The sequence below is a fragment of the Microcaecilia unicolor genome, chromosome 14, assembly GCF_901765095.1.
Source record: "Microcaecilia unicolor chromosome 14, aMicUni1.1, whole genome shotgun sequence".
In the NCBI taxonomy this organism is placed as follows: Eukaryota; Metazoa; Chordata; class Amphibia; order Gymnophiona; family Siphonopidae; genus Microcaecilia; species Microcaecilia unicolor.
In genome coordinates this window covers 17,840,989-17,984,320 of record NC_044044.1, presented here as the reverse complement: position 1 = coordinate 17,984,320, position 143,332 = coordinate 17,840,989, and the positions used below count along the sequence as shown (strand labels likewise).

The 143,332-nt window shown below is 47.0% G+C and overlaps 4 protein-coding genes across 8 annotated transcripts; 2 read left to right on the top strand and 2 right to left on the bottom strand.

Moving 5' to 3' along the window:
- The first annotated feature begins 30,053 nt into the window (after nt 1-30,053).
- LOC115457988 (sodium/potassium-transporting ATPase subunit beta-2-like) lies at nt 30,054-45,868 on the top strand. Its single transcript, XM_030187729.1, has 7 exons — nt 30,054-30,285; nt 35,575-35,703; nt 36,826-36,930; nt 38,364-38,569; nt 39,096-39,164; nt 42,094-42,204; nt 44,239-45,868. Exons 1-7 carry the CDS (start codon nt 30,174-30,176, stop codon nt 44,398-44,400), a joined length of 894 nt encoding a protein of 297 aa, XP_030043589.1. The 5' UTR covers nt 30,054-30,173; the 3' UTR covers nt 44,401-45,868.
- Nucleotides 45,869-75,841: 29,973 nt separating this feature from the next.
- TP53 (tumor protein p53) lies at nt 75,842-101,326 on the bottom strand. Of its 2 annotated transcripts, none has more exons than XM_030187726.1 (11): nt 100,594-101,326; nt 94,554-94,676; nt 93,693-93,741; nt 90,161-90,406; nt 83,570-83,756; nt 83,301-83,413; nt 81,211-81,320; nt 79,956-80,077; nt 77,834-77,922; nt 77,125-77,231; nt 75,842-76,086 (listed from the first exon to the last, which is right to left on the bottom strand). In XM_030187726.1, the coding sequence occupies exons 1-11, from the start codon at nt 100,686-100,688 to the stop codon at nt 75,999-76,001; spliced, it is 1,329 nt and encodes a 442-aa protein (XP_030043586.1). In that variant the 5' UTR covers nt 100,689-101,326; the 3' UTR covers nt 75,842-75,998. The 2 variants fall into 2 exon arrangements, with proteins under 2 accessions (XP_030043586.1, XP_030043587.1); XM_030187727.1 differs by lacking the exon at nt 100,594-101,326 and adding an exon at nt 97,659-97,778 and having other exon boundaries at nt 75,844-76,086.
- Nucleotides 101,327-108,747: 7,421 nt separating this feature from the next.
- TRIP6 (thyroid hormone receptor interactor 6) lies at nt 108,748-120,247 on the bottom strand. Of its 4 annotated transcripts, none has more exons than XM_030187589.1 (10): nt 120,102-120,247; nt 118,794-119,017; nt 118,497-118,684; nt 117,090-117,230; nt 115,401-115,967; nt 114,308-114,398; nt 113,983-114,152; nt 111,454-111,632; nt 111,080-111,200; nt 108,748-109,772 (listed from the first exon to the last, which is right to left on the bottom strand). In XM_030187589.1, the coding sequence occupies exons 2-10, from the start codon at nt 119,005-119,007 to the stop codon at nt 109,641-109,643; spliced, it is 1,803 nt and encodes a 600-aa protein (XP_030043449.1). In that variant the 5' UTR covers nt 119,008-119,017; nt 120,102-120,247; the 3' UTR covers nt 108,748-109,640. The 4 variants fall into 4 exon arrangements, with proteins under 4 accessions (XP_030043449.1, XP_030043447.1, XP_030043450.1 ...); XM_030187587.1 differs by having other exon boundaries at nt 120,106-120,247; XM_030187590.1 differs by having other exon boundaries at nt 117,111-117,230; nt 120,106-120,246.
- Nucleotides 120,248-129,223: 8,976 nt separating this feature from the next.
- On the top strand, nt 129,224-141,940 carry LOC115457815 (B-cell CLL/lymphoma 6 member B protein-like). Its single transcript, XM_030187436.1, has 8 exons — nt 129,224-129,325; nt 130,233-130,499; nt 130,775-130,996; nt 133,104-133,796; nt 137,342-137,487; nt 138,457-138,587; nt 139,963-140,100; nt 141,366-141,940. Exons 2-8 carry the CDS (start codon nt 130,276-130,278, stop codon nt 141,531-141,533), a joined length of 1,722 nt encoding a protein of 573 aa, XP_030043296.1. The 5' UTR covers nt 129,224-129,325; nt 130,233-130,275; the 3' UTR covers nt 141,534-141,940.
- The last annotated feature ends 1,392 nt before the right edge of the window (nt 141,941-143,332 follow it).

Sequence of the window (143,332 nt, the reverse complement as noted above, 5' to 3'; positions counted from 1 at the left end):
CTCCAGTGTGGGATAATTTCAGAGGCCCCATCCAGCACTTGCCCTCAATCTAATTCTTTGGTCACCAAGGCGATGAAACCGATTTGTTCAACATGATCTCGCTCTGCTAAAACTGTGTTGTCACTGATCCTATAATCTGCTGGATTGAATAATTTCATGCATTTGTCTGCAGGCAATTTTTTTTTTTTTTGCCGACACTGCTGTTTGGTTGAGCTGGGAGCCGCTGCAGGTTCAGACAGAGTCTCCCAAGGCTTTGAACACCTGAATACCGTTTGGTTATTAAGGAATTAAAAGGTCCTGTGGCTGCAGGTGGCATTTATCGCCTGTCAGCACAGGAAGAAACAGGCAGACGTACATGCCCAGCTTCTCACCGCCATAATTTCAGAGATAAACTGGCACATTGTGAAATCCTTAGGGCATACAGCTCTCAACTCATTATATGGACCTCAAACATCCTGCCGCCGTTTAGTTGAAAAGGAATCAGGAATTTGTTTTGCACACCCAAGCAAAGGCATCCATCTGGTGCAGTTAATCCCAGTGTGGCCCTGAGGCCTGCTCTTCATTCTTCACGTAGCCTTGAAAAGAGAATTTGGAGGTTGGCATGTAGCGTGATCCAGAAGAGTTGGGGACTGGAAGGTTCAAGAGATGGGCACAGGAATAGAGTCTGTTACCTCTTGTGCTGAAGATGGAATTCAGAATATGCAGTAGCATAGTAAATGACGGCAGATAAAGACCTGTATGGCCCATCCAGTCTGCCCAACAAGATAAACTCATTTGACATGGTATGGGATACTTTATACCCAAATTTGATTTGTCCTTGCCTTTCTCAGGGCACAGAGCGTAGAAGTCTACCCAGTACTGTTCTTGTACTAAGTTCTGAAGCTAACATCGAAGCCCCTTAAATTTACACTCCTGCCCATCCCTTATCTATTCAGTCACGATCAGGGCGTAGACCGTAGAAGTCTGCCCAGTTACCGGCGTCGCCACCTAATCTCCGCTAAGATTCCGCGGAACCGTTCCTTCTAAACAGGATTCCTTTTTGTTTATGCCACGCATGTTTAAATTCCATTACCGTTTTCATCTCCACCACCTCCCGTGGGAGGGCATTCCACGTATCCACCACCCTCTCCGTGGTGAAGTAATGGGCTTCGCCTTTATATCTAGAATGATTAAAAGTCCACGGGGCCTTTTTACTAAGCTGCACTAAAAGGTAACCTGCGCTGTGACCAGCGCATTGGTTTTCCCATGTGCTGAGACCACTTTTAGCGTGGCTGGAAAATGGCCGATTCTTCAATTAATGGCCAGGAGCTCTTTCCAACAGTAACTCACCATGCTCTGATTGGTTGATGAGCAGCAATGTAGCTGTACTAACTGATTAATGCTGAGAACGCCTACTCTCTGTCCCCAAACATACCCCCCCCAGCGCGTGGGAAGCACGCACAGATGCCAAAAGTACTGTGGGACACCTGCATTACATAGTAACATAGTAACATAGTAGATGACGGCAGAAAAAGACCTGCATGGTCCATCCAGTCTGCCCAAGATAAACTCATATCTTGAATTTGTACCTGTCCTTTTCAGGGCACAGACCGTATAAGTCTGCCCAGCAGTATTTCCCGCCTCCCAACCACCAGTCCCGTCTCCCATCACCGGCTCTGGCACAGATCGTATAAATCTGCCCTCCCCTATCCTAGCCTCCCAACCACCAACCCCTCTTCCCCCCATCTGCTCCGCCACCCAATTTCAGCTAAACTTCTGAGGATCCATTCCTGCTGCACAGGATTCCTTTATGCATATCCCACGCATGTTTGAATTCCGTTACCGTTTTCATCTCCACCACCTCCCGCGGGAGGGCATTCCAAGCATCCACCACCCTCTCCGTGAAGAAATACTTCCTGACATCTTTCCTGAGTCTGCCCCCCTTCAATCTCATTTCATGTCCTCTCTTTCTACCGCCTTCCCATCTCCGGAAAAGATTTTTTTGCGGATTAATACCTTTCAAGTATTTGAACGTCTGTAGTAAAAGGACGCCTGTGTTTATTAAAAAAAATCAACATTTTTGGTGAAATGCTTTGCGGCTTCCAACTTCCCACTCTTCACTGCACGATGCAGAGGGTCCTGCTAAGACGATTGATATACTTTTGGGTATGATTACTGAGGTGGGGATGGGAGCTAACGTCTCTCTTCATATGCCGGGGAAGATTTGTTCCTTATTCAAGTGAGCTGTGGACTTTGATCCGCATGCTGGTGATGAATCATGCCAACATTTCAAAATGATTGAAGGTGCCAGACGCAAGACAAATAACTCCTCCCTTGACACAATGAAAGAGCTTGCTCAATATTGGGGGTGCTCAGCACCCACTGGCTTCACAGAGCTGGCTCCTATGACTATTGCGGTTTCCTAGAAGAACATAAGAGTAGCCATACTGGGTCAGACCAATGTTCTATCTAGCCCAGTATCCTGTTTTCCAAACAGTAGCCAAGCCAGGTCACCTGGCAGAAACCCAAATTGTGGGACATTCCATGTAGAACCCCAAAGAATAGCAAGATTCTGGAATCCTAAAGAGTGACAAGATTCTATGCAGAATCTCAAAGAGTAGCAACATTCCATGTAGAACCCCAAATAATAGCAAGATTCTGGAATCCTAAAGAGTGACAATGGTACATCTAGCCCAGTATCCTGTTTTCCAAACAGTGGCCAAGCCAGGTCACAAGTACCTGGAAGAAACCCAAATCGTGGCAACATTCCATATAGCACCCCAAAGAACAGCAAGATTCTGGAATTCTAAAGAGTGACAAGATTCCATGCAGAATCTCAAAGAGTAGCAACATTCTGGAACCCCAAATAGTAGCAACGTTCCATGCTACAAATCCCAGGGCAAGCAGTTGCTTCCCATGTCTGTCTCAATAACAGACTGTGGACATTTCCTCCAGGAATTTGTCCAAAACCTTTTGTAAACCCACATACGCTAACTGCTGTTACCACCTCCTCCAGCAGAGAGTTCCAGAGCTTAACTATTTGTTGAGTGAAAAAAATATTTCCTCCTACTTGTTTTAGAGAAAGGCTCTAGACGGACCTTTCTCCACAGTCCGTACAGAGATCACAGCCATAGGAGCCAACTCTTCAAAATTATTGGGGGTGCTAAGCCCAATGGAAATAACCTGTCCCTGGACACATACAATGAATTTTCTCAATATTGGGGGTGCTCAAGCACCCACAGAGTTGGCTCCTATGATCACAGCTACTCAAAAACACAGTGGTGAAGCTCATGTGTGTGGGGGGGGGGGGGGGGGGGGGGGGGCTAAAAGACAGATCATGTCACCCCAGTGCTGAAAGAGCAGCACCTGTTTCCAATAATCTGAAATTCAGTCTTACCTTCAGGCCTATTGGGATGAAAATCCTAAAGTATCTGACATCTTTACTGATTCCCGATTCCCCTATCTTCCTCCCCACGAAGCTGAGACTAGATTCATCGTGACATTACTATGGGACTCTCCCTGCAGCTTTAAAGTCGGGGGGGGGGGGGGAAGCCTGAGTGTTTCTCTGGCATTTAGATAAGTAGATACTCCTTTTCTGGACCCCGGTAAGAGGTGCGGTCTTCACTGCCCTCGATGTGTACATAAGTACATAAGTAATGCCACACTGGGAAAAGACCAAGGGCCCATCGAGCCCAGCATCCTATCCACGACAGCGGCCAATCCAGGCCAAGGGCACCTGGCGAGCTTCCCAAACGTACAAACATTCTATACATGTTATTCCTGGAATTGTGGATTTTTCCCAAGTCCATTTAGTAGCGGTTTATGGACTTGTCCTTTAGGAAACCGTCTAACCCCTTTTTAAACTCTGCCAAGCTAACCGTCTTCACCACGTTCTCCGGCAACGAATTCCAGAGTTTAATTATGCGTTGGGTGAAGAAATATTTTATTATGCGTTGGGTGAAGAAAAAAAAGGAAGTATTGTAAATCGTCATGATGACATGTCTGAATAACTGTATATCAAATATATTTAGAAAAATAAATAAAAGGAATCCTGTCCAGGCACATCTTCTGTAAAACAAACAAACAGACACACACACACACACACACACACACACACACACACACAGGAAGAGACAACTCCCCCCCCCCCCCCCACATATATATACCACAAAGAGGCAGAGACAAACGCAGACACAGAGAGTCAGAGACATTATTATTATTATTATTATTATTTGCATTTGTATCCCACATTTTCCCACCTTTTTGCAGGCTCAATGTGGCTTACATATTACCGTTAACGGCGTTAGCCGGTATTGGTCTGAGCAAATACAAGGTATGAATGAGTACAAGGTGATATTATGGTACATAAGGTTCATGTATGGTAGGTAATTGGGGGAGTTTAGAGAGGGGGAGGAAGAGTCAGGTAATGTCCATTACGCTCTTTGGTTATATTGTGTCGCAGGTGTCCAGGTATTTTTTAGACATATAGACAGACACACGCACGCGTGCACAGAGACACAAAAACACAAACAGACACACGCACAAGCACCCTCATACATATTCACATACGTTCGTGTTTTTGCATCAGTCAGTCTCCTGTTAATGGTACTTATGTAAGGTGAACGCCCATTTCTGCAGGCAAGGGAGACCTTGCACAATTCTAACCGAGGACAGGATCTGAACAAGATGTTCTGAGAGCTGAACGCTCTTGTTTTTCTTTCTCTCTGCCTTATCCGTACCTTTGCCCTGCTCTTTTCTTCCCTCTGGCTTGGGAGTTCAGAAAGCTGCTCTCCTACATTCCAGTTCCGAGCAATGCCCGGGTTAGTTACAGAGTTTTAACGCGTCAGCTCTCTACGCCCACCCGCAGGCTCAGGGAGCGGGTCCTGTTCAGGGCTGACCCCCCCCCCCCCCCCATCTTCAGTCGACCCTCCCTCAGCTCAGAAGAAGGCTATTTATTTAATTCATAGTAACATAGTAGATGACGGCATGCTATATTTTGAGGAAGGGAGGGGGAGAGAGTTTAGTTATGTGTGATTTAACCACCTATCTTGAAATCAGGTGAATGTGGGATCAGATTCCTGAATATGAGACTGGATTACCAAACAGGTGTGCTGAACATGAGAAAGGGTGTTAGTGAGGGTAGCTCAGGTGTACTGAAACTCACACCAGATTAATGATTTCCAGACAGGTGCAGTAAACGTGTGACCGGATTACTGAATGTGGGACCGGCATGTTCAGCATGAGACTGAAGGTGGGACAGGTGTTGTGAAAGCCAGACCAGAGATTACTGGAGAGGAAACAGGATTCCTGAATGTGGAACAGGTGTACTGACCAGGAGACCAAATTACTAAATTTGTGACTGGATTACTGAATGTGGACAGGTGTAGTGAGTGTGAGACTGGATTACCAATTAAGACCTGGGTTTGCCTTTTTGCAGATGACATGAAGATTACCAACAGAATGGATACCCCAGAGGGAGTAGATAGCATGAGAAGCGATCCACAGCAATTTATTTAATTATTTATTTATTGGTAGCATTTGTACCCCACATTTCCCCACCAATTTGCAGGCTCAATGTGGCTTACATTTGCCGTAATGGCGGTTGCCATTTCCGGGTAAAAGAATTACAAATGGTGTTGCGTTAAGGTGCATACATACATGATAACATACATGGTACATAGTATATATGGAGCAGATCATGGTATAAATATATACCGTGTGCATTCATACATACATACTTATGTACTTATACGTTTGGGAAGCTCGCCAGGTGCCCTTGGCCTGGATTGGCCGCTGTCGTGGGCAGGATGCTGGGCTCGATGGACCCTTGGTCATTTCCCAGTGTGGCATTACTTATGTACTTATGGTAAAAAGGAATACATTATGGTATTGCATGAAGGTTCTTGACTAATACATTGGATTGCAGGGCCGGTCAAACCCAGGAAGCGGGGTAAGCGCCGCAGGGGGGGCGTCTGCCTTCAAGGGCGCCGCTGCGGCGCTGCGCCACCATACCGCGCCGCCCTTGGTGCTTTAAATCTTTAATTTACCTCCGTTCCAGCAGCCCCATCATTTGAAAGACCTGTCCCATCTCTAGCCTTCCCTCCCTTCGTGAGTTCGTTCCGCAGTCCCGCCTTCTGACATAATTTCCTTGAGGGTGGGACTGCAGAACGAACTCACGAAGGGAGGGAAGGCTAGAGACGGGGCAGGGCTTTCAAATGACGCGGCTGCTGGAACGGAGGTAAATTAAAGATTTAAAGCACCAAGGGCGGGGGGGATGGGGGCGAAGGAGAATCGCTGGACAGGGGCAGGGTGGGAGAAGAGAGAAAGGAGATGCTGGGGGGGTGGGGGCGCGCGGGTGCCAGAGGGAGGTGCGCGGGCGCCAATTCATAGTCTGCAGGGGGGCGCCAGAGACCCTAGGACCGGCCCTGTTGGTTTGTAACATACATTAGGACGACTATAGAGAGACCCTATTCGCCATAAAGTTTAAAGTGGTAGTGCTTGATCATTAATAGCAAAGAGGTTAAGCAGTCATGTGATAAAAGTTCGGTTTTGTTTAGATCGTGTATAATGTTATTATATTGTATTTAAGATGGATATTTATGGTATTTATGGTATTATTTATGATATTAGAAGAATGGTCCCCGCCTGGAGTATTGTGTTCAGTTTTGGAGGCCGTACCTTGCTAAGGATGTAAAAATAATTGAAGCGGTGCAAAGAAAAGCTACGAGAATGGTATGGGATTTGCGTTCCAAGACATATGAGGAGAGACTTGCTGACCTGAACATGTATACCTGGAGGAAAGGAGGAACAGGGGTGATATGATACAGACATTCAAATATTTGAAAGGTATTAATCCGCAAACAAACCTTTTCTGGAGAGGGGAAGGCGGTAGAACGAGAGGACATGAAATGAGATTGAAGGGGGGCAGACTCAAGAAAAATGTAAGGGAGTATTTTTTCACAGAGAGGGTGGTGGATGCTTGGAATGGCCTCCCGCGGGAGGTGGTGGAAATGAAAACGGTAACGGAATTCAAACATGCGTGGGATAAGCATAAAGGATTCCTGTGCACAAGGAATGGATCCTCAGGAGCTTAGGATTGGGTGGCGGAGCCGGTGGTGGGAAGAGGGGTTGGTGGTTGGGAGGCGGGGATGGTGCTGGGCAGACTTATATGGTCTGTGCCCTGAGAAAGGCAAGGATAAATCAAACTCAGGTATACATATAAAGTATCACATACCATGTAAAATGAGTTTATCTTGTTGGGCAGACTGGATGGACCGTTCAGGTCTTTATCTGCCGTCATTTACTATGTTACTTTGTAAGACCTGTAGTGGCAAACATTCTGAGTTACCAGCATACTTTCAGGATTTTAACAGTGGCTCAAAAAAATAAAATCATTCAAAAAAAAAAACAACAACACACAATTGCTATTTCAGGGTAAGAAGATACCGATTATACCTGATCTTGCTAAAAACAACTGCTTTAAAGGAGAAATCTTTTCTGAATATAAGATCTGACCTTAAAGACATGGCTGCAAAATTTGGACTGTTATACCCGGCCAGAATGCTAGTTACTTATAACAACAAAACTAGTTCATATGTAGATCCTGAAAAAATTGCAAGATTTCATAGATAAGAACAAGGTGCAATGTTCTAGGTAATAAATATTATCATCTTACTTTCGGAACTTGATGTACAAATGTGCAAACGTGATCATAAATGTATTGCAAATGCAGGCATTCATTCTGTAAAATCTTTCATGTTTACTTATCAATATGTACACAGTCTATGACTTGGACTTCTGGCTCTTATGTGGTTTGCTAACTAAAAACCTGGATTACGTCTCTTTATAAAAAAAAATCTTGCTGGCAGATTTGGGTTGCTACTTTTCTCTGAATCGTTGGACTTTGTTTTCTCAGCATTTTGTGACTTCAGAAGACACTAACAATTCATCTTAAGTGGTTTCTGCAGGAAACCCCTTGAAAAATCACAAGCTTGGTGAAAACCTGGAAACTGTAGCCAGATACGTATGTAAGTATTGCCATACTGGGAAAGACCAAAGGTCCATCGAGCCCAGCATCCTGTTTCCAACAGTGGCCAATCCAGGTCACAAATACCTGGCAAGATCCCAAAGAGTAGCAACATTCCATGTAGAATTGCAAACAAAAGTGAGATTCCGGAATCCTAAAGAGTAACAAGATTCCATGTAGAACCCCAAAGAGTAGTAACATTCCATTCAGAATCCCAAGTACATAAGTATTGCCATACAGGGACAGACCAAAGCTCCATCAAGCCCAGCATCCTGTTTCCAACAGTGGCCAATCCAGGTCACAAATACCCGGCAAGATCCCCAAAATGTACAAAACATTTTATACTGCTTATCCCAGAAATAGTGGATTTTCCCCAAGTCCATTTAATAATGGTCTATGGACTTTTCCTTTAGGAAGCCGTCCAAACCTTTGTATTTTAAACCTTTGCAATTGGGGTAGTGAAGGGTTAGGTAGGTTCTTGCTGTTCTCGTCACGTTTCTTAATGGTAGATCGATAAGTTCCGTCATGTAATCTGGTGTGAGTCCGTAGATGATTCTGTGGACAGCAGATAAAGGCCATATGACCCATCCAGTCTGCCCATCCTCTGTAACCCCTAATTCTTCCTGTTCCTAAGCGATCCCACATGCTTATCCCATGCCTTTTTAAATCCTGGAACAGTCCTCGACTCCACCACCTCCACCAGGAGGCCATTCCACGCCTCCACCACCCTTTCTGTGAAATAATACTTCCTTAGGTTATTCCTAAGCCTATTCCCTCTTAACTTTGTCATATGCCCCCTCATTCCAGAGCTCTCCTTCATTTGAAAAAGGCTCTCTTCCTGCCCTTGAGATATTTAAAGGTTTCTATCATGTCTCCTCTCTCCCTCCTCTCTTCCAGCGTATACATGTTGAGGTTCATAAGCCTGTCCCTATCATTTTTGCATTCAAGACCGCTTACTAATTTCATAGCCGCCCTCTGGACCGACTCCATCCTGTTTATATCTTTCCGTAGGTGCGGTCTCCAGAACTGCACGCAGTACTCCAAATGGGGCCTCACCAGAGACTTATACAACGGCACTATCACCTCCCTTTTCCTGCTGGTCATGCCTCTCTTTATGCACCCAAGCATCCTTCTGGCTTTGACTGTCCCTATTTCTACCTGTTTGGAAGCTTTAAGGTCGTCAGACACAATCACCCCCAAGTCCTGACCTTCCTTCGCACACTGAAGCACTTCACCCCCTATACTGTAACGTTCCCTCGGATTTTTGCGACCCAAGTGCATAGACTGATCCTTTTAAAGGATGGATAATATGAATAAAATGTATTCTCCAAATTTATGGAGTGTGGTTAGGGTGGTGGACTCTGGTCCTGGGGAACTGAGGAACTGAGTTCGATTCCCACTTCAGGCAGAGGCAGCTCCTTGTGACTCTGGGCAAGTCACTTAACCCTCCATTGCCCCAGGTACAAATAAGTACCTGTATATAATATGTAAGCCGCATTGAGCCTACCATGAGTGGGAAAGCGCGGGGTACAAATGTAACAAAAAAAAATTTATAAAAAGCTCAAATTAAAAAAGGCTCAGCAGAGAAACTCCCAACTTCACACTTGCCTGGGAAAGGCTTCAGGTTTAGGGCTGCTGTAACCAGAGTTTGAGTTCCATGCACAGAACAGAGGATGAAAGGTAGTTAATGGTGAAAGCTCCCTCCCTCCCCCCTTTAAACCTTTGCCCACCCTCTGAAAACAGGGGATTTTAACACCTCATTGTTCTGTGGCCTCCAGGACAATATCTACAGTTAATCAGGGCTTCATCAAACAATGATCACAGTGAGGTGTAAACACTTCTTAAAGGGACCTCTCTTTGTTGGATTGGAAGCAGAGGAGTCCTCTGGTTGCTCTGTTCTGGAGGGGTCTTTTGTTTGAGCACCTCTGGCCACCCCCCTGTGTTGTGTGCTTTAAGAGGTATTGAGCTTTGAATTCTGTTTTGAATTCCCCCCCCCACCTTTCACCTGTCCAAGCCTCAAATGAGATAACCACAGCCACACACACACACACACACACACACACACCAGATAGAACCAGTACCCTCAGAAGCTTAGCGGAGATTGGGTGGCAGAGCCGGTGGGGGGAGACGGGGCTAGTGCTGGGCAGACTTCTACGGTCTGTGCCCTGAAAATGGCAGATACAAATCAAGGTCGGGTATACACAAAAAGTAATACATATGAGTTTATCTTGTTGGGCAGACTGGATGGACCGTACAGGTCTTTCTCTGCTGTCATCTACTATTTTACTATCCAGCTTATTTTCGAAGGAGATCGCCGGCCATCTTCCGACACAAATTGGGAGATGGCCGGCGATCTCCTCAACCTGGCCAAATCGATATAATCGAAAGCCGATTTTGGCTGGCGCCATCTGCTTTCCGTTGCGGAGCTGGCCAAACTTCAAGGGGGCGTGTCGGTAGGGTAGCAAAGGCGGGACGGGGGCATGCTCACAAGTTGGCCGGCTTCACCCGATAACGGAAAAAAGAAAGCCGGCCCTGACAAGCATTTTGCCGGCTTCACTTGGTCCCTTTTTCTTCAGGACCAAGTTTCAAAAAGGTGCCCCAACTGACCAAATGACCACCGGAGGGAATCAGGGATGACCTCCCCTTACTCCCTCAGTGGTCACCAACCCCCTCCCACCCAAAAAAAATAAAAATATATATATTTTTTCGCCAGCCTCTATGCCAGCCTGAAATGTCATACCCAGCTCCATGACAGCAGTATGCAGGTCCCTGGAGCAGTATTTAATAAGTGCAGTGCACTTCAGGCAGGTGGACCCAGGCCCACCCCCCTACTTGTTACACTTGTGGTGGTAAATGGGAGCCCTCCAAAACCTCCCCAAAACCCACTGTACCCACATGTAGGTGCCCCCCTTCACCCATATGGTCTATGGTAGTGGTGTAGAGTTGTGGGTAGTGGGTTTTGGGGGTGGTTTGGGGGGGGCTCAGCACACAAGGTAAGAGCTATGCACCTGGGAGCTATTTTTGAAGTCCACTGCAGTGCCCCCCTAGGGTGCCCGGTTGGTGTCCTGGCATGTCTGGGGGACCAGTGCACTACAAATGCTGGCTCCTCCCATGACCAAATGCCTTGGATTTGGCCAGGTTTGAGATCGCTGGCATTAGTTTCCATTATCGGCGAAAACCGATGCCGGCCATCTCAAACACCACCATATCTCTGACATTTGGCCGGCCCCAACCGTATTATCGAAACGAAAGATGGCCGGCCATCTTTTTCGATAATACGGTTTGAGACTGCTCTTTGAGGCGCCGGCCAAATAGATGGCCGGCCATCTATTTGGCCGCCGCTGTTCGATTATGCCCCTCCATGTTACTATGTTAAACCATTAATGGGCCAATGCTAACAGCTGTGCTAGAAATGATTAGCACTGGACTAACGCCAGCGTTAATCTCCACAGAATGTTCTGAAGGCTGCAGCGCCAGAAACGCCAAAGATGATCACAAATTGAGGCCTTTTGCTATCCCCCCCCCCTCTATTTAAAGGCACATAAGAGCGGCATCGATGTGCGCTTCACTTCCTGGTTTGCCTGGGCATGCGCACAAGAGTTGTGCATACCGCAAAACTCTTCTGCGCATGCATCAGGCGCATTCCTCCCCCTTTTGGTCTCAGCGCACATACCGTTTGCAGAGCATTAGCGCTGAGCATTGCAGAGATAAGTTTTGGCGCTGTTCCCGCGGTATGGGTCGGGCACTGTTTCCTATGGCACCGGACTTCTGAGCATCAGCCCCTAAGGAGTGTAGGAGTGGCCTAGTGGTTAGAGCACTGGTCTTGATATCCAGAGGTGGCGGGTTCAAATCCCACTGCTGCTCCTTGTGATCTTTGGCAAGTCACTTAACCCTCCATTGCCTCAGGTACAAACTTAGCTTGTGAGCCCTCCAGGGACAGAGAAATATCCAGAGTACCTGAATATAACTCACCTTGAGCTACTACTGAAAAAAGGTGTGAGCAAAATCTAAATAAATAAGATTCTGGAATCTTAAAGAGTGACAAGATTCCATACAGAATCTCAAAGAGTAGCGACATTCCATGTAGAACCCCAAAGAATAGCAAGATTCTGGAGTGGAGGAGTGGCCTAGTGGTTAGAGCACCGGTCTTGCAATCCAGAGGTGGCTGCTTCAAATCCCACTGCTGCTCCTTGTGATCTTGGGCAAGTCACTTAACCCTCCATTGCCTCAGGTACAAACTTAGATTGTGAGACAGAGAAATATCCAGAGTACCTGAATTCAACTCACCTTGAGCTACTACTGAAAAAGGTGTGAGCAAAGTATAAGAATAAATAAAGGTTGCAAACTTCAATGGGGAATATTTAAAAGGGTGGAGGTGTGGGGGTAGGAGTAAGAGCAACCAAAAGGGAGGGAGAGGCTAGGGTTTATCCAGCACTTGGCATCTCATCATCAGCCCATTCAGATCCTCCAGAGAAACAGGGGGAGTGTGCAGTAGAATATACATTAATCCCCTCCCCCTCTGCAATCTCCAGAAAATCTTAGCAGGTGACTGGGTGGGTGCTACACAGTGAATACACCATAAAACACCAATAGGCTGATGCTCAAAACCAAATGGGATTAGAGTGAGCACAGAATGCTCAGAGCCTCTAGCATGGGAGATAACCAGCACACCAAATATTAGTGCAACTGACATGCCAGTGCAGTTAAACAGATGTTAATGAGGTCATTAATCCTTGGAGCCAGGACCCGTTCGACCCAGCATACCCCCTCCCCCCAATTACCTTTGCTTCCCCCCCATATCTCATCGCTCAATAACTCTTCTGCACACAATTGTCGCAGCTTGATTTATTAACATTTAAACTTTCAATTAACATCAGTAAAGGATAACCCCCCCCCCCCCCCGAGCTACACAGCTGCCCCCCTCCGCCGCTCACCATGATAGCAAAGCAGCAACTTCCGCTTCCTGTTGTCACCGCAACTCTTCCTCTTCCCGGCTCCGCCCTAACAGTAAGAGCCCATTTATCCCAGGTCGCCCGACCCGCCTTTAATGACCTGGCTCATCCCCATGAGCCATTGCTCCTGGAGCTCGGGTTTTTGCCGCTGCGACAGCTCCAACGCCATTCACCTTGAAAAACCAATTCCACAACACAACAAAGGAAGCCTCGCCCCCCTCAAATTCAATGTGAGGGTGGGAGGGACGGCAAAGCCGCCTCCGAGGATCAGGAAACGCCCTGAGCCTCGGAGGAATCTCAGCCTTTATTCCCTCCCAATTGTCCCGCCCCTGGCAATCTCTCCACCAATCAGATGCCAAAATCGGGCTCAAGGGCTGGCCGGCTTCTTTTAAGCCAACCAATCATGCCAGCCCTCGAGCCCTCCAGCTGAGAACACTGACCCCCACCCACGCACTCCCTCCTTCCTGCTCAGAGCCTTCTCGAACGGGCCCAGCCCTTGTTTAACTGGGCCCATCAAGACAAGCTCTCGGGCCTTCCTTTCTTGTTCCCTCCCAATACTCAGAGAACAAAGCCACCTTACTGCTGAAAAAATAAGGCCAGCTCAGAGCGGGTTTTATGCGCATGTTCCAGTCAGAGAGGGGTTGAGCGCGGGTGTTAACTCGCACAGAAGACATGAGCGCACACAGCATTAAAGTGAAAGGTAAAGAGGCCATCGAGTATTCCGCTGCAATGCACATAAGGAAACAGTTCCCCTCCCCCAATATTTAAAGCCATTTAACCAGCCAGGAATGGTTAGTGGGACATTGCTGGTTATCTCCCGCTGAATATTGCTGGTTAGCGCTTAGCAGATAGCCGGTCATATCAAGCAGTATAAGCAGCCATCTGCCGAAATTCAACGCATCAAGCACAAGCAAGGCTCTTCCTGACATCCGCCGTAAACCCACAGGCCAGCTTCAAACGAAGCTCATCCCCCTGTTAAAATTGGGCTCCGGACCAACCGTTCGCTCTCAGGAACAAACATAAAAGTAATTAGTAGTAATAGAAGTTATTTTATTTCTTTATTTATTTGTTGCATTTGTATCCCACATTTTCCCACCTATTTGCAGGCTCAATGTGGCTTACATTATGCCGCAGTGGCGCTCGCCATTATCGGAGTGAGAAATACAGAGTTGTATTGCGTTAAAGTTCAACGGTGACAGAGTGAATTAAGCAATCAAGTATCGAGTTAAGTGCACAACTTCCCCTAGGCAATATTTTATAAATTGTGCGTGCAAATTCCAGAGTGCATGACTGCAATGGAACCTGGGAGGTGCATGGGAGCATGGATTTGCATATAATGGAGGCAGTGTATGCAAATCAAGTTCATGCGTATTCATTGTGGATATCTTGAAAACCTGACTGGCAAGGGGTGCTCCAGGACTGAACTTGAGAAACACTGGCCTAGGGGCCGGGCAGCAGTTTCTGGGAGGTAGCAAAGAGCAGATACAGTCAAAGCATATATTCAATCTTTGTTTATACCCTTCACTATCAATTAAAATGCTCTATTACGTATCGTGTTGACATTGTAAATAGTCTACTATGCCATACTTTGTATTGCTATTTGAATATTTTTACTGCTGTTATTGTCTATTGCTTATGTTTGATATATTTTTACTGACTACCGCCTTGAGTAAATTCTTTCAAAGTGGTGGTAATTAAATCCTATTAAATCCTATTAAATAAATAAATAAAGTGGAGGAGTGGCCTAGTGGTTAGGGTGGTGGACTTTGGTCCTGGGGAACTGAGGAACTGAGTTCGATTCCCTGCACAGGCAGCTCCTTGTGACTCTGGGCAAGTCACTTAACCCTCCATTGCCTGCCGCATTGAGCCTGCCGTGAGTGGGAAAAAGTGCGGGGTACAAATGTAACAAAAAATAAATAAAAAATCTGAATTAGAGACTTAAGTATATGTATTGTTAAATAACTTCTGGTTTTTAAAAGAGAGAGAATGTAATCAGATCTATTATTTCTAACTAATATTGGACAATAAGTATGTTTTTCAATGAAATGATTTGACTGTACACCGTATTGGCCTTGAAGAAGCCAACGAGATGATCAATGTGGAATAATGAATTAGACGAGTAATATCTGGGGATAATCAGGTTAATACCATGGGTTTTTTTCTGTTTACTGTTTAATTGATCTCCTTGTCTTGTTTCACTCTCCCTATTTAGTGGTCTAAGGAAGAGAATAGAATTACCTGACTGAAATAATTCCTATATATTACTTTCTCTGTATTTCCGGCAAGTTGTTTTATCACTGGTAAAAATTTAAATGGTTATAAATAAAATTTAAATAAATAAAACAATAGATCTTGACAACCACACAAACTTTTAAAGAACCAGCAAGGCATGCTCTTACCTGCAGGGTAGGGTGGGACATTAATAGCCCACTTACCTGGGTAAATGACTTAGAAATTGCCCTAGAAACCAAAAGAAAGGAGAGAAATTCTCCTACGAACAAACAATGAGGCTACAAATTAGGGGTGGACCAATGGGCTTATTGTGAGGAAACAAAATGGAAATGTCCCCTGAAAATACTGAAAACAGCCAATATTTATTGTCACAAAAAAAGGGGACAGAGGCCTACAAAGGCCTATGTGAGCTCCTAAAATTGCAAACGTTCAAAGGAAGGGCTGGGCACAGAGCTGTGTTTCGGCATAATTTCCTGCATCAGGAGCCCAAAAATAAATAACTTTGCGGGGGGGGGGGGGGGGGGGGGGGGGGAGGGGGAGAGGGGGGGGAAGCAGATGTTGCATCGTTTATAGTGGAGAAGGTCTTTGACTCAGCGTCTAGCGAAACGTGGATTCATGTTGGCGTGAGAAGTCTCCTTTGCTAGTACTGAGAACTAAAGAACTAGAGATGGAGAAACTTTCCGAGCAAAGTAGTTTGGTCGTTTTTGAAAGATATGAGTTTTTGATATGAGCACTTGATAACAAATGTGTTAAAAAACATAGTATTTATATATATAAAAAATGAATCTTTCACGTGCTCATCTTCCAATGTGGTATATATCATTCAGTGTAAAAAATGCAATGAAGGCTGCTACATTGGAGAAACAAGTCAGATGCTATAGAAGAGATTTAATTTACATAAACACCATATGAAAAATGCCAGTACCAATCAGGTTGTCACCTCTGTGGGCAGCACTTTACAAAACCAGAACACTGTACCAGTGATTTTCATGGTAAAAATCCTGAAAGGGAACTTTAAAACAATACAGGAACGTAAGACCTTTGAAGTCAGAATGATTCAATATTTTGACACCCAACAGACAGGACTTAACAAAGATCTGGGTTTTCTAGCCCATTATAAACCATAAAATTGTACTGCTTTGACACCCTCCTGTCTCCATGCGTATCTCCCTGTCCCTCATCCTGTCTCTCACCTATCCACCCCCATCCTGTTAGACTGCCACTGAAATGCTTTGATGTTTCGCTCATATATACTGTCACCTACCAACATTTGCTTATTTCTGATCTGACGAAGAAGAGCAACCTTCGAAAGCTAATCAAGAAATGTATTAAGTTATGTCCAATAAAAAAGGTATCATCTTATTTTCTTTTCCATGTTTTATTTTATTTCTATTGATTACCTATAAAAAAAGAAAAAGTCTTGGATCAATGACGAATACATGCCCACTCTAAACTGTGTTTGGCTTGATAAACTGAGCCGTAGAAGTGGCGTCATTGCGCATCTGACAGATCCAATCGTTGCTACAAAAAAAACCCTGTATTGTTTAAGGAAATTTTTGAGTTTTATAGGCGCTGGGTATATGTACCGCCCCCCTCCTTTGAAGAAAGTTGGTGATACTATTGAGAGCAAAAATAAATAATAAGCATTAATAAATACTGCCAAAGAACACGCTATAATATTTATTTGTTACATTTGTATCCCACATTTTCCCACCTATTTGCAGGCTCAATGTGGCTTACATAGTACCGGAAAGGCGATCGCCAATTCCATTATAATGATTTCCAGAATCTCCTATCTTGGAGCTAGGGCATAACCCAAATCATTTGACACTTTGGAACCTCAGAATAATTCTCTTGCTAAGGAAGCTTTGTTCTTAACGAGGAAAGTACGTCGTATCCGTACGTTTTTTGATGAAATTCATTTTCAGTTACTGGTTACAGGCATAACTGCTTTCGCAGTTAGATTACTGCAATGTTATTTTCAAAGATTGTTCTAAGATTATTCTAAGAAAATTTCAAAACAATTCAGAACATGGCTATCAATCTGATTTATTCCTTATCTAAAATAGATGATATCTCTCCTTTTTTTGTGCGTCTTCACTGGCTTCTGGTGGAGGCAAGAGTGCTATTCAAAGTCTATTGCATTCTTTTAAAGATTTTACAGGTTGAGGCTTATAGTTTTGCTTCCAGTACAAAGATACAGTTGCCTAAGACTTGTGAGTCCTTTTCAATTTCCTAATCCTAGAGGCAAAAAGTCAATTAAATTACTCAATGCTTCTTTTGCCTTCCAGGTTACAAAATTGTGGAGAATTCTTTTGATACACCTTAGGGATATTTCTGATTACAGAAAATTTAGAATGGGACTACAAACTTTTTTTATTTCAAAAACCTTCTATATGTTAATGGATTTAGGGGCCCTTTTACAAAGTGGCGGTACAGCTACTACTACTACTTATCATTTCTATAGCGCTACTAGACGTACGCAGTGCTGTACATTGGACATAAATAGACAGTCCCTGCTCAACAGAGCTTACAATCTAATTAGGACAGACAAACAGGACAAGTAAGGGATAAGAAGAAAGAGTAGCAAGGTTCCAGAATCCCAAAGACTACTACTACTACTACTACTTATCATTTCTACAGCGATAGAAGACGTATGCAGCGCTGTACACTGGACATGAAGAGACAGTCCCTGCTCGACAGAGCTTACAATCTAATTAGGACAGACAAACAGGACAAATAAGGGATAAGGACAAAGAGTAGCAAGATTCTGTGCAGAATCCCAAAGAGTAGTAAGATTCCGGAATCCCACAGTAGCAAGATTCTGGGCAGAATCCCAAAGAGTAGCAAGATTCCGGAATCCCACAGTAGCAAGATTCTGTGCGGAATCCCAAAGAGTAGCAAGATTCTGGAATCCCAAAGACTACTACTACTACTTATCATTTCTATAGCGCTACTAGACGTACGCAGTGCTGTACATTGGACATAAATAGACAGTCCCTGCTCAACAGAGCTTACAATCTAATTAGGACAGACAAACAGGACAAGTAAGGGATAAGAAGAAAGAGTAGCAAGGTTCCAGAATCCCAAAGACTACTACTACTACTACTACTTATCATTTCTACAGCGATAGAAGACGTATGCAGCGCTGTACACTGGACATGAAGAGACAGTCCCTGCTCGACAGAGCTTACAATCTAATTAGGACAGACAAACAGGACAAATAAGGGATAAGGACAAAGAGTAGCAAGATTCTGTGCAGAATCCCAAAAAGTAGTAAGATTCCGGAATCCCACAGTAGCAAGATTCTGGGCAGAATCCCAAAGAGTAGCAAGATTCCGGAATCCCACAGTAGCAAGCTTCTGTGCGGAATCCCAAAGAGTAGCAAGATTCTGGAATCCCAAAGACTACTACTACTACTTATCATTTCTATAGCGCTAGAAGATGTACTCAGCACTGTACACTGGACATGAAGAGACAGTCCCTGCTTGACAGAGCTTACAGTTTAATTAGGACAGACAAACAGGACAAATAAGGGATAAGCACAAAGAGTAGCAAGATTCCATGCAGAATCCCAAAGAGTAGCAAGATTCCGGAATCCCACAGTAGCAAGATTCTGTGTGGAATCCCAAAGAGTAGCAAGATTCCGGAATCCCAAAGACTGCTACTACTACTACTTATCATTTCTATAGCGCTACTAGATGTACGCAGCGCTGTACACTGGATATGAAGAGACAGCCCCTGCTCGACATCTTACAATCTAATTAGGACAGACAGGACAAATAAGGGATAAGGGAATTACTAAGGTGGGAATGATAAAACATGGGCACTGAACAAGTGAGTAAGGGTTAGGAGTTAAAAACAGCTTCAGAAAGTTGGGTTTTTAGCCTAGACTTGAAGACGGCCAGAGACGGAGCTTGATGTACTGGCTAAGGAAGTCTATTCTAGGCATATGGTGCAGCAAGATAAAAGGAGCTACTGCCACTTTGTCAGGAGCCAATCCAGCACTACCGCCGGCTCACCGCGAGCGCCAGCGCTGCTCCCACCGCGCAGCATTTCTGGCATGCTGTAAATTATTTTACATTTTTTTCCACTGAGGGCTTACCCAGCGGTCATCGGGCAGCGCTGTATGCTGTCCGGTTACTGTCAGGTTAGCGCGGGACCCCCTACCGCCTCCTAAATAGAAGGCAGTAAGGGCTCCCCCAGGAAGTGGCCGCATGGCAAGTATATACTTTATCGCACAGCCATCTCCTTTTTTTCCCACAAAAACCCCGCTGCAGTAAAAGGGGCCTCAGCTTGCGGCAAATCCATGCGCCGAGGACATCGCAGGCCCCCTCTTACCGCAGTGTAATAAAAGGACCCCTTAGTTGGGCAAATTGTTTCTAGGTATACTGGGGTCCTTTTACTAAGCCGCGGCAAAAAGTGGCCTGCGGCAGTGCGAGCGCGTCTTTTGGGTGCACACCGGGCCGGTTTTTACCGCGTCCTAGAAAAAGGGCCTTTTTTTAAGGGGCTGGAAAATGGATGTACAGCAAAATAAAAACTAGCAAGCGTCCATTTTTGGCCTGAACCTTAGCACCGCCCATTGACTTAGCGGTAAGGTCTCACACGCTACCCAGGCGGTAGGCATGCACTGCACATCCACTGCTGTTTAGCGCCGGGTTTTTGGCGTGTGACAAATTCAGAATTACCACCTGGGGCATGCGGTAGCCGGGCAGTAATGCTCATTTGGCGTGCGCTGGATGCGCTTAGGCTTAGGCTGTAATTTCTGGGTATCTTTTCTTACTGTACTCCACATTGAAACTGAATATTTTTAAGGCATGTGCAGAACAGGGCCGCCGAGAGACTGGGTAGAGCCCGGGGCAAGGCCGCCCCCGGGCCCCTCCCCCGAGGTCGTCGTCGTCGCCACCGCCCCCCTCCGTCCACCACCGGGCCGGGCCCCCCTGAATTCAAATCATAGCGCCTCACCTCGACCTCACTCCGTGTGAAAGAAGCACAGCAGCAGCAGTCTGCAGATCGCCTCCCTTCGGGCCTTCCCTCCCTGTGTCCCGACCTCACGCAAGTTACGTCAGACGAGGGCGGGACACAGGGAGGGAAGGCCCGAAGGGAGGCATTCTGCAGACTGCCGCCGCTGCCCTTCTTTCACATGGAGCGAGGTCGAGGTGAGGCGCTATGATTTGAATTCAGGGGGGCCCAGCCCGGTGGTTGACGAAGGGGGGCGGGTGGAGGGGACTGCGGCGTCGGGCCCCCCTTGGAACTCCGGGCCTGGGGAATTTTGTCCCCCCTGCCCCCCCCCTCAGCAGCCCTGGTGCAGAATAGATGAATAAATGCTATGCTACATGTCCAACATATGCTTAAAAATTATAAGTAATTATTCAACATACAGCCACCAAAGTTAATAATTAGACTGTATGAAAAAGTATAGATTTATACAAATATAAGTGCATATCTCTAAAACATAGGGGTCCTTTTACTAATAGATTCAGCGTGCGTTTTATGTATTGCAGCATATAGAAATATAATTGACTGCATGGCATATAGAGGCTATAATCTATATATGGCGTCTGAAAATTCTGCGTGGAATACATTTTCCCCTAAGCATATTCTATAAGCAGCACCTAGATTTAGGCATTGTATAGAGCAGTGGCGTAGCCAAGGGTGGGTCTGGATGGGCCTAGGCCCACCTACTTTGGGCTCAGGCCCACCCAGTAGCAGCACACCTATGATGTGTCTGGCAGGGAGGGATCCCCGAGCCCCACCAGCCAAAAACTCCCAACAACTGCATACCAGCCTTCCCTCTGATGTATTCCCGCCTATGCGGAAACAGGAAGTTGCATCAGAGGGAAGACTGTGGGGCCAACATGAGCAGTGTGTATTAGTTGCTGCTCGCTGCTGGTGAAAATCTGCTATTTAAAAGGTATGCGGGGTAGGGGGGATGTTTCAGAGACCATATGGCATGCAGGCAAGAGAGTGAGAGACCAAATCACTTGTGGGACAGGGCGGAGTTCTGCCCACCCATCTTGGACCCAGGCCCACCCAAACGTGGGTGTCTGGCTACCCCCCTGGTATATAGAATATGCTTAGTTGATATCCTGGCGCTAAGAACTATGCATATCCACTTACACCAAGGGAAACATAGCGTAAATTCTGGCGTGTAGATTTAGGCGCAGAGGGGCATGTTCTATAACAGTGCATGGAAGTTTTGGAATGCCCATTTTCCCTCTCCCTTTTTGGCTCTGCACATTAGAATTTAGGCCCTGTGCGTTACAGAATACGCTTAGAGAGATTTAATTTACATAAACACCATATGAAAAATGCCAGTACCAATCAGGTTGTCACCTCTGTGGGCAGCACTTTACAAAACCAGAACACTGTACCAGGGATTTTCATGGTAAAAATCCTGAAAGGGAAGTACATAAGTACATAAGTAGTGCCATACTGGGAAAGACCAAAGGTCCATCTAGCCCAGCATCCTGTCACCGACAGTGGCCAATCCAGGTCAAGGGCACCTGGCACGCTCCCCAAACGTAAAAACATTCCAGACAAGTTATACCTAAAAATGCGGAATTTTTCCAAGTCCATTTAATAGCGGTCTATGGACTTGTCCTTTAGGAATCTATCTAACCCCTTTTTAAACTCCGTCAAGCTAACCGCCCGTACCACGTTCTCCGGCAACGAATTCCAGAGTCTAATTACACGTTGGGTGAAGAAAAATTTTCTCCGATTCGTTTTAAATTTACCACACTGTAGCTTCAACTCATGCCCTCTAGTCCTAGTATTTTTGGATAGCGTGAACAGTCGCTTCACATCCACCCGATCCATTCCACTCATTATTTTATACACTTCTATCATATCTCCCCTCAGCCGTCTCTTCTCCAAGCTGAAAAGCCCTAGCCTTCTCAGCCTCTCTTCATAGGAAAGTCGTCCCATCCCCACTATCATTTTCGTCGCCCTTCGCTGTACCTTTTCCAATTCTACTATATCTTTTTTGAGATACGGAGACCAGTACTGAACACAATACTCCAGGTGCGGTCGCACCATGGAGCGATACAACGGCATTATAACATCCGCACACCTGGACTCCATACCCTTCCTAATAACACCCAACATTCTATTCGCTTTCCTAGCCGCAGCAGCACACTGAGCAGAAGGTTTCAGCGTATCATCGACGACGACACCCAGATCCCTTTCTTGATCCGTAACTCCTAACGCGGAACCTTGCAAGACGTAGCTATAATTCGGGTTCCTCTTACCCACATGCATCACTTTGCACTTGTCAACATTGAACTTCATCTGCCACTTGCACGCCCATTCTCCCAGTCTCGCAAGGTCCTCCTGTAATCGTTCACATTCCTCCTGGGCTAGAAAACTTAACAAAGATCTGGGTTTTCTAGCCCATTATAAACCATAAAATTGTACTGCTTTGTCACCCTCCTGTCTCCATGCGTATCTCCCTGTCCCCCATCCTGTCAATTCTAATTATTGCCAATCGGTGCTCAGTAATGCTTGCTAAGTGCTGTTAAAACTAAGCCAATTAAGTTACACATATTGTTATAGAACATGCTTGGATTTTGCCGCAGAACGCTAGGCGCAAAATATAGAATCTGGCAGATAATGCACGCTAGTCATTAGTGCGTGCTAAGGGACCCTTTTGCCAAACTGCAGTAAAAGGGGGTCTGCAGTGGCTTCGCCATGTGGTTTTTTTTTTTTTTTTTTTTTACATGTGCTGAGGCCTCCTTGTACTGCAGTGGGTAAAAGGCTGGGGGTTTTTTTTCGAAAAGAAATGGCTGTGCGATAAATGGAACCACTTGCCACGTGGCCGTTTCTGGATAGAACCCTTACCGCCACCTATTTAGGTGACGGTAAGGGCTCCCGCACTAACCCGGGCAGCACCATTACCGCCGGGTAAGCCCCGGTGGTAGGAAAATCCAAAATATTTTGTAGCGCCAGAAATGGCGTACACTGGGATGGGAACTACTGCCGTGTTCCCCTGGTAGTTCCAGATGGGCTTGCCACACGCCATCCCTTTAGTCAAAGGGCCCCTTAATCCGTTAGGAAAAGGATCCCATAGTTATCAATGCATCAATATTTATTTGTTACATTTGTACCCCACATTTTCCCATCTATTTGCAGGCTCAATGTGGCTTACATGGTACTGTGAAGGCGATCGCCAACTCTGGTAGAGAACAAATACAGAGTGATGTTATAGTCAGATGAGGTTCATATGTTACAATTGCATTGGGAGTTGCAGAGAAGAAGAGTTATTATAGTGTTCATTACGAGCTTTGGTTACGTTGTGTTGCAGGGTTCAGACACTTAAGTTGGGTCGGTAGGGTATGCCTTTCCGAACAGGTAGGTCTTTAGTAATTTAGCACATAAGCACCGCCACGCTGGGAAAAGACCAAAGGTCCATCAAGCCCAGCACTCTGTCTCTGACAGCGGCCAATCCAGGCCCCAAGAACCTGGCAAAACCCCCAAAATTTAATAACGATCAATGGACTTTTCCTTTAGGAATCTGTCCAGACCCCCTTTGAACTCAGCAAGGCCAGCTGCCGTCACTACCTTCTCCGGCAATGAGTTCCAGAGTCTAAGTTAAGGTGGTCGTGCGTTGTTTTCACAGCTTTTGGTAATGCATTCCATAATTGTGTGCAGGGCCGCCGAGAGCCAGAGCCGGGCCCAGGACAAGGCCGCCCCCGGGCCCCCCCACCCACCCGAGGTCATCGTTGCCGCTGGGCCCCCCCTCCACCCGCTACCGGGCCTTGAACTAACCTTAAACGCCTCCTTCCTTTCCTTTCACCAGCTTCGCGGCAAGCAGCAGCAGGGCAGACCTCTCCTTCCTTCCGTGCTCCGCCCTCGCAGACGTTACGTCAGGCGAGGGCGGGACACGGAAGGAAGAAGTGGTCTGCCCTGCTGCTGCTTGCCGCGAAGGTGGTGAAAGGAAAGGAAAGAGGTGTTTAAGGTTAGTTAGTTCGGGAGCGATGGCAGGCGGGCCTGACTGCGGTGGCGCCAGGCCCCCTCCGGAGGCCCGGGCTCAGGGACTTTTGTCCCCCCTGTCCCCCCCCTCTCGGCAGCCCTGATTGTGTGCTTATGTAGGAGAAGCTGGATGCATAAGTTGACTTGTATTTGAGTCCTTTACAGCTTGGGTAGTGGAGATTTAAGTATGTTCGTGTTGATCCGACTGTGTTTCTGGTTGGTAGGTCTATGAGGTCAGTCATGTATCCCGGTGCTTCGCCATAGATAATATCTCATGAAAAGTTGAAAAAAATGGAATTAGTATATCGTTAATTAAATGTAACATTTAAATATGATGATTGATGCACATACCGAAATGACTGAGCACAAATACAGACTGTTTCTAAAAACCTATTTATACAAAATGTTTTAATTTATATCAGACAAATACATATAAAAATACAACACATATATCAACTGATTACAGGAATGTCAATGTTATTAATTGCTCTATCCCCTGATTAAGGGTTAATTGCGATTTGCAAGTAAAATTATCAATAAACAAAGTTTAAATAAACAATTAAAAAAAAAAACTAATATCACTTACTCAAAAGATAAGTTTTCAAGTTTTTCCTAAAACGTAAGTAATTCACTTCAACTTGATGTCAACTGGAAGAGAATTCCATAAGGCTATCCAAAGATAGTGTTAAATATTTGAACCCCCCCCCCCCCAAATCTTCTCAAAATATACAGGACAAGGAAGTAACTGCTTGATCAATCTTGAAGACAAGCCAAATAGAGATGCAGGGATTGAATTAATCAGAAAATAAGGTGCCAAGCCATGAAATAAAATACAGAAAGCTTTGAATCAAATACGTTCAGCTATTGGCAACCAATGCAGAATCTTCATGTAATTAGAAACACTGGTAAATGTGTTAAGCCTAAAAATCAGTCTTATCACAGAAGACCAGTACAAGACAAAAACATAATAAAAAACATAGAAAAACGGGACTGGATATTAGGATAAAGCCTCACACACACACAGCACAAGTACATAAGTAATGCCACACCGGGAAAAGACCAAGGGTCCATCGAGCCCAGCATCCTGTCCACGACAGCGGCCAATCCAGGCCAAGGGCACCAGGCAAGCTTCCCAAACGTACAAACATTCTATACACGTTATTCCTAGAATTGTGGATTTTTCCCAAGTCCATTTAATAGCGGTTTATGGACTTGTTCTTTAGGAAACCGTCTAACCCCCTTTTAAACTCTGCCAAGCTAACCGCCTTCACCACGTTTTCCGGCAATGAATTCCAGAGTTTAATTACGCGTTGGGTGAAGAAACCTTTTCTCCGATTTGTTTTAAATTTACTACACTGTAGTTTCATCGCATGCCCCGTAGTCCTAGTATTTTTGGAAAGCGTGAACAGACGCTTCACATCCACCTGTTCCACTCCACTCATTATTTGATATACCTCTTTCATGTCTCCCCTCAGCCGTCTCTTCTCCAAGCTGAAAAGCCCTGGCCTCTTTAGTCTTTCTTCATAGGGAAGTCGTCCCAAAGTTTAATATTTTAAATTATGATGTCTTTGAGGGGTCGAGATTATGGGTAAAGCTGGAAAGACTCATCCGGAGAGTGTCCAATACTCTTGCACCAGGCCCTGCCTTTTATTTTGCTGGGGAGGGGGTAGCTGTCCTGTTGCTTATGTAACTGCAGTCTCGTTTCCACCCCATGCATGGCTGCACATCAAGAGGATAAAGCTACCTGAGAAGTGGAAAGCTTTGGAAGGGGGGGGGGGAGGGTTCCCTTCTTTTTTTTTCTTTTTAACCCTGGTAGATTTCGTTTCTTCTCTGTTTGCATTCTTTTGGAATAAAAGGTTTTCCGTCTCCTCCCCTGAGATCTCTTGAGTTCTTTCCCACTGCAGCTCCTTGTGGCTCTGGGCAAGTCATTTTGACCCTACCACCTGGCTAGCACGGGCTCCCGGCGATAGTTCTGAAGTTGGTGTGCGCAGTTTTCCGCATTAGAAAATAATTTTCTACCGTGGAGGGTGTTTCTGGCGTTAATTGGCAGCACGCCCTGCCTGATTGCTGCACGGCTAGCGCGTGACCCCTTACCATCTTCTAAATAGGTGGCAGTAAGGACCCGGGGAGTAAATAATCACACGCTAATTTTAATATAAGCGCAATGGCCGTTTACTGCCCCGTTTTAAAAAAGAATCCACTAAATATAATCGAATTTGGGTGTGGAAATATAGAATCATAGTAACATGGTAGATGACGGCAGAAAAAAAGACCTGCACGGTCCATCCAGTCTGCCCAACAAGATAATTTCACGTGTGCTACTTTTTGTGTATACCCCTTACCTTGATTTGTATCTGCCATTGTCAGGGCACAGACCGTAGAAGTCTGCCCAGTACTAGCCCCGCCTCCCAACCACCAGCCCCGCCTCCCACCACCGGCTCTGCCACCCAATCTCGGTTAAGCTTCTGGGGATCCCTTTCTTCCAAGCAGGATTCCTTTATGTTAATCCCGCGCATGTTTGAATTCTGTTACCGTTTTCATCTCCACCACCTCCTGTGGGAGGGCATTCCAAGTATCCACCACTCTCTCCATGAAAAAATACTTCCTGACATCTTTCCTGAGTCTGCCCCCCTTCAATCTCATTTCATGTCCTCTCGTTCTACCGCCTTCCCATCTCCGGAAAAGGTTCGTTTGCAGATTAATACCTTTCAAATATTTGAACGTCTGTATCATATCACCCCTGTTTCTCCTTTCCTCCAGGGTATACATGTTCAGGTCAACAATTCTCTCCTCATACGTCTTGCAATCGTCAGATAATATCTTAAATAAAATGTACCTCCACTGAATGAAAAAAATAAAGCATATATCCAGCGGTAAAGTTGCTGTATGTTTTTTTTAAGGAAAAAAAGGCCTCACAGAGCTCTTAGATGAAATACATTAAAACAGAGCTAAAACGGGTCTTAAACAGATCCTCTGTTCATCATTGGCCAAAAACCTTAGATATTATGTGATAACTGCAAAGTTCTTCACACGCTTGCTATTCCTGATCGTAATCTTATACAAGCATAAACCAGCAGATAAAACTGTGGATATACATAGTTTGAAAGGATACTTAACTTTCAAATAACAGCGCTTGGACGTTCCGCGATGCGCTATCGCTCTTTCACTCCCTCGCCCCAAGCCAACGATGGACAGCGATTTGTTTAGCTGCGTCAGGGTGGCAGAACTGCTTTGGAAACAGAGTCGAACGCTGTCTATGGCCTTTTTCCCGCCACGGTAAAAAAATGGCCCAGCCCGCACCAATATTCACGCACCAAAACTAGCGCAGGCCACTTTTTACCGTGGTTTAGTAAAAGGGCCTCTTAACCCTCCATTGCCTCAGGTACAAAATAGATACCTGTTTATAATTGTAAACCGCTTTGATTGTAACCGTAGAAAGGCAGTATATCAAATCCCATTCCCTTTGCTGGATGCTCGGTAGTGATGAACCGCACAGCTGCACCCAAACGAGTGGGAAGAGCTTTCAAAACGCCAAGGCACAGTTATGGAGAATGAAGAAAAACACACAAAGAAGCGTTAATAAACATAAATCAAACAACAAAAAGGGAAAATAAGGCGATGCTTTTTTTATCGGGCTAACAGAGCGACCACAGGACTTTATCCAAAGAAGGGAATATGTCTGTCTGTACCCCCCCCCCCCTTTCCCATCATCTATAGAAGGTTTCGCCTAACCCAACTTCTCTGAATCTAGGAGAGATGAATACAGCCCCAGGGTCAAGAGAGGTATTATTAACCCGGAACTCCCATGTGCCTCGTGGAAACCCAGCCTTCATGTGCTCCTCAGACCTGACAGGCAGGATTGTGAACTTGAGCAGGCAGGATGGGGGATGGGGGTGTTATGCCCTTTCTCTGAAGTTTGAAGACAGCCTGCTGGCTCTGCCTATGAAGAGATGAAAACCTACTCAGATACCTATCTGGTACCACACTGATGGCATTATGTTTTAATTGCAGAGTGCGGACATGTAGGGCGAAGAGAAAACTCTTGTCCTACAATGACATCTTAGTGGCTGTGTGTGGATCAGGTACTGAATAATAGTAATCGCTGAAAACCCATCTATTCAAGGAAGCTTATCCTAATGCCACGACCTAACCATACGTACCCACCATTTCATCACCTGGTCCTGCGACGACGGCATTGACTCAGACCATACCTCCTCCTATTTTTCCCCCTATGCTTACCCCGACCTTATCCCTTGTTTTTCTCAATCTTGACTCAAACTAGCACCTCCCCCGACCTCCTCTACCCCCTCTCCCTTTTCATTATACCTATTTACACATCTCCACTACTGTACTAACTTAGCCTGTTTTTCTCTGCACTATACTTTGTAATTTCATTACTACTATGTAAGTCGCATTGAACCTGCTATAAGTGGGAACGTGCGGGGTACAAATGTAACAAGTAAATAAATAAAACCAGCAATGCCAGACAGTACTCCTTGAGTTCAGAAGCAGTGTATTTCAGTATTTTGGAGTCTTTTTTTTTTTTTTTTGTTACATTTGTACCCCGCGCTTTCCCACTCATGGCAGGCTCAATGCGGCTTACATGGGGCAATTGAGGGTTAAGTGACTTGCCCAGAGTCACAAGGAGCTGCCTGTGCCTGAAGTGGGAATCGAGCTCAGTTCCTCAGTTCCCCAAGACCAAAGTCCACCACCCTAACCACTAGGCCACTCCTCCACTGACCCTAACCCCTAGGCCACTCCTCCACTGTTGCTACTATTTGAGATTCTACATGGAATGTTGCTATTCCACTAGAAGTCGGCCCTTGCAGATCACCAATGTGGCCGCGCAGGCTTCTGCTTCTGTGAGTCTGACGTCCTGCACGTATGTGCAGGACGTCAGACTCACAGAAACAGAAGCCTGCGCAGCCTTCTACATGGAATGTTGCTAGTGGAATAGCAATATTCCATGTAGAATCTCCAACATTCCATGTAGAATCTCCAATAGTAGCAACATTCCATGTAGAATCTCCAATAGTAGCAACGTTCCATGTAGAATCTCCAATAGTATCTATTTTATTTTTGTTACATTTGTACCCTGCGCTTTCCCACTCATGGCAGGCTCAATGCGGCTTACATGGGGCAATGGAGGGTTAAGTGACTTGCCCAGAGTCACAAGGAGCTGCCTGTGCCTGAAGTGGGAATCAAACTCAGTTCCCCAGGACCAAAGTCCACCACCCTAACCACTAGGCCACTCCTCCACTGTTGCTACTATTTGAGATTCTACATGGAATGTTGCTATTCCACTAGCAACATTCCATGTAGAAGTCGGCCCTTGCAGATCGCCAATATGGCCGCGCAGGCTTCTGCTTCTGTGAGTCTGACGTCCTGCACGTACGTGCAGGACATCAGACTCACAGAAACAGAAGCCTGCGCAGCCTTCTACATGGAATGTTGCTAGTGGAATAGCAACATTCCATGTAGAATCTCCAATAGTAGCAACATTCCATGTAGAATCTCCAATAGTATCTATTTTATTTTTGTTACATTTGTACCCTACGCTTTCACTCATGGCAGGCTCAATGCAGCTTACATGGGGCAATGGAGGGTTAAGTGACTTGCCCAGAGTCACAAGGAGCTGCCTGTGCCTGAAGTGGGAATCGAACTCAGTTCCTCAGTTGGCTTCTTTTTGGATTACAGGTGCAATGCACATAATTTGTGGTTGCTGATTTTTTTTTTCAATTACTTTTTCAAAAATTAGGGGAAATGCAAGCTATGGGCGGAGTCTCATGGCATATCCACCGAGTGGGCGGAGCCTGTAGGAGTATCGACAGGGAGTGGGCGGGACCAGTGAGAGGGTGGGTATATAAGTGGAGCTGGTCGAGGTTTGCGGAGCGTCACCTGGGCACTTTTCATTTTACACCCTTCCTTCCCTCTTTCTTCTTCCCTCCTTTCCTCTCCTTCTTTTCCTCCAGTTCTCTTCTTCTCCCCTCCGTTCCAAGCAGCCGGGCAGCAGGATGGCAGCCCTTTCCCAGAAGAAGAGCTGCCAGCAGCGGATGGACGAGTGGAAGGAGTTCATCTGGAACCCCCGCACTCACGAGTTCATGGGCAGGACGGGCAGCAGCTGGGGTAGGAAACCCGGGGCAACTGAGGGCAAATGGTCGCCACTCCCCCCCCCCCCCCAACCACGCACATCCGTAAACTCTTTGCATTTGCTGTGGCTTCTCGCAGTTCGAGCTCCGGGGATCAGGGGGCAAAAAAAATGGGGGAGCTGGGGGGTAAAGGGGATCCAGGAAAGGGGGACGCTGGGGTAAAGGGGATCGGGGAGGGGAAGGAGAAGGAAATAGGGGTCTTGGGGAAAAAGATGATCAGTGGGCAGGAAAAGGGGAAGTTTGGATAAACGGGACTTGCTGGAGCAAGAAAGGGGCAACTGGGGCAAAAGGTATCTGGAGGCAGAAAACGGGGGAGCTGGAGTAAAGGGGATCCGGGGTCAGGGAACTTGGGGGGGGGGGGGAAGAAACTGTCGAAAGTTGGTTAAAATGGATCCGAGGGTAGGAAATAGAGGTGCAAAGGGCTGAAGCAGAGGACACCTGGGGGGGGGGGGCTGGGAATGGGAGAACAGGAGCAATGGGGATCCTGGGGGGTAAGAAACAGGGGAGTTGGGCTAGGGGACCGTAGGCTAGGAAAAAGGGGAGTTTGAATAAAGGGACCCGACGATAGGAAACTGGAGCGCTGGGGCAAAAGAGACCCGGAGAGGCAGGAAATTGGGGGGGGGGGTGTTGGGAAAAGGGGATATGGGGGGGGGGAAGTAGGAAATGGGGGAGCAGGGGTAGAGATAATCCTGGGATAAAGGACGGATGAGCTAGGCTAAAGGGGACTCTGGGGCAGAACTGGAGACTGGAGCAAAGAAAACATGGTGGGGAGGGAGGGGGGAGAAACTGGGGAGGTGGAGCGAAAGGGGCTAGTTTGTAGGAATCCCTTATGCGCTAGATGATTCTCGGAGTTCCTCGCTGTTTGTCTGTCTCTCTGGGTACTGGGTTACATCATCGGGGTGCCCTCTGGTTGCTGAGTTATCCTTTGAAGCTTCTGTCTCGGGGGGGGGGGGGGGGGAGAATCAAAAGGGAGCTTGAATTAATCTTTGCCTGTGTAAAGAGTTCATGCGGGGAAGGGACAGCTACTGTTACCGCCGGGGGAGGAGGAGGGGGGTTAATCGGGGCATATTTTGAGTATATGAGAGGGTTGTTTGCTAGCGATGTGGGTATTAGCTGACTTGTGAAGTGTGCTGACTGGATTCTTGGGGGGGGGGGGGGGTTGTTCTTGCCAGTCTCCTGTTTCTGGATTTGCTTCCCCCGCGTCCTTCCCAGTAAATCCCAGTATCCTTATGGAGTGTCCCTCTGTACTGCGTGTGTGTAGGGACAGTATCCTTTTCTTTTTTAGGCATAAATTAGGCCAGGCAGGTTTGATGGGGATGATAAAGGTTTTCATGTTATTCCCTCCCCCTCTCTTCCTTTCTGTTTTCCTCTCCGTCTGCCTCTCATCCCTTTCTCTGGCAACCGGGTTCCCTTTTTCCTCGTTGGTCTATTTCGAATTCTCTTCCTCCAGCGGCTTATTGAGATTTCCTTCCCTTTCCCCCTTTATTCCCTCCTCCTGTCTGTGCCCCCTTTTGCCCCTTCTGCTCCTCTCTGCTGTTGGCTTCTCTCCTCCTCCCTTCCTTTTTTCCTTTTCTCCTTCACTACTACCCCCCTCCTCCCCCAACACCCATTATCACCACCATTTCTGCAATGTCCTTGTTCCCAAGAGGGGGGTGGGGTAGGGGGAGAATGGGGGAAGGGTGATCCAGTTCATTATATGATATTTATTTACAATTCAGGTGGTGGTGATGGTGCTCTTTGCCTGCTGCTTTTTTGGGTGAGTGGGGGTTGTTAACAGAATAGAATAGGACGACCCCACCCCCCCAGCCTGTCCTGATTTCTTCCCCATCTCCCCTCCAGTTTCAGGTCAGGCATATTGAAATTCATTAGCTGAGTGTGGAGAGTAAATGAAGACCTCCCCCCCCCCCCCCCTTCACCACACAGACACTCTCTTTCACTCCAATGCTGCATCTAGGGAGGGGGCAGTGAAGGAAAAACTGCCCTGGATTTCATTCACTTGCAGCCAAAAGTAATAATAAAAAAAAGAGCGTGACCTGGCAATGAAACTGCCTGTTGCTGTCCCCCCCCCCCACACCCAAAAAAGTGTCCGCAGTCCCAGAATGCTGGCTGCCTGGTCCTGCATGCAGAAACAGTCTCCATGCCCCCTGTCCTCTTTCCATCCTGCGGGGTGATTCCCTTCTTTACTGCCCCTGCCTAGTGGGATTAAAAGATTTAGGTAGTGCAAGGGAGGGGGAGCTGGAATGTTCTCTTCCTGCTTTCCTTTGGGGGGGGGGATTAAATGATTCTGTTTCTTTTTAGCATGGCTCTATCAGTGTCCCTGCACTAGGGACCAGGATCGCCTCCTCTCTTCAGCTCCAAGCCGGCACAAAACTTATTAGCCCAAAATATAAGAGCTGACCCTGGAAAAAGACTGCTCAGTTTATTTTCAGTCTTTTTTTTTAATGTCATATCATTTTTATTGTTATTAGCAACATAACAAAGAAATGAACAGTGCAGCGGAATATTGATTCAGGAATCGAATAGCCTTGTCTATCAAGAAAAGATGAGCCAGGGGAAAAAGATACAAATCCCAGTAGACCAGGGAGGGAAGTGTTATCTCAATCCATTGAGTTCCCATTGCTCTCCACAGATTTCTTGTTGGGTGGGAGGAGGGGGGGAGAGTGACTGATGCTGGCTATTCCCCCACTATCCTCACCTAGACCCGGGAGAAAGTAGGGTACCAGTACCCAGCAGACAGCTGAACCCCAGTGGCAGTTGCAAAGGAGAGAATATTTCTGAAGGGCACATTATCTAGTATCAGGCAAGGTGCAATTTAATTATTTTTGTGATGGGGTGGAGGGGGCTGTCGGACCACATTTCCTGATCTCCTATTGAGGTTGGGGCTCATCTCTTTGCAGAATGCGGTATCCTACACCCCCCCCTCCCCTGCCCCCTTGCAGCCTGTTTCTGTGTACTTGGAGCTGCTGGATTCTCTCATGCATCAATTAATACAGAGCTGAGACAGAAGCAGCCTCCTTCCCCCCCACGGCTCCTTGGCATGAAGAGCTGGGGAAGCCGGTTTTACAGGGGCTGCTCTTCCAGCTCAGGTCTGCTGGAGTTGGTTTCAGCAGGTTTGAGGAAGAGATAGAGCTGAAAGAACCTGTTACTGGGTGGATCCCTTGTTGTCAGAAGTGAATATCTTACCTGAATTGCTGCTATTCCCTGGAAATGGTCTCATCTCCCTCCCTCTTCCCTCCCATGCCTCGCCCCACTTTTCCGTTTCCTCTACTGTCCCAGTTCTCTCCTGCCTATCCAGCACTTGTGACTTTAGTGAACCTTCCTCTGATCAAAACTTAAAAATAAGCCCTTTGGGAGTGGAAGCCATTGCGATCATAATTATTAAAGTAAATATAAACCCCAGGATTTTAGCGCCCATTAAACACACAACCTGGCACATGGGATGTCAGCCTGACTGATACAAGCAAGCTGCTTTGGAAAATGGGGGCTACAATATCATCGAGGCACTCTTGAAAGTGCACAGATTTATACCGAAGATAACATATCTGTTCACCATTGTTCCCTATACAAGACAAAAGCACATAAGTAATGCCATACTGAAGGTCCATCGAGCCCAGCATCCTGTCCCCGACAGCGGCCAGTCCCGGTCAAGGGCACCTGGCAAGCTTCCCAAACGTACAAACATTTTATTTATTTATTTTTATTTTGGTGCATTTGTACTCCACACTTTCCCACCTAGGCAGGCGCAATTTTATACATGTTATTCCCGAAATTGTGGATCTTTCCCAAGTCCATTTAGTAGCGGTCTATGGACTTGTCCTTTAGGAAACCGTCCAACCCCTTTTTAAACTCTGCCAAGCTAACCGCCTTCACCACGTTCTCCGGCAATGAATTCCAGAGTTTAATTATGCGTTGGGTGAAGAAAATGTTTCTCCGATTTGTTTTAAATTTACTACACTGTAGTTTCATCGCATGCCCCCTAGTCCTAGTATTTTTGGAAAGTGTGAACAGACGCTTCACATCCACCTGTTCCACTCCACTCATTATTTTATATACCTCATCTTATTTTAAGGATAAAACGCTCATTCTGCCTGCTGTGCCCCATGAATGAGTTATGCCTAATCATTTAATATTAAGGATAAAACCTCCCCTCCCCCCACTGTCCGTCATATACGAGTTACACTGTATCACTTTATATTAAGGATAAAACACCCCCCTTCCCTCACTTTCCCATACTTTAGTTACACCGTATCACTGTATATTTAGATTAAAATGCCCACTCCCCTCACTGTCCCCAATACACAGGTTATGCTGTATAACAATGTGTTAAGAATTAATTGCTCATTCTTTTCATTGTCCCCAATGCACAAATTACACTATATACATTTATATTACAGATAAGACACCCATTTCCTTCACTGTCCTTAATACTATATTGTGTTTTCATTAGGTATAAATCATTTAAACCTGTATTTTCAGATACCAGGTTCTGAAGTTTCTTTTTAGGGAAAGGGAAATGGGACTTGATATACTGCCTTTCTGAGGTTTACATATATTCAGGTACTTATTTTGTACCAGGGGCAATGGAGAGTTAAGTGACTTGCCCAGGGTCACAAGGAGCTGCAGTGGGAATTGAACCCAGTTCCCCAGGATCAAAGTCCACTGCACTAACCACTAGGCTACTCCTCCACTCATTCCACCAATAAGAGCCAACCTCATCAGTGATGTCACAATGGCTTGATTGCCCGATACTTGGCTCACTTCTGATATTGTGATGTCATAAGGGGAAAGGGGACTTGATATACCGCCTTTCTGAGGTTTTTGCAACTACATTCAAAGCGGTTTACATATATTCAGGTACTTATTTTGTACCAGGGGCAATGGAGAGTTAAGTGACTTGCCCAGGGTCACAAGGAGCTGCAGTGGGAATTGAACCACTGCACTAACCACTAGGCTACTCTTCCGCTCCACTTTTATACATGTGACATTTGAATAATTGAAATTCTTGCAGGTGAAGAAAGCGAATGACCTTGTATCATCCTTTTAAGGACATGAGGGTTGGAGGCAGGGCTGCGTCTCTCATTGCTTTCTGCTCTGTCATTTTAATTAAACTGGACTAATGCCATCTCCCTTATCATTTCAGTTGGCAATTTTCTGCAGCTCATTATTTGGTGATTCTTGGAAGCTGGGAACGGGGATGTCACACTAGTTGCCTGCCCTCCTCTCCAGCGTTGCGTGTGACCAGTCTTTCTCTCCTTTCTCGTTGCAGCCCTGATTTTGCTCTTCTACGTGGTCTTTTATGGATTCCTCACAGCTCTCTTCTCCCTCACCATGTGGGTGATGCTGCAAACGATTGACGATTATGTTCCGACCTATCAAGACAGGTTGGCCAATCCTGGTAAGCATCTCCTCTCCCGCTCTTTTCCTGTCTTTCAGGATGCGATATGTCATAGGACACGGCAACCTGGATGAAGTGGGTGGCATTATATTGAGATGGTGAAGGTTTCTTCCCCTCCTTGGGGACATGGGAAATAATAGAGCTAAAGTGAGCAGGAGAACCATGGTGAGAAATCAAGAAGAATTTCTAACTGAGGGCAGTTGAGTGTTGGACAAGTTCCTCAAGGAATGGTTGGAAACTCCATCATTGGATGCTTTTAACAGCAGGTCAGACATATCACTCTAGGATGAAGGATTCTGCCTCCATTGATTCATTGACCTCCTGAGGGTCTCTGCCAGCCCTTTCTTTCTATGACTTTAGATGACCCACCTGAAATCACTTCAAACCCTATTTTTCTAAGGTGTTAGATAATCTTTTAAGGTCACATCCAGCCTTATCTGTCCATGGTTTTAGATGATCCTTCAATGTCACCTTCAGCTCTATCTTTATATGGTGTTAGATGATCCCTCAAGGTCACCTCCAGCCCTAACTTTCTATGGTGTTAATGATCCCTTGATTGCTTCAAGCCTTATCTTTTTATAGTTCTAGATGAACTTACTATTCCTTGGGTCTCTTCCAGCCCTATCTTTCTCTGACTCTAGATAGCCCCATCTCCCTTCTCCCTTCTCCCCCAAGGTCCCTTCTAGCTCTATCTGGTAGGAGGCAGCCATGATGTGTGTGGACTCCTTGTGTCCCTTCTGTTTTCACCCTCCTTACGTATCTTCACTGCTGTAGTGTATCGTCTTAGTCTGCTCCCACTTCAGTTGTGAAGCATTTTGGTTTTGTACATCATAGTGATGTGATGAGTCTTGAATGAACTGCAGTATAATAACTGTTACAAATAAATACATATTTTTAAGGTGTCAGGTGATTCCTCAAGATCACCTCCAGCCCTGTCTTTAGAGGATGTGGATGTGCCCCTGAGGTCCTGCCCATTTTTCTCTCTCTTTGATTTTTCTATTGCCTTGCTTTATGGGGGCAGCTTCATTCATTGTTCCAGGATACCCTGTGATCCAAGGCATTGTAAGATTTCACCGTAGGCTGAGAGCTGACAGCTCAAGTTGTAACTCCATTCTCTTGCAGGCTTAATGATTCGGCCCAAATCTGATAGCCTGGATATTGTATTCAGCAGCTCAGACAATGCAACCTGGAAGACCTATGTGAACAAACTCGATGATTTCCTGCCAGGTAAGTGTTGACCAGCAGGATCCCCTCCTCCTATACCTGAATCTCTAGGCACTAAGACAAGAATTGGAAATGAGATAAGTTTAAATCCTATTTATGTCACTGTTTCTGAAGATTTACAGGCCAGTGTGTGTTGGTTGTCATCGCAGTTTTACCACCAGCCTCACAACGTGAGTAGGTGCTGGGGCATAGAATTGTGATAGCTGCCCACCTGGACTCCATTCTCACTACTGCACCAAAGTCCATCTGTCACGTTTCGTAACCACCGCTCAGTATTAGCTGTATACTTGGGCATAGGAGCCAACTTTTCAAAATGATTGGGGATGCTGAAAATTTTTTTTTTACAGGTGGTGCATTCCCTCCTCCCTCTCCTGTCCCTCCTCCCTCTCCTGTCCCTTCCCCTCCCCTGTCCTCCTCCCTCTCCTCCCCCGTCCTCCTCCCTCTCCTCCCCCTCCCTCCTCCCCTCCCCTTCCTCCTTCCTCCTTCCTCTGATTTCCAGGCCCTCCTCCCTCCAAGTTCCAGGCCCCGCTCCCTCCCTCCCAATTCCAGTCCCTCCCAGTTCCAGTCCCCCTCCCTCTGAGTTCCAGGCCCTCCTTCCCACCCTCCCAGTTCCAGCCCCCCCCCCCCCCGTTCCAGGCCTCCCTCCCTCCCCCCCTTCTCCCTCCCTTCGAGTTCCAGGCCCCCTCCCTCCCTTTGAGTTCCAGACCCGTCCCCCTGAGTTTCTGGCCCGCACGTCCTCTCTCCCTCCCTCCCTCCGAGTTCCAGGGTCCCTCTGAGTTCCAGGGCCCCCCTCCCTCCCTCCGAGTTCCAGGCCCCCTTCCTCCGAATTTTAAAAGTCATCTTACCTCGTTACGGCGGCAGCAGCAGTGAAAGGCGAGCAGGCTCGGCGCTTCAGCCTTCCCTTCTCTCTCAGCTCTGGTCCCGCCCTCATTTCCTGTTTCCACAAGGGCGGGACCAGAGCTGAGAGAGAAGGGAAGGCTGAAGCGCCGAGCCTGCTCGCCTTTCACTGCTGCTGTCGTCGTAACGAGGTAAGATGACTTTTAAAATTCGAAGGAAGGGGGCCTGGAACTCGGAGGGAGGGAGGCAGGGACTTTTAAAATTCTGGGCTGGCGAAGGGAACTTCCGTTGGGTGAAATATTGGGGGTGCTCGAGCACCCACGGAGTCGGAGCCTATGCACTTGGGGGTGCAAGGACTTTATATGAAGGATCTTGTCACTTATTTCATGATAGGCTACAGCTGCTACAGTAGCATAAAGATACCGTTGACACTGCGTAGCTTTGTATTATTGATCCCCAATAAAAAAAATTACGCCAAATACTTTTAACTAATAGGTGCTGTTTGTCTTGAACCTGGAAAAGACCAGGAGCTGCCCTTCTGAAGCTCCATTTGTAAAGGTTGTGTGAACACCCTTTTCCCCATTTCTTCTCATCCTCAGCCTACGATGATATGAACCAGACATCAAAAAATGAGAACTGTCCCAGTGGCACTTATTTTGAGGAGAAAGACAAAGGCAACGTGCAGAATCACCCCAAGAGGGCATGCCAGTTCAAGCGTAGCTTCTTGGGAAGGTGCTCGGGGCTGGAGGACGCCACCTATGGGTATTCAGAGGGAAAGCCCTGCGTCCTCATCAAAATGAACCGGGTGAGTACCTATGGGGTAGGGGTAGGCGGGGCTTGGGATCCCTGCAAACAGACCAGTCGGACACCAGAGTTGGGTTGGGAGAGATCTTTGTTCAATCATCTTCCTCGGACTCCTCAGTGTTTGAGTAATTATGGAATGAAGGCATAGGATTTTGCCTGACGGGGCTGATCTAGTCCCAGGCTTACTCCATTGTAAGCAGGAACTTGTAATCTTGATTTTCTTAGGGAATGTAATGAGGGAATCGGAACTACAGATCCCTACACACAATGGGGCTAAGCCCAGCACTGACTCAGCCCTGTTGGGCAAACCTGGATCCAGGTGGCAACCCTTCTCCAGGGAGGAAACTGATGCAAATCTCTGGATCTGCGCCAATCAATTAAAATGACATCAATTATGAATATTCTCTCAAAATCTTCCAACTTCATTTGAAAGTTATTTACTGAAGTGATGGGTTTCAGTGGGTTGCGCAGGGTTGCGCAATCTACCACCCTTCATCAGCTAACAGGAGGTTCCCTTGTCTTTCCAGGTTATTAACTTCAAGCCCAGGCCCGTGCCAGCGACTAATCCCTTTATAACCATCGACTGTACAGGAAAGGTGAGACTTCAGGCTCTAATCACCTGGTACTTTTTTTTTCCCATCTGTATCTTGCTCTCCCCTTTCCCATTCCCTTGGTGCTTTCTTGTTTCTTCTCTTCTATGTCACATGCTCTCCATGTTTTCTTTCCCCTTGTTCTCTTTGTATTCAACATTCAGAAGTACAAGCCTGGAATGAATAATTCAGTAAGAAAAAAGCGCAGTGTCATTGACCCAGAATAAGCTTCTGTACAGGGCCGTGCCAAGGGTCTCTGGCGCCCCCCTGCAGACTACCAGTTGACGCCGCAGCCCCCCCCCCCGCACCTGCCTGGCTTCAAGGCAGCGATTCCCCTCTCTCCCTGAGCCCTACCCTCCCACCCATTTATGCCCATCTGTCCCCTGCCCCCGCCATTCATCCCGATCAAGCAATTCCCCTCTCTCCCTTCCATGAACCCTGCCCTCCCATCTATGCTCCTCTTTCCCCTGCCCTCCCGCTCCCATGTAGGAACTGCCCACCCTCTTCTCCCCCCCAAGATCCCTTTCCTTTTTTTTTCTTTTAAATTTACCTTCCTCCGGCAGCGCAGCGTCAGTGAAGGAGGCGGCGCTCCCGTCTCTAGCCTTCCATTGGTTCGCTCAGTGTTCCGCCTTCTTCTGACGTCATGGATGATGTCAGAAGAAGGCGGGACACTGAGCGAACCAATGGAAGGCTAGAGACATCGGGACTGGGAGCGCCGCCTCCTTCACTGACGCTGCGCTGCTGGAGGAAGGTAAATTTAAAAGAAAAAAAAAAGGAAAGGGATCTTGGGGGGGAGAAGAGGGTGGGCAGTTCCTACATGGGAGCGGGAGGGGCAAGGTAAGCACGCAGCGGCGGCGCCCCCCAGAGGATAGCACCCCCCTGCGGCGCTTACCCCGCTTACCGCATCGGCACGGCCCTGCTTCTGTATGGTGCAGAACGGGTCTTCAAAACAAGCGTTTATTGAGTGGAAAGGTTGTAATGAGTTCTAGGAAACCTCCAGAGAGTAAATTAAAGCATCAGTAGCGTCAATAGTGTTTAGAGAGTACCCTTGAAAACTCCCACAGGGTATAAGAACTGAGGTCATCTTCTCTCAAGTATGTATAGCACAGTCGGCCTTCTGCCTTCAAGCCTAGAGAAGCTTCCATAGAATGTAGACCACAGAATGTCATATGCCTTGAGCTCTAGAGGTTGGAGGAGTAGACTAATGCTTAGAACACTGGGTTGAGAACCAGGGATGCCCAGTTCAGATCCTGCTACCGGGCAAGTCACTTAGCCCCTGATTCTGTATATGGTGCTTGAAGTTGGGCGCATGTGCAGTTTAATTAACTGACAATAATTGGGTGCTAATGACCAATTATTGTAGTTAATTGGCACCAATTAGAATTTACAATGCGCCTCATGCTAAGCGTTATTCTATAAAGATGCGCACGTAAATTTTGTAGCGTGCAACCGAAAAGGGGGTGTGGTCATGGAAGGGACATAGGCGGCTCAGGGGACGTTCACTAAAAATGCACGCAGTATTATAGAATTTGGGGGATTTGGCCAGCTTGATACAGTTAACTCATGCCTTTTCATTGGCATCTGAAGGCGAGCTACATTCAGTCTTTCCCCAAATTTTTAATTTCCAGACTCATTTCCAAAGGGCTAGATTCACTAATGTGTGTTTTCACCTTAACACAAGTGGGACTTGTGTTAAATCTATCCCTAGTAAGTACCTGAGAGAATGGAGAGTGAGGTGACTTGCCCTGTGGTCGCAAAGAGAATCAGCAAGGATTTAAACCCTCACTTTCCTGCTTTTCAGTCTGCTGCTCTAACCTCTAGGCTACTCCTCCACTAGCTTGATAAGTGTCCAAAGAATGGTGTCTACAAACCCTTTCTCACCTTCCCCACCTCTAGATTTCCACAGAGTACAGAGCAAACAACTAGAAAAGAAGAAATCAACATGACAATTGTGTTGGAATATTTACACAAGTACAAAAGTACATAAGTGTTGCCATACTGGGACAGGCCGAAGGTCCATCAAGCCCAGTATCCTGTTTCCAACAGTGGCCAATCCAGGTCAGAAGTACTTGGCAAGATCCCAAAACAGTACAATACATTTTATGCTGCTTATCCCAGAAATAAGCAGTGGATTTTCCCAAGTCCATTTTAATAATGGCTTATGAACTTTAAGGAAGCTATCTAAACCTTTTTAAACCCTGCTAAGCTAACTGCTTTTACCACATTCTCTGGTAACGAATTTCAGAGTTTAATTACATGTTGAGTGAAGAAATATTTTCTGCGATTCGTTTTAAATTTACTACTTTGTAGCTTCATTGCGTGCCCCCTAGTCCTAGTATTTTTAGAAAGAGTAAACAAGCGATTCACATCTACCCCTTCCACTCCACTCAGTATTTTATATACCTCTATCTTATCTCCCCTCAGCCGTCTTGTCTCCAAGCTGAAAAGCCAAGCTGTTGCAGCCTTTCCTCATAGGGAAGTCGTCCCATCCCCTTTATCATTTTCGTCACCCTTCTCTGTACCTTTTTAATTCCACTATATCTTTTTTGAGATGCGGTGACCTGAATTGCACACAGTATTTGAGGTGCGGTCGCACCATGGAGTGATACAAAGTCATTATAACATTCTAGTAAAGAGACTTAAGCTTCTGAAAAACCCTTGATGAGTTGTATCAATGGCTCTAGATGCCTCAAAAGGAAGGAGAAAGGAGGGGTTCTCAATGATGCTTCTAGAGAGCACAAATAAAATGTTAATCACTGAATTATCTTTTTCACCTGGTCATTGTTGATGTGGTTATGCAATTGTTCAAAGATTGAGCCAAGTAGCTAAACTTTCTGCATCCCAGTGAGCTCACTGAATGGGATGCCCCGGTGCCAGAGGGCCATTACTCTGCAACTATTCGCCATTATCCCATATCTCATCTTTCCTTTGACAGAAAGATGAGGACATCCAGCATCTCGGGGATCTTCAGTACTTCCCGAATAATGGCTCCAACTTTGGCACTATAGACCTGATGTACTTCCCTTACTATGGATATAAGGTTCAGGTGAGTACAATCTTAAGTCATTGCCACCTTTTTTGCCTGCTACTTCCTGACTTATTTATTTATTGGTTTTGACTTTTGAACCCCACATTATCTCGAACATGCTTGAGATCAATGTGGCTAACAGCAAATAAACAACAGACAAGGTTAATGAAGCCATAGACAAAATATCAAATATAGACCATTGATGGCCAGTTGCAATCTAAGATACTCCATCAATGGATGGAAACCTCTCAAAGAGGAACGTTTTCAGTCTTTTGCGAAATACCAAGTAATCAAGCTGACCCGTGATTGCCATTGGCAATGAATTCCACCACTTAGCACCCTGGTATCTAAAGTCAGCAGAGTGAACTGACTTATAGCGTACTCTCTTGCAATCTGGAAGATGGAGTCTATGGCAGTCCCTAGAACCAGAGGTTACGTTGCATTGGGAAATAGATATTAAAGGCTGCATATAATTCAGTGTCATGCCGTATAATATTTGAAAGACGAAAACACATAATTTAAAAAATAATCTTGGTTTTAATGGGCAACCAGTGCAGCTTGCATAATAATGGAATGGCTCTATCAAAACACGATACCTTGAGAACAAGCCTAGCTGCAGATGGAATTGCAGTAATCGAACTGAGTTGAAACCAAGGATTGAACTAGCAGTCTAAAGACGTCTAGTGAGAAATATCTGATTCTCCTCAGCTTCCAAAGAGTCCTGAAGGTTGTTTTCACTATTAAGGAAACCTGAGGCTTGAACGTGAGGTGACTATCTATTAATACACCAAGTACCCTAAGCGTAGAGTCTAGGGGGTATGACACGTTGTCAATAGTAAAATTATTATATGCAGTACTGTCAGAGGGATTGGTTACTACAAGAAATTTAGTCTTATCTCTATTTAACTTAAACTTAAATTCAGAAGCCCAGGATTCCAACAAATCCAGACCAAGCCTAATAATCTTAGGGACAATTTCTGGAAGACCAGTTTTGAAAGGGATATAGATTGTATGTGTGTTGTATGTACATTTCTTGGTGCAAAGACTGGAGCAAAGTCAACTGAAGTGAAATATAGAATCTATCACTCTTCCCCCATTAAGTTATTAGGGGGGGGGGGGGGTCTATATTCAAAGCGATTTACCCAGGCAGGAGAGGCTGCTGCCTAGTTAAATCAGCTGTGCAGGGTTATCCACTAATATTCAGTGGCATTGAACTGAATATCCCTTCTAACAGCCTAAGCTGAACCCAGCCATGTTGTGGATGTTCCGAGACAGGAGACATTCTAGAATAAGGTTGCCAACTGGATCCGGAGTTGATCCAGTCCTGGGTTTACCCCATTGCATGCAGGGATATGTAGTCTTGCTTTTCTTAGAGAATGCGATGGGGGAATCAGAATTACAAGTCCCATTATACACTGGGGTAAACCCAAGACTGGATCAACCCTGTTGGGTGAATCTGGACCCAGATGACAATCCTAGTCTCCATACATATTTCTGTTACTACACGGAGCCAGTACGTTCATTTAGATATATCCTGGTCTACTGAGTTTCCCCCCCCCCCCCCCCCCCATTGTTCCACAGTTTTTGAAGCAAAGGTTGTTTTTCTTCTGTGTCCCCAAGTGTTTTCTTTCTCCAATATGAATTCATTACTGTATATCTTATGGACTGCTTGATAAACCACATTGCCAAAATAAAAGTGAGTGGGGAGTGCCGGCCATCTGTGTGTACCTGGATAATGCAATGCTGGTGGCCGGACATGGCCAGGCATTGAAGATCGGGATATAAAAATGCTACCAGCTTGAAAAAACACCATCCACCACTGGATTGTCAACTGGATTCCCTGGGAGGTTAAATATTTCATACACTATCGTGTTCCCAAAAGCTACGCGGGATTAGTCCTAACATGGATGGCATTCCTATCATGAAATGGTTTTCCTCTTCCTTTCTTTATCATTTAGTTCTTCCCTCCTTTCCCTTATTTCTCTTTCATACAAAAAGGAACTTTAAAATAATAAAGTTATCAACATGCTGGTTATCTTCCTTGTCGTCTAGGCAAACTACACCCAGCCACTGGTGGCTGTGCAGTTCCTAAATGTGACACAAAATGTGGACATCTATGTGGAGTGCAAGGTCTTAGCCCAGAACATCAAAAACGACGATGACAGAGACAAGTTTGCTGGGAGGGTGGCCTTCAAGCTGAAGGTGAACAGCTAGACTCTTGGTTTGGCCTCCTGTTTTCTGCATTGGATTTGTTATTGAAGGACTTAAGCGAGATCTCAGGAGGATTCAAGGGTTAAGGGAGCAGGATGGGTGGGAGATGGGGAAGATGTTTCTTCCTCATTTTCTCAGAGGAAACCTTGTGAATGGAGAGAGGAATGATGTGAAGACGGGGTGAGGGTCACCAGAAATTGTGTTTCTCGAGAGACAAATAGGCACCGGTCTTTTTACTCCTTTTAACACCACGGTTCCGTCAACAAGATGTCACAAAGGGACAGAAATGTGACATTTTATCTCACCATCTCTTCTCCAAGTTTCTGGATTACTTCACTTTACTATAGTGTTTCTATTTGCCAGCCTTGGAGGTCTTCAAAGAGAGTGTATCATCTTTTAATATGCCCATAGTAACTGTACATTGTGTAAATCTCTCTTCATTATTCAATTGCCTGCTTTGATTTTCTCTTCATTCCCCATGTATAAACCCCCCTTTCCCATTCTAGAACCCACTTTCTCCTGCTACAGAACTGAGTTCTAAACAGACGAGGAGAATCTGAAACAAACTTTGCAGTCAGCCTCAGCGTACCAAATGGCAGCCATTTTGAAAAGCATACCAAAATGGCAGCCATTTTGAAAAGCATACCAAATGGCTGCCTCACTTTGGTGGTGGTGATCAGGTAAATCTTGAGAGCCCTGAATGACAGAGAATGGAAACCAGCAGGTTTCTCAGGCTAAGAACTCATGGCCCCTAAATCTGGAATTGATATGCGGTGTAAGGCAACATAAATATGGTATGGTTTTATTTTATTTTTTGCATATCCTTCCACACTACGGTGGCAATTTTATGAAGTGATTTCTGCATGTAAAGTGTGTTTTTCACATGGGAAATGGTAAAAAAAAAACCCATCACTAAAGTACTGTACTTAATAAACGTAAACTGCTTTAGTTGTACCACAGAAAGGAGGTATATCAAATCCATGACCTTTAATATGGGGCTTACGTTTCTGCGGTCTGTGCATAGGCGTTCCCAAGGCTATAATTTGGGCATAGTGGGGTGAAGTTGTGACAGATGTGAACACAGTATAGGATACATGTCTACATTTACACCTTCTTTGGTGCTGTGCTACCGGGGGGCATTGTACGAGCCTGTTTATTTTCGAAAGATTTTATTGATGACGTTAATTCAGTACAACCAATCCAATAAAGGTACAATGCATGCATTCATAAACAAACTTCAACAAAGTGTACGAGCCTGTTTATAAAGACACGTGGGCTCCTTGAGATAAAATGGCCTGCCCCACCCCCCAAATACCAATTCCAGACTCCAGCTTGAGGTAAGTGCCCTTCACTTCTAAAATAACCTTGTGCTATAATTTGGTCTCTTTAGAACTAAGGGGAAGGGAAATGGGACTTGATATACCGCCTTTCTGAGGTTTTTTGCAACTACATTCAAAGCGGTTTACATATATTCAGGTACTTATTTTGTACCAGGGGCAATGGAGGGTTAAGTGACTTGCCCAGAGTCACAAGGAGCTGCAGTGGGATTCTATATATAGTGCTGAAAGTTGGGCAGTGAAAAGGTCTACGCTGAGCCCCTGTTCTATAAAGGGTGCCCGACCTTTCTAGAATACTGAGCGTAAGTCTGGTGTGCAAAGTTAGGCGTGGATTGGAATTATTTTATATACTTTTGGGAACGCCCATGACTCCCGTGACCACACCCCCTTTTGGGTTGTGCACAGGAAAAAGTTAGGCACCAAGTTATAGAATAGCACTCAGGGGAGATCTATGCACGACTTCAATCAAGTGCCAATTGGTGCTAATTAAGTGGCCAATTAATACCCACTTCCTTGTTAAGTTGCGTAGGGATCTTGAATCTGTGCACAAATTCCGGCACCTAATTTTTGACGCTATATATAGAATCTGAAGGTAAGTGATGTGTCATTTCATTGTATCTTTTCCTGCCCAAATGTGCCAGTGGGCAATGGTTAGGACCAGCCTATTATGGTGGACTTACAGCAGTTTCGGCTTTAGCTCTTGTGACAGTGTCATATGGCCTCAGGGATAGAAGGAAGGATGGAGGGATTGAAAGGGATCAAAATATTTTCATAACCAGGATCAAAAGTCATGCTGAGGGAGGGGAGAAGTGAGACGTCTTGAAAAGATGCCTGCTTTTTCCTTACTGTCCCCCCGTCCCCCCTTTCAAACTTGAGGAACAGAACTTTGGCATATGGGATTTATTGACATGGAATAAATGTTCGGAATGTACACTTTTAATGCCTGCAAATGTTGCCCTGTTTCATACAGAAATGTTTCACGCCTGTACATTTTGCACTTTTACGCAAAGAACTGTTTACTACCTGTCTCAGATTTTACTGTAAATGGAAAAACAATGAATAAAAATAAAGATAATTTGTGTTTTATCCTATGCTTTTGATTATGGGAAAGGAAGAGAGTGAGGCTTCTACCCATCAGACATTTTTTTTTTGTTACATTTGTACCCCGTGCTTTCCCACTCATGGCAGGCTCATTGCGGCTTACATGGGGCAATGGAGGGTTAAGTGACTTGCCCAGAGTCACAAGGAGCTGCCTGTGCCTGAAGTGGGAATCAAACTCAGTTCCTCAGGACCAAAGTCCACCACCCTAACCACTAGGCCACTCCTCCACTACCTAGAGTGCCTTATGGTATTTTCAAACCCCCGTGCTCTCTGCATTTTGCTCGTTTCCTCTGGTACTTTTGAGCCTTTTCTGGAGTTTTCTCTGATTTTTTTAAGCCGCCATTCTCTCTGCATCCTGCTGGAGTCTCGTCCAACGTTTCCAGTACCCTTTGCCCCGTGCACTTTGCTGAAGTCTTTCTTGCTCTCTCCTATCTTAAGCACATTAAACACCCCTTAAATGAATGTAGGTCACCAGCAAAACCTTAGAATTCTGGGAGCTGAGCGATCCTTTGGTAGCGGGAGAGATGGAGAATAGGGCTTTGTGTGTTATGTAGGCACAGTGTGCTCATGGACTCCTGTGCCACACTGAAGAAATGCTGCCCCCCCCCCCCCAACTTGTGTCTAGGATGTGAAGACAGGAAGAATTACTTTCTGGCCAATCTTGGTCCTTTACAGCACTGGGAAAGGAAAGAAGCTTAGCCAGTGTGTGTGGGGGGGGGTGGGGATGTGGAGGACAGATATTCAGACACTTCTTTGCTCCCACTTTCACTCCGATACAGATGTGGCATAGCAACTGCAAACTTGGCAAGCTTCCAAGAAATGCCGGTGCCCTTGTGCACAAAGAAACTGGGACATGTGACAAAGTCTGGCTCCCAGCCCAGAGAAGAGCCCTCTTCCTTTGCAGAAGGGTCAGGGGAAAGTGGGGGGGGGGGGAGGAGGAGGAGGAGGGAGAGCCTCACGCGGAACCATCCCCCATACTGTCAGAGCTGCTACATCTGGACCACATTCTCTAATTCTAGAAAGCAAATTATTTTATCTCTCTGAGCTGGTGCTGGGCAGATCCGTTGAGTGTTCTTGGAACTGGCTAGAAGGAGGGGATGGGGGACCTGAAAAGGAAAGCAACTGGATTTGTGTGGTGAACACACTGATACTGAATTGCATTAGACAAGAAGAAACCTCACAGTCTTTTCTTTCCAAGAGAAAGATTTGGAGTGGGAACAGTAGAAAAATACGTAAGTCTACTTATTCCAAATAGTAGGAATCCTGTAGCGCTCCTGAAGGCTTTTAAGAGCACACAGCCATACCAATATGTAGTTGAAAGAAAGAGCAACCATGCAGCAGCTTTACATTACCACTGGTAACCAGTGAAACCAGCACCACAGAACTCTTATAACCTGTAGTGTACAGGTCCTCAAACATTCCCTGCAGTGGAGCCCCCTAGAACCACATTTCAGCACCACGGACAGCTCCAGAATGGCCCACACAACAGAGTACTTCATAGGCAACCCCAAACCACCACCATCAGGTATGGCTCCAGAACTAGTCCATAACATCTTGTAGGCTACTTTCAGTATCACAATGACTTTGATTTATTTGTGGATCATATAAGCAGTCACGCTTTACAGTTGTCAGCTGAGATATATCCTGAGAAGGGTGGACAGGAATAACTGAGCAGACTGGATGAACCGATTGGTCTTTATTAGTCATAATCTACAATGGTCCTTTGTAATGCATTCTGCAGTGTACCTGCTCCAGAGCTATCCTTCAACCTTCCATCTACGCTGCACGAGTGTCCTCCTGCTTTCCTACAAGTGGGAATTGTGCATCAATATCAATAATGAGGGACAGGCAGGTACCCTGGGAGTCCTGCAGAGCCTGCCTGCCCTTTGCAATTGAAAACATGATATTAATGAACCACCCTGTCAGCAGGAATACAGATGGAGGACACCCATGCGGCTTAGAGGAAACATTACACAGTGGAACCTATCTGTTAAGTCCTTCACAATTTCATGATTCTGGTCAGAGAAGAGTACGGTTGACATTTCTCTTATTACCTCTCGCCTAGATTATTGCAACCTGCTTCTCACCGACCTCCAACTTAGCCATCTCTCTCCTCTTTAATCAGTCCAAAACTCTGCTGTGTGACTCATTTTCCACCAAAGTCGCTATGCTCACATTAGCCCTCTCCTCAAGTCACTTCACTGGCTCCCTATCCGTTTCCGCATTCAATTCAAACTTCTCTTACTAACCTATAAGTGCATTCACTCTACCGCTCCCCAGTATCTCTCCACTCTTGTCTCTCCCTACGCCCCCCCTCGGATACTCCGCTCTGTAGATAAATCTCTCTTGTCTGTCCCCTTCTCCTCTACTGCTAATTCCAGACTCCATTCCTTTTATCTCGCTGCACCTCACGCCTGGAATAGACTATACGTCTAGCCCCGTCTTTGGCCGTTTTCAAGTCCAGGCTAAAAGCCCACCTCTTTGACGCTGCTTTTGACTCCTAACCTCTACTCACTTGCCCTGTCCTTTTATCCCCACCTCTTTAATTCCCTTACCTCTTAGTTGTTCTGTCTGTTTACCTGTCTTATTTAGATTGTGAGCTCTTTGAGCAGGGACTGTCTTTTCATGTATGATGTACAGTGCTGCGTAAGCCTTGTAGCGCTATAGAAGTGATAAGTAGTAGTAGTAGTAGTAATGTAGAAGCCTGCCCTTGCAGATCAGCAACGCGGCCGCGCAGGCTTCTGTTTCTGTGAGTCTGACGTCCTGCACATACGTGCAGGATGTCAGACTCACAGAAACAGAAGCCTGCGCGGCCGCGTTGCTGATCTGCAAGGGCAGGCTTCTAGATGGAATGTTGCTAGTGGAGGAGTAGCCTAGTGGTTAGTGCAGTGGAACATGGAATGTTGCTACTATTGGAGATTCTGTTGCTACTATTTGAGATTCTACACGGAATGTTGCTACTGTTGGAGATTCTGTTGCTACTATTTGAGATTCCACATGGAATGTTGCTATTCCACTAGGAACATTCCATATTTAGATTGTGAGCTCTTTGAGCAGGGACTGTCTTTTGTGTATGGTGTACATCGCTGCGTAAGCCTTGTAGCGCTATAGAAGTGATAAGTAGTAGTACAATTGACATTTCAAGATAACCAAAATTTGCGATTAATCCCTGTTCTTAAACCAATGGTATTCAAATCTATATCCTGGATATTTAGAGAGGATGTTCTGAAAACAATATTTGCCAACACTGGGTATGAAACCCATTGCTGCTGCAGAAGACCTGAACCTCTCTCCAAACCAGCACACACACACACACACGCACCCTCGGAGAATGTAGTTTGTTCGCAGTCCTTCAGGATTGATTTTGAAATTGTGGACATTGGTATCCTGCATCATTTTCCAAGTGTAGGCAAAGTATAAAGTCAACATAAATTTTGGAAGAGCATAAATTTATTTTATTTTATTTGTTACATTTGTATCCCACATTTTCCCACCTTTTGCAGGCTCAATGTGGCTTGCATAGTACCGTTAATGGTGTTAGCCGATTACGGTTTGAACAAATTCATAGTATGAATGAATACAAAGTGATAATGTGGTATAATGAGGTATATGTATGGTAGGAAACGGGGGGAACTTTGAGAGGGAAAGGGGGAAGAAGAGTCAGGTAATGTCCGTTGCAGTCTTTGGTTATGTTGTGTCGCAAGTGACCGGTATTTTTATGTTGGGTCGGTGGGGTATGCTCTTCTGAACAGGTTTGTCTCTATACGAATAAGATGCACCTATCAACTCAGATATAGGGGAAAAGAAAAAGAAGAAGTAATGCTTATGTAGGCAAAGCATAAAGTCAACATAAATTTTAGAAGAGCATTAATGCAATCAAAAACATATCACATATTGTAGGTGAGATAATATAATGATATAGAAAGCATCATATTATTATTATTACATTTGTACCCCGCGCTTTCCCACACATCGCAGGTTCAATGCGGCTTACATAGTAAATGGAATTACAAAGTCTTGAAGGAGAATATTACAAGTTGTAGTAAACATAGTAATAATGGGGTTTTAAGGTTATGTAAATTGAACATGGAGAGGTAAACAAAGATAGGATGATCAATAGGTAAAGAGATTGGGAGGGGTAAGGAGGAGGAAGGATGGAGAGGTAAATTTGAGGGATGAGCATAAGGAGATTGGGAGATATGGTCTAAGGTATAATAATCATCAGGACAGGAATCATGTGGGTGGGCTTAAAAAGTTAAGTTGGGTCATTAGGGTAAGCTTTCTTGAAGAGATGTGTCTTCAACATTTTTCTGAAGGGTAGATGGTCGTTGATTGTTCGGATGGTATGTGCATCATTTTCCAAGTGTAGGCAAAGCATAAAGTCAACATAAATTTTGGAAGAGCATAAATGCAATCAAAACATATATCACATATTGTAGGTGAGATAATTTAACGATATAGAAAGCATCATATTCACACCGGGCCTCTTTTACAAAGCCACGCTACCGATTCTCGTTGCGGCAAATGAGAGGAAGCCCATTCAATTCCTATGTGCTTCCTCTCATTTGCCACTCTGGAATCGCTAGCGCGGCTTTGTAAAAGAAGCCCTGTGTGAATATGATGCTTTCTATATCGTTAAATTATCTCACCTACAATATGTGATGTGTTTTTGATTGCACTTATGCTCTTCCAAAATTTATGTTGACTTTATGCTTTGCCTACACTTGGAAAATAATGCAGATACCATCAGAACAATCAATGACCATCTACCCTTCAGAAAAATGTTGAAGACCCATCTCTTCAAGAGAGCTTACCCTAACGACCCAACTTAACTTTTTAAGCCCACCCACATGATTCCTGTCTTTATGATTATTATACCTTAGACCATATCTCCCAATCTCCTTATGCTCATCCCTCAAATTTACCTCTCCATCCTTCCTACTCCTTACCCCTCCCAATCTCTTTACCTATTGATCATCCTATCTTTGTTTACCTCTCCATGTTCAATTTACATAACCTTAAAACCCCATTATTACTATGTTTACTACAACTTGTATTATTCTCCTTCAAGACTTTGTAATTCCATTTACTATGTAAGCCGCATTGAACCTGCTATGTGTGGGAAAGCGCGGGGTACAAATGTAATAATAATAATATGATGCTTTCTATATCATTATATTATCTCACCTACAATATGTGATATGTTTTTGATTGCATTAATGCTCTTCTAAAATTTATGTTGACTTTATGCTTTGCCTACATAAGCATTACTTCTTCTTTTTCTTTTCCCCTATATCTGAGTTGATAGGTGCATCTTATTCATACAGAGACTGAGAGCCATTTAAGTCTCCAAATGCTTGAAATCGCTACTGGAATGTCATTGGTTCTTTATTTTCGTTAGGTTTACAGTTCTGATGATGGGAATACTGGTTTGGTTAATATTTATTTGAGCCTATTGATATGTCATGCATTTCCAATGTTGAGTACTACTAATGGGCATACTGCGTTATTTAAGCTTTGCCTTGATATGATTTGATGTCATCATTTTGCAATACATCCTCATGAAATGTCAATGGACTGAATCATCCAACTAAACGCCAAAAAATCTTTGTTAAAAAAATGTAACCTTGACATATTACTATTGCAAGAGACTCACTTATCAGACAAATGTATGAGGTTTAATCCTCCGCGGATTGGTCACTCAATTTATACACCTGCTCATTCTGAAAAAGGAGGAGTAGCTAATTTATTCAAAAAGAATCTTCCAGTTCATATTCTCCGACAATGAATGGTCGATGGGCAATTGCCATGCTACAGTTTGGTCCTATACAATTTTCTATTATGAATAGTTATATACCCAATATTGATACACCTGACTTCGTACTTCAAATCAGAGAGGTTTTATTAGAATATAGTACTGTACCCGTCTTGTTGGCTGGAGATTTTAATGTTACTTTGGATAAAATCTTGGATCGTCAGTCTAATTGCATTCAAAGTCAAACCAAAATGCGAAAGGAACGTCTTGTAACCATCCATGCATTAGATCTCGTGGCCCCTAGAACACCCTGATGGTCATTTTATTCTGCTCTACATCACTTAAACTCGAGAATAGACTTTTTTCTTCTCTCTATATCTTTAATAACTCAGACCATTGACATGAAAATTGATCCAATTTAAATTGCTGATTGAGCAATGATCCATCTTAAGTTACAGCTTGACTATAGTAAACCAAAGCACTTATGGAGATTTAATAATAAATTCCTTGAGGATTCAGATTTCATCCCAAAAATGGATAATTTTATAATGCATTTCTACACATAACATGATAAGATATTTTTATATTTTTTGTAAAAAAAAATACAATAAAATGATGTAAAATTTAAAAAATAATCACCCCCTGTTCATTATCTCCCCTGAGGCAGCTGTGATGCAGTGAGTGGGGAGGGAGCACTAGGGGGGCGTGTCACACAAGGCAGGGGCTCAAGACATTCCTGCTGTAGGCAAGGTAAATTACAGGAAGATAATTGTCTAAGGCTGCCAACTGGATCCAGATTCGCAGGACAAGGTTGATCCAGTCCTGGGTTTACACCAGTGGCATGCAGGGACTTGTAGTCTTGCTTTTCTTAGGGAATGCAATGGGGAAATCAGAACTACAAGTCCCACCATGCAACAGGGTAAACCCAGGACTGGATCAACCCTGTCCTGCAAATTTGGATCCAGTTGGCAGCTTTATAATGGTATTCTGAGTCCCTACACATGCCTAAAAGGTGAATATATGACCAAATTGTCACAAAAGCAGGGATGGGTGCCTGAGGGTCTGCCATCACCCCAAGGGACATTTAACTCCTTTTTACCCCCCCCCCCCCCATGCTCCAACCACAATTTCCCACACTCCACTGCTCTGAAAATATTCTTCCATTTGCAGCCTTGTTAATCTCAGAGAGGAGGGAACAAGGACAGGGAGGCAAAGATTATAGGATTTACAATGAAGGGTTGGGACAGGGGATGAAGGAAGCTGAGTCATGTTTACTAAAAGGATTTAGTGGTACCTGAGTATGTTAATATCCCGGAAGCCACTAGTGCATATGCCACTCAGGTCTGGATGGTGGGAGGGTAAGAAGCTCCCAGATGGAATAACTCAGCACATGCTGCAGGTCTCATCCAGCACTGCAACTCCACATGTGTGGGAATTCAGAACATGGGGGCAGATAAGGACATACGACTAAATCTAATCTCTGCCCAATTTCCTGGTACCTTACAGCAGACCTGTCTGAATGCTGGTTTTCCTCCCCCCTTCTTTTCAGTTAAGAGCCCTCTGTGCTCTGTCACTGATTTTCTCTTCCTGACTTGCCCCAAGAGACTGTTCCGTGCTTCCAGCACACATGGAACCCTGCAGCTCTTCTTACACGCATGGAGAGAGAGAGAGAGAGAGCATGTAACTATGCATGTGACATCTGTCTGTCTTTATATACATTATAACTCTCAGGAAATAGAGCCCAAGGTGCCAGCAAAGGGTAAAGAAGGACTCTGAAAGGCAAATCCAGAGAGAGATGAAGAGGACAACCCATCCCTAGCACCTCCTACCATAAAACCCAGAGCACAGACTGCAATAAAGATAAGGGTACACAGTGAACTTTACCTGAACCCCTGGGTCTATCCCAGCCTCCATGCTCTCCATCCCATAAGCTTCAAACTCCCTCCTCCCCAGGGCCTCCACTTCTTGTCATCCCAAGGTCTATAGACTCTCCATCACTAGGCCTCTACTGCCCAGCTTACCAGAGCCTCTGTTTCCACTCTCCCAGGGTTTCCACACTCCCTATCTCTGGAGCCTTGCTTCCATACTCTCTAGGACTTCTGAGCTCGCCCTCCCCTTCACTGAGCCTCCAAGGTCCACCTCACCGGAGTCTTCACATTTCCACTCTCCCCAGTTTGAAGTGGTGTATAATGAAGTATAAAAACATAGAAAACAGAATAAAGAAAGGAACTACAATAATGAATAGGAAAGAGGTGAGACCATGCATACTGGCTGCAGGTAGCAAGACATTACCACAACAACAGAGGGAAGGAGAAGAGGAAGGACACAGGGCGTAAGGGGAGGACAGGGGCCATTCAACAGCCAGAGACAGCACTGTGCTTAATTTGATGGAGTCAGAAATGCTTGCTGGAAAAGCCACAACCAGAACCAGTCCTGTGGGTGGGACATAGGGTGGCAGGTGAACAATCCACATTCCAACTCAGCTCCTGTGCAGCCTGAAAAGAACCTGTAAGATCAGGCGTCATCGCCCAAGGCAGGATCCAGAGAGACTGGAGTTCAAAGCAATGACCATAAATCCAAGTAACTCATCACTCAGGAGCCAGTACTAGTGCAAGAGAGCGCTTTGAACCCAATACTGACCACTGTCCCTTTATGGTGCAAGGAAGCACTCTGAACCCACTACTGACCCAGTATGGTGCAAGAGCACTCTGAACCCAGTACTGACCCAGTATGGTGCAAGAGAACTCTCTGACCCCAGTTCTGGTCACTGTCCCAGATGTACTGGAGCACTCCTCCCTCTGGGCCCAGTACGGATCGAATGCCTCAGCATGGTGCTAGGAGACATTCTTCCCTCTGAGCCCAGTATTGACCCAATGGCCTAAACATTATTATTTCTTCCAGACAGATCAGCAGGCCTCTATCAATATCTTCAGTTCTCTACCCAAGAACAGGCTGGATCCCGCCCTTCACTTCCTCACTGAAAACCCATTTCTCCTGCATCCACTCATGTTCCTCAGATGACAGCATTTTCCCCAGACCAGAGCACTGCACTAATGACTTTCTGGTGAGAATACTAAAAGGAAATTTCAAAACCATCCAGGAACGCAAAAAGCTTTGATTTTAAAATGATGAAATATTTTGGCACCCACCAGACAGACCTCATAGACCTACCAACCAGAAACACAACAAGATCAACACGAACATACCTAAATCTCCACTACCCAAGCTGCAAAGGACTCAAATACAAATCAACCTATGCATCCAGCTTTTCCTACATAAGCACACAACTATGGAACGCATTTCCAAAAGCCGTGAAAACAACTTATGATCACCTAAACTTCCGGAAATCACTAAAAACTAACCTGTTCAAAAAGGCATACCCTACCGACCCAACTTAAATGCCTGCACCCTGCAACACAACGAAACCAAAGCTCGTAATGGACATATAATAACTCTTCCTCTCTACGATTCCCTAATGTGTCTGTACACACGAACCTTATTCTACCACAGCATTACTGTATTTGTTCATACCGGAATTGGCGAACGCCTTTACGGTACTATGTAAGCCATATTGAGCCTGCAAATAGGTGGAAAAATGTGGGATACAAATGTAACAAATAAATAAATAAACAAAGATCTGGGTTTCCTATCACACTATAAACCATAAAATTATACTGCTTTGTCACCCTCTGATCACTCATCCATCTCTCCTTGTTTAGCATCTACACCTCCCACCCACCCCTACCTTCCTCATGAGACTTTCACTGGAATGCTTTTATGTTTCACAGATACATTTATTTATTTATTAGAATTTATTTACCGCCTTTTTGAAGGAATGTTATCATTTGCTCATTTCTGAATTTCTGATCTGATGATAAGTACATAAGTGCTGCCATACTGGGACAGACCAAAGGTCCATCGAGCCCAGCATCCTGTTTCCAACAGTGGCCAATCCAGGTCACAAATACCTGGCAAGATCCCAAAAAAGTACAAAACATTTTATACTGCTTATCTCAGAAATAGTGGATTTTCCGGGATAAGATGAAGGGTTACCTTTAAAAGCTCATGGGCAGTGGGCACCACAGAGAAAGTGAGAGGTGTCAAGTCATGTAAATGCAACCCTCTGCTGCCCTCAAGTGGTCATGTAAAAAGGGGACACTGCAGGCAGAGTCTCGCACTGACTAACCGATGCACAAAAGTCTCCATAAAGCACCGATCGCTATTTCCATCTTGGTCAAATTTACCAAGGTAGAAATAGCGAGTGATGCACCAAAGAAATTGCGTGCAAGTGAGCCGCTCACAAAAACAGTCAGTTGCTAAGCTGCACATGCGCAGAACAGTCAATCGCTGAGCCTGGCTGCTCTGCGCAGGCTCAGAACACCATGTGCTACCCACGGTTTTCCTTCTTTCTTTTTTTAGGGAGGAGGATCAGCTTGAAAAATTGCAACACATCAGTCAGAAGCACGGAACAATGGTGGAGGGTGGTAAGGATATTACTTTGCAGCAGGGCGTAGCCAGACTTCGGTGGGAGGGGGGTCCAGAGCCCGAGGTGAGGGGGCACATTTTAGCCCCCTCCCCCGGCACCGCCAACACCCCCCCCCCCCCGCCATTTTTAACCCCCCCATTTTTTACCTCCCCGCCACCACCTTTGACCCCCCCCAGCACCAACCCTTTCGACCCCCTCTTCCCACCGCCGCCAACCCTCCCCTGCTGCCGCCGTCGGGTACCTTTGTTGGCGGGGATCCCCAACCCCCGCCAGCCAAAGTCCTCTTCTCCGGCGTGGCCCTGATGTGCAAGTGCAGGCTTCTGTTTCTGTGAGTCTGACGTCCGTACAAAAAGGTTTTGGACAAATTCCTGGAGGAAAAGTCCATAGTCTGCTATTAAGACAGACATGGGAAGCAACTGCTTGCCCTGGGATTTGTAGTATGGAATGCTGATACTCACTGAGATTCTGCATGGAATCTTGTCACTCTTTAGGATTCCAGAACCTTGCTATTCTTTGGGGTTCTACATGGAATGTTGCCACAATTTGGGTTTCTGCCATGTGCTTGTGACCTGGCTTGGCTATTGTTTGAAAACAGGATACTGGGCTAAATGGGCCATTGGTCTAACCCAGAATGGCTACTCTTATGTTCTTATGAGATAATATGTGTGATGTATGATGGAATAATAAATGAGAGACAATTATCATCTAGCGTAGTTCTGGGATAACAACAATAATTTTATATGCAATATGTGGGCTGGAAGATAGAGCAGTTACCTGATGGCAGAATTATAATATAAAAGAACAATTACAGGTGTGATTACATAGAAATATTATCGAAGAACAACAAATAATCATGAAGTGATTGTAGAGTAAATTGAAGTTGCAGTGATTCTGAAGTGGCTGAACGGATGGTAGAGAGCAGCGATGCTATATTGCTCAGTTCACGTCCAGGACGCTGGTAGAATCACGTCGCCTCAGTCGTGGGTGGGTTGTTACGGCTGCCTTTCACTGACACCAGTATCTGCTGTGGCTGTGGAAGCAGGAGCTGTATGTAGAGTAAATTGAAGTTGAAGCGATTCTGAAGTGGCTGAACCGATGGGTAGAGAGCTGCAGGACTGATTACCACAAAATCCTTCTGCAGCCAGCAGACACAGACCCTTTCTGTAGACGGGCAGACAGATCAGATGCCTTGACTGGGCTCGCTGTTATAACTCACTAACGGAAGGTTCTTCTTCCTGTTCCCCTGCAGCATCCGAAACCTTAAAGCCCTGGAACGGGACCAGTTGCTGGAAAGAAAGAAAGAAAGATTTGGGTTTCTGCCAGGTACTTGTGACCTGGATCAGCCACTGTTGGGAACAGGATACTGGGCTAGATGGCCCATTGGTCTGACCCAGTAGGGCTACTCTTATGTTCGTAGGGGTTCCAGAATGTTGCTGCTGTGCACAGAATCTTGCTATTTATTATGATTCCGGTATCTTGTTATTCTTTGGGGTTCTGGAATCTTGCTGCTCTTGAGATTCTGCTGGATCGGCCACTGTTGGGAACAGGATACTGGGCTAGATGGCCCATTGGTCTGACCCAGTATGGCTACTCATGTTCTTATTACTGAAACGTGAGGGGTGCCTATAGGACCACTGGATGCTCTTGCCTTCTGACCCTTCCTCTCTGTGCTTCTCCCTCACACCTCTTTCCAGGTCCCCTCCTTAGCAGCAATCAGCCTTTTAAAATGCATAAGAGACCTAGGGCTGGATGCACTAAAGTCCTCGGAAGAGCCCTTCCCTTACCGATTCCATAGCGAATCGGTAGGGAACGGCCATGCATCAAGGAAATGGAATGCAAATGAGCTGCTTGTTGTAGCTCATTTGCATTCTCTATTTCCTCGGAAAACAGTCGGCCGGTCAAGCATGCGCACAGCAGTCAAGCGTTATGCTGGCTGCTCTGCGCATGCCAAGGACGTCCTTTATGGACGTCCTTCACGAGCAAAAAAAAAAAAAAGGGCATCGTACTTCTTAATTTTTACTCTCGCTCTTCTGTTTTAAATCTTCCTTTGAGGCATTTTTCCCTTCCTCATCGGCAGCTGAAGAGAGGGCTAATGGACGATTGTGAGGCCCCCCCCCCTACAGCCTCTCAGCCAACCACAGCGCGTTTAGCTGACAGCAGTGACAGCTAAATGCGCTCTGATTGGCTGGAGGAGGGGCATAATCGAGCACCCTTGAAAAAAAGCCTGTCCTGCTCATCAGGGACGTCCTTCACTAAGCCAAAAAAAAGCCCATGTTGATAACTATGCCCCTAAATGGTGCAAAATGTGATAGAACAGAACGACACAAGACACAGGGGAGCTACTTACCATGGTAGCAGATGAAGGGTAGATGGATTTCACAGCATTCATCCAACCAGGTGAAGTTATGGATGGGGTCCCCGGAAACCATGACACACCTCTGAAAAGGGGAGTGGCCAGGCCCTTCTGCCCCCCAGTTACTGAAATTAAAGGCCTCCTTGTTGGACCAGTACCAGAAGCCCCACACGCGGCTCCTGCGCAGCCCGATCCAAGAGCCAGGAGTGGCAGGAGTGCCGGCAAGGAGTTCTGCAATGGCTCGTTGGGTGCCAGAGTCAGGGATGCTGGCTAAGCCGGTGTACTTTGTCCGACAGTAGCTGAGGGCTTCCGACCAAGGCTTGCGGTCTGAGATTAGATGCAGGGTGGAACCGGGGCTCCTATCTGAAGGGGAGCAGAGAGGCAAAGTGAGGTTCTTACACACTCTGGGGGGAGGGGAGGGGCATAGAGAGGGAATACGGAATGAGGGTTGGGGAGTGAAGGCTGTGAGGGGCTGTCTGAGTGAAATGTGAAGGATTTAGAGTACCGCTCTTCAGTCTTTTTATTTTGTCAGACACTTTTGGGTTTGTTTAATCCTCATGGCAGACTAGAGTGGAGGAGTGGCCTAGTGGTTAGGGTGGTGGACTTTGGTCCTGGGGAACTGAGGAACTGAGTTGGATTCCCACTTCAGGCACAGGCAGCTCCTTGTGACTCTGGGCAAGTCACTTAACCCTCCATTGCCCCATGTAAGCCGCATTGAGCCTGCCATGAGTGGGAAAGCGCAGGGTACAAATGTAACAAAAATAAAATAGATACTATTGGAGATTCTACATGGAATGTTGCTACTATTGGAGATTCTACATGGAATGTTGCTATTCCACTAGCAACATTCCATGTAGAAGGCTGTGCAGGCTTCTGGTTCTGTGAGTCTGACGTCCTGCACGTACGTCATCAAGGAGCCCCAAGTTTACCCAATTTTTTTTTTACTCAGGTCCCATTACGTTTAATACTGGCCCTGCTCCCACCTGCAGAAGGACAGCGGTACTTTTAACCTGTGCATGCCTCATTCTGCCAGCCTTAGTCTTACTGCTGAATGTGTGGGGGTCGGGGGCCCTGTGGAATCACCAAATCCCCACACATTCAGGCCCCAAACTGAAACTGACAGAAGAGATGCCCTACTGCTCTGTTCCTGACGGCTGGAAAGGGGAAAAGAGAGTAAGGATAATGGGTTTCCAGGGAGGGGGCAGAGGAAATCTGGGATTTCCTCTAGTACAGAGCTTCCCAAATTGTGGGTCACAACCCCAAATATAGCCATGAAACCCACATCTGTATTTTATTATAATCTTTTATGGTTTATTTATTTGTTTAGATTTTGTTCACACCTTTTTCAGTAGTAGCTCAAGGTGAGTTACATTCAGGTACTCTGGATATTTCTCTGTCCCAGGAGGGCTCACAATCTAAGTTTGTACCTGAGGCAATGGAGGCTTAAGTGACTTGTCCAAGATCACGAGGAGCAGCAGTGGGATTTGAACCGGCCACCTCTGGATTGCAAGACCGGTGCTCTCACCACTAGGCCACTCCTCCATTTTGTTGAAAAATATGAGGACTGTAGGGTGTTTGTGTATGAGGGAGATGCAGAGGGACAATAAGGGCCTAAACTCACCCATTATGGTGGAAGAAGTCCTGCTTTCGTGTGTTATCGCCAATACTGTTGAAACCTTATTAATATCCCCCAGTTGATGAGACGTGGCCTTGGCAGTGGCCGCTGGGGGATGAGACATGGCCTTGGTAGTGGTCCCTGGGAGATGGGGTGTGTCCTTGCTAGTGGCCGCTGGAGGTAGGTAGGTAGTTACAGTAGCAGTCTCTGTGAAAAAGAAATGTATTTATTTGTTTGTTTGTTGCATTTGTATCCCACATTTTCCCACTTATTTGCAGGCTCAAATTCACATTATCTGTGTAGAAAAATAATACATAATAGATTAAAAAAAAAATTTATAACAGCTACCAGAGCACAAACCACACTAAGTTCTAGATCCCAGAATACGATTAGTGGCTATGCTGGGATTGGAACCTGGGTCTGCCGGTGTCACCGCTATACTTTCACCACTAGATCATACAGTGACATTGGTGTCAGTAGTGGGATTGAAACCTGAGCCTGCTCTCACCACCAGATCACACAGTGACATTGTGGCAATGGTGGATTTGGAATTTGTGCTGTATGCTCTCGTCTCCAGGTTACACAATGAAACGTGGCTGTGGTGGGATTGGAACCTGGGTCTTCAGGTGTCATAACAGGACGATGGATGCACACAATGGCCCCTGCTTCTAGTAACCCCCAGCTTCCTCTCCCACCCTATGAGATGCATTTACAGATAAGGGAAGGGGGGGGGGGGCGGACACAACTGTACCTTTGTTACAGATAAAGTAGTTTTGTTTGCTGCAATCATTGTCATCCCACCTCCTCTGCTTCACTGTAACACAGGCCGAGGACTTAGGGGAATTGTTGAACTTGTTCTGTTGCCAGTCAGTGAAGGATGTGGGACTGCCATCACTCCAGCACCATGCAATACACGAGCCCGACGTTTCCCTGTAGAACCCGATCCACGCTTCAAAGCCCCGGGCTACGTCGACCACCCGTCTTTGTTCCATGTCACTGTGAACTGACGCCAGGTCAGTGTAATGATGACGGCAATATTCTTGGGCCTGGAGCCAGGTTTTCTTTTCTTGTACAAGCTGGTACTCGCGCTCCTCGCCCTCAGAGCACACCCAGAGAACTGCAGAGGGGGAAACATGGACACGGAAGAAAAGCAGGAGGCAGAGGTGGACAAGTTCTCTCTACTCTGAACATACCCACTGACATCAGGCTCCAGTGTGTTTTCCAAGATCTCTCCCTAGGATCTCACCTGACCCTTCCCTATTTCTGTATGTCTAGACTGTCACGTAAGAACATACTGGGTCAGACCAATGGCCAACCTAGCCCAGTATCCTGTTTCCCAAACAGTGGCCAAGCCAGGTCACAAGTACCCGGCAGAAACCCAAATCGTGGCACCATTCCATGTAGAACCCCAAAGAATAGTAAGATTCTGGAATCCTAAAGAGTGACAAGATTCCATGCAGAATCTCAAAGAGTAGCAACATTCCATGTAGAACCCCAAAGAACAGCAAGATTCTGGAATCCTAAAGAGTGACAAGATTCCATGCAGAGTCTCAGAGTAGCAACATCCCATACTACAAATCCCAGGGCAAGCAGTCGCTGCCCATGTCTGTCTCAATAGCAGACTATGGACTTTTCCTTCAGGAATTTGTCCAAACCTTTTTCTTCTGTTAAAGATTGTGTACAGAGCTCCTAAAGCATACAGGGGTCGGTACTTCACCCAACCCAGGGCAGCCTTCTGCTCCAGCGTGTAGGGTCATAGAGTTGGGAAATCAGTGGGAAACCTAGAACTTGAATTCCATGCAACGTGGTGCACTCCGAACTGGAAGACCATTTTCTCCTGATCTGGGTGGGATGGGGTGGCCACTCTAGTGTATATCTGTAGTGAGCCCACCCCGTTGCGGAAGATAATGTAATACTTACTGAGGCACAAAGAGAAGAGCAGATGGCATCTTGACTCCATCATTCATAGACTAGAGGGAAAAAACTAGAATGAGTACACTCCCGGGAGCAGAATCCCCCCTACCACCCCCTGCCCCACTCCCTCAGACAAATGCACACACTCACTTCTAGATCCATAACTCTCCTCTCTACCCCCTTCCGCCACACACACCCCCTTAGGAGTAGAGTCCCCCTACCCCCTTCTCACTACACACACACTCCTGGGAGCTCCCCGCCAATACATACAGTTATACTCCTGAGAACACAGTCTCCATTTGGACTCCAGGTGAGCTTTTGCTAGTAACTTGTACGGATTCATTATCACATTTTTCTAGAAGGTATGCCCTTCCTTGCATACCTCAAACTCTGACACTGCCTTGCTGGGTACCAGGAGATAACTGGGCATGATCCACCGATCCGTCTTCTGCTTGTTGCACATCAGTATCTCAGAACCCCACCCCCAATCCCATGGTACTGAATCTTAGGGGATGACCAAATGACTTCCAATCAGCTGAGAGATGCAATCTTACACTTTATTAGACAAGCACCAGAAGATTACCCGACCTGGGACCATGTTTCGGCAGATAAAACCCCTGCCTTAGGGGTCACAAACACCCATGAAGCAAAAAAAAGTAAAAAAAAAAAAAAAAAAAAAGCAACATAAATTAATAAAAAGCAAATAAAAACAAGTACATATACGAATATATAAAGAAAACACCAATAGGTCCAAATAAATATTAATGTAAAAATACATGAGTGAATGTCAATGATATTGTATAAATGAATAAATAATTGAATAAAACTAATATTGTATATAGTAAAAAAACATAAGACCAAACAGATGTGAATAAAACAAGCTAAACATTAAAATGTTAACACAAGAGCTCATATAAATAAATATATGCCTGAAAAGCAAATATGAATCTAATATAAGCAAACTAATCTGTAAAGCAAAGGTATACACGCCATGAAACTAGATGGAACTTCCTGAATTTAAAAAAACAAATTGATTGCATCTATCTGCTGACTGGACGTCGTTTCATCATCCCCTACTTGTCTCTCAGCATCTGGATTCACCGTAGGGGTTTGTTTCCTGTTGTTGCATTTGAAGTGAACCTTAACCCCATTCTTCAAGCTTTCAAATTGCTCCTTATTCTTACCCACTCCAGTGGCTGCGTCACCCATTTCCAGTTCAGATACACATCTCTCACTCTGGCGGTGGACGTCACACGCTCCACACCAGAGCACATCACTCTATTCACCTGGCCCTTCACACCCTCCCCAAACACCCAACTGCATCACTGTAACATTATGGCCTAACCCACCCAACCCATTACTGCACCCCCCCCCCCCCCACTCAACTCCCAAGCGTTGCCTCCCGTAACATTACGGCAGTGACACACACACTCACACTCGATAACTTAACCAAAGCAAAATGCACGATCAACGATTACTACACACAACCCTAAACACTTCATCGGACGTACATAATAACTTACGGATAGCCCTAGACATTTCATTCCATAGTACACAACCTCGATAAACTTACACACAAAGGGGGAGATTCTATAAATAAAGCCTAAAAAAAATCAGCCCTGAAATCAAAGCCAACTAAACGTATTCTATAATCGGTGCCTAGATTATAGGATAGGCTTAGTTGAAATTTCAGTGCCAGGCGCATCCATTTACACCAACGAAAATGTGGCGTAAATCCCAGCATGTAGATTTCGGCGCACTGGGCCGTATTCTGTAACTAGAGGTGCATAAATTTCAGAACACCCACAAAATGGCCATTTCCCCGCTTATACTCAAACCCTTTTTTGCCTGTGCACGTTAGAAGTTCGGCGCACATCATTACAGAAAACGCTTAGCAAGCTGTGTGCATACATTCTAATCAGTGCTAATTAGCGCTCATTATTAAGTGCTGTTATCAGCGCTTATTAGCTTGTTAAATTACGCCCATTGTTATAGAATCAGTGCAGATCTCTAGACATGCTATATAGAGTCTGGGGGGGGGGGGGGGAATACACAGGACACCCCAGCGTATAAACTCTCAACGATGTACCCAACTCATTCATCAATGTCTTTTTCCAAAGACACAGCACTGGAGAACAGCCTTACTGGATCCAGCACAAAACCATTATTTGAACCCCTCCCCCCATCTTCCAAAGCGGACATCAGCTCAGTCCAGTGTCATCAAATCATTCTTTTCCCTGTTTTGTGTGCTCCCCCCCCCGACTCACCCACCTGATGGTGCAGTATCAGAGGCAGCTGGCAGGAGCATGGATTCATAAATCATACACACAGCACGGACTTCCTCAAGATTTACGTGGGAAGGTGCACCATGGGAGATTTGAATAGCAAATGGAACTAAGTTGCTTTGCATTGAGAATCAAAGCCACTAATGATTTCCCTCTGCTTCCTCATTGCTTATTTGCATCCTGAGTTGAGATCCTGGCAATCAGTACAACGCTGGGAAAGACATGCAAGCCACCAGTGGGAAAAACTGGTCCTATGGGACCTGGGCACAGCAGGGTAAACCTGCAAAGTCCAGGTGGCACACTGACGTTCCCTCACTGCTCCCCCCCATCTCTTTATCACCTCCTCCTCCTCCAGCACCCTAATGTACTATCACCCACACGACACCAAACACCCAATACCCCACTCTACCACTGTCACTCACACCTCACCAAATACCCCGCTCTACCAAACACCCAGTACACATTAACCCCATGGCTACCACCCCACCCTACCCTCTTTTCACACATTCCACTCATACACACTCCAAGCATCTTCACTCTATCCTGTTGGCCCCTTACCCCATCTCCCAACACACAACCGTATCCAAAACAACGTTAACAGTCTATCCCACTGAAACCACAACTACACCCCCTCGTAACCCCTAGCACTGGCTCCTACATACACCACTAGCAGCACCCACTCACATCACAGCCTTCCTATAACCACACTACCCAGACTTATGGACCTAGGTAACCCTCAATCTAGAGGGCTTCAAATGCAAAAGGACCTCTGGAGAGCAATGGATTGAGAAGAGGTAGCCATATCAGTGCCGGTGGCAACCATTAGCCTTCTGCCTATCTCACACCCAAGTCCTCTGGTATCCCAATAAGGGAAAGTGAGACTGAGAAAACACAAAGGAACGAGTAAAACAGAGGCTGTAATCTTAACCGCCTCCCTCTCTCTGTCTCTGCTGCCATCCAAAGGGAGGAGTGACTACACTACCAGCACCAGAGAAATTCCAGGCAAGCTCCAGGGAATTCCAAGATGGCGGGCATGCAGTGAGATGCATCCACTCTGGTTCTACCTTTTCTTGTGTATTTCTCTATATTCTTGCTGGCCTCCCACTTAGTCACCTCTCCCCTCTCCAGTCGGTTCAAAACTCTGCTGCCCGTCTCGTCTTCCGCCAGGGTCACTTTACTCATACTACCCCTCTCCTCAAGACCCTTCACTGGCTCCCTATCCGTTTTCGCATCCTGTTCAAACTTCTTCTACTAACCTATAAATGTACTCACTCTGCTGCTCCCCAGTATCTCTCCACACTCGTCCTTCCCTACACCCCTTCCCGTGCACTCCGCTCCATGGATAAATCCTTCTCATCTGTTCCCTTCTCCACTACTGCCAACTCCAGACTTCGCGCCTTCTGTCTTGCTGCACCCTACGCTTGGAATAAACTTCCTGAGCCCCTAAGTCTTGCCCCATCCTTGGCAACCTTTAAATCGAGACTGAAAGCCCACCTCTTTAACATTGCTTTTGACTCGTAACCACTCGCCTCCACCTACCCTCCTCTCCTCCTTCCTGTGCACATTAATTGATTTGATTTGCTTACTTTATTTTCTTGTCTATTAGATTGTAAGCTTGAGCAGGGACTGTCTTTCTTCTATATTTGTGCAGCGCTGCGTACGCCTTGTAGCGCTATAGAAATGCTAAATAGTAGTAGTAATATTCTATGAGGAGGGGAAGGGGAAGCAGTCAAGACGCCATTCCAAACAGGCATGTCTTCTTCATCCGGCTCACACCTCTCAGCTTCTCACCCTGAAGACTTTATACAAGGGCTGAAGAAGTGGGACATGAAGGACTGTTAGGCAAACCTCTGCTTCAACCAATTCACTTTTATTCTTCAAACGTACATAAAGACTCGACATGGTAACCGTGTTTCGGCATGCAAGATGCGTGCCTCAAGAGTCTGTTGTTGTTGGCCATGGCTGAAAGCTCTATATGGGTTTTTAGAAAGACCATGCACATACTCTTGTCAGGAGAGTAAACGGTTTTGAAAACAACTGGAGGATTCCGTGTCTCAAGGCTACGGAATTTGCCCAAAACAGCCACGTTGAGTCTTTATATACATTTGAAGAATAAAGTGAACAGGTTGAACCAGAGGTTTGCTTAGCTGTCCTTCCCATGGGATTTTTCCTGTTCAGCTACCGTTGGGTTCCTGATGATTTTATAACCAGAATTGGGATTCAGCCACAACAGTTGAGCACTCTCCCGTTGGAGTCCCTCCGATGATGACTCAGAGGACTCCTTGGGACTGGAGGTTACCTTGAGCCCCGAAATGAAAACTCCTCCACTTCAGCCACCTGCAAAGAGTTTGCCTATACTGGCGACGCACGCATGCGGCCTGGAAGTTGGTCACGTTGTGGGGGGTGAGAAAATTGGAGATTCTAGGGATAATGGCGGTTACCATCTCTGTACTTATTGCAACATTGTCTGCGCAGGTGGTTGGAATAACTTTAGCAAGCCCAGATTCTGAAATTCAAAGCAGCAGCTGAAGGCAGGCGTATAATCTTTAGTCTATCTTTGCCAACACATTTGCATGTTGTTTGGGAAGTCAATGCTGACTTAGCTAAAGCTACGATTCCTCAAGTACACTTCCTAACAAAATCTACAAAAGACATTTCTTCTCAAGTGGATAAAAATACTACAAACCTGCTGCATTTCAATACTCGCGTTGAGAAACTGGAGAAAGAAGGTGAAATTAGATCTTACCTGCTAATTTTCTTTCCTCTAGACCCTCCAGACCGGTCAAGACGCGTGGGTTATGTACTCCTACCAGCAGAGGGAGACTGAGAAAACACTGAGCTTTGAACACTGCCTATATAACCTGTGCAGTACATACAGTAGCCAGTATGCCACTCACAAAGCAGAGTAACAAACACACAACTTGAACTTTAACTAGCAACCCTGTACATGGCTTCCGCCAACTGCAAGAACAATCACTGTTTCTTAATCACTGTTTCTTTTATTTGCATTGTAAAGACTGTCAATTCGTGCTTCCACAGGTGGACTGTCTGCCACGCCACACCTGCACCAGACCCAGACCAGCCACAAACTGGTAACAAGAGTCTGAGATTATGACAATCATCAGCTGCCAAGAGATGCTCACAGAAAAACTACCTCCTGGCCTACAGTATATCTGGGCGGGTCCTTGACCGGTCTGGAGGGTCTAGAGGAAAGAAAATTAGCAGGTAAGATCTAATTTCACCTTCCTCAGCGACCCTCCAGACCGGTCAAGACGCGTGGGACGTACCAAAGCAGTAACTACCTTATGGGCGGGATCTACGAAGGCCAGAGGTCAACACTGCAGCTCCAAAACTCGCCTCTTCCTTCGCATGCACATCAATCCTATAATGCTTCACAAACGAATGCAAAGAAGACCAAACCGCCGCCCGACAAATATCTGAAGGCGGAATCATACTATTCTCCGCCCAGGAGGCCGCAACTGCTCTGGTAGAATGAGCAGAAAACCCCTTAGGAACCTCACGGCCCTTCACCAAATAGGCCGACGCAATCGCCTCCTTCAACCATCTTGCTATAGTCGCCTTGGACGCCGCTGCGCCCTTTTTAGGGCCACCATGAAGCACGAACAAACGATCTGACACTCTGAATTCCTGAGTTCTAGACAGATAACACCGCAAGATGCGACGAACATCCAACTTCGCCAGCCGACGCTGTTCCGAATCTCCCTTCAAGTCACCTAAAACAGGCAACGAAATGACCTGATTAACATGAAACTCTGACACCACCTTTGGCAAAAAGGAAGGCACCGGCCTCAAAGACACCTTTTCTTTGGAAAAAGACAGAAAGGGCTCTCTACACGACAAAGCCTGCAATTCCGAGACTCTCCGAGCTGAGGTAATAGCTACCAGAAAAACCGCCTTCAAGGAAAGATCTTTGCAGGAAGCCGTAACCAAAGGTTCAAATGGAGGTCTGACTAAGGCATCTAAAACGAGATTCAAATCCCACGGGGGAACCAACCGCCGACGAGGCGGCCGCAACAACTTCACACCCTTCAAAAAACGAACAACCTCCGGAATAGAAGCAATGGACTTCCCCTGAACCTTCCCCCGAAAACATGACAACGCTGCCACCTGAACCTTCAAGGTAGCCAAGGCCAGACCCCTGTCCAAACCATCCTGCAGAAATTCCAACACCTCTGCCACCGAGGAACGAAAAGGCAACACCGTCCGCTCTGCACACCAGTGCTCAAACACTCTCCAAACACGAACATACGCCAAAGAGGTGGAGGTTCTGCGGGACTTCAACATGGTATCAATAACTCTGGCAGTAAACCCTTTCTTCCTCAACCTGTGCCTCTCAAGAGCCAAGCCATAAGCGAGAACCGAGCCGGGTCTGGCATAACTATCGGCCCTTGACACAAGAGTACCGTTTCCGACAACTGAAGGGGCTTCGCGATCGCCAACCGCACCAGATCTCCGTACCACGGTCGACGCGGCCAGTTTGGAGCTATCAAAATTACCCGGCCTGAGTGCCGCTCGATGCGCTGAATTATTCGACCTACCAACGGCCACGGAGGAAACACATACAGCAATCCCTGCGGCCAGGGTAACAGCAGAGCGTCGAGACCCTCCGCACGCGGATCTCTCCAACGACTGAAAAACCTGGGGACTTGGGCATTGCGCGCCGTGGCCATCAGATCCATAACTGGCATACCCCAGACCGACACAATTCGGCCGAACACCGCCTGATGCAGAGACCACTCTCCGGGATCCAGAGTATGCCGGCTCAAAAAATCTGCGTCTACATTGTCCACCCCGGCCACATGAGCCGCCGAGAGCGCCTGAAGATGACCTTCCGCCCAGTGGCATAACAGTGCTGTCTCCTCCGCGACCGCCTGGCTCTTTGTGCCCCCTTGCCGATTGACATAGGCCACTGCTGTGGCATTGTCGCAGAGCACTCTGACTGCCTTGTGGAGAAGCACTGACTGAAAACTCTGAAGAGCCAACCGAATGGCCCGAGTCTCCAACCGGTTGATGGACCACCTTGCTTCCGCCTGGGACCACCGCCCCTGCGCTACCTGACCGAGACAATGCGCTCCCCATCCTAGCAGGCTTGCGTCTGTGACAAGAACCACCCACTGAGGGGACTCCAACGGCATTCCCTTCTCCAGATTGCAAGTTCTGAGCCACCAACGGAGGCTGCGGCGGACAACCAGCGACATCGGCAGCCGTACCTCCAACTCCTGCGACAGGGGAGCCCACCGACTGAGGAGAGAGGACTGAAGCTGACGCATGTGCGCCCGGGCCCAAGGAACTACCTCTATGGTCGCCGCCATCATCCCCAGAACTTGCAGGTAAGCCCGGGCCGTCGGGGACGGCAGTGCAAGAAACCGCCGAATCAGGTCCTGCAACTTGCTGATTCTCGGGGGAGGCAAAAACACTCGACCCGACCTCGTATCGAAGAGAACCCCCAGATACTCCAGAGCCTGCGATGGCACCAACTGACTCTTGCTGAAATTCACCACCCAGCCCAGAGACTGGAGAAACTGCACCACACGCGACGTCGCCCCTTCGCTCTCCGCCCGGGACTTGGCCCGAATCAACCAATCGTCTAGATACGGGTGCACTAAGATACCCTGCCGGCGCAACGCTGCCGCCACCACCACCATGACCTTGGAAAAGGTGCGGGGAGCTGTTGCCAGACCAAAGGGCAGGGCACAAAACTGAAAGTGCTTCCCCAAAACTGCAAAGCGAAGAAAACGCTGGTGCGCCGCTCGAATGGGAATGTGAAGATACGCCTCCGTCAAGTCCAGAGAAGTTAGAAACTCTCCCTGTCGGACTGCCACAATGACCGACCGCAAGGTCTCCATGTGAAAAGAGGGAACTTTGAGCGCTGCATTGACTCTCTTTAGATCCAAAATAGGCCGAAAGGCATCCTCCTTCTTTGGCACCACAAAGTAAATTGAGTAACACCCCGAGCGTTGCTGAGCGGGGCGGAACAGAAACCACTGCTCCCAGACTGAGAAGACGACGCAACGTGTCTCGTACTGCTGCTCTCTTGAGCCTCGAGTGACAAGGGGACTCTAGAAACCGCTCGGGCGGAGAGGTCTCGAACTCCAGGGCATAACCATCTCGAACCACTTCGAGAACCCACTGATCTGATGTGATGTGGACCCAGTTCTGGTAAAACTGACTCAGCCGAGCTCCTACACGCACCAGAACCTGGGTCCGCACACCTTCATTGGGCAAGCCGCCCCGAGGACTGACCTCCCCCGAACGAGCCCCGGCCTCCGCGACGACTCCCGCGAAAGGACTGGGTGCGCTGGAAGAACCTACCTCTAGAGGCCTCACTAAACCTACCAGGCCTATACCGTCGAGCCTCACTGAGTCTACCTCGAGAGGAATTACCCCTAACTCCCAGCTTGGGACGAAAATCCGGGAGTCGAGGCACCTTTGCCTCACTAAGGCCTTTCACTAACTTATCCAACTCTTCGCCAAAAAGCCTAGAACCCTTGAAGGGAAGAGAACACAACTTAGCCTTAGAGGCCGCATCCGCGACCCAACCTCTTAACCAGAGAGCCCTACGCGCTCCCACTATCATAGCCATATTTTTAGCCGACGCACGCAACAAATCATACAGTGCGTCAGACAAAAAGGACGAACCCATCTCCAACTTGGCTAAATCCTGTAAACCCGAGGTCCCAAACTCCCCGGGATCATCCAGGAGCTTCTCGGCCCAGCGAAAACACGCCCGCGCCACCAGGCCCCCACACACCGAGGCCTGGAGAGCTAGCGCCGACAAGTCGAAGCTTCGCTTAAGAAATGCTTCCAATCTCCTATCCTGGGGTTCACGGAGTGCGGCCCCACCATCTACTGGAATAGCCGTCGCTTTAGTAACCGCTGTCACCACTGCATCTACCGTAGGAGCCCTAAGGGAATCCCTATCCTCCTGCGGCAGGGGATAAAGTCTCGCCATTGCCTTAGAAACCTTACACGGCGAATCTGGCGAATCCCATTCCTGGGAAATCATCTCCCTGAGATCCTTGTTCATAGGGAAGGTCCGAGCTCTACGCTGAATGCCTTTCACCAAGGGATCCTGCCCAGATTCACCTGAAGCCACCTCAGGATTAAATTTAAGGGTAGCTGTGACCTGATCAATGAGCTCCGAAAGCTCATCCCTATGAAAAATCCTAACTACTGAGGGGTCTTCCCCAGGAAGGGAGTCCACCGGATCTACCGGACCCTCAAACTCCTCAGACTCTCCCAGATCACTAAATGGGCCTTCCGTGCCCACCTGAGACGGACATTCCTCATCCTCTGTCCACTCCATCCGGGGTCTTTTAGACAGCATGGGACTAACCCCCTCCACTCCCAGGGGGGGGCCCGATTTCCAAGCCTGGAAAAGAGTCCAAACAAACTCTGGAGGAAAGCTAACCCCTCCTGGACTCTCATTAGGCACTTTGTGTGCCCCCACGGGAGCAACTGGCTCAACCACAGAAGCCTCTGCACATCGCGCTGAATTCAAAATGGCGGCCGTTCCCGCCGAAACTGAAAGCGCCGCTGCCGGACTCGCTTGAGTTGCCGCTGCTAAGGGGGCCGCCGATAACGCCGGGACTTCCGCGGTCAACTCTGGGGGAACTGCCTCTACACGTTTGGGCTCACCGCACAACCGACACTGACCACCCGGCGATTCGATGCCCCGGCGCGAGCACGCGCGACAACGGAGTAGTTTTCCCGCCATAACTACACAGGTAAAGCCAGCGCTTCCCCTTACCGGCCCCAATGTCAGACAGGCTCCAGCAACACTGCTCTCTCGCTACTAAGACGGAAAAGAACTCCCGTTCGTTCCGTACTAAATAAATAAATATATCTCCCTTAAAGAGACAGGAGACAGGTCTGGCAGCTGAAAATTGCAAGGCTCTCAAGGCTGCAGTACACAGACAGCAGCCGAGGCACAAAGCTGCCAGTAACCCAGTACTGGAGAGCAGCACAGGGGGAGGGACCCGCCAAAGCAGGTGTGACACCCCAGGGGGAACTACTGGGCCCCACCGGACCCAGGGCCCCGAAGCACTTTTTTTTTTTTTTTTGGTAAACCACGTACAGGGTACTTAAAGGATAAAAATCCTCTGAAAGAAATCCAAATCCTGAATCCCTAAAATCAAAGCTACCTCACCAGACTATTGAAGACTGCACAGGCTGTCCTTCTACCTCTGCTGAGACTGAGAAAATACTGGCTACTGTATGTACTGCACAGGTTATATAGGCAGTGTTCAAAGCTCAGTGTTTTCTCAGTCTCCCTCTGCTGGTAGGAGTACATAACCCACGCGTCTTGACCGGTCTGGAGGGTCGCTGAGGAAAATAAAGATTTGACTGTATTACAAACGGTTACGACCACAGCCTTGACTTAAACCCAAGTGGAAGTTCTGGAAAATAGACTTAAAAGCCTCTACGCTCGGAATTTTAAACTTTCTCCATTCTAGAATTTGCTCCCCGTGGGAAAAGTTTCGTAAGTATTTGAAAGAGATTTGGGGTATATCAGACTCCAATCCAGGGGCGTAGCCAGACTTCAACAGTAGGGGGTTCCAGAGCCGAGGTGAGGGGGCACACTTTAGCCCCCCCCCCCCCCCATTGCTGACACCTCCAACAACTTTGACACCCCCCCTGCCGCCAACCCTCTCGACCCCCTGCCTGCTGTCGCCTACCTTTCCAGGCGGGGGACCCCAACCCCCACCAGCCGAAGTCTTCTTCCTTCGTTTGGTTTCTCAGTCTAATGTCCTGCATGGTGTACATGAAGGACGTCAGACTGAGAAACCAAATAAAGGATGAAGACTTCGGCTGGCGGGGGTTGGGGGTCGAGAGGGTCGCCAGCGGGGGCCCAGGCCCCCGTGGTCCCCATAGTAGCTACGCCTCTGCTCCAATCTACCTCCCTGTTTCAAAATTTACTATTTACCGTCTAAGCCTGTCCAAGAACAGCAACAACGAATTAATGATGGAGCACAAGACTTAAATTTGGGTAACCTAACAGATATTGTGGAACCTTCAGATTCTGTGGGGTCCTTTTACTAAGGTGTGCTGAAAAATGGCCTGCGGTAGCATAGACACGTGTTTTGGGTGCACGCAGAATAATTTTTTTTTGCGCACCTACGACAAAATGCCTTTTTAACATTTTTGCCAAAAATGGATGTGCGGCACAATGAAAAATGCCGCACGTCTATTTTGGGTCTCAGACCTTACTGCTAGCCATTGACCTAGCGGTAAAGTCTCACGCGGTAACCAGACGGTAATGACCTACGCGTGTCAAATGCCACTTGCTGCGTGTCCGATACGCGCAGCAGAGAATTAAAAATTATTTTTCGGACGCACGCCAAAAATGAAATTACTGCAACAGCCACATGGTAGCCGTGCAGTAACTCCATTTTGGCGTGCGTCGGGCACGTGTGGATGCGTACGCGGCTTAGTAAAAGGGCCCCTAAGCCTTCAATGACTTCCACTCTAATGGTGATTTTTGCTTCATCAACTGAAATACTGGTTACTTCAAATTTACTTTAAGAATCTTTCAAAATTTTTCCTTACTAATAAAATTTGGATATTTACAGATGTTTCAAGAGAAACTCAAAAGAAAATGAAACGTTATTCAACTGGGTGGTACATTTTTCTTTCCAAAAGTTTTTGTTTTATGTCCCTTCTCAGCTAAATGCCTTCTTGGCTACCAAACAGATTTCCCAAGTGTCAGCACTATGTTTTAAGTTCTCTACTTAGGATTTGGCTGATGTTAGTAGTTACCATTTAGCTACGTTATTTTCCTAATTATCCTTTATAATAATTTGCACCTCCAACGTTCTACGTCTGGATGCCTGGGTGCATAACAATTCCCATTGGTCCGCCCTCGCATCGGAATGTGATGGCGTCAGAGGGAGGACCAATGAGAGGGAAGGGAAACCAGCACCAGCCAGCCACAGAACGATGGAGGTGAGGATTCAATCGCGGGAGAATCGCCCCCTCCCTCCCCCCCGTCCTCCGAGTTCCAGGCCCACTCCCCTCCCTCCCTCCCTTACGAATTCCAGAGCCCCGTGCCTCCCTCCCTCTCTCTCTCTCCTCCAAGTGGCAACCTGACCTGCGTTGCCCGTCTTCTTCTCCCAGTCCTCCACTTGCCCCTCACCTTCTTGCGTGCCGACCTGAATTTAAAAGTTCTTATCTCGGGGTCCGCCAGCAGCAGTAAAAGGTGAGCAAGCATGGCCCTTCAGCCTGCCTTCCCTTCTGACTGCCTCTGGTCCCACCCTTCCGGAAACAGGAAATGAGGGCACGCAGGAGGGGAGCATGGAACTCGGAGGTGGGGGGCATGTTTTACTAGTTATTTCATATTTTCTATTCTCTCTTAAGCAACCTTGGAATCCCCCAATAACGTAATGAGGATATAGCTTTGCTTAATTTCTTTTACCTCGGATGCTTATAAAGGTTTCTACTTTTCATTACAGTTCTGTACAAGTGTATCGCTTGATATGTTAAGATTTATATTATAAACTGCATAAATAAAATATTACAAAAAATTCCAGGCAAGCTCCAGCCTGATTCATCGAATTCATCTTTATTTAAAAAAAAAAAAAAAAAAAAAGGAACAAAAATGTTTTGTTTTTTTTGCGAAACAGTGTATATATGTAAAAATATATAGAGCTCGTTACAAAAAAAGCTTTGAAAAATGGCAGTGTAGTATCCACTTTTGGGAACTTTAATAAAGCCTGGGCTGTAGGGAAGAAGAGACTAGTCCGAATCTGGAGCCTCATCTTTAACAAGAAGTTTTTTCCCTTTCTTGGGTGCAATCCTGTCCCGTTCCTTGCGGCTCTTCAACCTGGTTCAAGAATAGAAGAGTAGATTGTGTTACGGGTTATGGAGATTCACTACAGGCCGCACTAGGCAAAAGAGACACTGAAACAAGACTGTCAGTTATGTTCTTCCAAAGATTCCAAATCAGATGCACTAGGCGCGCGACACACCGGGCACCCCTCGTCACACGTATTCAAAGAGCCCCCACCTCACCCCCACAGTCCAGCATCTCTCTTTTCCACTTCCTCCCCAGTCCAAGGAGGGAAGAAAAAGGGAGATGCCCATAGGAAGCAGGCCAAGAGAGAGGTAAGAAGTAGAGATGCTGGACCACAGGAGATGACGGAGATGTAAGACCTCCATGCCAGGGGTCCCCGAATTACTACCCTAGAGCCTCAGCAGCATTTAAGAAAGGAAAACAAGCAAAACTTTGCAAATTTATACCCCAGAGGTAGTGTGAGAAAATTTCACTCACAATTTCGCTCTTAGGGATGGGCCACCCTTGACATCTCTGCTTTTCTTACAAGACAAGAGTGGAGAGAAATCTCGTCCCTCCCTCCACAATCAAAAGTTACTTCTAACCCAACGTGAAAAAGCCCCAGATTCCCACAAGCTCCCGACGCAAGTCTCCTCTCAAACCACCAAGCCTGGGACAAGCTCCCTCCCCCTCCCCTCACTTGGAAGACAGCATCAGATCATCCAGCTGAGCCGGGCCCCATTGCATTCTGGAACAGAAAATTCCTAGCACCCAACTCACTGCAGAGTATGTCTCCCCCCCCCCCCCCCCCCCAAAAAAAAAGAGTAACTGTCCGTTTGAAATAACCACAGTTTGAGCCCCTCTTCCATTTCTGGCCACCAGGGACAATATCGAGGCGTAAGCCCCACTCCCAACTAAGTCTCCCTATATCCAGCGATGCCCAATGTGGGGCCTCATGTTGTCCTTATCTAAATCCTGAAAAGGATTGTTTAGGGTGGCCTCCCCCAGGCTGTCCCGATTTTTTTTCCTCCACTGTCAAACCAAGGCGTCTAGAATACCAAAATGACACTCAGGCGAGCCGGCACGTACTGTTTCTGCTGCTTGATTTTCTCCATCTGTTGCTGGGGAATGTAATCCTGGAGCTCTAGGGCATCGTGGATTGTCTTGATGAACTCGTATCGCTGTCGGCCACGCACCTGGAGATCAAAACATAGCCCGATAAGGGAAAAAAAAGCCCATGTCCATGCACACACCAGTTGAGCTTCTGCTTTCCAGAATACGAAGCCCTGGTGATTCTCCTTGCAAAGAGTTTAACAAGCAAGTGGTATGTTATTGGAGTTGTTTGGTGGGGAGTGGGGGGAGGGGAGAGGCACAGATCTGAATCCCCCAAGCCTAAAATAGAAGTTTGATGGACTCAGACCCCAGCAGAGGAGTCTTACAATTCAAGCATCTCTTTCCCATTGAGGTGATTCCTAGAGGAATAGCGCTGTGCACATCTCATGCTTCCCAGTTGAGGTAGCACTGGTGGCGCTCACAGATGCTTAATCCCTCTTAGGGTCACTGAAAAGTAGATATCACACCCCCCGGCATACCCTTTAATCATCTTCTCCAGCTGCTTGAGACAGAGAATATAAGGAAGAAAAGCCAGCTTCAAAAGTGTCTTTCTGTCTCCATCTGCTGGCAGGGAGGCATAACTCATTCATCTGAGCTAGTCTGGCAAGTATGTTAAAGGGGAGTCGGAGATGGCAGACTGGAAATAAAATCAGGATCCGTCGTCAAGCCTAATATAAGGAGTCACCTGCAGTGTGAAAATCTCTTCATCAGAGGAGGTGACCCTCTTCTTGCGATTCTCGGGGGGCGTCGCAGCCTGGGACACATCTTGAATCACTGCCAAGAAAAGACACAGGTGAGAAATATTATTTTTTAAATACCCAGAGCAGCCAGATGGGAACCCTCCCCCCTCAAACAACAGCAACAAAAAAAAAAAAAAGGCCATAACGTAGATAAAGACCAATTGATTCATCCATTCTGCCTAAGTGGCTCCTGATAAACATGGTTTTAAGATGGGACGTGGCTTTCTGCTGCCCACTCTTGAGACTTGCACAGCAGTTTGAACCTCTGTTGCGTCACGGGAGCTGAGCACTGGGTTCCTTTAATGGGAAGCAGGTGTCCGCACTAACCCTCGGATTCTATATAATGGCCTTAGATTTAGGCACCGAAATAGGAACGGATTCTATAATACCGCGCCTAACTTAATCGGTTTAACAAGCCAACGAGCACCGATATCAGCACCTCACAAGCAATAACACTGATTGGCTCTGATTAGAACTCAGGAACATAACTCGCTAAGCGTATTCTGTAATGCGTACAGGCAAAAAAGGGCATGTTAGGGGGCGGGGAAATGGGCGTTCCAAAATTTACGCACTTAGTTATAGAATATGGCCAAGCTTTTCACTGGTGTAAATGGATGCGCGCAGATTTGGGCGGAGAAATATCAACTAAGCGTATTCTATAATCTGCACCTAAATCTAGGTGCCGATTATAGAATACGCTTAGTCAGCACTGATTTCAGTGCCGATTTTTAGGACCATATATAGAATCTCCTCCTAAGTGTGAGATGAGTCGGGTAAAATGGACCACCCTGTCTGCCCAGTAAGGTGCTTGGGGCTACAGCTGCCACTCCATGTAAACACACTCCGAAGGCTGGAGGTGCCTGGGGAGCTGCAGCAGTAATATCGGGGAGTGGGGAGGTAATACAGGAGGTCAAGGCTCCAGGCCCAGAGTTCCTGGGGCTCCAGACAGGGTTTTGTGCCTGAGGCAGCCGTGACAGGGTTTAGGTTGAAAATCTAGCGCCAGGGTTTCTGGAATGAGCACAGCAGGTTCCAGAGTATCTGTAGCCAAAAACATTCAGTTACCCAGAAGAGAGGGCGGCTGGAATTTTCCAGAACTTCTAACTACCTGTGATAGCTATGAGGAGAGCTTTCTACTGTGCAGCAGGCACTCTCCTTGTCCAGGGCACCTTACTCTGTTCATTCAAAGCATTCAAGGGGGGGGGAGGAGAGTCATGAGGGGATAAATTGGGGGATTTCTAAAGACTAGAAAACTTCCTTGAGAAAGGCCAAAGTATCCTAGTGGTTCATGCAGCGGACTTCGATCCTGGGGAACTGGGTCCAATTCCCACCGCAGCTCCTTGCGACTCTGGGCAAAACACTTAACCCTCCATTGCCCCAGGTACAAATAAGTACCTGAATGTACTATGTAAACCACTTTGAACGTAGTTGCAAAAAAAAAGGCGGTATATCAAGTCCCATTTCCCTTTCCCTTATGACATCACAATATCAGAAGTGAGCCAAGTATCGGGCAATCAAGCCATTGTGACATCACTGATGAGGTTGGCTCTTATTGGTGGAATGAGGCATTATGACATCACAGTATCAGCTCCAGTGGAGGAGTAGCCTAGTGGTTAGTGCAGTGGACTTTGATCCTGGGGAACTTCGATTCCCATTGCAGCTCCTTGTGACTCTGAGCAAATCACTTAACCCTCCATTGCCCCAGGTACAAATAAGTACCTGAATATACTATGTAAACCGCTTTGAACGCAGTTGCAAAAAAAAAAAAACCACAGAAAGGCCCATTTGGTCACAGAGCCCATTCCCCCTTCCCCAACAATCGTGATCACTCTTTAACTGCCCTATAAAAACGCACAATTGGACCTTACAGTTTTATTAAATATTACACTTGCTGCCCTAGGCAACTGCCTGGTTCTGCCTAAATGGTAGCGCCCGCCCTGCTTGGGGAACGTCTCATGAGCATCATGAAATGGGAGCTAGGTGTCCAAAATGGTAAGATAGAAAGTAACAGGGCTACAGCGGGGGAAGGGGGGAGAGGAAGGAGACGGTCATTCCGTGAGCCACACTCACCCCGCTTGCTGCTTCCACATTTCCCCACCTTCCTTTGGGAATTCGCCTCCTCCGTCTTGCGGTCACGGCCGGGACAGGCGCAGATTCTCACCTCGAAGCTCCGCCGGCCCAGCAGCTGTCCTCTGCAAGAGGGGGGGAGGGCGGGGAACAAAGAGTTAGGCTAAAGCGGGGAATCTCAACCCAGCCCTCGGGACGCACCCCGGCCAGTCCGACTTTCACAATGAGACAGAATGGAGATAATACATGCAGATTTCTCTCATGTATATTTATTGTATTATATCATTAAGTAACCACTATTGCCAATTCTAATCAAGAAATATCTTTATGATTTTATTATGTTCTTGTACCAAAACATTACTGTGCAAAAACTTTTACCATGAACATTATCATATCTTATTTTCCTCTAATCATACAATCCATTCGTTCCAAACTTAATCTAATTATGCAAATTCCAACATGATACATATTTTCACAGACTTTCAAGACCATAACATTTAACATATATTAACAATCTTTTTCCTAATGAGATTTTAACCTGATGGTGCAATAGTCCTGGCTATACATCACGTTAGATATCTTCTGTTAAATCTTCAAAGCATTTCTCCAACTGTTGACCTATAAGTGCATTCACTCTGCAGCCCCTCACTACCTCTCCACCCTCATCTCCTCCCTATACTCCTTCCCTAAAACTCCGTTCACTGGGCAAATCTTTCCTAATTGCACCCTTCTCCTCCATCGCTAACTCCAGACTCCGCTCCTTCTATCTCGCCGCACCTTATGCCTGGAATAGGCTTCCTGAGCCATTACGTCTAGCTCCAACCCTGGCTGCCTTCAAATCCGGGCTAAAGGCCTACCTGTTTGATGCTGCTTTCGACTCCTAACTTGTAACTTTTATCTTATCCTTATGTGTCCTTCCCTTCTCCTTTTTGGTCCTGTCTGTTTGTCCTGATTTAGATTGTAAGCTCTTTGGAGCAGGGACTGTCTTTCTTCTTCATGTTCAATTGTAAAGCGCTGCGTACGACTGGTAGCGCTATAAAAGTGATTTACAATAGTAGTAGTATGTCCATCAGTTCAATCTAGGACATACAATTGGAGAAATGCTTTGAAGATTTAACAGAAGATACCTAACGCTCCAGAACTACACCCGAGTCTTCCTCCAACCACACGGGCGCCAATCCCCGGCTCTACCACCATCTGAGGCTGGTCTCGGGACGAGTCTCTGATAATAATCCCATTCCCTCTGGATCATACTTACTCCTTAGTCTCCAGTGTGATGATGGTGAGGATGGGACGCCGGTTCATGCCCCCCATGCAGGAGCTGTTACACATGTAGTTAAACAGCACCGTGGTGAAGTCGGACCCCACCTGGAAACAGAAACACGTGGCTCAACGTCCCTCGGTACAGCTGGGGAAGGGGGTTTTGCTTTGCTAATCTCAGGCACACAGCCCTAAAGGACTGAGAGGGTTAACTGACATCAGCATGGAGAAATAGGACAAAAAAGGAAGGCGCTAGCTGAAGAGAAGTTATACCGCAATACTGAAAGGTAAGTATAAAGACTTTGGATTCAGAAACCTCTCGTGGGAGGTGGTGGCGATGAAAACGGTAACGGAAATCAAACATGCGAGGGATAAACATAACGGAATCCTGTTCGGAAGGAAGGGATCCTCAGAAGCTTAGCCGAGATTAGGTGGCAGAGCCAGGGGTGGGGAGGCAGGGCTAGTTCTTGGGAGGCGTGACTAGTGATGGGCAGACTTCTACAGTCTGTGCCCTAAAAATGGCAGACACAAATCAAAGTCTGGTATACACATAAAAGTAGCACATATGAGTTTATCTTGTTGGGCAGACTGGATGGACCGTGCAGGTCTTTTTCTGCCGTCATCTACTAAGTTACTCTCCCTTAAGGTGTTTTAAAACGCTCTAAGCATTACTGTCCTGTTCTAATATCATCGTTATGTCGCATCTTGGGGGAAAGATTTTCCCGGACATCTCCTTTTCAGAGGACTGTCGGGGGGCTGGACGTTTTTATTTTTCCAGCGGGCAGGAAAGAGTGGGGTTCTTTCCTGCCACGAAGAGGCCACTAGGCCATCAGGGCTGCAAGGTAGGCCTGGGAGGAGAGGGGACCAGCTGCTCATGGATGGGAGGGAGAGAAGGGGGCAAACTGCTTGTAGATGGGAGGGAAGGGAGAGGAGAGGGGGACATGCTGTGCATGGAGGGAAGGGAAGGGAAAAGGAGGAAATGCAGCGCATGAATAGAAGGGGATGGAGAGGAGAGGGAGACATGCTGCTCATGGACGTTTGCTATTTTACAAATCTACATCTCTTCTCATTTTGTATTTAGATTACGGAAGAAAATGCATTTCGGTTACTTTTACCACCATCTTTTCCCACTGCTTCAAGAATCTGGCTTTCTTGGGAGACCAAGGTGATTGTGCGATGGGGGTTGGGCCAGGGGCGACATTTTATATTTAGTGTCCTCTTTTTTTTTTTTTTATTCTGCAAATATGGTAACCGTAACACAGGAGTTCTCAACCCAATCCCTGGGACACACCCAGCCAATCAGGTTTTCAGGATACCCAGAATAAATATGCATGAGATAGCTGGGCATATCCATAATCATTGTGGGCATCCTGAAAACCTGACTGGTTGGGTGTGTCCCGAGGACTGGGTTCAGATCCCCTGCTACGACAATAACTTTATTAAAAGACAGCAGAACACAGCGACAATACAAAGCTGAAGGAAAAACCACCAAAAGTGTATCCCCAACCGGTGCAACAGCTATACTGGGCTCTGGATGGCCAATATTCTGGAAAGAGAATCTGTATATTTTCTGAACTGCGCAGAAAATTTGGAAGGTTTATCTTACTCAAGATACAAGTACATAAGTATTGCCATACTGGGAAAGCCCAAAGGTTCATCAAGCCCAGCATCCTGTTTCCAACAGTGGCCAATCCACATCACAAAAAAGTACAAAACATTTTATACTGCTTATCCCAGAAATGGTGGATTTTCCCCAAGTCCATTTAATAACGGTCTATGGACTTTTCCTTTAGGAAGCCATCCAAACCTTTTTAAAACTCTGCTAAGCTAACCACCTTTACCACATTCTCTGGCAACGAATTCCACAGTTTAATTACACGTTGAGTGAAGAAAAATTTTCTCTGACTCGTTTTAAATTTACTACATTGTAGCTTCATCGCATGCCCCCTAGTCCTAGTATTTTTGGAAAGCGTGAACAGACGCTTCACATCGGATGCAGTACAGAAAGCATTCACTTATCAGTCCAGCACCACACAGAGGTGTTCCCTGAACCCACAGAAGAGACATGCTGACCGAGCATCACATTACCTGCGGGGCCTCATATGGCACATCGACACTGTGCCGGTGCGTGTTTGCATTCTCCGTGTAACGTGCCAGCTGGTTCCCTTCCACCCGAATCAGGTGATTACGTGAGGCGGTATCTGTGAATAATAAAACCTGGGTAAATAGCATCCGGAGTGTATGACGAGATGAAAAGAGGAGACTATGTGGGGGGAGGGGGGGGGGGTTGGAAGAGAGGGACATGGAGAAGAGAAACAAGAGGAAGGCTGGAAAGAGAGAGAAGGATGATCTCATACCTTCCATGGGCTCAGCAGTGCGTTCATGGTGTGGGCAGCGTTTCACCACCTCGGCCACGTGCTCCGACTTCTTGTACACGGCAGTAGCCCGGATCAGAGCTCCAGCGGGAGGCGTCTCCTTGACTTTGATCTGAACTGGGCAGGTCTTGGACAGCTGGCAAAAAAGCTTATTCAGGTCTGGAGAATACTAGAGGCACGGGTGAGAAAGGAGGACGGAGTAGGTGAGACACAGAGACAGGACAGAAAGAAAGACGGGAGATCAAAAAGGTTAAGAGAGGGGGAGGGAGAGAAGGGGAAACAATCATTTTCGGATACAATCATTCATGCTCACAAAATACAAAGAATCTGGCCCAGCCTTCCACCCATCTGTTCCTGGATTCCCGTCCCGTGTCTGCTATTGTCGCAGTCTCCCAAAATATCTCTAGGTGTAGGCGAAGCCCTCCTTAAGCTGCCTCAAGAAGTGAAGGGGGGGGGGGGGGCAAGGCTTCAACACCCTTCTCCATCCCAGCTCCGAGCTGCTGCTGGACCCAGTCAGTAAAAGAACTGCGGAAAGGGCAAACGCCTCCCTGCCCTGTCACGGTGGCAGCACTGACCTCACCCCCCATGCTAGGGGCAGATTCTGCTTCACACGCTCTCTCTGTCAAGTCTTAAGACAGCACTGGTACCTCTCTCCCTCTGTCTTGCCAGCTGATAAAGCCCCTCCCTAGGCTCCAGTGGGCTGGCTTAGGGAGGACAGGAACGAAGGCCAGCCAGACTGCAGCCGACTTCTCCAGGGTGCAGTCGAGGGACTTGCCTAGACTTGTTCCAGGTGTCAGGATGCAGTATGGGGCAAGGAGAAGGCATGTCGCAGCTAGCCCAAGGCACTAGGCCTGGATCTCTGCAGGGGCAGGGGGAGGGGAGGTAAGGACCAGATTCTCCCCCACCACATCACTCAAACAAAAGCGAATTCCTTGCAAACTGCAGTTAAATGAGGGTGAAAAGCAAGGCAGCCACAAACCAGCAACCAGTTACAAATCCATTATGGGCTCCTTTTAGAGGGACATTTGGGTTATCATGTCTGGACAGATGTATTCCACGATTTCACAGCTAGAAGATGATCAATAGAAATAGAGTCAAATAAAACATGGAAAAGAAAATAAGATGATACCTTTTTAATTGGACATAACTTAATACATTTTTTGATTAGCTTTCGAAGGTAGCCCTTCTTCCTCAGATCGGAAATAAGCAAATGTTGGTAGATGACAGTATATATAAGTGAAACATCAAAGCATTTCAGTGACAGTCTAACAGGATGAGGGTGGGTTAGGTGAGGGACAGGGAGGGAGGGCCGGGTGGATGAGGGACATTTGCTTATTTCTGATCTGACGAAGAAGGGCAACCTTTGAAAGCTAATCAAAAAATGTATTACGTTAGTCCAATAAAAAAAGGTATCATTTTATTTTCTTTTACTCTATTGATTACCTTTAGAAGTGGACTAACACAGCTACCACATCGCTCTACAGCTAGAAGATGAAAATCCAGCAGGACTGTCGTCTAGACGTACAGTGCAAGATTCCAATGCCTTTCTTTTAGTGTTCCCTAAATATTTTTATTATTTTCAAATCCACAACAAGCACGCTGTGCTCCTTTAAAATAATAGTAACGAGGAAAACAATTCAACATACGGACAAGACGGAAAAACTAGCAATGGAGAGGGAGAAACGGACAAAAAAAAGGAGAGGCAATGGGACAGCGGACAAGACGGAAAAACTAGCAATGGAGAGGGGCAATGGGACAGCGAGACAAGCAGAGAGCAAGGAAGAGAAGCAGGAAGTCAGACAGACAGGGAGAAAAGAGTGCACAAAGGAAATCAGACAGGAAAAGATAAGAGAGACAAGCAATCAGAGAGAGAGACAGGCAGACAAAGATAACAAGCGCAAGAGACACAGTAAGAGACTGCACAAGGGAATCAGACAGAAAGGCAAACAAAAAGGAGAGACAGAGACATCACTGGAGCCCAGAAACTGTTCTTCCTACACTCTGTAATTACTTCTATTTCAGCAACACAGAAACTAACTGCCAGGCTGGAAGAGTTTCCTCAGTCTGACAGAGAGAGGGAGGGAGGGAGAGGAAGCCAGGGCAAGGAGTGACAACTTTTATTTACACGTTTACTTAAGTTTAATTAGGGCCATATGGTTGGTTCTTGCTTGCCCCAGGGGCTGGGATGCGTCTCTCCCCCCCCCCCCCCCCCACACACTCCTTCAGCAGGAAGGGTGAGGGCTACATGAGCAGCAGAAATAGAAGAAAAAAAAAAAAAAGCTATTTCCATCCAACTTATTTCACTAGCAAAAAATGACTATCATAAATGTATTAACATGAGAGAGGTGGTTTATTTTGTCCAGCCTGGTGCAATCCAGAACAGAAACACCAGAGTGCGTATTTGTAAAAAAAAAAAAAAAAAGTTACAAAGCTCTTTCCAAGAGGCGGATGCTTGAAAACTCAAGGTAGTGACAAATTCTAACTACCTGCTGACCTCCTGTTTCTGTCCTTTAGCACCTGTGGATGTAGCTTAGTTAAGATGAGTCCCAAACACCAGGCGACCTATACTCCAGTTCATAGAGCCCCGCCTGGCCCATTCCCCTCATCTCTGGGCAAGCACTACCCAGGAAAGGCTAAAGCGGCTAGGGCTCTTCAGCTTGGAGAAAAGGCGGCTGAGGGGAGATATGATAGAAGTCTATCAAATAAGGAGTGGAGTTGAACGGGTAGATTTGAAGCGTCTGTTTGTGCTTTCCAAAAATACTAGGACTAGAAGGCATGCGATGAAGCTACAATGTAGTAAATTTAAAACGAATCGGAGAAAATTTGTCTTCACGCAACGTGTAATTCAATTCTGGAATTTGTTGCCAAAGAATGTGGTAAAGGCGGTTAGCTTAGCGGAGTTTAAAAAAGGTTTTGACAGCTTCCTAAAGGAAAAGTCCTTAGACTGTTATTAAATGGACTTGGGGAAAATCCACTATTTCTGGGATAAGCAGTATAAAATGTTTTGTACTTTTTGGGATCTTGCCAGGTATTTGTGATCTGGATTGGCCACTGTTGGAAACAGGATGCTGGGCTTGATGGACCTTTGGTCTATCCCAGTATGGCAATAGTTATGTACCTCTCTAGGACAGGACTGCTGCCTGATCACCCCACCCCCACTGTGTAGACTGAGTAGAAGCAAATTGATTTTTTACTCGTTCCAAAAGTACAAACACTAGGGGACACTCGAGGAAGTTACATGGGAATACTTTCATAACAAATAGGAAATATTTTTTTCACTCAACGAATAGTTAAGCTCTGGAACTCTTTGCCGGCGGAGGTGGTAACAGTGGTTAGTGTATCTGGGTTTAAAACAGGTTTGGACAAATTCCTGGAGGAAAAGTCCATCATCTACTATTGAGACAGACATGAGGAAGCAACTTCTTGCCCTGGGATTTGCAGTATGGAATGTTGATACTCTGAGATTCTGCATGGAATCTTGTCACTCTTTAGGATTCCAGAATCTTGCTATTCTTTGGGGTTCTACATGGAATGTTGCTATTTGGGGTTCCGCACGGAATCTTGCTAGTCATTATGATTCCGGTATCTTGTTACTCTTTGGGGTTCTGGAATGTTGCCACAATTTGGGTTTCTGCCAGGTACTTGCAACCTGGATTGGTCACCGTTTGGAAAGCAGGATACTGGGCTAGATGGACCATTGGACTGACCCAGTATGGCTACTGTTACGTTCTTATTTTTAAAGTACATTCTCTTCAACCAAATTTTATCTGGAGCCAACCACCACAGTAGCCACCAGGGTTGACGCTGTAACCGATTCAGTATCTGAAGACTCCAAAAGAGCAGAAACATACAAAGGCGAAGTATCTTGAGGCCTGCTGACCAACAGGTTTAGAAGGAAAATAATAAACTTGAGAAAAAGGTGGAATACTCTCTTCGGCGACCTCTAATATCTCCTTAATGTATCTTTTAAACATGTCACGAGGAACGCGAGTCAGAGCAAACTCAAAGAGGAAAGCACACATTGGAGCCCTTTCCCTGCATTTAAATATAAGTATTCCAAGTAAAAAAAAAAAAAAATTGAAACGCTTAGAAATGCGCAGACGCCAATGTATGCTTCACTTTCGGGCTTGCCAAGCACACAGGAACTGAGCTTACCACCAAACTCTTCTGCGCATGCGCCAAGCATGTCCTCCCTCCCCCCCCCCCTTGCTTTCGCATTTACAGCTAGGTTTCTGCGCTGTTGGCTTACCGCAGCAGTTCTGAGCATCAGCCTGTAAAGATATGTTTATTTTGCTGGTTTAAAAATATGTTTTATTGTTACCTGCCTAGAACAGTGGATTATAAATGACCTAGAGACAGAGATGGGAGTAACTAGTGAGGTAATTAAATTTGCTGATGACACAAAGTTATTCAAAGTCATTGGGACTGGCACTCTGCGGAGAGAAGGGGCAGGTGGTGTTTGGGGCGAGTTACTGGACATGGAGAGGAGGGGAGGGGAGAGAGGAGAAATCGCTGGATATGAATGGAGGAGAGGGCAGGGGAGAGAGGAGAATTGCTGAATATAAATGGAGGGGGAGAGGGGGGGGGGGGGAAATGTACCACCTGTTAAAAAAAATTTCAGCACCCCCAATCATTTTGAAAAGTTGGATCCTATGACCCCATAAACATGATATCCCTCCCTGCCGACCCCCCCTCTGCCAGGATGCCACTTACCCAGCTCCTTTCCATTAAAAGCATGGCTGCACTCCTGCTCCATGCCAGGAATGAGAGAGTGGGGTGTCATCAGCCTGTCCACGATGCTGCTCTCGCAGGTTCCAAGCTTCGGGCAGGAAAGCTTCGGCTACACATTTGTTGCTGTTGTACCTCCAAGTGTCTGCAGGAGGCCAGGAAGTCATATTGGGGGGGGGGGGGGGGGGGGGGCAGGGACGAGCCTCAGGCTCTGCTTTTAGTGAATGCACCTGCCTGATTTGTCTTTTACATCCTGCTCACCACGGGAGCTGGTTGTAGGTAAGAGGAAAAGTGGATATAACGTTCTGTGTTTTGTCTTTCTGCTCTGCTGCTTGCAGGAGAGTTTTGCTTTATTTAGTTTTGCAAGTGTTTCTTGGATCTCTCTCACAACTGGCTAAGGGGAGGAAATAGTACTAGTGTGGCAGGAGCAGGGGCAGTGCTGGGAGATCAAGGAGAAACTGTTTCCCTTCAGGACTGGCCGGTCCACAGCGCTGACAACTGTAGCCAGGCAGTACCAGCAGCTCCTGACCACCCATTAAATTTTCCATGGTAAAAGGTAGGAGCTGCTTCTATGCATCGGGTCGGAAAATGGCTGTGCATCGCTTTGCATGCACATTTGTATAGTAATTAGCTCATTATAATAGCTTTGCATTCTATTTTCGTTAGCTGCTAAAGTGATACAAAAAGAGCTTGGAGAACCCTTTTGTGCATGTCTTGCTATAATCCTTGCTTGCTTAACCGGCTAGAACCAGTTTAAAAACCACATTGCTGGCTTGTTAGGTTTTGTGCATCTGGGCCACAGCCAGAGAGAAGAGAGAGAAAGATGTCTTTGCTGAGGCCCTGTGAACAGTTATATTTGATAACCTGTGAGCAGCTATATGTCCTGATCTCCCCAGCTACTATTTAGATAGTATACAAATGTTTAGATAGTGCTATAATTGATCCATATTTCAGTTACCTGTTAATGTTTTGCTGATTGCACCTTTTCTGTTCATTGTTCAAATTTTTTCATGACAGTAAACATTTTTCGTTTATTGCCTTTGCTTGTCTGGACTAAGAATCCTGGTGGTTTGTGTGTTGGGTCTGTGAGTGCTTTCTAGGAGCTGTAGGACCACTGGGAGTGTGGCCCCAGTAACCTAGGAATCACTGGGGATAATTTGAGAGCGGGAGACTCACCCAGAGGCGGTTGGGACCCAGTCGGTGGGAGGAGGGTGCTAGTGTAGAGCATAAGCGGCAGGTGCAGGCGGACATGAGCTGTGCTGGGGATAGACCCTCTAAGTGGCTGCAGGGTAGCCCCAGGCAGGTGGCTAGGCATTTTGTGACAATGGCATACAGCTTTCCTAGATGGCGCAGAGTGGAGCATGGCATCAGTGCCGCAGTCGCTATATGCAAGCCAATAGACCGAAAAAATTTGAAACTGATGAATGGGCCTAACAAAAGAATCCCGTGGGCCACAACAGCCCATAGGTTGTAGTTTTCCCACCTCAGTCTTAGCAGAATCAGACACACATACAGGAGCAAAACAGGGACACATTTTCACTGGCATTTAAATCAATCATATTTCTATCCAGCTATGTAACATATTTTTCAATCAGAATACAAGCCAATTTAAATACTAATTTGTTACAGCATTGTAGAATTAAGCGTGTTAGGTTGTAAGCTCTTCAGGGCAGAAACATTTTGTACCTGAATGGTTATCATCACTGTACAGTGCTGCATATGTCCAGTATTGCTATAAAAACGATAAATATTATTATTACTACAAAATAAGATGACTGAAAAGGAATCTGTGGATCCGTTTCACCTCCTCTTCCTCCAACCCCGCCAACCCCTTGGCACTCTTACCGTGCAGGTCACCGACTTGGCTGTACCCGACTGCTGAAAGGCCAGGCGGAAATCAAGCACACCTGGGTAGTCTTCTGTGGAAGGGACGATGGAGGACGTGGCGACAGAATTCGCCTCCGGGGAAAGGAGGACCACATGCTGTGAAACAGCCTCCAACTCCTGAACCAGCAAGCCCTCCTCCTGGGGGAGTAGGTCAGGATCTAGAGTGGCCTCCACATGGGTCTGGAGGGGAAATTGGTCCATCAACTGCAAAAAGGGTGATCCGAGACAGAAATGGAGAAATTAGGTCTTACTTGATCATTTTGTTCCCATCAGTCCTTCCCACTATTCTAGAACCTGTGGGACAACTGTGTCCATCAACCAGCAGGTGGAGACAGAGAACTGAAAACTTAGCTGAGATAGCTCTCTCTTGGCATCCAGTCCAGCACCTCAGTATTTATGTAGACAAGTAGTAAGGATAAACTCAGAACAAACATAATCTTAAACAGATGAGCAAACATATGTGAACTCTCTCATCTCTGGACAACTCACAAAGAACAAGAGGTATGTAGGAAGCACCATGCAAGGTGACCCATTACTTCGCACCAACTAAACATCGCAGAAACCTTGGGCAAGCCTCTGGAATAGTGGAATAGAAAGAAAATGATCACGAAAGACCTTACTTCTCCCATTATTCCAGAACCTGTAGGATGTTTAAAAGCAATTCCTAGAGTGGGTGGGATCCTGGTGCTACCACCCTGAGGACAAAAGCTCAAACACTGTTTTCGGAGCTCGCTGCCACGTCCACCCAACTAATCCTTAATGCTGCGGCCCGTTGGTTCTCTGGCTCTGCAACCCCTCCCCCCCGCCTCCTATTTTCCTCTTTGGAAAAGTGATCTCTCCTGTTTCACATTTTCATTGTCTGTCTGGGAGTAATTCCGGACTCCTCTTTTACCATTTTTGCCAGACATTTCACACTTGTCCAAGCTTTACTTCTTTACCTTTCGACAGTTACGGACTATTCGTCATCTCTTCAATCACGATAGAAGCGTGTGGAAACTTTCTTTTTTCATTTCACATCTCGACTACTGTAATATCATTTGTTCCGGCCTACCTCGACCTGCTCTTAAGAAGTCACAGACTTCACAAAACACGGCCACTGGATTACCGTTCTATATCACACATCCCCTCTACTAAAACAGCACCACTGGCTTTCAGTGGAATATCGGATCACTTTACGAAGTCGCCCTGCTGACATTTAAGACTTTTAGGCTAGGCACCCCTGATTATTTTCCCGCTTTAACTATCCCCTACTCCCCTGCCAGAGTCCTCTGTTCCTTAAACGACCACCATCTTGTTTTACCAAGCCCTAAATTTCCCCAAGTGGAGACAACTAGACACTGTGCTTTCTTCTTCCTTTCTCCTCACATGCTTGCCCTACGTAGGGATCTGTATGTTGGGTGATTTAAGACCAACTTGAAAGCTTGGCTTTTCAAACAGGCCTTTGGAGACGACTAGAGGTTGCTGCCAGCTAGAAGGGTCGGGTCGCCCCTGTTTTTTTGACTGTGTGCTCCAATGCCTCTCTTCGAATGACGGTAACTTTTCTTTCTTTGTGCGATACTTTCTCTTTCCTATCTTCGTTTGTAGTTCTTTTCCATATGTATTTTTAGGTTTGTACAGTGTACTGCTTTGGCAGCTACAGAGGTTAAGCAAATTCAATAAAGTATAAACCTGTAGTGCTTGGCAAAGGTAGCGCAGCTCAATTCAATACGTTATCTGGAAGGAATTAAAGAACTTACTGAGTCTAACTTTAACTCACTACTATGTCTCAGTATGCAACGGATTATCCAAAACAAACACCTCACATCTAAAAATATTCTCACAAAATAATACAAACGAGCCGTACATTCAGTATACACAGCACCAAATCTGAATTTTGAGCAATCTTATACATTTAGTGCTGTATATACTGAATATTGTTTACTATGGGTGCAAATGAGCATATAGATACTTGAATTCATTATAGATTATACTATACATGTGCACTTAAGTGTTGAATTCAACGACTTTTGAATTACTAATTATTAAAGGAGCCAAGTACGGCTCGTTTGTATGTACATACATGATATAAGGAGGAGGAACACCCAATGCGCTATGATGGTTCCATCTGTGACACTGCCACATATTCCTTTGGGGATATAATGGTTGGAATGGGTACGGACTGAGCACATTTATACACACAACGCCTCGCAGAATGAGCCCACAAGACCTGAGGAGCTTGCTTCCCTGCAAGCAAATTAGCTGAGGCGATAGTCTCCTTCAGCCATCTAGCAATTGCGGGCACTAGGCCCTGCTGGAGAGCCCGAAATCCCCAGAATATGGAGATGCTCCAACAAACCTGAAGACATGCTGCAGCTTACTGTTCCCCCAATGTTGTGTTGAACTCCCGGCTTGCACGCACTGCAACGCTCCAACGCCGGCCGGTGGGTCCCACAGCAAGAAAACAGCTTAACCACCACCTCCATGGGAGTCGCCATTCAACCCCACTAGCACAAGTGCAGCACAACCCAGTCCCAAGCGGTGACCTGCACCAAATCGAACTTGCAGCCCTCCAAGCGGTTCTCAGTCAAGCTCAGTCTCCACATCTTACCACGGATGAGACAGAATCAGGACCGATATTCTGTCCCACGCTCTCCAGTAAACCTCTCTCCCCTCTGCCTTTTTTTTTTTTTTTTTAAGTTGTTGTACTGGAAAAGAAGAGCTCCAGAGAAAACAGGGGAGAGGTGAAGGGAGGGAAGAAGTCAATTCGCAGGGCACCAGAGACAGGGATCTGAAGACCTCCAGATATGACTCTGCAGACTCAAGCCACCGGCGAAGCTCAACTGGAGACCACTTGACCAATTGGACCAGGAGCAAATCACTCAGAACCAGAGGTTGAAAAGTGTGTCTATCCACCTGCTGGAGACAGAAAATACTGAGGAGCTGGACTGGATGCCAAGAGAGATATGTCTGAGCTCAGTTTTCAGTCCTCTATCTCCACCTGCTGGTCGATGGATACAACTATCCCACAGGTTCTGGAATAGTGGGAAGCTACGTAATAGAAGAGAGATTTAATCCAGTACAGCTAATGCTTACTAAAATATATCTCACCATACCCCCTCCCCCAATGACCAAGCATGAAAGGGAAGACTTCAAAGCTAATCCCTCTCCAAGTCTCTGACCAAAAATATGAAGATATTTTATTAACAAAATGCAGAAAACTGGGAGGAGGGGGATATTGTAGAATAAGTTTCCCAGATTTCCACAGCTGTGAGAAAAGCCCCTCTTGCCCCTCAGTCTGCACCCTGTACTCAGCCTCCTTACAAAAATCCCTTTAAACTTCTCAGCGAAGACCAGGGCACCAAGCACTCCAGAGTGGCATTCAAATAAGCAGCGAGATGCTGCTTAACAGGTGGGATCAAGGCCCCCACCCCATCGCCCAGTGTAAGCATGCACCCAAACTGTCCTGTACCTGTCTTCCATGAACTCACACTGACCGCCAAAAGACACTCACCCAGAAATCGTTTTCATTCTCCGGCAGGGTAGGGGAAAGATTGGGCAGACTGGAATATTTGGGATGGGGGTGGAAAGTAGGAAAGAGAGAAAAGAAATTTTAAAAAATTCATATATCATGTCAATGAGCAAAAAACATTATATACATTGGGAGAAGGGAGGTGGGGGCACCCAGAGAGGTAACGGGAAGTTGAGCAATGACTAGGGATAACAGATTTTTCTGATTTAAGTTAGAGCTCTATCAAATACTTGTATTTGATTCAATTTAGCCGAACAGTGATTTAAATTTGAACACGAATAATCTGGGGCTCCACTGGGCTAAATCCTACTGAAATGAACACTTGATCTCTGATTATTTGTTACGTTAAAGTTCAGTACCCATTATTCAGATTCGGCTGAGAATATTTGTCATTATTCGTATTTGTCCAAATAGTAAAATATGGTATTCAGTACAGCTCTAATTAAATGTAGAATAGCAAAATACACAAAATAATAAAAATATAAATACAGTGTGGCCTTTGGTACTCTTTGCTCTGTGTGTGGTCTGCACCCAAAAGTGCATGGATCAGAAGGAAGGGCATCCTTGCACCCCAATGACAAACCCCTTCGCCCCACAAATAGAAGTCCCGAAAAGCTTTAAAGGGCCCTTTCCCAGGGAGTACCCAGCGGTGCTCCCACCCGCTCCCCCTTCTATCCAGTAGAACACCTTATAGAGATGGGGGGGGGGGGGGGGGGGGCGCAAATCAGCCCAATACCCAGAGCTAGGTCACGGAGGACACTGTGTGTGGGAAACTGGGGGGGTTACACAAGGTACTGGGGGACGGAGAGGAGAGGCTGGGGGGTGGTACTTCTCCATACTCACCAATTCCAAAGGTCAGAGAAACTTTCTTGACTGAAGTTCTCTTCTAAGCCGTTCTCGGAGACAGTCTCGGACATCATTATGAGAGAGGGAGGGCAACAACAAGCTAGAGGGGGATCTGATGAGCTAAAAAGAAAAAAAAAAAAAAAAAAAAAAAGAGAGAGGATGGTGTTACTAAACAGAGGAACAGAGAAGCACTGTCTCAACATTCAGCTATGTTTCACCTCTCATTCATTCCTCCCACTCTCCAGCCACCAGAGATCTCCCTTTCCACTACCTGAATACTCATTTCCCTCCACTAATCTCCCCTCTCCATCCTGTATGTCTACCTCAACCACTCTTTCTTCCCTCACCAGTCTGGAACTGGTGTTCCCCCTAGAGTTATCACCTCACCTCAGAATGATCCAGTGCTGGGGTTTTGTTTTTGACCCAGTTTTCTCCTGCTCCAGTTCCTTTGTATTCTCCCGGCTCATCTGGCTCCAGAGCTGGGTTCTCGGCACCATGAACTTTAATCTGCAATATCTTTCCACCCCCAAAACGGCCAATTTGGCCATTTCAACATAAAAGCGGGCAAGCAAAGCTACCACTCTAGGTGGAGAAGGGGGCTGTCTTTGGTTCTGCAGGCAGTCAAGCCCAAAAGGGTGGAGGGGATGCTGAAAACAAACCAAAAATCCTTGCTCTGGGCGACATTTTCCCAGCAAACACCCTCGATTGGGAACCATGCATCAAAATCTCTCTTTTGAATCTGGTCACCAGGCACCACCTCTAAGTGACCATTATGACTAGAGTTACCAGATGGAAGTAAAACAGGACTGGCTCAATCTGACCATGACCTGGACAGCCATCTGGTAACCCTAATTAACAGGGTACCATGATACCATGACGGAGCAATGTTAGCCACATAGAGCCTGCAAGTATGCGGGAATATGTGGGATACAAACAGTGCGTTATTTCCAGCAAAAAAGGTGCCGGTACTCAAATGCCAGGTCACCCTTCAGAGATGGGGGTGATCGCTGAGGGACCCACCCCACAATAACCAGGCCCCCTGCAACCAGTCACAGAATCTATGACAAGGCAGAATTGGTGTGTAGAGCCTGAGTGGAGGAGTGGCCTAGTGGTTAGGGTGGCGGACTTTGGTCCTGGGGAACTGAGTTTGATTCCCACTTCAGGCACAGGCAGCTCCTTGTGACTCTGGGCAAGTCACTTAACCCTGCATTGCCCCATGTAAGCTGCATTGAGCCTGCCATGAGTGGGAAAGCACAGGGTACAAATGTAATTAAAAAAAAAAAAAAAGCTCTTTCCTTAAAACTTAGGGACCATGGCAGTGCCATAGCGAGGGCTGCTGACACCCGGGGCGGGTCGCCGCTGCGCACCCCTCCGGGTGCAGCACAGCGCACCCCCCCCCCCCCCCCCGGAGCACACTCTTACATCTGACATAGGAAAGGGGACGGGTGTGAGGGCCGCTCCGCCCCGAGTGCACGTCGCTGCGAGCTGCGTCGGCTCCGCTGGTTCCCTGCTCTCTCTGCCTCGGAACAGGAAGTAACCTGCTCCGGGGCAGAGAGAGCAGGGAACCAGCGGAGCCGACACCCCCCCAGCGGCGTGCACCCGGGGTGGACCGCCCCACTGCCCCCCCCCCCCCCCCTGAGTTACCAGATGGAAGTAAAACGGGACTGGCTCAATCTGACCATGACCTGGAGAGCCATCTGGTAACCCTAATTAACAGGGTACCATGATACCATGACGGAGCAATGTTAGCCACATAGAGCCTGCAAGTATGTGGGAATATGTGGGATACAAACAGTGCGTTATTTCCAGCAAAAAAGGTGCCGGTACTCAAATGCCAGGTCAGTACCCCCCTCAAAAAAAGCCCTGGATACAAATGCAATAAATAAATAATAACTGCTCCAACCCATGATCAGTAGTATAGATCTTAGATCAATCTAACGCCGTTTACAGTACTATGCAAGCCACATTGAGCCTGCAAAAAGGTGGGAAAATGTGGGATACAAATGTAACAATAATAATAATAATCTGAACTACAAGTGGGGTAATGGTAAAACTCTCCCGTCGGCTTAAATACATCAGATCTAAGCGAACTGCCCACTACTCAGCCCACCCCTACAATTCGGAGGAAGCTCCTCCCGGGGGCGGAGCCCCACGTTCTGATCACACCCCTTAGCTTAGGCTCAGAAGGGGAGGCCCCGCCTCTCGGAACAAACCATTCCCACCCGGTTGTAAACCCGCGAGAACCATCGTCCTTTAGCACTTGCGCCTGTCTAAGAACAAAAGCAACAACAACAAAAGTGAAAGCTGCGTCAGGTTTTTCACCACGAACCGAGAACATGGGGGTGAATAAGAAAGGGAAAGCTCCGTTACCAAGGAAACGGTAGTCGTCACACCTTAAAATAGTAGTTTCAGCCCAGAAACTACCAAAACAATCAATGGCGGGAGGGAGGCGTGCCAGAAGAGGAGGAGCAGAAAAACCCCCCACAATGACTCAGAACCAGCCTGAAAACAAAACCCAAATTTTCAAGAACATAAATCCCTTCTTCACCCTGCCTCGGGGGAGAAGAAAGCGTGAGAAGACACAGTTGACAACAAAAACAAATGGTTCCCCCCCCCCCTTCCTCCAGGGGTTGGTGGTAGAACCCAATTCTCAGCCTGCTGCAAGGCTCTGTTTAAAGGATTCGCACAGATCATTCACGGCGGGTAGAAAAAGAGGGTTTAATAACGAGTCATTTTATCCGAGCACAATAAATGAAATAAAATGCTTCTTAAGGTTCCGGAGAAGGCCGCATCCATCCATCAGGCAGGCCGGAGAAACCTGTCTCCTGGAGCGGCAGCTCTCGCTCATTCACCGTACTTCCTGTCTGCGCTAGCCAAAGCAACTTCTTTAGGCTTCTGTGCTGCAAACCTAGGGATTCCCCAACATTCCACCATCGGAACCCTGGAATCATTCAGCATTCCACGATCCGAATGCCAGAATCGCCTAACGTTCCACCATTCGAACTCTCAGATTCTCGCAACATTCCATACTCCGATCCCCGTCATTCTCAGCGAAAGGGGGACCTTGTCAGAATTGCAGTGGAACCCAACCGGTAGAGATACCTTTTGTAGTACGCTCACGCAGCTGCCCCGCGTCTCTGCTCTGTCTTCGGTCTCTCCGCCGCCTCCGGAACACGCGCTGGGGATTCCCCGGCTTCCCCCAGCATGCACTGCTGGGCGTGCTAGGTCAGCTGACGGATTCGCCGCACAAATCCCTTGCAGCCCTTTCTTTCCTGCCATATTTAGTGAGGGCAACGTACTCCAGCCGAGCTCCTTCGGTACTTATGCTTGCAAACGTGACAGGGAAGCCAGCAGTGCCCTTAACAAAGATGGCAGCGTAGGTCTTCCTCCGCTTGTTTTTGGCATTTCACGACAGTCCAAACAAGTCGATCAGGTCCTGCTTTTGCCCCAACATTGCAGGTATTTGTATTAGGAAAATCAGACATATATCTCTATCAGACTTGCAAACTTACCCAACTCAAGAGGGGGAAATGTTTGGGTTTTTTCAGTAACAATCTGGTGTGACCTTACATTGCAGTGCATGGTGGTACTCGTAGTCCCTAATTTTATCCATTGAAATCTGCAGCTCCCATAATACATCTTGATGGGGTTGTTAGAAATTTAGTGTAAATTACTTGCTTTGAAAGTATTATTATGCCTCTAGGAATTAGGATTAATGTCCAGAATTTTGCAGTGAAAAAGACACAGTGGCATTTCTAAAAGCATAGCCAAAGCTGAAGTGAGGTCCTCATTTTTCACTTTCTCAGGAGGAGACTACCATTCTGGTGATGCTTGCTTACAATGGTAAGGTTTGAGAAGGGAATAATGCAATAATATTTAGGTTCTCTGTTTTGTCTATTGAATGGGTTGAATATATTAGATACTTTATGATGGTGATGTATTTATTTAGTAGCTAAATAGAATTGAAATGCACGTACATTCTGTTACCAATCAGTTAAACAAGCCTGTCTCCAATTTGAAAATAAGTCAGAGAATAACTAAAGTTGTCGTTTTTGTTACTCAACTTTGCAACTTCATGCAAAAACCTAACAGATGCATTGGTGCTTATGTTCTGCTATGAATAAACAGCTTTTTTCTGAGCTAGAGGACTTTGGATCAGCCTGGTCCTTAAAGCCTTTGCTGAAACCTCCTGGTGCAGGTAAGCCTGGACCGAACTGAAGAAATAGTTTAAAATGCACCAGTAACAAGCAATGCAGTCACGATCAGTCTTCGCTCTCTCCTCTTTCCAACCCACCCCAATCAAAAATCCCGAAAGAACCCAGTGCGCAAAAGCAATAAATATACTCCGTCCTCTCATTAAAACAGGGTTGTTAATCCAATTTTTCATACAGGTTTGTTTGTGTGTGTTTTAACTTTGTTTGTTCATTTGCCGTACAAAACCTCACCCTTTTCATTTCATTTGCAGTGTTGGGATCCCTATGATAATAACTCCATATTTTCACCAAAATGTATCCCCTGCCCAGTGCTTCCCTCTTTTTTTTGCATTGAATCTCCTTCCTAATACTGGGGTGTAAATGGGGAGGGAGCCAGTGATTATAAGCTCCCTTCAGCGGGAAGAGCTTGCTTTCCTGTTGTCCTAATAACTGGAAACAACATTTCTGCTTATATAGTTCCATTTTTCACGTATTACTTGGCTCAGTGGCGATACCTTTTCAGTACTTGCGACACCTCCAGATTTTTTTGGGGGGTGGGGGGGAAGGGTTGTTCACCGGAAAGAAATCCAAAAGCTTCCTTTCCATCTTTGTTCTTGGATTTATGTAAGTCATAGTGCATGTATGAAAATGCAGAACACAAGTCTCTGAAACCATTTAGATCAGATCTGCAGCCTGTATGGTGAGTGTGTGTGTGTGTATGTACAGTACAGTCTCAATTATCTGACCTTCACTAATCCGACATCTCCCCTCCCCCCCCGGTGACATCATCATATTTATTTCTATTAAAAATCTTTGTTTTGGAGCAGTTTTTGAAAACCGGGAACTCTATGCTTTTGTCTATGCGTTATTTGAGGGGTTTATGCAGTGTTTTCTATATTATCCAACTTTTCACTTATCCAACAACAGGTCAGTTCCATTTTATGTCGGATAATCGATACTGTACTGTATGTGAATATATGAGTCAGCACTTATGTTTTCCGTATTGTATGACCAGTAGGAACAGGCTAGTAAAGTCTCAGTGTTAACGTGAGGGGGGGGGGGGGGGACGTGTGCAAGACAGACCAGTTATTAACCTTCTCTAAGTAATTATTTTCTTTGAAATTACTTTATAGAAAGACTTAATTACATTCGACATTTTAGAACAGAAAAAATGTTCCAAGGAAGGGTGTTCTGCAGTGCCTTAGACAAAAGCACTTCTTCTGTTTCACCTACAGGATACAGATCTGGGGTCTTTCAGTTTGGTTCCTCATATTATCAACCTCTTTCCCCCCCCCCCCCCCCCTTAAATGTAGCCTTCCACTTCCTGAACCCCCTCGGGATCCGTGAAAAACAGAAACCGGAATGCGCCATTTTAAGAAAAATTCCTTTTACTTCTCAAATACACAAAATAAGACAGACCTGTTCAGAAGAGCATACCCCAACGACCCACCATAAAATACCTGAACACTTGTGACACAATATAACCAAAGACCGTAACGGACATTACCTGACTCTCCCTCTCTAAGTTCCCCCCAATTACCTACCATACATGTACCTCATTCTACCACAATATCACTTTGTATTCATTCGTACCATGTATTTGTTCAGACCGGAATCGGCTAATGCCATTAACGGTAAAATGTAAGCCACATTGAGCCTGCAAAAAGGTGGGAAAATGTGGGATAGAAATGCCAAAGTTAGATGGATGAACCGTGGTTTTTTTTTTCCCAAGGGGGATCTTTTCCCTTAACCACCTTCTGCTCCCCCACCCAGAAAAGTCTTTCAGGAGTCCCTTACAATAAGTACCCCCAATTCAAATCCCGTGAAAATCACAAACCACTTACCTGCAGTAGCACGTGTCTGGAGAGGCATTTTCCAAACAGGAAGAAAAGAGATCTCTGAAAAAATATGTATCAGCGTTCTCGAGGTATAGATCCATGGTGGTCTAAAGAGAGAAAAGGACCCAAATAGCATATATGCCTCTTTTCCGAGGGGCCCGGAAATGATCCGTGGGGACCCCCATCGCGCCCAATCTGAAAGCAGGGAAGTGTAAAGACAGGCTTTGTGATTGGTTGGCTCCTTAAACTCTCATGCTTCTTCCTATGATCTGCAGGCTCATAGGAAGTAAGGTTTCTCTGCGAGCCACGAGGAAAAAAAAATCACGCCCATAGTAACCGAAAATCCAATAAAACGAGTATATTTTCAAAAACCAAGTCCCTTAATGGAGTAACGTTTAAAAAATCTTTGCAAACGTGAAGGGAAGGAGAGTAGTGTCCCAGCAATGTAGTGACTGCATCAAGGCTCTGTCTGTGAAAAAAAAAAAAACGAGTAGACTCGCTGAGGTGCAGGACGGATCCTTCGTCGGAGTTTAAAAATAGACAAATATTATTTAAAATGTCCTTCTGTAACGATTGTATCATCTTTCAAAATAAGTTTAGTGCCAAACGTATTGTTCCTTTCTGCCCACTGACTCATGCAGGTCCTTCTCGGGAGTAGCAGACAGAGGAGAAACACCTCAGTGGTAATCCTGACTGAATGTTTTTTGCCCCTCTTTTCTCTCTAAAACGGACCTGGAAAATAAAGTACAATTGGGCAGTGGAGGAAGTCGAATTGATTTCAACCATTTTGAATTTAGAGAGAGAACAACAACAAAAAAAAAAACAAGAGATGCTGAGTCAGAGAGAAATTTCCCTTTCTGGCGTCACAAGCTGCTTAGGGAGCCCAGCCCCGGAAACAAAACCAAATTCTGTCTCTTCAACCAAGAAATTTTAGTTTATGGTTAATAGATAGGTTAAAGACAGGGCAAAACCCAAAATAATCTTTGGTACATGTACAGAAAGTGAGGTAAACTTGGTAAGAGCTGGACCTTTGAATGGCAAAACCCCTGTGAGTGTGAGAAGAAGGGTGGTCAGACTTGCCAAAGTTTCAGGGCGGCCAGTCTCGGCGCCTTTGCACTGATGGTGGTGGTGGGCAAAACCCCTGATGTCAGTTGCAACCCCCCCTCCCCACCACCATCCTGCTGGTGGGCGTAAAATTTGAGCAGAATATTGTATAGGTTGAACCCCTGGTTCATCCTGCTGGTGGGCGTAAAATTTGAGCAGAATATTGTATAGGTTTAACCCCTGGTTAATGATTGCTTGAAGGGGGTCTTTGCTGTTCTAAGCCTGCTTATATGGTATAACTTTATACAGAGATGCATTAGAGCAGCAGAAAAAATTGTGAGCACTCAAGATGTGATCTATCAAGAAATTAAGCCCCAATCTATTTTACTATGACTGCAAATTTTTTCCACTAGGAAAGAGTTCACATATGTGAGAAAGGTGGTGCTGCAGTTGCATTCAGTGAAATCAAAGGCTCCTGATGCCTTTGGTACAAGGATAAATTCTATTGGTTTAAACTTACCTACAAAGGTCTGTGATGTCATAGTGATGCTTTCACCTGAGCCCCTGATCGTTATGACATCATAAAAGCAGCCTACAATCAAGGTGCAGTGTTCAGGCTCGGCATCCCAGACTGTGCTAGCTTGAGATGGTCAATGGGTGGGAGGGAGATGTAAGCTGAAAAGGATGAAAAACGTTTTTTTGCCGGTTTTGGCTGCAGGGAAAGCTGAATGGGTGACTGGAGGGAGCTGCTTCCTGTACTGAAGAGAATGAAATCCGCAGACCCGTATGACTGCAGCAGCTGTTTTGGTCTGCTTTGGAAAGTCCCTTATTCAAGACAAAAGCGTACTGTGAAAGCGAGCTGACCAGATCAAAGACAGATGAATACTGAGCCCACATCCTTTTCAGAAAGCATGAGGCCACGAGCAATGCACAGGGGCAGGATTTGCTGATATGCTGGGGACCAGGGCAGAAAGCTGGGTGGGGGCTTCAGAGTTCGCTAGTGGGCTCCTTCAGCTTTGGGTGGGCATGAGTTCCTCTGTGGCATGGGAGCTTAGGGTGGTTGCATCAGTTGTACCTCTAAATGCTGGCCCTGGACACAGTCCCTAAGATCTTCTCTTTTGGATCTCAAGGATTTATTCTGGAGTCCGAAAAATAGGAGGAACACATCAGAGCCTTCAACGAAATGCATAGCACACAGAGGCTGACCATAACTAGAGAGGACTGGCACAATGCAGCATACAGGGACTGAACGTTTTGATCCAGTAAAAAAAATTTTCTCGGGGTGGTTTCGTGGGTTTAAAGCTGATTGCTGTGAGTCCACCAGTTTAAGGTACAGAGGGACAGGTGGGTAACAAGAAAACTATTTGTAGTTAGTAGCATCTCGTCAGACCACAAGAGGGCAACATTGGCCAACATATCACACATCCTGGTAGCCGCAGCAAAAGTTGCTCATTTATTAGGATTTATTTACCTCCTTTTTGAAGGAATTCACTCAAGGCGGTGTACAGTAAGAATAGATCAAACATGAGCAGGAGGCAATTAGAGCAGTAAAAATATTCAAATAACAGTACAAAGTATGGCATGGTATACTACTTACAATAGCAACACAATACGTAATAGAACTTTTAATTGATAGTGAAGGGTAGATCAAAGATGGAACATAGAGATAGGTAAGAAGAGTTAGAAAGTAAGGTGACTATTTTAAAGAAAGGTGAACATGAGGTCAGAGAGATGGTTAAATATCTCAGCTAGGGTAGGAGTGGATATATATGTCCTGCTGCAGTAAGTGTAGCCTGTGTCACTCCTTGTGTGTAACATAGTAGATGATGGCAGAAAAAGACCTGCACGGCCCATCCAGTCTGCCCAACAAGGTAAACTCATATGTGCTACTTTTTGTGTATACCTTACCTTGATTTGTATCTGCCCTTTTCAGGGCACAGACCGTAGAAGTCTGGCCAGCACTAGCCCCGCCTCCCCCCAGTGAGACTAACAAGTTAGTTACTTCTTCCATGCCTCTTGGAAGAGAAGGGTGGAAGAAAAGTTGCAATATGTTTAATGTTCTAGAGGCATAGAAGGCAAGAGTTGGGTGATAAACCTCTCTTCATGCACTGCCAGATTATTCTGATTAATTCTTCAAAAATGTCAGCACGTGGTGGAAGAATTGACAAAGTCTGTAGCAACTGTTAAACAAGATTTTACGAGCCACGTTGAACAGATTCAACATGAAGTTAAGACCTTTCATGAATTCAAAGCTACAGCTGCAGTGGATAAGACGTTAATTCACAGACGGATTGAACAGATTGAGAAATTCGAGAGACAATTAAATGTCTGGTTGTTGAACTTTCCAAAATCTCCAGGGATTTACCTGTAGACCTATTCAAGAAATATTTAATTAATGTAAGTTTTGAAGTTTTCTCCCAAGGATGTTCTATCATTAAATACAATTTATTACTTACCTGTTTCCCCTAAAAAAAAGGAACGCGGGGAGATATGGAAGGTGACAGGTGTCAGGAGTCACATGTTGATGTTAATATATCTTCAATAGTGGAAGAATCCATAACAGAATCTTCTAGGAATACACGAGCAAGATCTAAATGCAGCCCTGAGATTATATTTTCGTCACTCACAAGATTTTTTTCTATGGCCAGAGGTCTGGATAGTTCTAGATGCGATGAAGAATACTCAGGAGAGAAGAAATGCCATTTTGGCCATGCGACAGACGACTAGGGGCTCCTTTTACTAGGTGCGCTAATGATTAGAGTGCCTAATGTGTCAGTTTTTAGTGTACGAGGAATTGAAATTATAAGAAACCGTTTCCAAGAGTGTTACTGCTTTATTAGAATACAGTTACACTAATTAAACTAAAGGCCCTGTTTACAAGGGCGTGCCAGAGTTTTTAGCGTGCGCTAACCGTGTAGATGCTCATAATATTCCTATGGGCGTCTACACGGTTAGCAAGCACTGAAATCGCTAGCGTGGCTTTGTAAACAGGGCCCTAAGGTTGCTATAGAAACTCTTGGTCTGTATCCATTATTGGCAGATAGGGGGCGATAGTGAGCCAAGGGCCAGGAAACAGGTGTAGCCATTAGAAGTGTGTATAGGGATGGGGATAACAGGAAACCTGCAGGAATCGACGGGATGGGAACAAAAAGTTCTGAACATTAAGCAGGGGGGGGACAGCATAATTTTTCATTCTGTTTAGTTTGTCATGTTGGTTATAGAAGTTTTCAGTTCATTAACTTTTGTTCCCACTCTCTCCCCCTCTCCCTTTTTTTGCGTTGGAGGCAATGTCTTAATAGTGCGTCCTGTTCAAAGTCTGCTCTATTCATGGAGCGTACACACTCTTCATGACAAAAGGAAAAAAAATATTTTTCCGTCGTTCTGGGCTAAAAATGAATGTGCATCTCTATTAAGCAGCACGAAATGTAATCAGAACCCAGGAACATGTGGCAGAAAAATACAGAAATAGCCCCAATGATCCTGGATGCTACCCTCCCCCCCCCCCCCCCCCCCCCACTTCACCAATAACAAAAGAATTTCCAGGCTACATTTGGGCTCCGGGCAGAAGTGGCACTCTTTGGCACAACATAAACATTTACGAAAAGCAAGGAGAGTAAATGTGTGATGCAGTTCGAACCTAGCATAACCGGAGAGAGATTCATTTCCGTCATGGTATCATGGTCAAGGACACAGACTCCCAACACGCCCTTCCATTTGTAACCATTTCCCCTCTGATTATAAGGCAGCCTCCATCTTTCTGCCTCAGGCAAGAGGAAATGTGTAGTCTACATCAATGCTTTTTGTAGGAGTGAAAGTGAGAGAGCTGCGTGCAGTGGCGTAGCGAGGGCAGCTTCCACCCGGGGCGGTTGTCGCTGCGCAGCATGATACCCCCCCCTTGGCACATCAAGCCCCCCCCCCCCGCGTGCATGCCACTGGGGGGGGGGGGGGGGGGGTCGGTTCCGCTGGTTCCCTTTGCCCCGGAACAGGAAGTAACTTGTTCCAGGGCAGAGAAAGCAGGGAACCAGCGGAGCCGACCCCCCCACCACCCCGCAGCGGCGTGCACCTGGGGCGGACCGCCCCCACCACCTCGCCCTTGCTACGCCACTGGCTGTGTGAATACATGTACAGCAACCAAACCACAGAAGCAGAGAGAACAAGTGTCCCACGCAAATTCACAGGAGGAGAGTGGGAACAGAATCGGGCTCTTCCAGGAACAGACCAAGGACGTTCAATGTAGAAATAAAATTTATTGAAGGAAGACTCAACCTATATGGAGAGATACATTAAAAATTAAAACATTAACAAAAGTAGATGTCAATACCCCTATATTTTGTGTAGACTCCTGAAGAAGGCACTTTCAGTGCCGAAACACGGGACCGTGTTGAGTCTTCTTTCAATAAATGTTAATTCTACGTTGAACGTCCTTGGTCTGATTCTCGAAGAGCCCGATTCTGTTCCCACTCTCCTCCTGTTCCTGCATGTACGTCCACCTACCTACAGTAGACACCAACACAAAGCACCACCCAAATTCGGTGACTCACACTGACGTACTTGCAGATATAAGACAACACCCATATCCTGCATCCCTTAACCACTCAGACAGGATTACTGGGGGGGGGGGGGGGGGGGGAGAGAATCATAAGAAACCAAATCAGGGCAGCCCATGGACCCCTAAACAGCATAGAAATACGATCCATTGCCCTCCATTCTTACCTTCCACCAACTCTGAGGGGAACCAATCTGTAGCAGCACAAGGACTGAGAGAGGAATGAAGACCCCACCCTCTTCCTTCTTATGCTCCTCCAGCCCTAGCGCTCAAATTCATCAAGCTTTTCTTCATGCTGTGCATCGCAACCACATGAATGATCCACTACGAGTATATGAGTAACTTCGGCAATGCACGTAATCCACATCCACAGGAGGAAGAAGCCTGCAGCTCTAAGAAACCTTTTTTTTTTTTAAATTTAGATTTAGCTCACACCTTTTTCAGTAGTAGCTCAAGGTGAGTTACATTCAGGTACTCTGGATATATCTCTGTCCCAGGAGGGCTCACAATCTAAGTTTGTACCTGAGGCAATGGAGGGTTAAGTGACTTGCCCAAGATCACAAGGAGCAGCAGTGGGATTTGAACCGGCCACCTCTGGATTGCAAGACCGGTGCTCTAACCACTAGGCCACTCCTTTTGACCTGTGTTCTAGAGCGAGGGCACCAGAAAAACAAAACCACCCCCATGCAGGTGTCAGGATCCAAGACCAGGAAAGGTGATGTTCACTGAAGAACAGCCTTCTGTCCCTGTGTTCAGTATGGAGTATGTTTGTTTGTTATACCATGTACTATAATCACATTTTGTATACAACATATCAAAGCAGTTTACAAATACATTGTAAAAAAGGTGAGACCAGAGAATAACAATGATTTGAGACGGAGTAAAAGTTATGGACAATGTCCATATGCATTAATACAATAGCTGCATTGGACTCTTAATGAAGATTTGCTCTTCAGCTCTTTGTGCTGTATTCACAGTACAATTTAAGCAGCTTTGCAAAATTACCTGCCAGACTCTTCCACACAGAACAAGTCACCAGCTGAAAAGGAGTTAAACGCACACACACAAAAGCTGGTCCTGGAGGCATCCCAGCCAGTCAGGTTTTCAGAATATCTCAATGAATATTCATGAGTTAGATTTACAAGCAGTGCATGCAAATCTCGCTCATGAATATTCATTGTGGATATCCTGAAAACCTGACTGGCTGGGATGCCTCCAGGACCAGCTTTGGGAACCACTGCCTTAGAACTGCTCCAGCTCCCGCACAGAAATACTTTAAAGGAAGGATCTTATGGTTATACAGGATGTAGGCCACAGTTGTTCATATGCGCCAGACAGCGTGGGAACTAGCACTCAATGGCTAACGGAGCCATTGTCTGCTGTGCCTCTATTCCTCCCCCCTTCAAAATACATGCGATTTCTGACCACCTGATAGATAACAGGGATAGAAATGGAGAGAAAGCAGGGCTCAGAACTCGATAATGAGCTGAATCAAACATGGGCCATCAAGAAGGAAAAAAAAAAAACCATAAGCAGTGCCAGGCTGCCACCTGCTGGCCAAACAGAAGAACAGGCTGAACTTGCGCAAAACTGAACATATAGTAACATAGTAGATGACGGAAGAAAAAGACCTGCATGGTCCATCCAGTCTGCCATACAAGATAAACTCATATGTGCTACTTTTTGTGTATACCTTACTTTGATTTGTATCTGTCATTTTCAGGGCACAGATCGTATAAGTCTGCCCAGCACTATCCCTGCCTCCCAACCACCAGTCCCGCCTCCCAGCACTGGCTCTGGCACAGACCATATAAGTTTGCCCAGCACTATTCCCCGCCTCCCTCCCACCACCGGCTCTGGCACTATCCCTGCCTCCCAACCACCAGCCCCGCCTCCCAACCACCGGCTCTGGCACAGACCGTATAAGTCTGCCCAGCACTAGCCCCGCCTCCCAACCACCGGCTCTGACACAGACCGTATAAGTCTGCCCAGCACTATCCCCGCCTCCCAACCACCAGCCCCGCCTCCCACCACCGGCTCTGGCACAGACCGTATAAGTCTGCCCAGCACTAGCCCCGCTTCCCAACCACCAGCCCCGCCTCCCACCACTGGCTCTGGCACAGACCGTATAAGTCTGCCCAGCACTATCCCCGCTTCCCAACCACCAGCCCCCTGATTTGTATCGGGTATTTGCTCCACACCTGGCCTGCTCAATATAGTACTTGTACTTTTATTTTCTCTTAATCAGGGCATCTTTTGTTTAGCAGACGTCTGTATTTCCGTTAAAAAAAAAAAGTCATTGTAAGAAAAAGGAGGGATGGAGAATTTTTTGGCCCCCAGAAAAAAAAAAAAAAATCTTTCAGGAACTGTAGGCGGTGAAAGCATAGGAAGGACGGAGAACCCGTCAATTTGTTTCTTCAATTCTAACCTTGCCTGCTCTTCATATTCTGGGCTCACTGGAGCAAGGGATCAGGGGTTGGGGCGGTTAAGCACTTCAGGGAAAGAGGCAGAAGTTAACAGGGGCTGAACAGCAGTGCAGAACGAACATATCAAAGACGACAACTAAATAGTACATAGCAGTCAAACTTTTATTGTTCAAATTGGTTGCAAGGGAGGGGGGTATAATTAGCTCCAACAAGGGTTCGCCACTTTACTTCTAAGCCTCTGTAAAACAGCTTTCAAACTAAAAACTACAGACATAATGGTTCCATTCCCAGGAAAAAAAAAATGTCAGACGGGATTATCACCTCAACCCAAAGTCCACCCAACAGGTTGAGCCATTCCTGTGGTTTTGCTCACTCCGTGTATCACCCACTTCCCTGAAAAATCCAGAACTACAACTCTCTGCAGGACAGAACCAGGCCCAGACCAGCCTTCTCAGTTTAGTGCATCGGACATATTCCAGCATGTCCGCACCAACCGGGGAGTGCAAGGGATAGAGTTCCAGCTGCCCAAAATACAACCTTTCTTTTCACAATTACAAAAATGGGGGGAAAAAAATGCAGACTCTCTCACCTTTCCATTGACCTTTAATGTTTGCTGCCCTCTACTGGCTTGGGGTAACATGGCAGGTTATGAAATGTCTACATGAGGGAACGGGGATCCTAAATCCCCCTTCACCACACAGATCACAGGCATTATTCTCCTGGAGAATCTGCAGCGTGTATCCCACCAAGAACTGAAAAAAAAACTGTCCATAAATGAAAAACTATTCAGAGATTCCAAACAACTAGGCTCAAACCATCACCAGGAAGGTGCAATTCTCCGAGAGAATCCTTGATCGATGCACATGGGCAGAGATCACGATATCCGAGATGGACTCTATATTCCAGCCTTAGCCGTCTCCAGGGATCAGATGCAGAGCCTCAGTCATCACAGAGGGATCAGAGACCCTCGGTCGGGGATCAGTGAGCGCCTGAAGTAGACATCCTCAGTCTGACTGTCGCTGGTGATGGACGAGTGTCTAACAATCAGTAGTGATCTTTGATGAGAGCTCCTGGATTCGGCGGGCACTACAGCTCTTGCACAAGATGTGGCCGTCTAGGGGGTAACAACCCCTGCCTTCACCCTCGGAGGACAGTAACAGCCCACACTCCTGGAAAGGACAGAAATGCACAGTGTCAGCTGGGCCTGAGCAGCCCGTTGGTCAAAAACTGGAGTAAGATTTAAATGCGAGTCCTGTATCCCATAATCCTTTCCCCAGGGGTGGGATCTTTGCCACCTCTCCCCTCCCCCACTAGCTCCCAAGGTGGGTGTCCGCAGGCTCTCCCACCCCCTAAGGCCCCAAAGTCCCCTGGAACAGGTCTATACTGTTGTTCCCGGTTTTCCAGATCCTCGGAGCAAAGTACACCACATCACCCCACCTCCTTGTCCCCCACAGTCCCTGGGAAAAGGTCTCCAACTTTCCGTATCCCCTTCCCCCTGCAGATCCTTCAATAGATCATGATAGCATGAGGAGTGATCTAGTGAAGGTTGGGGAATGGTCAAGTAATTGGCAACTAAGAAATGCAGGGTCATGCACTTGAGCTGCAAAAATCCAAGGGAAAGGTATAGTGCAGAGAGTGAAGTACTTATGTGCATGAAAGAAGAATGAGACTTGGGGGTGATTGTGTCCAATGATCTCAAGGTGGCCAAACAGGTAGAAAAGGAGATGGTCAAAGCCAGAAGGATGCTCGGGTACACAGGGAGAGGAATGGCCATCAGGAAAGAAGAGGTGATGGTGTCCTTGTAAAGGTCTCCGGTGAGGCCCCATTTAGAGTACTGTGTAATTCTGGAGACCTCACCTACAAAAAAAAGATATAAACAGGATGGAGTCGGTCCAGAGGGCGGCTACAAAATTGGTCAGTGGTCTCTTTCATAAAGCATATGGGGACAGACTTAAGGCTCTCAATACGTATACTTTGGAGGAAAGGCAGGAGAGAGGGAGTATGATATTTAAAATATCTCTGTGGCGTTAATATACAGGAGTCGAGCCTTTTTTGATAAAAGGAAAACTCTGGAACGAGAGGGCACAAGAAGAAGTTATTATTATTATTTATTGCATTTGTATCCCACATTATCCCACCTATTTGCAGGCTCAACGTGGCTATAGGCTCAGGAGTAATCTAATGAATACTTGTTAACGGAAAGGGCAGTGAATGCTTGGAATAGCCTCCCGGTGGAGACTAGGATTGTGTCTGAATTTCAAGAAAGCCTGGGACAGGCACATGGGAGGAGGCGGAGGAGACAGTGGATGCTGCGGCTGGGCAGACTGGATGTGCCATTTGGCCTTTTATCTGCCATCCATATTTCTACGAGATTTCTGCCTCTCTCCCCATCCTCCTACCCACCTGTACCCCATGCTTTAATCCTCCCCATTGCCCCTCCCCACTTCTCAGGGGACCTGTCTCTGCCTCCTCTTACCTCACACTTGTAACAGCCAATGTGGAAGCTCCGGTCCAATGCCACGATCCTCACCGTCTCCTCTTGTCCTGGCTCCGGCATGATGGCGTTCCCACACACTGAGCACCGAGGGGCAAACTTACTGCCAAAGGAAAATGAAGGCAAGGTGTTTAGGACAGGGCTTCAAAAAGAGGGGGGGGTGGGCTGCCACCCCAAGATCAGCTACACTACATACACTTTCAGAGATTGAGGTGGGACTCACTTATACGGCATCAGCATAACAAGGCAAAATCCTAGTTTCCGGGGACAGAGGGAAAAAAAATAGGGACCTCCCTCCCTACCCCTGAGAGCTCAGAGCTGCACAGCGAGATCTCGGTACCCAACCCAGTTCTCACAGGTGAAAGTCTTCAATGCAGTGGATCTGGCTCGACGCGTCCACAGTAAACGGTACACCATCCAGGCAGCGTCGACACACCACGCAGACGAAACACTCTGGGTGGTAGGTCTTCCCCACAGCCCGCAGGATCCGATCCAGGATGGGCTTGGAGCAGAGGCAGCATTTCTCCAGGGTGACCTTGGAGAAGACGAGCAAAGAGAGAAAAAAAAAACAGCATCAGACTTGGGGGTGGGGAGGGGGGAGAAGACAACAGCATCTCCAAATCATGGGGGGGGGGGGGGGGGGGGGGGGGGGGAGATATGGCCCGAAAACAGTTCCACTACTTCTTTTCAGACCCTGGAACAGAAGGATGTTCTGCTCCAGCCCCTCCCTTAGGGGATAGAGGTGGGGGAGGGGGGGTGGAAGCCTGGAGTAACACATAGAAGAGTCACCCCTGCTCCCTAATCCATCCCCTTGACCGCCTGCCTCCTCCCCTGACTGTATAGTTCCACTTCCTGTCTATAAATTAAGCCCTGGGTGCCTCTTAGATCCAAGCAGGGCTCCAGTCTGAGCAAATGCATGAGCACCCCAGCCCCCCTCTCCCCCCAAGGGAAAAAATTGAGAGGCACAGTGACATCATTAACCATGCAAAACACAGGAATAAGACCTTTGCACAGCATGCATGTACCTCACAGTGACTTTTCCACCATGGACCACCTTTAATTCTCAGTAAGAGACAGTATCAGGGGAGGGCTGAACATTCGCACCCCCCCCCCCCCCCCCACCCATCTCGTTTATCTTGTCCTGTCTGATCCCAAACTGACTTCTCGGCAGACTTCCTTACTCAGAGAGATCTTGCACTCCCAACAGCAGACAGCCCCTGACGACACAGTCCTGCCCCAGCTAGCTCTGCACGAAGACAAGCTGGTGCAGGAAGCTGGTGATGAAGTCCCCCAGGGGCACTCTGCAACTCAGGGAGACACAGGGTTAAGAAAACAAAAACGTTCTAAAGGCAGACTTCTTTGCTTTTTAAACACCGATACTGTACATACACTACTTCATGTGTTTGTTTTCTAGAGGGACTATTAGCCCACGCAGGGCTCAGTAGCCTAGTGGTTAGTGCAGCAGACTTTAATCCTGAAGAAGTGGGTTCAATTCCCACTTGTGACTCTGGCCGAGTCACTTAACCCCTCCATTGCTCCAGGGACAAATAAGTACCTGAATATACTATGTAAATCACTTTGAATGTAGTTGCAAAATCCACAGAAAGGCAGTATATCAAGTCCCATTCCCTGTCCCCCCCTTTCAGGATACAAAATAATTCAGACTTTAAAAAAAGAGCGTGCCTATAGATCAGATTATATGCTGCCAGTATTGATTCACTTACATCGGCTCCCAGTACTGTTCCACTATCAATTCTTGCAGCAAAATGATTCCCTCTTTTCGCATCATAGCCCTGGACACTATTCGAGCTCTCATTTTCAGTGTAACAGCTCCCCTCATTGTGGAACTCTTTGCCACTATCCTTAAGTCCATAACCTTTCCCACTCTTAAATCGGAGCTGAAAACCTTCTTATTTTGCTACGCCTTCCACACTGAACCGTAGTCCCTATTAACGCAGATTACGTCCTGCTCTCCCCCTGCCTTTGCTCCTCTGGAAGAGCAGGTCCCCAGCCATTACTGAAGCGTTCTTGATTTGTCCCTGCCTTTCTCAGGGCACAGACCGTAAAAGTCTGCCCAGTACAGGAACAGTGCTGGGCAGACTTCTACAGTCTGTGCCCTGAGAATGGCAAGGACAAATCAAATTTGGGTATACATATAAAGTATCACATACCGTGTGTACTGCTATGGATTTACAGCCTGTCTCACTGACTCAGACTACTCAATAATTACCGTGGATTCTTTTGGATTCGTATTAGATAAATGAAACCTTTATTAGAGGTGCTAAATTCTACAATGATTAAGGTATATACAATGATTAGCTAAATAAACACAATGATTAACTATATAAACAATCATTACATCACTGGTCTCTACATCTAAGCAATGCTAAGAGTTCTTAGACCACGAAAGGAAGCAATAATACATTATACATACAACATCACTGGTCCTTACATCATCCAGGCTCTTAACATCAGCTGGGGGGGGGGGCTCATCTGTGAGTGGACGAGCTGCGCAGAGGATCTGTTCCTGGTCAAAGAAGCTCCTGGCTCTCGCTGTGAACCGGGCCCCCCCAGCTGATGTTGAGCCTGGATGATGTATGTATATAACGTATTATTGCTTCCTTTCCTGGTCTAAGAACTCTTAGCATTGCTTAGATGTAGAGACCAGTGATGTAATGATTGTTTATATAGTTAATCATTGTGTGTATACAGCTAATCATTGCCTTTACTCCTGCAGTGGAAGCAGGCTGATATCTCCTTATGCTCTCTTCATGGGCCACGCCGTGGGAGAGCAGAGATTTCGAAGAGCTCAGGCCCCTGGGGAAGGTCTGTGACCCCCCAGGCTAGGATATATCCCTGCGAGAGGCAGGAGGATCAGCACTTACGATGTAGCAGGCCTCGCAGTAAGACTTCTTATCGATGGAGTAGAAGGGCTGACCACGCAAGTGGCTCTGGCAGCTGATGCAGGTAAAACAGTCCACGTGGAACACCTGCTCCATCGCGATGCAGCCGGTGCCATCCCCCACCACGTTTTCTCCGCAGCGTGCACAGCGGCCTGCAAGTGTCAAGGCAGAAGCTTATTCGGAGCTCAAGAATGGGGTGCTGACAGAAGAGGGAAGGGTGGTACATACTTCCAACACACACACACTCAACCAGTTCTGTACTGGAGATCGTATGTAAAACATCAAATCTGACAAACTGGGAACGCACCAAAGTATTCACCGGCGGGAGGATGGTTCATATCATAAATAAGTTTCTTTGTCAGTCTGTCCAGTTCTTCCTCTGGCCGAGTCACGGAGCCCTGAAACAAACCACATCAGGGTCAGATCTGTGAATAAGGAAAGTCCCCCCCCCCCCCCCCCCAATAACCAGCACAGAAAAAGATGGCAGGAAAAAAAAAGCCATAGGGCTTATCCAGTCTGCCCATCCAAACCAGTAACCCCATGTCTATAATCCCTTCCTTTCCTTCAGAGATTCTCTGTTCTTGAATTCAGATACAGCCCTCGCCTCCTTCCCCTACTGAAAGGCTGTTCCATTCATCCACCACCCTTTCAAGAGAGAAATATTTATTTTAGTTATTTATAATCCATCTAGCCCACATAAATGAGTAATGACAGAAAAAGTCTACACATAATATTAAAAAAAAAAAAGGACCTTCTACAGAAGAGACATGGGCACAACCCCCCCTCCCCCCTATATCCCATGACCCCCTCTCATTCCAGAGCTTCCTTTCCGTGAATATTCTTGGGGAGGTATTTATATATTTATATTTTGCTCGCACCTTTTTCAGTAGTAGCTCAAGGTGAGTTACATTCAGATATACTGGGTATTTCCCTGTCCCTAGAGGGCTCACAATCTAATTTTGTAGCTGAGGCAATGGAGGGTTAAGTGACTTGCCCAAGCTCACAAGGACCAGCAGTGGGATTTGAACCAACTACCTCTGGACATCAAGACCAGTGCTCTAACCACTAGGCCACTCCTCAGTTGTATTTCCCCCTTTCCCGCATATCCACTGCCTTTTCTACCTGTTTGGCCACCTCGAGATCCTCAAATACAGTAAGCCCCAAAGCCTGCTCTGGTTTGTTCACAGAATGCTCCCAAAGGTGTTTGTAAACCAAACACTGTCAGCTAAGATTTAAAGCCAAAAAACAGAGTGCCATAACTCTAGACCGAACAACCCGCTTTTCAACTCCAGGATTGTCTTCAGTCTCGCTGTATGGCCCAGCAAGGAGAGAACCAAGCCGTGGAGCCATGTACCGATTTCACTCCGCCCCCAATGTTTTCTCAAGAGGGGTAAAATTACCTGCTGCCGATAGCCTGCGAGCCCTTCAGGTGTGGCCCGCAGCAGACCCAGCTCCTCCTTGCTCATCTTCCCACTTCCTGGCTGGTACTGGGCCCCTGAGGCCTTCACGCCAGAGTTGTACAGCTGTGGTTCAATCCTCCTAGCACCGTGCAGTGCGTAGCCTGCATCCAAGGGATGGTCTGGTCTGCCAGCGTACTGGACGGGCTGATACCAGTTCGGCTCTTTGTAGGCAGGCCGGGACGGAGCCTGGGGTCCATGAGCCTGCTCCACCCTGCGGTGAGGCTGCGTGTAGTTTGGCACGGGCTGAGCCACCTGCACCTGGATGTTGAAGGATGAGCCAGCGGGGGTGGAGGCTGTGGCATACGGCGCTGGGGTGGGCTGCGGGTAGGGTTTCTGCGGCACACACTGAGCGGAGCCACTGTACCACTCTTGGGGGCTGTATCCTGGTGCTTTCGATGTGGAACTGTATTGCCCAGATGCTGGCGGAGGGCCTGGCTTATAGGCAGATGTTGCTCTAAGAACAGGCCCAGAGGACGAGCCCGGAGGGTACGTCATGTTATCAAAATTCTGTGGAGGGGGAAAAGAAGGGAGAAAAGGGTCAGAGCCAAACCAGGGGCGTAGCCAGACCTTGGCGGGAGGGGGGGTCCACAGTCAGAGGTGAGGGGGCACATTTTAGCCCCCCCCCCCCCCCCGGTGCCGCCGACCCATCGCCACTTTCGATCCTCCCCAGCCACCTTCCCCCCCCCACCCTGCCATCAGGTACCTTTGCCGGTGTCGGTCCCCAACCCCCGCCAGCCGAAATCCCCATCAGCGCCGGTATCCGAGTCAGGCGCGTTCGCTGATCTGGATTCTGTTTCTGTGAGTCCTGACGTTCTGCACGTGTCAGGACTCACAGCAAACCGAATCCAGATAAGCAACGTGCCGGAGACCGGTGCTGAAGAGCACTTCGGCTGTCATGGGTTGGGGACCCCCACCAGCAAAGGTACCTGATGGCAGGGAAGGGCTGGCGGGGGTAAAAGCAGGGGGGCAGCTCTAAATCTGTGGGGGCCCATACCCCCACCTAGCTACGCCCCTGAGCCAAACACTAGGAGCTGAAGTCGTCTGCAATTTCACTGAGTGTATGTAACCTCTAAGGAGTCACTTTAGAACTTAATTACTCAGTTTTCCCAAACTCACACTCGAGATACGATACGGTGAAGTCAGTTCTCACCCCTGAGAAGTTAAAGTTTAATTTGGAATTTCTAATTCTTGAATCACATTGCATTTATAGTGGACGAAAGTATACATTTTTCTGTGGTTTCCAAAGTATTATATTAAGGAATATGTATATTTCCTATTTCTGTATTATCTCATTTGTTGGGATATGTTGAAAATAATAAATAAAGTGAAAATTTTTTTTTAATTTGGATCCTGAGACAGTGGAGAGAGAGAGAGAGATGCGACTTGCCCAAGATCACAAGAATCTGGGAGGAGAATAACCTCAGCTTTTCTGGTTTTCAACTCGCTGCTCTGACCACTAGGCTATTCTTCCAAATCCTTTACTTCCTTGCGTCCCCACTCTTTCACTGGTTGTGTGTAACCTTGGGATACGTCTTTTTACCCCCCCCCCCCCCCCCGGCAATTATCTACAATGTAATAGCAGCAGCATTGTCCTGCTTTCCATCCATTTCTCAAGCTCCTATTTCTTACCACAGACTGGTCTCTCATCACCTGTCTATCTGCCCGGCGTGGAGGTCCACTGCTCTCCATGTGAGCCAGCAAGTTGGTCAGTGCATCTATATCTGTGTCCAGGCTGGAGGGACGCTGAGGCCTGGCATCCATAGAATGGCTCTGAGAAGAGAGGGAGACACAAAGGAGAAGAAAGTACATAAGTACTGCCACACTGGAACAGACCAAAGGCCCATCAAGCCCAGCATCCTGTTTCCAACAGTGGCCAATCCAGGTCACAAATACCTGGCAAGATCCCAAAGAGTAGCAACATTCCATGTAGAACTGCAAACAATAGCAAGATTCTGGAATCCTAAAGAGTAACAAGATTCCATGTAGAACCCCAAAGAGTAGTAACATTCCATTCAGAATCCCAAGTACATAAATACAAAAGTATTGCCATACTGGGACACACCAAAGGTCCATCAAGCCCAGCATCCTGTTTCCAACAGTGGCCAATCCAGGTCACAAATACCTGGCAAGATCCCAAAGAGTAGCAACATTCCATGTAGAACTGCAAACAATAGCAAGATTCTGGAATCCTAAAGAGTAACAAGATTCCATGTAGAACCCCAAAGAGTAGTAACATTCCATTCAGAATCCCAAGTACATAAATTCAAAAGTATTGCCATACTGGGACAGACCAAAGGTCCATCAAGCCCAGCATCCTGTTTCCAACAGTGGCCAATCCAGGTCACAAATACCCAGCAAGATCCCCAAAATGGACAAAACATTTTATACTGCTTATCCCAGAAATAGTGGATTTTCCTCAAGTCCAATTTAATAATGGTCTGTGGACTTTTCCTTTAGGAAGCTGTCCAACCCTTTTTTTTTTTTTAACTCTGCTAAGCTAACCGCCTTTACCACATTTTCTGTCAACGAATTCCAGAGTTGAATTATATGTTGAGTGAAGAAACATTTTCTCCGATTCGTTTTAACTTTGGATGGACGTATGTGGCAATCGCAGGCCTTATTCAGAGAGAGACACAACAGACGATTATAAAATGTGAAATGATGTAAAAGAGGTTAATACGGAACCTCTTAAAAGAGTTCTAGCACTAGGGGAAAGAACCAACTTAAAATTAGGGATGTGCAAGCAGAATATTCTCATTTCATTTTATTCTCCACATTCATTTGGAGGCATATTTTCAAAGCACTTTGGGAGGCTAAGTTCCATAGGTTTCTATGGAACTTTGGGAGGCTAAGTGCTTTGAAAATGAGCTTGATGGTCTGTTTTTCATCCGCACGGTTCCATTTCATTTCGTAACAGCTCATACGATCACTGATGAGCGCTCAGTACTTAATGGACACTTACGGGCTAGATTCTGTAAATGGCGCCGAAATGATGCGCTCTGCGCAGACCACAACCCATTTGAGGATGAAACTCACCTGCATCTGGAAGGAAGCGCTGGTGGCAGAGGTGGGTCCCCAGGCAGCTGACCCTCTGTCATCCTTCAAAGCAGAGGCTGCTGGGTAGCGTCGATCAGAGACTCCTGGGGAGAGGGGGCGAAAGCCTCCCGGACCTGGGGGGACAGCTCCAGAATCTTCTGGATGAGAACACAGAGAGGAAAATGCCCCTAAGGAAGAAAGAAAGGTTAGATAAGAGGGGTGGGGGTCGGGGGAGAAAAAAGGGGGGGTGCACCCCACTCTAGTCACTTTGACAGTTTAGACCCAACTCTGTCTTACCTGAAGGTGTCTGCTGACACTGGGGTCCTGCTCCTGGGACACAGGCACCATTCTCGTACGAACCGTATGACACTTTGGGTGAGGGGCCTGTGGCAAACTTCCGCTGTGGCTTGTGGACAGTGGGCATGGATACTGAAATGCTGGTACCACCAGCTATGCCCGGCTGCTCCGTGGAGCTGAGATGCCTCGGGGGTAGCCACATTGGCCCTGCCATGTCAACGAACCTAGAAGGGGAAAGAATTTTCAGTCCTGTTCCCAGTTTTTAGTACCCTGGGAATCAACCCAGCAAGACAATGCCACTCCCAGCCTACAAACCTAAGGCACAGCCCCGCTGACGTGTCAAGTCTCCTGTGAGGTTGCCCCTCTCCCTTCCCCTACATCCCTCTGTAGAAATTATACACATTAAATGACGTTAGCAATAGTAACATAGCTACTTGGTTCCGAATATCACCTTGACACTTTAATGCCTGTCCTGCCTCTCGCTTCCCTATGAAAACTTGCAGGGTGGATCAGTTCGAGACAAGATCCTTGCTGCAGGTCCAAACACGCTGGCAAAATTTTGCTAGGGCAAGAGCTGTTGTTTTCTTTCTCTGCACCAGCCCCTCCTTCAAAGGCTCCCAATCTCCTCGTTCCCTCCTGTTGGGGCAGAATCGGTCCCCAAATAAGCTACTGGTACTACTACTATTTAGCATTTCTATAGCGCTACAAGGCGTACGCAGCACTGCACAAACATAGAAGAAAGACAGTCCCTGCTCAAAGAGCTTACAATCTAATAGACAAAAAATAAAGTAATCAAATCAATTAATGTGTACAGGAAGGAGGAGAGGAGGGTAGGTGGAGGCGAGTGGTTACAAGTGGTTACGAGTCAAAAGCAATGTTAAAGAGGTGGGCTTTCAGTCTAGATTTAAAGGTGGCCAAGGATGGGGCAAGACGTAGGGGCTCAGGAAGTTTATTCCAGGCGTAGGGAAAAGGCATAAGAGAAAAGGGCAACAAAGTGCTAACCTACGACCTCCCCACCCACCCCTCCCTTCTGCAAATGTGCAGTAATAGAGAGAGACCAGATCAGGAAAAGAAAGAGACAGGGGGAGAGGTGGGAAGGGGGGAGCAGAGAGACAGCCAAGGAAGGGGAGGAGAGACAAGGGGAAGGGGGTGAAAGAGACAGAGTGGAGGGGATTCACAGGGATGGGGGAGGGAGACATCACAGCTGGAAGGTCATGGGGGGGGGTCATGGGAGGGAGGTGATGAAAGAGTTAACGAGGGAAGAGTCAGATGGGGACGTGGAGGGGAGGCAGCAGGGTGTCATCATACACACAGGGTCACTCGATGGATCGCTCAGTAGCTCTCTTCTCTCTCCCCCGGTTTCCGCTTCCGGTCTCTCCCCCTTCCCTTCTCGTCTCTTCTCCGTTACACACACACAACAAGCACAAACTTTTTCTTGCCTACGGGGAGAAACTTTTCAGCCCCGCCCTGCTCTGATGTCACCGCATTCCAGACCCTCCCCCGGCACGTGACAGGACCAAGCCCCGCCCACAGCGCTTTGGACTCCGCCTCCGGGAGGCTGCAGTGATTGAACCAACCCAGCGGCTGCGGCAGGCGCGTGCACCGGTGAAAGAGAGGGGCGGGGCTGCGGTAGGCGCGCGCGGCTGCTCCTGTTTTAAAATGGTTCTTGTGTATGACGACTTCTGTCTGCTCGTTCAGATCTATTGAATGAGTTAATTAAAAATGTTTTACCTATTTAAAGAGCCACCAAGCACCAGCTCTGGGGCGCTTCTTCAGCACCACAAACATCGGAGCAACTTGCAACTGCTTTGATTTGGTCAAAGGAGAGGTCATTTTTGTAATGACTTTTGTAGCATGTTCAGCATATGCTTTAACCTGCAGTTTTATAGGATTTTTGTGGGATTATCATGTTGAGTTCAGTAGTGTAGCTAGCTATTACCGGGGGGCGTACACGTTTCCTCTCCACCTCCTGCACCCCGCTTACCCCCCCCCCCCCCCCCCCCACCATTAGTACATAAATATTGCCATACAAGACCAAAGGTCCATCAAGCCCAGCATCCTGTTTCCAACAGTGGCCAGTCCAGGTTACAAATACCCGGCAAGATCCCCCAAAAGTACAAAACATTTTATACTGCTTATCCCAGAAATAGTGCATTTTCCCCAAGTCCAATTTAATAACGGTCTATGGACTTTTCCTTTAAGAAGCCATCCAAACCTTTTTAAAACTCTGCTAAGCTAACCGCCTTTACCACATTCTCTGGCAACGAATTCCAGAGTTTAATTACACGTTGAGCGAAGAAAAATTTTCTCAGATTCGTTTTAAATTTACTACATTGTAGCTTCATCGCATGCCCCCTAGTCCTAGTATTTTTGGAAAGCGTGAACAGACGCTTCACATCTACCCGTTCAACAACTCCACTCATTATTTTAAAGCCCTCTATCATATCTCCCCTCAGCCGCCTTTTCTCCAAGCTGAAGAGCCCTAGCCGCTTTAGCCTTTCCTCATAGGTAAATCGTCCCATCCCCTTTATCATTTTCGTCGCCCTTCTCTGCACCTTTTCTAATTCCACTCTATCTTTTTTGAGATGCGGCGGCCAGAATTGAACACAATATTCGAGGTGCGGTCGCACCATGGAGCGATACAAAGGCATTATAACATAATGAATACTTTGGCTGGCAGGGATCCCCAACCCTGCTGGTTGAAGACCACCTCTGTTGGAACCCCCCTGGGTGCCTGAGGTTCTAGCATCACTGCCAGTGTTCAGACAGCCTGGGGGTTCCAGCAGAGGAGGGCTTCAGCTGGCGGGGCTTAGGGACCCCCACTAGTTAGACTGACAATATGTGCCACTGCTGGTGGGTGGGCCCTGGCCCTCCTGTGGCTACATACCAAACTTGGCAGAAAAGGGGATGCAGGTTAAGAGCCTGAAAGTTAATTGGTGAGGAGGAGGTGTAAGTCTGAAGGTTTGCTTAGGGTATTCTCACCTCAAGTTAAAATCCTGGACTCCCTCCATCACAAGGCCTTAGCTATAGATCTTCACCATTGCAACAACCAAGACAGGCTCAAGGGACTATGGTGCCCTGAGACAACTTTTATATCAGCCCCCCCCCCTCAATTTGGTATCTCTCCTTTCACTCTGTTTTCCCCACTAGTGGCCCATTATCTCCTCAAGCCTCCTCCCCTGATAACAGATGTCAAAATCCCAGTTCGGCATCTCTTCCCTCTCTCCTTTTCTGTGGATACTGAACTGCAGGCAGAGAGAAGAGGAAAGGAAAGAGATGCTAGACCAGGATTTTGATGCCTTTTATCACTGGCGCCCAGGGCCAGTGCCTCATCTGGTTCATAGGTTGAGCCAGCCCTGCTAACAGCTTCTTTGTCCACCTGTCTCTCTCCCCTTCCACAAATGCAGCCTTCAGCTTAGCATTAGGGAAAAAGCCATCAGTCAGGAACAAAGCTTTGATGCAGTAAATCAGTGCACTGACTAAAGCTATGTCCTGAGCTGGCAGTAAGTCTATCAGGGATAAAGATTCAGGATTCAAATACCATTATGTGTGTTACAAAGTGACTAAAATAAAGGAAAAACTTGATAAAATAGTGAAACTTTTCAGTAGGTGGAAATGTTGTCCTCTCTATGTGAGTGTGCCCTTCTGCTGGCATCAGGATGGAGGAACTCTGCCATCTACTGGCCAAAGGTACATAAGTAATGCCACACTGGGAAAAGACCAAGGGTCCATCGAGCCCAGCATCCTGTCCACGACAGCGGCCAATCCAGGCCAAGGGCACCTGGCAAGCTTCCCAAACGTACAAACATTCTATACATGTTATTCCTGGAATTGTGGATTTTTCCCAAGTCCATTTAGTAGCGGTTTATGGACTTGTCCTTTAGGAAATCGTCTAACCCCTTTTTAAACTCTGCCAAGCTAACCGCCTTCACCACGTTCTCCGGCAACGAATTCCAGAGTTTAATTATGCGTTGGGTGAAGAAACATTTTCTCCGATTCGTTTTAAATTTACTACACTGTAGTTTCATCGCATGCCCCCTAGTCCTAGTATTTTTGGAAAGCGTGAACAGACGCTTCACATCCACCTGTTCCACTCCACTCATTATTTTATATAACTCTATCATGTCTCCCCTCAGCCATAGAAAGGAAATTGAGAAAATGACCAATATGTTCACTGAGGAGGTAAAGAGATTAGCACTCAAAATAGAAAAAATATATATGTGTGCTAAGCAATAGGCAGAATTAGCAGGAAAAAAACCTCCAAGGGGTGGGCAGGTGGGGCAGTCAGATAACCAAAGGAGGTCAGTTAAGGGTGAGGTAAAATAAAAGAAGACATTGGGGTTAAGGAGAGAGACCAGTAGAAGAATTTCATACCATCTCTTTTGCTCTGTATTTTCAGAAAAAGGGGAAGGCGAGGGGCCTAAGGCAGGAAATGGGGCATACCTGACTGTGAAATGATCACAAATTAAACTGCGGAGGAGGGAGAAGAACCTGAAGAATTTATACAACTGGGAAAAGACCTTGGTGCCGGATGAAGACGGTGAGGTTTGAGGGGGAGGGGAGGGCTTTGGACAGCAAGATAAGCCACACACTGGTGATGCCATCTGATAGCTTCATGGATCGATAAAGTCTTCTAGAGCTCAGAAAAATCTAGAAGATCCTTTTTGAACATGGCTGGACACAGTGGTGGCATTAGAAGCAGAGAGGGGACGGCTTGGTGGATGACCTAAAACAAAAAAAGAGGAAATGTTTTGATACCTTAATGGACTCTGGTTTATCAAGCAAGTTGGCAGCAGAGACATACTTTTGCTATATTTAAGTATTCAAGATTTAGTATTTGCCTTCAACATTAGGGCTAATATTCTTTTTGTAGTGAAGGAAAAAATAAACTGTAGCGTACACTTTGCAGACTGGCAGGGGCATAATCGAACAGAAACGCCTATCTCCATGGGCGTTTATCTCCGAGAACGGGTCCGTGAAGGGGCGGAGTGAACCGTATGTTCCAAAAAAAATAGACGCCCATGTTTTATTCGCCAAGGTGTGAGCTGGGCGTTTTTGCTTTTCACCGATAATGGAAAATGAAATCGCCCAGCTCAAAAACAAATAACTCCAAGGCATTTGTTCGTGGGAGGGGCCAGGATTCATAGTGCACTGGTCCCCCTCACATGCCAGGACACCAACCGGGCACCCTAGGGGGCACTTTTACAAAAACAAAAAAAAAGGTCAAAGAGCTCCCAGGTGCATAGCACCCTTCCCTTGGGTGTTGAGCCCCCCAAATCCCCCTCAAAACCCACTGCCCACAAGTCTACACCATTACTATAGCCCTAAGAGGTGAAGGGGGGCACCTACATGTGGGTACAGTGGGTTTGGGGGGCTTGGACGACTAAGCATTAAGCAGCACAATTGTAACAGGTAGGGGGGGGATGGGCCTGGGTCCACCTGCCTGACGTCCACTGCACCCCCTAACAACTGCTCCAGGGACCTGCATACTGCTGCTTGGGAGGAGGACATGACATTTGAGGGTGAAAGTAAAAAGTTGTGAAACATCATTTTTTTGTGGTGGGAGGGGGTTAGTGACCACTGGGGGAGTCAGGGGAGGTCATCCCCGACTCCCTCTGGGGGTCATCTGGTCATTTAGGGCACTTTTGGGGGCCTTATTCGTGAAAAAACAGGGTCCAGGAAAAGTGCCCTAAATTCTAGCTACAAACGCATCCATTATCGGCGAAAGGCGCCCATCTCTGTTCGGGTGATAACCACGCCCCAGTTCCGCCTTCACCACGCCTCCGACACGCCCCCGTCAACTTTGTCCGCATCCGCGACGGAGTGCAGTTGAAAGCGTCCAAAGTTCGGCTTTCGATTATACCGCTTTATTTGTTTTTGTGAGAAAAACGCCCATCTCCCGATTTAGGTCGGAACTTGGGCGTTTTTCTCGTTCGATTATAAGCAGGAAAGGGACCCAAATGAAAGATTTTTTTTAAGCATATTGTTCACCTGTTGTAAACCTTTAAAGCGATAGGGATATTTTTTTGGTGATATCAGAATTTAGAGCAGAGCTGGCGCTAAAACGTTTTCAGGGGGGTTTGTTCTTGAGACAGCTCGGTCTCGGGCGAAACATATGTCGGACGTTTTGAACCCCTGGGTCCGAAGAAAGATGGATTAAAAAGATAAGTTAAATAAAGAAGTTTAAATATAAATAAGTTTTGAAAAATTAAGAAGTCAATATAGCTGACCTACGAAGACGTTGGGATGTTGATAACGTTGCCATAAAAAAACAATAGTTTACTGGCAACGAACATCGCTGAGGTCAATGAGAAAGAATAAATGAAATGTGATTTGATGGTTATTTACATTTTTGTTGTTTTAAGAGGGGACTTGTTTAGATACTCTAGTTGGATACGTATGAACAGTTTGGAAATTGCCTGTGACCAGTGGAACCAGCACTTAACCAGTTAGGGGCGATATTCGGTCCGCTAACTGGTTAAGTTAACGGTTAAAGTTAGGACAGCAAAAAGCTAAGCAGTCACTAAATATCGACCGGTACCCGGTTAACTTCCAGGTGACCAGACATACCCAGATATTCAATGCCAGAGGCCAGACATGTCCAGTCTTAATTCAGCCTGGGACTCAGTGGATTAAAAACCACAGACCCCCTCGGGCTGTATATTGGCCCTATATGTTTCTCCTTCTTTTGACTTTATAAGTTTGTGTTATTTTGCCCCTCTCCTTGTCTGTCTGTCTTTCTATGTATGTTTGTTTGAGGTCTTTTTTTTTTTTTTTTGCCAGTGGTGCCCCTTCCTGGCTGGTGGTGAGGGGAGGGGGGTGGAGGAAGCAAACCCGCAAAGTGCTTCAGGTGACGGTGTCCCTTCAAAGCTAAGTTGGAGTCTGCCTTCCATGGCCGGGGGATGGGGGAGAGGGGCCCCTCCTAGAGCAATGCGCTCATCAGCTCTGCCCCCACTCCTGCCCCCTGGGACCACACAGGCCACAAACTCACCTCCAAAGCTGCCCTTTGTTTATGTGACCTTGTGTGCATCGGTTGCTGTATTTGTCCTTATTTCTGTCTCTTGCTGTTTGCTTTTTATCTCCACCCCTGCCTGGGCTTCTGGTCCTGTCTTTGTTTATTTGGTTGCATTTGGTTGTCTTTGTGTCTGTCTATTTGTCTCTAGGTGGTAGAGCGCTGGAGAGCCATCACAAGATTTTAAAAAGTTCACCAAAAACACAGGCCTTTCCTTTCCATCCCATTTCCTCCCTCTCCATACAATGTGAGGAAACCACCCCCGTGTAGGAACGAGAGAGGAAGTGAAAGCTATGTACATACATGGACATGCTCGTGTTTCTTGATGTTACCTTGTTAGAAATGACCTGTGCTGTATTGTGTTCCGGTCTTTTTTTAATAGAGTCATTAATCTCCCAGATTTCAGGCCAGTCCATTCTGTTTCCTGATGGACAGACTGTAGTAATTTTGCATTCGGGGCTGGTGCAAAGATATTACGGGGCTTATTTTCAAAGCACTTAGATTTACAAAGTTCCATAGGTTACTATGGGGCTCATTTTCAAAGAAAAGAACCCAGCGAAGGTGACAAGATGGATGACGCCAAACAAACTTCTACTGGACTCAGAAAAAAGTTCACAGCAAGAGTTTATTCTTAAAAAACTGGACTCGACACGAGGACAGTGACACTCACACTCTCATCAAGAAGCTCAGAAGTTTTTCTCAATTTTTCCTAAGGTGGTGTTAGAGAAATCCAGTGTTTGCACAAGATTCTCCTTATGAGAACCAATAGCACTTTGCCATACAGAGACTCCTGAGGCACGCCTGAACGGCCGAAACATGACTCGTGTCGAGTCTGTTTTTTAAAGAATAAACTCTTGCTGTGAACCTTTTTCTGAGTCCAGTAGAAGTTTGTTTGGCGTCATCCATCTTTTCACCTTTGCTGGTTTCTTTTCTTGGTTTTTCCATTGCGGAGTTCCGCTTTCTTCTGTGTTTGCCGCTCATTTTCAAAGCGCATGCGTGTAACTTTGTATGTGTAAGTGCTTTGAAAACATGCCTCCATGGTGCTCATTTTCAAAGCACTTAGACATACAAAGTTTCATAGGTTACCATGAGGGGCATTTTCAAAAGAAACGTCTAAATCAGAATTTGGACGTTTTACAAAGACGTCCAAATTCCGAACACGAAAGCAGGCCATTTTTGAAAAAGACGGACGTCTATCTTTTGTGTTTGAAAATGCTATGGATGTCTTGTGACTTGGACGTCCTTTTTTTGGGGGTCCATTTTTGAACAAAGGACATCCAAATGCAAGGTGTCCAAAACAGAGGAGGAGTGGCTTAGTGGTTAGAGTAGCAGGTTTTAAACCTGCTGACATGGGTTCAATTCCCACTGCTGCTCCTTGTGACCTTGGGCAAGTCAAATGCCCAAGGGACATTTTTGGATATAACATCTAAGTGAATTTGGACGTTTTTTGTAAGACGTCCAAAATCAGAACAGGAAAGGTCATTTTCGACAAAAAAAAAGTGTTTTGAAAATAGGCCTCTATGATCCAGAAAATGTACACAGGAAATGGGCAAACGTCTGTTGAAATTTGTCTCACTTAATTGCCTCCTCTCTTGTCTATGTCCTTTCAGTGGCACCAAAGAAAGTAAAATATTATTTTGTGTGTCTTTATTTCTTTTGTAAAACAATACAACTCTTAAATCTTTCTAGAGTTATACTCTCTGAAAAACCTCTCTTTGATCCTCAGTTTTGCACTTTTGGGTGGTAAATCTCACTCTTCGTATGCTCTGACCTCTGCATTTCTGAAGCTGCAGCGTGCAGGAACTGAGGTGTTTGCTGGGGCAACGAGGGGCAGTTCTGTTCTGCACGGTGAAATGTAGATTCATTTTATTTATAGATGATGTTACAGCGATGATAAGAATAATGTTACAGTATGGATCTCAAGGGGTGCTTTTCAGTGCTAGACATGGGCTATGTAAAGAAACCGCCCCCCCCCCCCCCACTCTACCACGGAAAGAAGGCAAGATTTCAGAACCAGGGTACATATGAATCCTCCACCCATCTCCCCTTCATTCTTCCTGGGGAGCCAATATTCAAAAGATTGATGTAGTTAAACTAGGTTAGAAACAGGATCCTGGATCAAATAAACCCTTGGTGTGACCCAGTATCACAGTTCTTATGTCTTAGGTTCACAAAGGGCCATTATATCTTAAGTACATAAGTGTTGCCATACTGGGACAGACCGAAGGTCCAAAAAGCCCAGTATCTTGTTTCCAACAGTGGCCAATCCAGATTACAAGTACTTGGCAAGATCCCAAAATCGTCAGAGGCGTAGGAGGGGGGGGGGGGCGGTCCGCCCCGGGTGCACGCCGTTGGGGGTGTCGGCTCCGTGCTGGTGCACTGCCCTCTTTGCCCCGGAACAGGTTACTTCCTGTTCCGGGACAGAGAGAGCAGTGAACCAGCGCGGAGCCGACACACCCCAGCAACGTGCAGTCGGGGCGGATCGGCCCTCCCGCCCATCCCTCGCCGCAGGTATGCGCTCCGGGGGGAGGGGGAGGTATGCGCTCCGGGGGGGGGGGGGTGCGCTCCAGTGGGAGGAGGGTGCGCCGTGCTGCACCCGGGGGGGGGGGTGCACAGCGGCGACCCGCCCCGGGTGTCAGCTCCCCTCGCTACGGCTCTGAAAATCGTACAATACATTTTATGCTGCTTATCCTAGAAACGAGCAGTGGATTTCCCCCAAGTTCATTTTAATAATAGCTTATTGGCTTTTCTTTTAGGAATCTATCCAAACATAGGAGCCGACTCTGTGGGTGCTTGAGCACCCCCAATATTGAGAAAATTTCTTCTTTTTGTCCAAGGAAGGGTTATTTCCACTGGGCTTAGCACCCCCCAATCATTTTGAAAAGTTGACTCCTATGTACCCAAACCTTTTTTAATCCCCACTAAGCTGAAGAGCCCTAACCTTTTATGTCTGTCCACATATGAGAGGAGTTCCATCTTCCTGTTATTTTGGTTGCCTTTCTCTGTACCTTTTTCTAATTCTGCTCTGTCTCTGTTGAGATTCAGTATGTGTGCGTGTGAGAGAGAGAGAGAATACCTGCGAAAGGAACCAGTTAATCTGAATATATCAAGGGTGTCTCTGTGTGACAGGATAGCCAGTGACTCCTCTTGCTATGCTAACCTCAGTAAATGGCTGTAGATTTTCCTACATACCCTCTGAAAAACCTCTTATCCTTCCCCCGGGCCCTACGAGGTCCATGAAACCTGCCCTTTTCCTCCCCAGACTAAAAATACTTCCCCCTCCCTCCCTCCCTCTGCATCCAGCTGGGCTATGAACGGAAATCCCGAGGCGAAGACAGAGAGAGAGGATGTGACAACACCAGGATCCGTTTCCTCCCCGTGAGATATTATACCGGACCCCCCCACCGCCCTTGCTCTCCAGCAAAAGAGAAGAGCAAGGATCGTCCCGAGGCTGGCACTCGGGACAGAGACATTGCAACCAGCGCCGGATCTCTGCCATTGGGGAACCCTGCAGGTCAGGGTAAGTTGGATATTTTGCCAGATGTGAAATTAACAGCATGTCCAGTTGTGACACTTTTTAGTCAGGTGTGAGGGAATGTCAGATCATTGGGGGGTAGGGAGCTGTTTGGAAGACTATGCTTTGTCAGGGAGCATGTCCATATCCCACAACTAGGTGGTTTGGTTTGGTTTGGTTTGGTTTGGTGAGGGGAGGAGTGGAGTGGAAGGTGATATTAAGCAAGGGTGCAGGCTACCAGGCTTAAATGAAGGGCTACGTAGTCTACGGAATGGGGTGGGCCACCGGTGCCATGGTTCCACCAAAAGTTTGCCTAGCACAGCATCAGCATTAAGTCAGCTTGAGGGCAGGGCCAGAGATTGGTTTCTTCCTCCTCTCTAACCAGTATGATGTTCTGCCGCTCCTCAGTCTAGGAGGGAAAGACTACATTGCTGGGGGCCATTGCAAGCAGGGACAGGTTCCCCCTACTGCAGTCTCCCTATCAGTGAGAGAGCGGGGGCTATGTGGTTCCCTCAAAGCCAGGGCCTGACAGTTCCCCAAGACAGTGAGCTGTTCCCAGGGGCGTCCAGTCAGGCTCCCATCCAAACCGCACTGGAAAAGATGAATGGTAATGACCAGAAGCCTCCAATCCTAGCTCCCCACAGCCCAATGAAATCCGAGTGCCAGCTTGCCTCACCCACGGAGTCCAGTGGCCTGCAGCAATGTAGTCTCCACCTACCATATGTGCCACCTGGGGCATCCCCGTGGCTACCAAGGAAAGATGGGATGCTTGGAGCCAGAATAGCTTTCTAATGGAAGTCTCCAGGCTTCTGCCTTTACTCGTGAAGGACTACTCTTTCTCCTGTATTCAATAACGTCTACGTACATGGCACTGTAGGGGCATTTTTGCAACACCGTCCAACTTCTCTTGCAGGACCATCATAAGCTCCAATAAGGGCCCTCTCCGCAGGCGGACAATGGCTCTGACGCCTTCTCCCGAATCCCCTGCTCCCTCCCTTCACCGACAGCAGCCAGGCGTGAGCACCGCTCCAAGGAGCTATGTCCGGGAGTTCACTTGCCACGGCGGCAGCGTATTACGGAACCTGAATGAGCTACGCAGTCGCCAAGCCCTGACGGACGTGACCCTGCTCACCGGTGGGCGGCAGCTGAGGGCACACAAAGCTGTACTGGCTGCCTGCAGGTGAGTTCACTCGGAGGGAGTTGGGGGTGTGGCTAGGCCTCATTTTACAGCTTTCATTTGTGGAAAGTAGTGCCGTGCACAATTGGGCATTATTGACCCTACGTTAAACAGGTTTAACCACATGATCACATGGCAGCAGCTGACCAATCAGCTGTTGACTTAATTATATAAAGAGAGAAAGGGGAGCTAAGGAGGTATTTTCTGTCACAAAGGACAGCATTTGTTTTGGTGAGAGGGGAACCCCAGTGTAAGCAATGTTCCTTTTCTTTCCACAGTGGGTTCTTCTATTCTCTCTTCGTGGAGCAGGAAGGCGGCGAGGCCAGCGTCCTCTCACTGCCTGCTGGGGTGGAGGCCGAGGGCTTCCAGGTGCTGTTGGATTTCATGTACACCTCCCGTCTGCCGCTCAGCACTGCCACTGCACCTGCCATTCTCACTGCTGCCCGCTGCCTTCGCATGGACTACGTGGTGGAGGCCTGCCTCCACTTCATCTGTTCCAGGTGAGGACTCCCAAAACTCATACTCAATGGGCCCTGCCAGAAAAGGGAGGAGCCGCTCCTTTCCTCCCCTCTGAGAGTAAGCTCTCCGTGACAGATATCGCCCACCAGCCAAAGCCATGGTGTGCATATGCTGCAGGGACCATCCGGCACCTGTACACCATGAGCCAAATAGCCAAGCGGTATATGAGGAGAGCAAGGACTGCTCCCCCCCTCCCTCTTCCCCGAGAGTAAGCGCTCTATGAGAAGGTACCATCACTTACTCTACTGCAATGGTTCTCAAACCTGGTCCCGGAGGTACCGAAGCTGGTCAGGTTTTCAGGTGCGTCTGGACAGTGGCGTAGCTAAGGGTGGGCCTGGGTGGGCCCAGGCTCACCCACTTTGGGCTCAGGCCCACCCAGTAGCAGCACACCTATGATGTGGTTGGCAGGGATTCCCAAACCCCACCAGCTGAAAACTCCCAACAACTGTCCTCCTGCATACATACTGCTCATACCAGCCCCACAGCCTTCCCTCTGATGTATTCCCACCTATGCGAAAACAGGAAGTTTCATCAGAGGGAAGGCTGTGGGGCCAACATGAGCAGTGTGTATTAGTTACTGCTCGCTGTCGATGAAAATCAGCTGTTTAAAAGGTATAAGGGGGAGGGGAGGATGTTTGAGAGACCATATGACATGCAGGCAAGAGAGGGAGAGACCAAATCACTTGTGGGACAAGGCAGAGTTCTTCTGCCCACCCAACTTGGGCCCAGGCCCACCCAAAATCGGGTGTCTGGCTACGCCCCTGGCTCTGGAACCAGGTCTGGGAACCACTGCTCTAGTGGACAGTTTCCCCAGGAACCTTCTGATATCCCATTGCATGTAGGGATTTGTAGTCTTGCTTTTCTTATGGCATGCAATGGAGATATCAGAACTTCAAGTCAGGATCAACCGTGATGAGTGACTCTGAAGTCTGTTGGCCATCGTATAGTACTCACACATCATGGGCCAAATAGCTGTACACTACATGAGGAGCGGGAGAGTCTGTTCCTGTCCTCTACTAACTTCTTCTGCTAACCTATAAATGTACTCACTCGGCTGCTCCCCAGTATCTCCCCACACTCGTCCTTCCCTACACCCCTTCCCGTGCACTCCGCTCCATGGATAAATCCTTCTTATCTGTTCCCTTCTCCACTACTGCCAACTCCAGACTTCGCGCCTTCTGTCTCGCTGCACCCTACGCCTGGAATAAACTTCCTGAGCCCCTACGTCTTGCCCCATCCTTGGCCACCTTTAAATCTAGACTGAAAGCCCACCTCTTTAACATTGCTTTTGACTCGTAACCACTCGCCTCCACCTACTCTCTTCCTTCCTGTACACATTAATTGATTTGATTTGCTTATTTTATTTTTTGTCTATTAGATTGTAAGCTCTTTGAGCAGGGACTGTCTTTCTTCTATGTTTGTGCAGTGCTGCGTACGCCTTGTAGCGCTATAGAAATGCTAACTAGTAGTAGTAGTAGTAGTCCTCACCTCTAAAGGTAAGCCCTCCATGACAGGCACCCCCCCCCCACCCAACTGGACTCATAGCATCCAAGTACTGCAGCAACCCTCTGGTACCTGTGCGCTGTAGGACCAATGGCCAAACAGCACATGAGAGGGAAGGGCTGCTTCTCCCCCACCTCCAAGGGTCAGCTCTTCTGTCCAGCCCATGAGACCGGCGGCCAAACAATAGACATGAAATTGAACATCACAGTTCCAGGAGGGAGATTTCAGGCCAGCCTTGAATTTCTGACAGCCTTGTCCCGGTGCATTATGGGGCATGCAGCCTAATTGAACTGTGTAGAATCAGGAACTGCAAGTCCCACACTGCTTTGGGGCGTACATATTAAACCAGGACTGGCCAAAAGTCTCTCTCCTGTATCCGGTCCGCTCTGGGAGATGAGGACAGGACTGCTCCTCTGAGGGTGAACTCTTTTGAGCAGGCCACTCCACCCCATCTCGTATTGGTTTTGAGCAGTGTACAAGGAGCTGCTCCTTTTCCCCTTTCACCCCTCTGGATAATGCACTTCCGTTCCTTTCACATGCTTTTTTTTCCCCCCTCACCATAGTTTTCTTTGTCTTCTTTTTCAGCTATGACGGGATGAGCTTTCGCTTTATACCTCCAGCAGCTGAACTGTCGCCCTTCTCCGCTTCCCTCCCACCTACCCCAGCCCCTGGAGGGCTAGCCTTGCATCTATTAGGGACCCGGGAAGGCTGGATGATGAGCACTGCTGGCAGAGCCTTCCCCAAGGGCAGGGGGCCATTGCAATCAGGGGCAGGTTCCCCCTACAGCAGTCTCCCTATCAGTGAGACAGCAGGGGCTATGTGGTTCCCTCAAAGCCAGGGCCTGACAGTTCCCCAAGACAGCGAGCTGTTCCAAGGGGCGTCCAGTCAGGCTCCCATCCAAACCGCACTGGAAAAGATGGATGGTAATGACCAGAAGCCTCCAGTCCTAGCTCCCCACAGCCCAATGAAGTCGGAGTGCCAGCCTGCCTCACCCACCGAGTCCAGTGGCTGCGGCAATGAAGTCTCTTGCTCTCCGGGAGGCCCCAGCTCAGACCCCAAAGCCTGGAACTGGAAAAAGTACAAGTTTATTGTGCTAAGCTCCCTGCAGCAGGCAGTGAAAGAGGAAAGGGAGAAAGAGGGGTCCCCGCTGTTGCCAAGGAGAAGTCCCGAGCCCTCGCCCAGGTTGTTCGCAGAGGCCAAGGATTCATCGCAGACAGGAGAGGAAGAATCCGGCAACAGAGAGGGTGAGAAGAGCACGTTACGCAGCCCTCCGCACAGGTGAATCACTGGGTTATGGATCTCCGCTCTGGATTCTTCTCTGCAGGGTGGGTTCAGGGTAGAGGATGGCGCCCACTGCAGCAGGGGTTGTGCTTTCATTTGAAAACACACAAAATAAAACATGGAAAAGAAAATATGATGATACCTTTTTTATTGGACATAACTTAATACATTTCTTGATTAGCTTTCGAAGGTTGCCCTTCTTCGTCAGATCGGAAGTAAGCAAATGTGCTAGCTGACAGTGTATATAAGTGAAAACATTCAAGCATTACTATGACAGTCTGACAGGGTGGGAGGATGGGGGTGGGTCGGAGGTATCCTAAAGAATGACAAGATTCCATGCAGAATCTCAGAGTAGCAACATTCCATGTAGAACCCCAAAGAACAGCAAGATTCTGGAATCCTAAAGAGTGGAAAGATTCCATGCAGAATCTCAAAGAGTAGCAACATTCCACGTAGAACCCCAAAGAACAGCAAGATTCTGGAATCCTAAAGAGTGGAAAGATTCCATGCAGAATCTCAGAGTAGCAACATTCCATGTAGAACCCCAAAGAATAGCAAGATTCTGGAATCCTAAAGTTATCAATAGAAATCAAACAAAATAAAACATGGAAAAGAAAATAAGATGATACCTTTTTTATTGGACATAACTTAATACATTTCTTGATTAGCTTTCGAAGGTTGCCCTTCTTCGTCAGATCGGAAGTAAGCAAATGTGCTAGCTGACAGTGTATATAAGTGAAAACATTCAAGCATTACTATGACAGTCTGACAGGGTGGGAGGATGGGGGTGGGTCGGAGGTATGCATGGGGACATCAAAGCATATCATTGATATTCTAACAGGATGGGTGTGGATAGGTGAGGGGTGGGGTGATCAACAGAGACATACAGCTTTGTGGTTTATAATGGGCTAGGAACCCCAGATCCTTATTAACTCCCCATGCATACCCCCACCCTCCCACTCTGTCAGACTGTCAAAGTAATGCTTTGATGTTTCTCTTATATATACTATCTGATACCACATTTGCTTATTTCCGATCTGAGGAAGAAGGGCAACCTTCGAAAGCTAATCAAGAAATGTATTAAGTTATGTCCAATAAAAAAGGTATCATCTTATTTTCTTTTCCATGTTTTATTTTGTTTGATTTCTATAGATTCTACATGGAATGTTGCTATTCCACTAGCAACATTCCATGTAGAAGTCGGCCCTTGCAGATCACCAATGTGGCCGCGTAGGCTTCTGCTTCTGTGAGTCTGACGTCCTGCACGTACGTGCAGGACGTCAGACTCACAGAAACAGAAGCCTGCGCAGCCTTACATGGAATGTTGCTAGTGGAATAGCAACATTCCATGTAGAATATCCAACAGTAGCAACATTCCATGTAGAATCTCCAATAGTAGCAACATTCCATGTAGAATCTCCAATGGTATCTATTTTACTGTCATAGTAATGCTTGAATGTTTTCACTTATATACACTGTCAGCTAGCACATTTGCTTATTTCTGATCTGAGGAAGAAGGGCAACCTTTGAAAGCTAATCAAGAAATGTATTAAGTTATGTCCAATAAAAAAGGTATCATCTTATTTTCTTTTCCATGTTTTATTTTTTGTTTGATTTCTATTGATAACCTTAAGAGTGGACTAACACGGCTACCACACTCCTCTATTTGAAAACACCAAATCAGAAAAAAGAAATCTGCTTCATTTTGTGGTGTTTTCAGAGCAAATACAAATTCCATTCTGGTTTTTTTTTTTTTTTTTTAGTGTGGGTTAAGGGAGTAATTTTCCAAGTGTCCTGGGGAATTATCCCTATCAGAAAAGAGTCGGAGAGAGGTCAGGAGAAGGGAAAATCCCGTGCAAAGCTGCCATTTTGAAAGCAACGCACAGACATTCCAATGGGTAGATTTCCACTAGGGTTGGCATCGTACTCCATGTCACCAGGAACAGTAGAATCCAGTCCTGGCTTTACCCTGTGGTACACATAGACTACAAGTTCCAGGTACTTGCAGGAGGGTAACCAGGACTGGACCAGCCTGTTCCTTTCACCATGGAGCCGGGTGGCAACCTCAGCAGAGCTTCCATTCCAGGAGGGAGCTATGAGACCAGTCCTGGGTTTCTGCCAACCTCATCCTGATGATGATTTTGGGACCTGCAGCAGTGATTTCAACGGGTAGAGTCAGGGACAACAAATCCCAGATTGCTTTGGGCTGATGAGTATGCCGGAGTCTACTAAAAGTGAACGGAGTGGCTAATTATCCTAACTGAATTAGCTGATGATAAGAACTGCTGGGGATAACTCTGCAAACATGTGGATATGTATTGAGAATGAATAATTTATTTATTTATTTATTTATTATATTTGTATCCCGCACTTCCCCACTAAAAGCAGGCTCAATGCGGCTTACATAGTAATAGGTAACACAGAATTTTATTATGTAAAGCAGGGGCCTATCTGCGTGGGGCCACAGGGGCCTGGGCCCCCGCAGATTTTGCCCTGGACCCCCCTACCGTCATCAACCCTCCCCACTGCCGTTGTTTACCTTTGCTGGCGGGGGACCCCAACCCCCCGCCAGCCGAGGTCCGCTTGCCGCCTTTAAAGATATTTCTTCAGCTGGCGGGGGACCCCAACCCCCGCCAGCCGACCCGACGTCTTTAAAGTTCTTCGGCCTCCGTGGCCGTGCTGTAGTTGACTGTTCAATCCAGTTCGGAGTCTGACATCCCAGCATGTTGTCCTGCACGTACAACGTGCTGGGACGTCAGACTCCGAACTGGATTGAACAGTCAACTACAGCACGGCCACGGAGGCCGAAGAAGAACTTTAAAGACGTTGGGTTGGCTGGCGGGGGTTGGGGTCCCCCGCCAGCTGAAGAAATATCTTTAAAGGCAGCAAGTGTACCTCGGCTGGCGGGGGGTTGGGGTCCCCCGCCAGCAAAGGTAAACAACGGCAGCGGGGAGGGTAACAAAAATAAAATAGATACTATTGGAGATTCTACATGGAATGTTGCTATTCCACTAGCAACATTCCAGGCTGCGCAGGCTTCTGTTTCTGTGAGTCTGACGTCCTGCACGTACGTGCAGGACGTCAGACTCACAGAAGCAGAAGCCTGCGCGGCCACATTGGTGATCTGCAAGGGCCGATTTCTAGTGGAATAGCAACATTCCATGTAGAATCTCAAATAGTAGCAACAGTGGAGGAGTGGCCTAGTGGTTAGGGTGGTGGACTTTGGTCCTGAGGAACTGAGTTGGATTCCCACTTCAGGCACAGGCAGCTCCTTGTGACTCTGGGCAAGTCACTTAACCCTCCATTGCCCCATGTAAGCCGCATTGAGCCTGCCATGAGTGGGAAAGCGCGGGGTACAAATGTAATAAAAAAATATGTATATATTGTACTGTAAGTTTAAACAAGTCTCCCTCCTGGAACTGGGTAACTTGGCAGCTCTGAAAATGGGGGCTTGAAGGTAACGTTGTAAGCACTGCAGTCTGTCTAATCAATTGCCCTGTAACCGTTAGGCATGCTGCTGAAATACCTCTGCCTCTCTCCAGCCCTCCCAGATTGTTCCCACTCTCACCCTGTGAGTCTTGGTGTGTGATCTGCAACCAGCCCTTTGAAGGGGTCTCGCAGCTCCACCGCCACATCCTGTATGCCCACCGGAGAGGGGAGCTGCTGGGATGCACAGACAGCAGAGCAGGTGAGTCCGGAGGCCCTCTCCCTGTCATGCGTGTCTCTCTCCGTCTTTGCATCTGTTGATTTTATGCTGTATGTTTCGTATGTGTGTCTTATTTTTATGACTGTATACTTTTTATACAGTCATACTTTTTATACTTTTTAGCAGTGCGATATACGAGGCCCCTGTCAAGGCTTCATGCGATTCTTATTAATTGATCAGTAAATGCGCCATCAATCGATATATTACAGAACATCCATTGATTGACCCCTGAAGAAGGCTGATACAGCCGAAACACGGACCGTGTTGGGTCCAAATAAAGGTTTTTCTGGAGCATCTTACCCTTGAGTGTGGTGACTGATCTGTTGACATTGGGACCTCTCCACACCCTGCCCTTTTTTCTGTTGTGTTCGATTGCTGTGGAGAGTGTGAACCCCACTCTGTTTTTCTGTGTATAAAGGCACCCATCTATTTCTCTCCTTATGTGGGTCTAACCAGTGATGTAGCCATGGGGGGGGGGGGGGGGGGGCAAAATTGTACCACTGTCTGCTGTAGCTGTCAGGGATTCCCAAGCCCTGCTAGCATAAGTCCTTCACTGGTGGCTTGGCAACGGCACTTTTCATGGGCCGCTTCTGTGGTGCCAGCCCCCCCCCCCGCCCCAGGCACATGCTTGATTTTTGCTTATACACAAAAAATGAGCATGAGGGGGGGCTGTGTGAAAAGAGTCACCGACTGCCAGCGGAGGATTTTTTTCTGTTGACCGGACTGGGGATTCCCACCAGCTCAGGCACTTGGGGGGGGGGTTGCAGGGAGAGCAGGGCAGGGGGGCGGAGACTGGGAAGGCGGGGCAAAGTTTTGTACTCTTACTTTGGGCTCAGACCCCCCCCCTTTAAAATTTAAGGTCTGGCTATGCAGCTGGGTCATCTCGACTGATTGCTAAACCCTGTTTTTTTTCACCTCTCCTGCCCTTTGCTTCACTCCTCCCCTCCCCAGGAGAGAAGCCATACCAATGTACCGTCTGTGGGGCACAGTTCAACCGGCCTGCCAACCTGAAGACCCACATGCGTATCCATTCCGGCGAGAAGCCCTACAAGTGCGAGACGTGTGACTCCAGATTTGTGCAGGTTAGCCGTGCCTTGGGGATCATAGTACCTCTCTTAAAGGAGCAGGTGGTCCAGGAGCCACCCTGTGGCCTACTACAGACATGCCAAGTCACATGGATTTGGGCACCAGCTCCAGTTCACACGTTTAAGGGGCCCAATCTCACATACTGACTCCCTCCTTGCTCCTCAGCAATCTGGCATCAGCTTATACCTCCATCTCTCCCCCCCCTTCCCTCTTGGGAGAGATGCCAGTAGAGCTGCCAGGAAGAGAAGCGAAGATTGTGGGGTTGGGGGGGGGGGAGAGAAGGAGATGCCAGGACAACTGCCAAGATTGGGGGGGGGGGGAGAGAAGGAGATGCCAGGACAACTGCCAAGATTGGTGGGGGGGAGAAGGAGATGCCAGGACAACTGCCAAGATTGGGGGGGGGGGGAGAAGGAAGATCTTCCAGGATCGGGAGGGGAGAGGAAGAAATGCCTGGACCTACGGGGAAAGAAGGAAGAGGGAGAAGTGCTGGATGTGCAAAGGAGATACAGAACAGGAGTGAGGGAAGAGAGAGGAACACTTGCTAGACTCCTGGGGGGGCAGAGAGAGAGAAGAGACAGGGAGAAATACTGGCCTGGGGGGGGGGGGGGGAATAGGAGAGAAGGAGGCAAGAGGGAGAGATGCTGGCACCCTATAATACCATCGAGATTGATTTAGAAAAGTAATAATAGACGGAGTGTCTCTCCCTCGGGATTTTATAATCGGTAGTAGCACATGGGGAGGGGCACAGGGACACAGAAGAGTTATGTTAGACAGGGCAAAAATAGGGACACAGAGATGGGAGATGCTCAACATGGCGGAAAGATAGGGGCCAAGACACAGGGCGATGCTGGATCCTATAGATAAGGAAATAGAGAGAAGATGGATGGTGGACTTGGAGAGAAAAGAAGTACCAAAATGGACGAGATGACTCTGGCAAGAAGGGAGAGGAAAGCAGAAACCAGAGACTAGGACCAACAGAATAGGCAAAATAAAATGAGTCTCCCCCCCCCCCCCCCCCCCACTTTCCCTGGAAGCCTGAGAAGGTGATGAAGCACCTCATTTCCCATTGCTGGATCGAAGTCTCTCAATAACAACAGTGAAATTACATGGTTGTTTTCGTGAGACTTCGGCCTGGCAGTGGGAGATGAGGGGCCTAAGCTTGTGTGGCAGCCTCATGGATTTTAATTATAGAAATCTGGGGGAGGTGGCATGGCGGCTTTGCTAAAAGTAACTAATATTTGCTACGCTTTTCTCCATAAAGGCTGGGGGAAGTATTGGGGGAGTCTCCCTCCTCCCACTCCTGGGCTATGGGGGTCCTTAATTTGAACTTATACCACTGTTTTCATCCTTAGCTTTGTTTCTCTGTCATAGGTGGCTCATTTGCGTGCCCACGTTCTGATTCATACTGGTGAGAAACCATACCCATGTGACACCTGCGGCACACGCTTCCGTCACCTGCAGACACTGAAGAGTCACGTCCGGATTCACACGGGAGAAAAGCCATACCATGTGAGTTCAGGAAGAACCGAGGTGGGTGGGAGCATCTTGCGGGAGTCAGGAGGAACTAAGGGAGGGAGGAACACTGTCGGGCTCATTTTCAAAGCACTTAGCCTCCCAAAGTTCCATAGAAACCTATGGAACTTAGCCTCCCAAAGTGCTTTGAAAATATGCCTCTGTGTCACTTTAGAGTTGGGTACAGGTATGAGGAAAGAAGGTGGAGGCAGAACTGTGCTGTGAGCTATGAAGGACTGGAGAGCATGAAAAACTGCACCACATGAGAGCCACAAGGAACCAGGGGAGGGAGAAAACTGCACCACATGAGAGCCACGAGGAACCAGGAGAGGGAGAAAACTGCACCACATGAGAGCCACGAGGAACCAAGGGAGGGAGAAAACTGCACCACGTGAGACCCACGAGGAGCCAGGGGAGGGAGAAAACTGCACCACGTGAGACCCACGAGGAGCCAGGGGAGGGAGAAAACTGCACCACCTGAGAGCCACGAGGAACCAAGGGAGGGAGAAAACTGCACCACGTGAGACCCACGAGGAGCCAGGGAAGGGAGAAAACTGCACCACATGAGAGCCACGAGGAACCAAGGGAGGGAGAAAACTGCACCACATGAGAGCCACGAGGAACCAAGGGAGGGAGAAAACTGCACCACATGAGAGCCACGAGGAACCAGGGGAGGGAGAAAACTACACCACATGAGACCCACAAGGAACCAAGGGAGGGAGAAAACTGCACCACATGAGAGCCACGAGGAACCAGGGGAGGGAGAAAACTACACCACATGAGACCCACAAGGAACCAAGGGAGGGAGAAAACTGCACCACATGAGAGCCACGAGGAACCAAGGGAGGGAGAAAACTGCACCACATGAGAGCCACGAGGAACCAGGGGAGGGAGAAAACTGCACCACATGAGAGCCACGAGGAACCAGGGGAGGGAGAAAACTACACCACATGAGACCCACAAGGAACCAAGGTAGGGAGAAAACTGCACTACATGAGAGCCACGAGGAGCCAGGGGAGGGAGAAAACTGCACCACATGAGACCCACGAGGAACCAAGGAACAGGGAGACAGCCACAAGGAACCAGGGGAGGGTGAAAACTGCATTACATGACAGCCACAGGGAACCAGGGGAGGGAGAAAACCGCATCACATGAGAGCTATGAGGAACCAAGGGAGGGGGAAAATGCACCCTATGAGAGTCTGGGGGAAGCAGGGAGATGCTGGATGCCTTTTCCTCACTGTCCCCTCCCTTGTCTTGCAGTGTGAAACATGCGAGCTACGCTTCCGGCACAAGAGCCAGCTGCGGCTACACCTGCGGCAGAGACACGGTGCCATCACCAACACCAAGATTCACTACAAGGTCCTTGCCACTCCCTGCGCCGCTGTCACCACTGCCATTGTAGTGGGGAGGGGTGGCGGATCCCATTAGCAACACCCGGACTGCAGCCATCCCTTGGAGGTTGAGGGGTAGGTTTAGAAAGGGAGAGAGAGCCCCAGACCACCTTCCTTCCGCATGAAAAGCTTTGCTGGCCAAAGTACTAGAAGGAGAAACTGAACAGCACTTACTTCCTCCCAAGAAGCTAGTGTCATGCTCAGGTCACGCTCTACCCAGTCATTTCCCCTTCTCCCTCAGCTGCAGGCAGGATGGATAGCCCTTTCTCACTTATGTCCTAGGGAGGTTGGGGGGTGGGGAGGATATGCAGAAGCAACATCGAAGTTGGTTGCGGCTTGAAGGAGAGCAGCCCTAGAATAGTTGGTCCTGCTTCTCCAGTGGAGGCAGAGGCGTAGCCAGACAACAGATTTTGGGTGGGCCTAGAAAAGAAGTGGGTGGGCACCAAGTGTTCTCCCCTTCACCCACCACCAAAAAAAAAATAGCTGGCGGGAAAACGCTTCTTTCCACCTTAGCAGTCTGCAGCAGGCACGCGCTGAAAACTGAGCATGCGCAGGTGCTGGTATCATGGGGAGTAGCGTTTTCGTTACCATCAGGGGGAAGTCTTCAGCTGGCGGAGCTCGGGATCCCCACCTGCTACCGCTAATACGTGTGCTACTGTTGGGTGGGCTTGATCCCCAATTGGGTGGGCCCCGGCCCACCCAGGCCCACCCGTGGCTACGCCACTGCTTAGCACTTGGCCTTGGAGGTGCCCAGTTTTAAAATTACCTCCTTAATATAATGTTCTTTGCATAGGGTGGTATGGCTGTTACTTACAGCCAGAATGACTACAAGGGGTGGGCAAGAAAGACAATGCTACTGGGCACCAAGCTAAATGGGAGGGGGCAGAGTATATCGCCATTTGAGTCCATCTGTGGAATCTGCAAACATCCGAGCCCAAAAGGGAAGAAGGGCACTAAAACCAACCCTTGCCTGGCTTACCATTTTTGTTGGGCAAATGCCCTGCCTGAGGCTAAAAGGATTCAGAAAGGAAACAGGAGATGCAGGGGAGAAGGGGACCAGCTCGGAAAAGGGGGTTGGGGCAAGGCGAAGGTTACTGTAGAGTTTGAGCTCTAAGGAGGGGGGTTGGGGTTGAGAAATGTTACCAGAGCTTAAATTCTCAGGTGGGAGTCAGGGATGAGGAAGGGGTTGTTGGTAAAGAAATAGAAGAGAGAGAGAAAGTGAATGGCACTTACTCCCCCTTCTCCCCACCCCCCCATTAACCAGTGTCACTGCTCCAGGCATGATATACGCAGTCAGTTCAATGAAAAGAATATGGACCCAGGGCCAGATTAACCACTGGGTGAACTGAATGCTTGTCTAGGGCAGCAGCTTCATGGGGGGGGGGGGGGGGGGGGGGTAAAAGAGCAGCTGCAAAACACTAGGTCTTGACAGTACACTATCAAGGTGTAGTTTAACCTGCAGGGAGGGTTGGCAATTTTCTAATAGCCAGTGTACCTGGATAAAGGGCTTTTTGGAAATTGTCCTCATTATGTAAATATGTACAGAACAAAATATGATGTCTGTTTTCTACAGGATTATTACGGGAAAGAGTGATATTGGGGTAATCATGATTCTTGAGTTTAATTATCAAAATTGAGGGGGGAGAGGGGCTAGGGATTTGACAGTTAATTTTAGGGGGGGGGGGAGCAAAGGACACCCAGTAGCCTTACACAGGCCTTGGTGGGCCTTTTGACTTCTGGGAAGTTCCAGAGCACTTAAACCCCCTCCTCCCATCACCACTGTCTTCCTCAGTTGACGTAAGGCTCCAGCCTTTGCTTACCCTATGTCCTTGGAGT

Excerpts from the sequence above, each read along its gene's own strand:
- LOC115457988 (XM_030187729.1), top strand. The coding sequence starts at position 30,174 with ATGGCAGCCCTTTCCCAGAAGAAGAGCTGCCAGCAGCGGATGGACGAG. Across the intron at positions 35,704-36,825 it reads AGACAGGTTGGCCAATCCTG|GCTTAATGATTCGGCCCAAA; the intron begins GTAAGCATCTCC and ends ATTCTCTTGCAG. Across the intron at positions 36,931-38,363 it reads ACTCGATGATTTCCTGCCAG|CCTACGATGATATGAACCAG; the intron begins GTAAGTGTTGAC and ends TCTCATCCTCAG.
- TP53 (XM_030187726.1), bottom strand. The coding sequence starts at position 100,688 with ATGGATCTATACCTCGAGAACGCTGATACATATTTTTTCAGAGATCTC. Across the intron at positions 93,742-94,553 it reads TTCTCTGACCTTTGGAATTG|TCTGCCCAATCTTTCCCCTA; the intron begins GTGAGTATGGAG and ends CAAATATTCCAG. Across the intron at positions 83,414-83,569 it reads CACTGCTGAGCCCATGGAAG|ATACCGCCTCACGTAATCAC; the intron begins GTATGAGATCAT and ends TATTATTCACAG.
- TRIP6 (XM_030187589.1), bottom strand. The coding sequence starts at position 119,007 with ATGGCAGGGCCAATGTGGCTACCCCCGAGGCATCTCAGCTCCACGGAG. Across the intron at positions 114,399-115,400 it reads TCGCAGGCTATCGGCAGCAG|GGCTCCGTGACTCGGCCAGA; the intron begins GTAATTTTACCC and ends GGTTTGTTTCAG. Across the intron at positions 111,633-113,982 it reads ACTGCGAGGCCTGCTACATC|GTCACCCTGGAGAAATGCTG; the intron begins GTAAGTGCTGAT and ends GTCTTCTCCAAG.
- LOC115457815 (XM_030187436.1), top strand. The coding sequence starts at position 130,276 with ATGGCTCTGACGCCTTCTCCCGAATCCCCTGCTCCCTCCCTTCACCGA. Across the intron at positions 130,500-130,774 it reads GCTGTACTGGCTGCCTGCAG|TGGGTTCTTCTATTCTCTCT; the intron begins GTGAGTTCACTC and ends TTCTTTCCACAG. Across the intron at positions 140,101-141,365 it reads CGGGAGAAAAGCCATACCAT|TGTGAAACATGCGAGCTACG; the intron begins GTGAGTTCAGGA and ends CTTGTCTTGCAG.